Consider the following 144,179-nt stretch of genomic DNA (forward strand, 5'->3'; position numbering starts at 1 on the left):
TGGGCGTCAAGGGCAGGTACAGAAAACACTTCAGGCCATCTGGTCTACCAGATTAATATATTATGTCCAATGCAGGTCATTATTTCACCTGAGCATCACCACAGGATCCTGAAGCCCAGATACTGCATAGTTAACATTGCTGGTGATCCACCAAGATTATGCTGGGGCTCAGGCAGAGTGCCAGAGACATAAGCCTCCCCAGTGAGATGCCGGCTTAATTAACATTTCCTCTAGAGCTTTGTCAAAGATGGTCCTGAGTTGCATGTGGTCACTCCTGCCCTGAGTTTTGATAAATTCTGTGGCCACATGACAGCAGTCAGATCTAACTATGCTTCCTACCCTCCTGGGTAAATCATCGAGCACCAGGGAAATCATTTATCTGCAGGTTCTATCAGCATGTTACTGCTGGAAGTTGTATCCCTTGTACTCTGATCTTTAAAGAAGGGCATCAGTTACCATGTTTGTAATAGTTCTCAGGTTGTTGGAACAGGGCCACAGAATCTGATGTTGACTTTCTTGAAAATCCTTCTCTGAGACAGTACGAGGCTCTCTCCCTTTGTTTTCACGTATCTATCCCTGGTAAAAGAGTGCATTATCAAACTTTCAGTTTCATTCTTGAAATTTCCACATAGAGAAAAATCCATATGAGGGTTTTGGGAACTGTCTCTGGGTTCAAAAGCCAATTTTAAAGAGTGGGCAAGTTTTCTTACTGGCATGCATCAGAAATTCCTTGTCTGTAACCTTTAGGTTTTCATCTGATATTATGTTAGGCTGCCCATAGATATCATTTCATTAATTAAATGAGACAGAACTTGTATGTGCCTTCTGTAACAAATCAGAACACACATTGTTGTAATAATTTGCAGAAGCCTATCTCTTTGAAGTGTGCGGTCTGGATGTTGAGGCCACGTTGCTGTCTTATTTCTCACCTTTGAAAAGATCTGTTACTTTAGTTTAGCTTTTGTTTTAAATATGTTTTTGTAATTTACTGTCTAAAAAGGCTGGAAATTTAGTGTTTCCCAAATCATACCACAGATGTGGATTCTGAATTATGTAGTTCCATGTAAAATAAAAGAAAAAAATTATATCAATACAAGTGAAACACTTCAGGGTTGCCTGGGTGACTCAGTCAATTAAGTGTCTGCTTTCAGCTCAGCTCACAAACCTGGGGTCCTGGGATTGAGCCCTGTGTCTGGCTCCCTGCTTAGCAAGGAGCCTACTTCTCCCTCTCCCTCTGCTGTTCCCTCTGCTTACGCTCTGTCTCTCTGTCAAATAAATAAATAAAATCTTAAAGAAAACAAATGAAACACTTGAATAACTGTCAGAACAGAGAACCAAATGCTTTACAATACTGAACACGAATTATCTTGTACATACTTGTGGGAACATTGGATGTAGTCCCTGGTATTGCCAGTTTAGTCAAAGTAGCCATTAGAGACTTCATTGCTATTCCCAAATATTCCCATAGAGTTATGGTGGGCATTTGATATAGAGGGGAAAATGACAATAATCAGAAAAATTATACAAATGTTTTCTCTATGACTCAGAAATCCTATTTCTAGAAAACTATCCCAAAGTTACACTGAAAATAAATATACACCATGTGCATAGACTCATGAATTGTAACACTATTTGTAATGACAAAAGACTGAAAACAAGCCCACCAGTGGAGAGCAAATTTAGTAAATTATGTTATTCACCACATGATAGAGTATATACAACCATGAAAGAAAATGAGAAGGATCACTGCATAATGATAGAGTGTGGTCACCAGAGTGCCTTAGGAGCACAAAACAAGATAGGTATCAGTGTATACAGTAAGGTACATTTCTTCTTCAACAGTGATGATTCACAACAACTAGATAGCATGTTTATCCTGATGTAATACAACATAAAATGTATAGATTCTTTTATGATGTATTCTTGCCCAAAAATGTTTAACCTGAATCTTACCAAGTCTTTAGGTCTAATTACCAGTTTGTCTGAAATGTGGGTGGACAGAGGAACATTTTAAAAAAGGCATGGGGGGAGCCTGGTGGCTCAGTGGGTTGAAGCCTCTGCCTTCAGCTCAGGTCATGGTCTCGGGGTCCTGGGATCGAGCCCCACATTGGGCTCTCTGCTCGGCGTGGAGCCTGCTTCTTCCTCCTCTCTCTGCCTGCCTCTCTGCCTACTTGTGATCTCTGTCTGTCAAATAAATAAAGACTTTAAAAAATTAATTAATTAATTAATTAATTAATTAAAAAGGCATGGGGAAGCAATCAGATCAAAGCAGAAGGTGGGACACTCTGTAGTCTTAGGCCTGTTTTCTTTAACCAGGAAATGTTTGAGGAAAAGATAAAGAGGTTGTGAGAAGGACTCTTCTAGATTAAAAGAGAACTTAGACTTTAGAGCTTGAACTGATTCTGGTTTTAGATCAGCCAATTCCCCAACACATTTTGGAAGCAATTAAATATGAACTAAGAATTAGATGGTATTAAAGAATTAGCATTGATCTTATCACATGTGACTGTGATATAGTGATTAGGGAATGAAATCTCCTTTTTTCAGAAAAGCACTAGAGATATTCAGGGTGGCAATGATATGTTGTCTGAAATTAAAGTACTTCAGAAAAAAAGAGTTGAAACAAATTGGGCAGAAGGTTAACAATCATGAACTCCAGGTGATGACAATACAGTAGGGGGATCATTATTGTATTATTTCTGTCTTTTTATGTGTTTGTAAATTTTATTTAATAAAAAGCTGAAAAATAAAACTGAAGCAATGCAACGTGGGTTAAGGTGATGCCTTCAGTCTCCCTGCCCCTCCCCCTCTTGAAGACTGGGAACTGGTGAGAGCTGGAGTAGCTGCCTTGACCCCCTAAGTGGAAAGCATCAAGTGGAAGTTGCAGAGTGGTGTCAGCTCTGGACCACCTCCCTACCCAGGGAGAAATGATTATTATAATTAAACCATTGGGAAAAAATTATTTTTAAATGTTGTAAATTTGCTTGCTATGTCAAGAAGTGATATTTACACTTTGAACCTCAGAAGTTCTGCTCTCCCCTCCCATACCTTTGAGACTGAATCTTAAACCCTGTGAGACTTGCAAAACTAGGGGTGCATTGAACAGCTCACTGTAATGTTTGGAACACTGTTAATTCCTAATGAAAGTTGCTGAAGAGTTTCTTTGATTTTATCTCACTAATGATCATATGACCTGCTTCCATGTGGTGGCTTATAAAATAGAAATGAAGCTACCCTGAGGACTCAGAATCAGCATGTAAAACTTCATTTAAGTATCTTTCCAAATAGTACACCAAGACTGAGGAAGAAGAAGTTATCATAGACAGAAGTACCTGGATATAAGAAAGCTGTTTCTAAAATTCATGGATGGGGTACCTGGGTGGCTAAGTGGGTTAAGGCCTCTGCCTTCAGCTCAGGTCATGATCCCAGGGTCCCTCAGCAGGGATCCTGCTTCCTCCTCTCTCTCTGCCTGCCTCTCTGCCTACTTGTAATCTCTGTCTGTCAAGTAAATAAATAAAATCTTTAAAAAAATTTAAAAATAAAATTCATGGATAAAATTTGTATCTTCTTGGCGGAATCCTGATGGGCAGAAGTTTCTAGGCATGTTTTCTGGTCGGTGGCAAAAATAATATTTAAAGATTTAATTTGTTTGATAATGGCTTCCCAGACTATTATTACAGGATCACTTACATGGTGCTATAAATTTTTTTTATTCCAAGCAGTGTTTGATGTGTCTAAGACATGTAGTAATATTACGACTGTGCAACCCTCTAACCCACTTCTCATCTTTAATGTTGAGTTTGCTTCATGAGTTCTTGTGGGGAGTAATCTTGTAGGCAATGATGGCTCATTAATTCAAACAAACCGATTGCAGAAAGACTTAGGCTTCCCTTCAAAAACCAAGTTATGATCAGACACTAAAACAGTGATTAAAGCCTGAGCCAGACCCCATTCCTGGACAGAAGTGTTAAGTGGACAAGTCTCACATTCACCCCTTCCCAGCCTCATCTCACCATCCATATTTCTCAAATGGTCCAGCTCACTCCCACCCCAATCCCAAGCACTGCTATAGTCTGGGGACTCAGTCTTGGCCCATGGCATACACCTGTTGTGGTATTTTGGTACCAACATAGCATCATTTGGGACTCTCTAAACCTCTACCTTCTCCCCCTAAAACTTCCTATAATCCAAAATATGACATCTGTAGAATTTCTTCAGAATACTCAGAATACACATGGGCACAAGTAATTTGTCTACACAAATACGCAAAGTCAAAATTCTTAAGTTACAATGGTAAAATCCTATGGACAGAACATGACTCAGGGTCTGTCATATGATGCTTTTTGTTCAGTTTTGGTTCTATCTACTCACTAAACAATTCATCTTCAATAGAACTAGGGGGTGTAGAGGGGATTGGAAGCAGGTTAGAAGAGAAAGTCAAGTCAGAAATGGAAATGGGAAGAGGAGAGCATATTTACCTTGAAAAAAAGAGGATGGTTTTTGTTTTGTTTTGCATTCATTTGCATTTAGCCAAAATATTTATTGTCAAATAACATTAAAGAAAATAATTAAACTTCTATATGTCATAAAAGGAAACCTGAGAAATATTACATTGTCCCTGATCAAAAGTAATGTTAATGACTATTTGCATGTGTTTTTTTTCTATTTTAAATAATAAATTTACTCACTTGCAATTATTCTTACTGTCTGATGCCCATTTTATAATAATTAACAGCTAAATAAATAATTATTTCATTTTTACTTAGCTGTCTTTGGTTCTTTCAAAAGTGAATATCAAATTTATAGACCAAAAAAACCAGGAATGGACATATGAGCTGACATAATAGTACAGATAATACTGCTAGCTGTCCCAAGATTTTTCTGGATTCCTTCTTTTGTGGTGAGATTTCAGGCAAGGAATTGGTCTTGGCTAATATAGATTTTGTAAATATAGTCTTTTAGCTCTCCTAATAAATCAAAGTATCTCACATTCATCATGCCAAATATTTTCTTAACTCATATCTGTAGTTGCTAAAAATTTAGCTCCATGCCTTGGGATGATGTTAGCAGACCCATGGTAAGAAAAATAAGTATAACACAATGAATTTTCCACGAAGCTAATTTTGTTTTAAAAGACTGTTTTATTATGATAGTATTCCTTTCCTTGTTTTTAATGTTGAAATAAATACTTCCCTTTATAAAACAATGGTGACGGTTGATGGTAATTGTTTTAATGTGTGCTACTGTTTTTAATTAAACAAAGTAAAAGATGGCAACCTGTGTTTCTTTAGTCATGTTTTTCCACTGGAGGAGGACAGAGTTTACTTGTGCTGAAAACTCACAAGCCTAAGACCCACTGTTCCATAATCTGTTATCTGCTAAAAATGCTATTTTCCAGGAGGTAACTGAAGGAGACTACAACTAGGAGAGAAAAGGATCGAATTTCAAAGATGCTTTTCAAGTTGAAAACTTCTTGATGCTAACATTTTTTTTTTTTTAACTGAGATGTTTTTGGATTGAAAAAAACAGAGCTGAGTAAACTTAGAAAACGTTTTCTTCATCTGCACAAATAGGATTAAAGAGCCTGTCTTCTGGGCTCTTCACTGTAATTTCAAAATACTCATTTTCAGATTAATAAACCGGAGTCTGCCTTGGAGTTACCAGGTTTTTCTTTATTAGGAAATCTGAAGTTAGCTAGAACCCAGCTGTAGGACATAAGATAGAAGGAGGGAAATGTGAGGCAATGCTAATCATTTCATTATGTGCAATTAACCATGTACTCAGCCTGCGGTGATGATGTCTGCAAGAAAAAAAATGTGTAATTAAATGCTCCTCAGGTTCTTACCTTCAGTAAAATTTCATCATTGCATAAAATCTTACGGTCATTCTTTATGACTATTTGTTTCCACTCCATTTCCCCTCCCACCTTGGGAATCATTAGTTTGAAGTGCTGGTAATGGTTTAAACGGTAAAATGGAAAAAAAAAAGTTATTTTTAAGGACAGAAAATAGTATCCCCCCCCTTTTTTTGAAAGTTTGAGAGAAAGGAACAGGGTGGGCTGAAAGAGGGCTAGAGAGAATACCAAGCCGACTCCATGCCCAGCACCAGTCCCACACTCGGTTTATCCCAAGAACCTGAGATCCTGACCTGAGCCAAAATCAAGAGCAGGATCCGTAACTGACTGAGTCACCCAGGCGCCCAATAGTATCTTACATTAAAAAAAAAAATAAAAAATGGTGTGTGTGTGTGTGTGTGTATGGACTTAAGCTTCTACATCAATCAATATTTCTGTAAGATTTTGTAAAAAGTGCTTCTAGGCATTTTAAGGATAAAATTTCAACCTGTAGGTTTTTTAAAAGTACTTTTTGTAGAACAACAACACAGTTTTGTGTTTTATAATCAGAGTTCAAATATCCCTTGACCTGACCAATTCAGACAGCTTTTCTGTTGTTTTCTCTCTCTCTTTCCGCCGGGATATATGTATATATTTATTCTTCCAATCTCCTCTCCGACCTCTAGTTAATCTAGTTAAGTTTAGTTCCCTTTATTGCTTAGTGAATGAACTCCCTCGCCCTAATTCCAGCAGCCTGGTTGTCCTCCACTCTTGCCACGACTTCTGGGCTGCTGACTTTCCCTCCAGGGACGGTCCTTTCTCCCGCAGAGGCCCCAGTCACTGCACACTTGACGGGGTGACGGGACGCGCGCCCGGGGAGGAGGCAGCGAAGGGGCCCAAGCCGTTCCAGCCGCGGCGCTCGGAGCAGGGCTTGGCTGGAAGCCTGGAGGTGGGCGGTAAGCGAACACCTCCGCGGTGACTCGGGGGAGAGATACACCAGCGGAAGAACTGTCGGAGGGGATCTGCGACCGGGGCTGGAGGCAACTACTCCCTGCCCGCACCGCGATCGCCGGGAAGCAGCTCGCCCGGGACCCGTGCGTCGGCCGGAGTCCCTGGGAGCCCGGCTGTGGGGCGCGGGGCGGAGCGGGGGCGGGGCTCGGACCCGGATCTCTCTAGACGTGGGGCATCCCAGACCCAGGCGTGGCCCAGACTCCTCGCGGTTTCTGGCGCGTTAAGAGAGGAAGCCGCTGCCTTTCTCAGCCGTCGCCACCCCGCCTTCTCCAGGCTCGAGTTCAGCCTTTAAGTTGCAGCCGCCGGAAAGTCTACCCTCAGAAGAAGAGCATCTGCCCTCTGGACATAGTTCTCCTGTGGGTGGTGGGACTTACTGAGGGCCACAGAGGCTCCAGGGACTGACCCAGCCTGCGGGGAGAGGGCTGGAGAGGGCCAGAGGACCTCGCAGGGCGCGGGCCACCGTCGGGGCTTTTGTCAGGCAGGGGCGCTGATCTGGGCTCCTAGATTCCGTGGACCCTGCAAGTGCCCGCGTTGATTTCGTTCGCTGTCCCCTCATCCGCCAGGTGACCCAAGCCTTATCCCCGGCATCTGTTGGGGTGACCTCTACTGTGCACACTTCTGATTCTGTTTCTCAAGATTACCCTCTCCGTCCCGGAAAGTCTGGCGCGAACTGCAGGTACCAGGCTGTAGCCCCGACGACCTGCTTTTGGAGAGAAGGGCTGGTATCCGAGCTGCCTTCTATCCCGGTGGCCTCCATGCTCCTGTCATGTTTAACAGGACTAGCGGCTGGGTTAGTCTTCCTGCATTTCTTGCAGAAACTCCTGTTCCCTTACTTCTGGGACGATTTCTGGTTCCTGCTGAAGGTGGTACGCTATGGAATTCGGATGGAGAAGTACGTCCTGAAAGGGGAGCTGTTCACAGTCCTGGATAAATTCCTGAGTCTTGCCAAGAAGCAGCCCCAGAAACCTTTCATCATCTATGAGGGGGACATCCACACCTATCAGGATGTAGACAAAAGGAGTAGCAAAGTGGCTCACGTCTTTCTGAACCATTCCACGCTGAAAAGGGGGGACACGGTGGCTCTTCTGATGAGCAATGAGCCTGACTTCGTCCACGTGTGGTTCGGCTTGGCCAAGCTGGGCTGCGTGGTGGCCTTCCTCAATTCCAACATTCGCTCCAACTGCTTGCTGCACTGTATCCGCAGCTGTGAGCCCCGAGCTCTCGTGGTAGGCGCAGGTAAAATAAGGGATGAGGGCTCCCCCCTCCGCGCCCTTCTTTGATAGAACAGTTCACAGATAATGCTTTGCGTGTGTGATGAAATGTGGTAGTAAGGATACAAAACCTTTTTACAGTTTTTACAGTTCTGTGACTGGCGGTTTAATTTCCCCTCTTCCGTTAATTTAACATCACTCACTCTCTTGTAGATAATACCAAGACAAGTTCAAAAACTTTTCTGAATTCTCTGCTTCTTACTGCTTTGGGAGAGGGAGGCGGTATTACTGTTATTGATGCCTTCAGTTGAATGTAAGAACTTGATAAGTTTTTAATTTTGTCCTATCTGACCAAATTATGTGACACGTAGAATATATACCTTGATTTCATGGTGGAATACCTGCCTGCCTCTAGGAGTAACACTCTCAAGATTGACTACAGTTGAAGAACAAATATGTTTAATCTGAATTGAGTGAATTCTTATCTTCTTGTCTGCTCTTACTTTGCACAGCTTGCAAGCTAGGATTTGCCTAGCAAGGTTAGGTTTTCATCTCCCAGCCAGTGGGCGGGCTCTTGGCTGACTCTCTCACCCTAGCCGCGCCTTTTATTATTATTTTTTTTTTAACCTTGAGTAGGTTCTAGTCTTCTCCCTCCTATCTTGGAGTTAGGCTTTGGATATGCATATTGACACAAAACTACAAAGAGAAAGTTTTGGTTGAATATCTAATTAGGAAAAAACCTAGGGAGATGGGTCCCACAACCAAGTGGACTTGAATTATAACCCTCTGATACTTATTTGGTATAATCTATTGGATTTGTGCATATTTTTCTTGCATGAGAATAGGCAGGTGGAGGATAAGGAGCCTCAACAGCAAGGGCCTTAGTGAAAGTTCTTAAGTATTTTAGACTCATAGGTACACACTAACACCTCAGAGAGAGTTTTTAGATTTATAGAGCATTAAGGAAAAATTATCTACATTTATACATTAGCAGTCTCTAAAGTGTAGAACTTTATAGGTAACCTTTATTATATAACTCTTGCATATCACACAATATTTGGTTAGGTAATATATAGTACAAAGGTTAGATTTTCAAGATTTTTCATTTCTGCTCATTCCCCTTGTCCTTCCAGCTCAACTAGTGACCTGAGAAAGTAGCAAAATATTTGCTCTCAAGCACTGATTTTATCTGGTTTAATCTAAAGGAGTGGAGAAGCTGACTAGCCTCTCTTGTCTATTTTTTATTCCTCCCCCCCACCCCCCATTTAATAGTCATATCCTCCAAGACTGAAATCCAGTCCCTCATCTTGGAAAGAGATTAACTAGCGTGATGAACTTCCTCTGAACTGTAACAATAAGTAGGATAAACGAGTCAAATAGGATTTTTGACATCATGGGGAACAGGAGCAAGTGATAAATGTGAGTGCAGCAGGAAAAGATATTGTTCATTTCTGGATATAATCTAACATTTTATTGCTCAATCTAATTTAGATAGCAATTTCTAGAGCAAATTCAAATCAGGTTGTGCTAAAAATTGATGAAGCCACAAATTCCTTTTACAAGAGTAAACTAAGAGGGTCAGGTTATCCCTAAAAAGATTTTGGTGGCCATGTTATTGAAGCCAACCTGAAAAACATCCTATAGCCAGCCTCCTGAGGGATTCCTCTCAGAGTAAATAGGGCTGGTTACCTCTCAGCAAAGAACAAACTTTGCTCTTGACTGAGTGGTTGCCTAATTAGGACCAATTAATTTTGCAGTTCTACTTGTGTGAAAGTTTTGCTTGCCAATAGCTAAATTGTGTTGTCTCTTTGTTTTTAACTTTCACACCAATGGTGAGTTTATTTGAGATGCTGGAGTTTGAAGCCAAAACCATTTAGTCAACCTGCTTAGTAATAGATAGGTAGAGAAATCAACCTTCAATCTTATTAATAGATTTTTAGCATACTTTAGAATATATAAATTACGTATGTTTTTCAAAGATGGGGCAATTGTGTTTTATGTACTTCCTAGGTTGTTGTGTGTTTTGGCTTTGTGGGTTTTGTTGTTGTTGTTGTTGTTTTTTCTGTTTTTGGTAAGATGTGGCTTATCAAGGGGACTTTTCTGTATTAGAAGCTCTTAGCCCAATATAGTGTATTCTTGGCATCTTGAGTCAAATTATTGAAAAATATATACATACAGTTTTTAGAGCTTTAAATTTTAGAGGTCTTAGGTCCTCGTGGAATGTTTCTAATGGAGATGTGTCATTAAACCATTATATCCCCAGGGGAAATGCATTGAGAAAGAAATCAGTCAGAGGGTTTAAATGGAGATAAACCAGACAGATTTGTATTTCATATATGGTCTACCACTTCTTAGCTGTGTCATTGAGGAAAAGGTCATCAGGTGCCCTGGGTCTCATTTTACTTTGTTGTTAAATGGTGACAATACCAATCTACTTCACAATGTAATTTTGAGATTAAATGATGTAGCTTTTGTAAAATGACTGGCTGAGTGGCTTGTATGTACTAACTGGAGCTGTAGTGAATTGAAATAATTGCTGTTATTATTATTATAAAGTCATCTTAGGCTTTTAATAAGGGAGCTTACTTGAATTTTGCTGATACAATCTAATTAGATAGCTATAAGTTAGTTAGTTATAAAAAAGGCTAGTAAATAGTTTGGCATAGGACCTCGAACACCTTACTTTGGTATATTTTAACAACATTTTACTTTCCAGAAGTTGTATATAACTGGCTTCAAACAGGTTTTATAGGCAGGCCAGATAATGTCTTTTTTTTTTAAATATTGTATTTACTTATTTATTTACTTAGAGTGAGGGACAGAGTGAGCAGAGGGGAGGGGTAGAGGGAGAGAATCTCAAGCAGACTCCCTGCTGAGTGTGGAGCCCAAAACCAGGCTCCATCTCAGGACCCTGAGATCATGAACTGAACTGAAATCAAGGGGATTTCAAGCTGAGCCAAATAATGTCTTATGATTCTGTCTTCAGGAATAAGTCAAAGCAGGGGCACCTGGGTGGCTCAGTCGGTTAAGTGGCTGTTTTCAGCTCAGGTCATGATCCTGGGGTCCTGGGATCGAGCCTCATTGGGCTCCCTGCTCAGTGGGGAGCCTACTTCTCCCTCTTTCTCTGCCTGCCACTCTGCCTACTTGTGTTCTTCCTCTCTGTCAAATAAATAAATAAAATCTTAAAAAAAAAAAGGAATAAGTCAAAGCAAAATATATCAGCTCATCTACCAAATTGTTACTATCATTAATAAAAATATTAACAGTTGCCCTTTACTCAAGGCTGATTATGTAAAGATACTCTCATTGCTTCTGAGAGGCAGGTACAGAGCTATATATTGGCAGCAGAGGAAAAGAAGTTCACTGAGGATGTCTAGTTTAACACAACTTAGTTTGCAGAGCAAAGATTCAAAAACTGATCTCTGATACAAGACTGTGCTGTACTATATAATATAGTCTAATTGTTTCTGAGGCTGTCAGCCCCCTTTTCATATAACTATGAAAAAATATACATTCCAGTTATATAGAAATAGTAAAATAAAAGTTGGCAATATACAGACACCAGATTTTCCACATACAGATAACTGGAAAAAATTAAATGTTTTTATAGCTCTTATTCCTTTCTGTCACAGTCTTAAGGTTCAAAAGTACTTGCCAGAAGGTTTCTTATCTGTATAACATGGTTTTGAAGATGTATCAAATGGCATTTCAGATTTCCCTGGAAAATTTCAGTGCTTACTCAAAATTAAATAGTGTTAGGTTAAACCTAATCCTTTCCTCCCAATATTTCAACTGTTATTATTATTGTTAGTGGCTGTGGCCAAGATCATCATCTACCTCTATATGTTTTTCTCTTTACTTAGAATAAACAGGAAAATGTTTATCATGCTTGTATATCACTTTAAAAAGTCTATGCAATTATATTCTTTGATCTATTTAGCAATAATAACGTTAACAATAATAATAATCTCTTCTATTTCTAAAGTACTTTATGAGTTACAGATTGTTTATATATATATATTGTCCTATGTGAGCCACATCACAGCCATAACCTCGTTTTAAAGGGAGCGGAAGCATGGCTTAAAGCAGGCAAGCCATCTCCTAGAGCTCACACATGTAAAAGAAGCAATGTACCGATTGGAACTAGCATTTCTGATGTGAAAGCCTGCTGGGTACACCTTTGTCTTTGTCCTCCTGCTCGTGCTCTTTCCCCCATCGCTAGTGTTTCCTTCCCTTTCCTCATCCCTTCCTTCCCCACCGCCTTTCCTACCCTGTCTCTAGCGTCCCATCTATCCACCTACTTGCTTCCAGTATCTTTTCCACTAACCCCTCTCACCTCAGGTATAGTATGGTTCTTCACAGTGACCCACTGATATGGTAAAGTTCTAGTGTGGACTCTGAGGAGGAGGCCTGGAACCGGGATGTAAGTAAGCTCTTTGAGTAGAAGAAGTTTGTCTTGTTCACTGCTAAATTCTCAAAGCTTAGCACAAAGGAGGTGCTCAACAAATACATATTGCCAGGATGAATGAATGACCTCATGAAAAATACATATGGACACTCAGTAACTTATTTACTTTTGCTATTACTTTTGCTAATACATTGTCCCACCACTGTCCATTTGGTAATTGATTTTGATAGTAGATGTGTCAGTGGAATTTCTTTGTTGTGTTATTTTATATAAATGTTGCTAATTGTTAGAATCATGACTCCCCAAAAGTAGGAAGTGCTTTAGATACACTCAGCATCCCCAAAGTTTCAGATTTAGTTGCATGTATGTATTTTGTACTCCCTGCTATCTTAATATACACAAATTATTCTAAGTGGGTAACTAAAAATATATATATATATTAATATTGCCCTGAAATCTTTTACTTTGGATTCAGTAGTATCAACATGTTTGCAGAGGTTTTGTGTTCCTGCTCACACACACACAAAAAGGCTCTAATAACTTACAGTAATGCAGGCAGATTTACCCCGTTAGTTTTCCTGAAACGTTGTGTTCAGACTGTGCAGGGCAGATGTTCCAGTTGAGGATCAAGGCACTGTAATTCTACAAATGACTTTCAGCCATAAAGGCATCTGCTTTTTAAAAACCAAGAGGAAGGGTTAGAGGAAAAATAAAGACTCTTTAAGTTTTATAGAAAACTGTATGTATTCAGATAGATAAGAAGCAAGGCTCCTATAAACTTCTATTATTTAATCTAGGTGTTCTGATAACCGCACATCTATCTATATTCATTTTTAGGACATTTTTATATTTTTACTTACATTTAGTAGAATGAATGGCTGTTTTGCATTTTTATTTTCCATTTTAGACTCAGCTCAGTCAAAGATGACCTTCATTCCAAAAGAAAAGGCTCATTTCAATAGGAAGGTTCCCTCGCTAGAAAAGACAGTGTTCTAAGCACTGATACACTTACGGTTTTTTTCTTGTCTGATCATGGGTTCACTGGGGTTCTTATTTACAGTATCTGCTGAATATGTGTTCACTGTAAGGGAAAGATGTTTGAATGCTGGCAGGAGCCAAAACTATTTAAAAGGGGATTGTACCTGCTCAGAGAAGTGGCAGTGTTACGTGGGAGAAATATACATCTTGGAGTCAGACAAACATAGGCTTGAACCCTAACTCTGCCATTAACTGGCTGGTAACACATAGCAGATAATCAATGGGTATCAGTGGGTCTTGTGTGAATTAAACATAAAGAACAGAACAAAGTGCCTGGACCATAGTATATATTTAATAATTGGTTGCCATAATTATTTTAATTACATGGGAAGCAGAGACATATATGCAGAGTAAGAGTGTCTACCTTTGCTGTCGGCAGAAGGCCTTTGGGAGGCAGATCCAGGCATATGACATGTGACCTAGGCAGACTCGTTTTAAGCAGCTGTTCTGTCCTCCCCCGTAGCATTGTGGCCATATCTTCTTCCCAACCTTCAGCAGCTAGGGCTGGAATGGGTCAGACAAGTTAGGAGCCAGATGGTTAGCTCTTCTCTGGCCAAGAAAAAGAGGATTCTTCCATTTATAACCAAAAAGGAATGTGGAAAATAACTCTGATGGTGTATGAATCTTGTAGACATACTACCTTGGAATTGCCTTTTCCCAATATATAGTTTACTTGCTGATTAGTCTGTGTCTGGAAATCCTTTCTGTGCATTTACTGGTTTTTACTACTTTGCCATTGAAAAATAACAAGCCAAATACATCATGGTGGTGTGGTCCCATTTGGGTAATAATTATTCACTGGCAGTGGGAGATGTGCTAGAAATAAAATCAAATGAAGTGTTCTGCTTTTTACTTTCTTACACAATTTTACCCATAATAAATATGCTCTCTGTCCCTCAAAACAACTGAGAGTGAAAACACATAAGCCCACTTACAAACTTATGTACATATATTCAGGGCAGCTAATAAAATCATTTCAGGAAGATTGACAGTGATAAATAAATCTTGAAAGACTTGTGCTTCTGTGGACTTCCTGGGGTTATAATGATTATTAATAAACTAATATTTGTCAGAATAGCTGGCACATTTTTCATGGTGAGGTGTGTTTCTAACCTGTTATGAATTGCCTTAGGACGTTGCTTACTTAAGCATCAGTTTTGTTAGAAACCAGAGCTTGCCCATGCTTTCTATGTCAAACTTGCTGAGCTTCTCTAAGTAGTAGGATGATATTTATAAGCATGAAATGAGATCTACAGTTTCATTTTTGGATTCTGTGTGATTATTGCTTTGGAATGTGGAAAGTTCAAGGTAACCGTTTGTCTCTGAATTCCATGTAAGTTGTCTTCACGCCTAAAAGTTTCAGTGTTTGCCAATGTTTTAAGAGCTACAAGCAATTCCTTTGAAAGCATTGTAAAATAAGATAACTTTAAAAGTTTTTAATGTAGGCTGAATAACATGATTCATACTAAATGGCATAGTAGAGAGATATGTTAGATTTTACTCGTTGTGTTTTCAGTAATGTGAATAAGAGATAAGATGATGTAGAAACAAATTAATTGGTACAAAAAGTGCTGGAGGATCATAAGTGGAGATCATAATTTACCTTTTTTTTTAAAGAATTTATTTATTTATTTGAGAAAGAGAGAGTGGGGTATGGGCAGAGGGAGTGGAAGAGGGAGAAGCAGACACCCAGCACGGTGGGGAACCAATCTGGGACTCCATCCCAGGCCCCCGAGATGATGACCTGAGCTGAAATCAGATGCTTACCTGATTGAGCCACTTGGGCAGCCCTCTAATTTACCTGTTTTTGATGCTGATGCTTGCAGTGCTACCTAATGAAGTGCCTTGTGTTTATGAGAAATAAAAAGGTGTTTCTTAAAAGGACCCTATTGTGGTGAAAGCCTTCTACATTACAGCCTTGTCCTTTGAGGTAGACTTTGTTCAGGATCATAGAATATTCAGGTGTCTCATTTTCTTACAACAGTTTTCTGTCATGACCCGCCTTTCCAGGGGATCTCATGGGAAGGGCTCAATTCCATAACCAGATCTCTATCCCACACCCACTGCCTGTGGGTGCCAGGTGCCCTGAGCAGAGGTGTGGAATAGAACACACAACATTTATTTGAGGTGCTCACAGTTTGACAAGTTTTGATGGAGTGCCCTTCACTGAAGAGTAAATCTTCCTGAAACCACAGCCAAGTGTCCTCTAGGTATTGAAAAGTGTGCTATTTTGTGTCAGGACTTACTATTCAGAATTTACTTTCAAAATGATACTGAACCTTTTCATTTTGTTAAGGAAGATTGACAGTGATAAATAAATCTTCATTTTTTTTTATCCTCTACAAGACTTTCCAAGTTTTTATTTCAGTTTTCATTATCCTCGACCACGTTACCTATGACTACTGAAGAAATAATTTAATGAAATTCTGTAGAATTCTGAATGTGTCAGCTGAATCAAGTCAATTAAATTTTAGCCTATGAAGGGAACTAAATTGTATTTCCTCTAATTCTTAGGAATCTGCTCACTTCCTTTTTCTTCTAAAACTCATCACTCATTGTAAAAATTGAGTGTTTCTTTATAGACTCTACAATTCCAAAAAAAGATTTGGAGCCAGAATTAATTACATTATAACTTTCTCTGCACTTTTTTTTTTTTTTGACTACTTAGACATACATATCATTACGAACATTTTAAGTTTTTGCTGTTAATTTACAATTCCAGACAAGAAATTTGAAAGGAAGATAATGAAATGAGTCAGTTCAGAGACTTGTACTTATACATTCAAATTGCCAGAAAGAGTCATTAAAACAAGATTAGGGGTGCCTGGTTGGCTCAATGAGTTAAGCATCTGACTCTTGATTTAGGCTCATGTCCTTGATCTCAGAGTTGTGAGGTTGGGCCCTGGTTTGGGCTCTGAGCTGGGTGAGGAGCCTGCTTAAGATTCTCTCATTCTGCCTCTGCCCCTCCCCCACCCCGCCAACCTGTCAAAAACAATGACAACACGAAAGGAAACAAAGTCTTGATCATTTGTTTGTCCTGTTTTTTCATTTGTGGCTTGTTCTTCCTCCATCATTTCCTGTGATTTTTCACTTCTTACTGAAGCAATCTATAGCTAGCAGCATGCTGTACATACCCAGTGGAACTCTGGAGTCTTATAGTTTATTTTATGTGGATTTGTGACAGAAATAAAAATTCAAAGAAGTTCAAGTCCCAGTCTGCCTCCCTACCCCCTGCATATGAACTCCTTATCATTTTCTGTGTTTCCTTAGTTGTTTTATTTGGGAACTACTTGGTCTAATTTGACGTGTTTCTCTTGTTGTTTCTTCATGATCAGTCTGGATTATAGATTTTTTAAAATATTTTTTTAAAGATTTTTATTTATTTATCAGAGAGAGAGAGAGGGGGAGAGAGTGAGCACAGGCAGACAGAATGGCAGGCAGAGGCAGAGGGAGAAGCAGGCTCCCTGCTGAGCAAGGAGCCCCATGTGGGACTCGATCCCAGGACGCTGGGATCATGACCTGAGCCAAAGGCAGCTGCTTAACCAACTGAGCCACCCAGGCGTCCCTGGATTATAGATTTTGAAGAACTAAGTCATGAGTCCTTCTCAAATGTGTTATATTATAGTAGAACTAAATGATGGCTGACAAATGGCCTTTTGGGGTTGCCATATACTGATTTCCATTTCCAGAAAAATGTTTAATGCAGGACATTGAGTTCAGCTTCAAAGCAGAATATATCTTGTAAGTATTCTTGAAGTTTGGATAGAAATTTAGAAAAAAAAAAAAAGCATGGAGGACATGGGGAGTTAGAGAGAAGGGGGTTGGGTAAATTGGAAGGGGAGGTGAATCATGAGAGACTATGGACTCTGAAAAACAGTCTGAGGGGTTTGAAGTGGCGGGGGGTGGGAGGTTGGGGTACCAGGTGGTGGGTATTATAGAGGGCACGGATTGCATGGAGCAGTGGGTGTGGTGAAAAAAATAATGATACTATTATGCTGAAAATAAATAAATGAAAAAAAAATTTAGAAAAAAATATAATTGCTTGGATGGAAAAGTTCATGTTTATACGTACTTGAGCTTTTAACCAGGGTATATTTTACATTTAATAACATTTTTCATAATTGATTTCTTTTATGAGGTAATATATAGATTTTAGGGATAATTAGCCATAGGTTATAATAACAGTTCTGTCCACCAACTTGTGATTTGGTGTATTAATTTTCCAGGGATTCTATAATAAACTCCTGCAAACTGGGTTGTGTAAAACAAAAGAAATTTATACCCTGACCATTCTGGGGGCTAGAAGTCCAAAATAAAAGTGTCTTTTGGGCCACACTCGCTCCAAAGGATTTAGGAAAAGGTTTTCCTTTGCCTCTTCCTAACTTTTGGCAGTTGCTGATAATCTCTGGCATTCCTTGCATTAATTCCAAAATCCAGAGGGTATTACCTCTTAGTATTTCTAAGGATGTTAAGCTGGATTTTAAGATAAGTAAGGTAATGATCAGAAATCCCTTATAACTTAGACAAATACAACATTTTATAGGAATACCACACTGAAACTGGAGCACCTTTGTGGAATATAAAAGTCAAACTTCTATGTTAGAGATCCATATTAAAATAGGGGAGTGTTATATTTTAAAGGTATTTTGAGACTGTGAATAACTGTGTCTCTACTCTAGCAAAAACTATGAGGCCTCATTGGCTTACACAAAAGACTCTGGGAATGATGAGGCTCTGCATCTTTTATATCCTACAGAGTGCTGGATACCTTAATAATTATTTCCTTCTCAGGGACTCATGCCCACCTTCTGCCTCTCTTCTTCTCTACCAGCTCCTCCTGAGTAAATAAGGTTTTCTTTTACATTAATGGCCAAATGAAAAATTTTGGGTTCAGTCTCCCAAATCAATGCAACATAGCCTCTCCTCTCCAGGTACTCTTTTGTTTTCTGTACAGTAGAGACTTTCTGGGAGATGTATCCTTTTTTTCCTTTCTGAAATCTGAATTGCAGCCCAGACCTTTGGTCTTGTGAGGTGAGATTCTTAAGTTCTTCAGGCCTGAAGACACCCGCATTTCAGGTTTTTCTACTTCTTGCTTTCCTTTTTGCTTACTGTTGTCTCTAGGTGGCTCTTGGATCTCACACTGCTGCGGATGATGGTTACGCTCTCTTCAATCTGCTCCCACCTTGCCAGGCCCTGGGGACCTTGTTGCCTGGTATAGAAGGAATTCATTTCATCCTTTTGCTTTCAAAGACTTTCACCTTTGGATAACCTGATCTAGAGAAAAGGGCATCTTTAAATTTCCTCACTTAACTTTTGGCTCTGAAACAGTGTCTAAACCATAATGATCTTAGGACTCCAGAGGGGTCAGCAGAGTTTCCTGAATGTATTGCGTTATAGTAGAATTAATCAGTGATACGCTAATAGATGGCTTTGGAGAATAATGAGCTACTGAGATCTATTTCAATGAAAATGTTTACTGTGGTATCCTGAGTGTAGATTTAAAGCAGAATATAAAAATAGAGTTTCATTTAAAAATTAGGAAAAAAAATCATAATCTGAACAATGGTGTCTCCAGAATTTTATTTGAATCAGCCTCTTTGCAATTATTACATCAGGTGGTAACCAGATTTCCCTTTCAGTTGGTCCTGTTGAATCAGAATCATAAAATGGCTATGATATTAATTATCCCAGTGAAGATAAAGTCAGCATGATAGTGACATTTATCCATGTTCCAGCAGAGAAAAGAAAACACAAGTTAATGATTTGAGATTTATGTTTTATTTCTCTCTTCCTTAACCTCTGGTTTTTAGATCTGCTTGAAACTGTAGAAGAAATCCTTCCAAGCCTCCCAGAAGGTATCACCATTTGGGGGATGAGCGATTCTGTTCCACAGGGCATAACTTCACTCAAAGAAAAACTAAGCACGGCATCTGACAGGCCCGTGCCCCGCAGCTACCATGTGGCTTCAAGTCTCAAGTCTCCTCATCTTTATATTTTTACATCCGGAACTACAGGTAGGATCCATTTCTTCTCGAGAATTAAAAAGAGTGCATCATATTTGCAAAGCAACAGGAATTGCCGTCATGGGTACTCACCAAAACTCTGAGAAAGCATGCATTCAAGAGGTCCCAAGGTTCTTAGATCTTAGAACTCGCAAACTTAGATGAATTTGCTCTCACTATGACTTGGCAAGTTACCATGTTCACTTGGCCATTGTCTCATTTAGAAAGATTTTCTTCAAGTGTCATCGAAGACCTTGAAATGAATGAAGACCTTGATCCAGCCCAGTTGCTCTGAGTGTGAAATTTGCCCAGCTTATTGGCAAGATACCTATTAGCTTCTCTATTCCTTAAGATTCCTCAGTGGCTCAGTGGGTTAAGCCTCTGCCTTCAGCTCAGGTCATGATCTCGGGGTCCTGAGATTGAGTTCCAAGTCGGGCTCTCTGCTCTGCAGGGAGCCTGCTTTCTCCTCTCTCTCTCTCTCTCTCTGCTTGCCTCTCTGCCCACTTGTGATCTCTCTCTGTCAAATAAATAAAATCTTAAAAAGAAAAAAAAGAAAAGGTGAATGGTATTTATGATAGGCTAAATAAGCTTTTGTCATTAGTGTGAAGATGATCAGAGGTTTGAATTAGAGCAAGGAAAAATATTCTGTTAACTGTTTCCTAAGCACTGGTGGTATTGTAGGCAAACTACTATTGCATAAGTAAAGTTTTCTTTTCTCTTTTTCTTTTCTCTTTCTATGTGTCTGTGTCTGTCTCTCTTTTATTTACTCCTTAGATGCTAACAATGATCTCTTTTAGACTGGAGAGTAGACTATAGTTTTGATGTCTAGAATAGCTTTGATAAACGAACTGGAAAGTGCTCATGTGTCTCAGGTTGTCAGGATACATTCAGTCTGACTTGGGACTTTGAAAGAGACAGTGAAATTTCAGAAATGCTTTGAAAACTTTCAACTGAAGGTACTTAACCAGTTTATCTGTATGGCTGTTTTCTTGTGAAAAATAGAAAGTGATTGGTCTTCCAAACATTCTATACCACTTCCACCATCCCAAGGCCCAAAGAGAACAGGCTGGGGTGGAGGGTGGTGTTGCCCGGGGAATCAGTTAGTTGACATTGAACTCTTGATTCTGGCTCAGGCCATGATCACAAGGTCATGAGTTTGAGCCCCTCATCAGGCTCTGCACTGAGCATGGAGCCTGCTTAAGATTTTCTCTCCCTTTTCCCCCCACCCCCCCGCTAGCTTGCACATACTCACTCTCTCTAGCAAAAAAAAAAAAAAAAAAAGAAAAAAAAAAGAGAGAGAGAGAGACAATAAGCCAGAGCCACTAGTAACAGCTTTCATTTTCCAAGATTGAAACCAGATTGTTCTATGCGTTTATATAACAGGCTGAAAGCAAAGGCACTACTGATTTTTATTTTATTTTATATTTATGTTAAAGTTATATAGCTCAGTGATAAATTCTAATATTTTTAGAAATTTTAGAAATTTTAGAATTTTTAGAAATTTTAGAGAGAAGTACACCTATAACTTCCTTCCCCATTTCTCCTTCTCCAAACCAACTACAGTCAATATTTTTAGCTCTTTATTTTTAGAATCACTTCCATTTCTTTGCATAAAAGGAGAATCTTACTGGATACTTAGTAAATGCTTACTGAAGAGTATATACTGATTTTCCATGATGGAAATGAGGATTTGTCTTCTCTCACCAACCACTCTCTCTCTCCATTCATTTCTTTCTCTCTGGTGGAGACACATTCTTTCCCCAATGTCACACTGATATTGTGTTCTTGTGAATTTTGACTGGATTGGTATCAGTTATCATAACTTAGTAAACACTGTTAGGCCTTCCATGTAAAATCCCCCCCAACTTGGGATTGACCATTATTCTTATTTGTTTCCTTGCTTCCTTAATTTTCTATAGACTTCTTGCTGGTTCCTACTTTCCTCTTTTTCACCTTTGGTATTGATAAAGATAGTCTGTATGTTGTCATGCCTTTGTTCTTGGCCACCTTTTGCCTGGAGCTTCTCTGTGATTTCAGTCTCAAGCCCTCACTCTCTGGCTGTCCTTTTTTTACCATTGTCCTGGGAATTCACTTCAGTTCTTTTCTTTTTCTTGATCCCCTAATTTCTAGATTCTAAATTAGTTTCCTCAGTTTACTTTTCATTTTTTTAAAAAAGATTTTTATTGATTTATTTGACAGAGATCACAAGTAGGCAGAGAGACAGGCAGAGAGAGAGGGGGAAGCAGGCTCCCTGCTGAGCAGAGAGGCTGATGCACAGCTCAGTCCCAGGACCCTGAGATGGTGACCTGAGCTGAAGGCAGAGGCTTAACCCACTGAGCCACCCAGGTGCCCCAATTTACTTTTTATTTTGTCACTGTACTGATTTCAGTAGCTGCCTCCTAAAGAATATTTAAGAGGGGAGCTCTTGGGTGGCTCAGTTGGTTGAGCATTGGACTGTTGGTTTTGGCTCAGGTCATGATCTCAGGGTCAGGAGATCAAACCCCATGGCAGGTTCCGTGCTTAGCAGGGCTCTGCTGGAGATTCTCCCTCTCTCTTTCTGCCCCTCCCCATGCTTGCATCAGGCAGTCTCTCGTGCTTGCTCTTTCTCTCTCTGTTTCTTTAAAATAAATAAATCTTTTTAAAAAAGAAGAGTATTAAAGAGGTAAAATCTCTAAGTCCTCACATCTGGAAATACCTTTATCCTTGTTGGTGTAGCATTCTAGGTTAAACACAATTTTTATCCCTGGCTGTAAGGACATCGCACTGTCTTCTGACTTCCACACAGTGAGACATTGTTTTCTTTCTGATATCTTACCCTTTACATGCTAGCTGGTGTTATTTTTCTCTTTCTTTGGGGGGAATTTTTTAACCTTCTGGGAATCTTCAGTAGTCTCTAATCTGGATGACTTGTACTGGGACTAGTCTTATTTATCCATTTTATTGAGAAATTTGTAGGCCTTTTCAGTCTGGAAACTCATATCTTGCAATTCTAGATATTTGGAAATTGAAAAGAACTTCTACAACCCCTTCTTTTTCCTTCTTTATTGCTGTTCTTTCTATACAGCCCCTCTTATTGTATTTGTTTCTTGTACATTCTTTTCTCTTTGAAACTCAAACTTTTTAAAGATTGGCCCTCCTGGGCTGAGTTATTAATTTTCTAATCTTTTCTATCCCATTGTCCTTCTTTATTTTTCATCTACTTTCTTAGTGATTTATCTTTTAAACCTCTGAAAATGCCTCTTTGTGTAGAAGGCTATTTTTGTATTACTGATTATTTGTTATGTTGTATCTCTCAGAATATTAGTGATAATTTTTTTGAAAATATCTCTTCACCTTGTCTCTTTTTTTGCCAACAACCTCTTATCTTTTGGTTTATTTTGGTCTCTATCCTTTATCCTAGAGGATTTCCTTAAATAACTGGTGACCTTTGGCTGTCAGTTCATATTTAAAGTGCAGACACTGAAACACACACGAAACCCCCAAAACAGATCCTGGCTAGAAGCTGTGTGTGCATGAGTTGGATTTGTGGACTGATTGATTTCGTCATCCAAGACATTTTCTTGGGGGATTCATGACTGCCAGCGTCTTCCAGTTTTGACTTGCGAATGGTTCAGATTACTCAGACAAGAAGCTCAAAGGGTAAAATGAGTCAAATGTAGGGGCTGGAGGAATAAGCAGACTTTCTCTCATTCCCTTTGTTTGCTCAATATTTCTTCTTCCTCATGTTTCCTGAGGCTCATCTTTTCCAGAGAATAAATCTCATAACTTCTACCAGTATGGCAGAAGTAATCTGGGCTATAATTTGTTCTGTTTTCTGAATTTTAGCATAAATACCAAAAGCATTTATTGAAATTCTTCCAAAATTATTTTGTGAATGAGCTTACACAGGGAAAGTGAACATAATAATATAAAGAGGAAAAAAAGAAGTACAGGCCATCAAAAAAAAAAAAAAGGAGAGTGATACAAATGTCATCTTCTTATAGCTTAAAGTCCTAGGCAACCTGGGGTCCTCTTATGGAGAGCAAAACAAAGCCATGTACAGAATTGGTCATACAGTGGATGCCTTGATTTTTTAAAATAATGCTATTGAAGAGTGTAACAAAACCATGAACGCAGCCTCATTAAAGATTTAATTAACTTTTTTAATGAAAAGAATCTCTAATACAGACTGGTGTTTTGTAACTTAAAACCTTGACCTGAATTGATTGTAATAGTAGTAAATATGATCATTTATATTAGTATGCCATCTAATGTCAGAAAAGTCGTTTGATTCTCATACAGCAAAGTCTTCTGATGTTGATAATGAAGAGGCTATTGGTGTATGTAAGGAAGTGATGTAGAAAGTGAGGCTTTGAAAAAGTGAGCAATGGAGGGAGAGAGTTCTTTCGTGAGGCCTTTCAGCAGATTCTAAGAAAGCCCTTGGGCTGATAGTGAACATTTCCTAGCCATTCTTACTAATGCTAAGCCCTGTTTACTCAAGATCACCAAAGTATTATATTCCTACATCTGAACAAACATAGAGTGTGTCTGAGTAAGGAAAAGGTTGACATGAGTTTTGATGGCATTCCTGTCTCTTTGACCTAGAAGGTTTTCTTGATGAACAGGGGTGAGCATTATATAGATGCCCTTTTCTATAACCTTGACCTCATTGTTTCTTAAATAGAACTTCCATAAAGCTCCTTGTTTGTAGTTCCATATTTACCATCCATTCTATAGGGTACCTGTTCATCAAATTTCTAAGTCTTTCTAAAGCTCTGCCAGTGGTGGAGGGGGGTGGGGATCAGCTTTCTTCAAGGCTCCTCTCAGGTGTCAGCTTCTTGGGTCTGTGTCAGTCATCACGGCTGTCCATCTGCTCTTCTGAAATTTTATTGATTTAATCTATAAATCCATTCTTTTTGCATTGAGGGTCTAAGTATGTGTACTTTCTGCCAAATTCTAATTCTGTTATTATTCACTGGTCTTAGTTAGGTACCTTTAAGAATATCTAGGAAAACTGTTTAAGCCTGGACAGAGCAGCCATGGGTTCAGCTGTTCCTAGAAGGAGAGGGAGGAGGAAAACTAGCTCACCACCCACTAAGCTTTTCCTGGAAGCCAGGTGCTATTATCATCTCAATCTTTCTTTCCTTCATCTCTCCTTTTCCTTAACCTTACAGAATTTTTCATTTTTCCAAAACTATCCCAGAATTCCCCAAATTATTTATTCCTGCCTCTGGATTAGATTTCTCTTGACATTATCTCTTCCTCTTTCACCCTCCTAATCCCCAACTCACTGGGTATACCTCCCTCTTGCCTTTATGCCTGGACCTCCTCCTGGACCTATGAGGACTTCCAATGCCAAGGATTTGTAGAAGATTAGAAGAGCAAAGGACTTCAGAGCATTTCTCAAAGTGTGTTCTATGATAGGTCCCTTCACATGTTTAAAGAACTGAAATAAACATTAAAAAGGGGTGGGATGCCTGGGTTGCTTAGTTGGTGGAGCATCTGACTTGATACCACATCTTGATCTCAGCGTTGTGAGTTAAAGCCCTCACTGGGTGTGGAGTATACCTAAAAAAAAAAAAAAAAAAAGAAAGAAAAGAAAAATGAAATAAGATAAAGCAAAATCATGTGTGTGTGTGTGTGTATAAAATAAAATTATGTATATATATACGGCTTTATGACCACATAAGTTTGAGAGACACCATTAACAAAAATACCAAAGTTTTTGTATTGCTGGACTCTGCAAGGGCTTTAAAATGTTAATGTGCTTCCTGACTCTTCAAAGGGGGATGCTAAAATGCACTTTTAACAAACTTTATTCTCCTTTTTCTTCTTTCCAACTTTAATCTCCATCAACCTTTGATCACTTTAATTTCTTGGACAATCTCATATCTGTTGTCTCTTTTATCAAAAAAAGCTAGGGGATGGGGTACCTGAGTGGTTCAGTCGGTTAAGCAACCGAGTCTTGATTTCAGCTCGGGCAGATCATGATCTCAGGGTCCTGAGCTTGAGCTCTGTGTCTGGCTTCATGCTGGTGTGAAGCTTATTTAAGATTCTCTCTCTCAAAAAAAAAAAAAAAAAAAAAAAGATTCCCTCTCTCCTTGTCCCTCTGCACCCTGCCCCCAAATCTGAGTACTTTGGATGGTTTATAATAAATTAATGAGTTCATTATCACTTAAAGCTAACCAAATTAGGAAAGGAAATATCATTAATTAGTTTACTAAAGTGCTTTGAAGGAGTGACATAAACATACAGATGGAAAACAACTAGATAAAGTTTCCTTTTTTTTTTGGTCACACCCTAATTGAAAAATTATTTTAAAGTTGGGTTTCCATGAGATCAGAAACAGCATGGGAAGTAGGGAATATAGTGACTGAAGAATCATGGGTGGGAACTTCTTAGAAGCAGAAAACACATAAAAACTTGAACCTCTGGATAAAGAAGAGAAAGGCATTAAATTATCAAGACCAAGGATGGAGATAGGCTCACCCAAAATCTTTATACGTGGCTGTGATGAGAAAATTTGGACAGATTCCCTGTGCTTGCGGATGACTAGAAACTTCCATGTTGTGAGATGCCAACCTGTCAGGAAGAGCCAGAGACACTTCTTTTGGAAAAAAAAAATTAATAAATTTTAGCTAGGATAAAGGCAAGATAATGCCAGTCTTTGCATATGAGATCAGTTGTCTTCCAGTTTAGTAGAAATGCAACACAAAGCTGGTCAGTAAATGTCAGGGCAGGTACAACAACAAGGTGGATTTGAGGTTCACCTGGGTTAGTGTCTAGGAGACACTAAAACATGTGGTTCATAGTTCTAGGTGCCGCTGTGACCAAAAACCCTATGAGGGGCACCTGGGTGGCTCAGTGGGTTAAAGCCTCTGCCTTCGGCTCAGGTTGTGGTCCCAGGGTCCTGGAATTGAGACCCGCATTGGGCTCTCTGCTCAGCAGGGAGCCTGCTTCCTCCTTTCTCTGCCTGTCTCTCTGCCTACTTGTGATCTCTGTCAAGTGGATAAATAAAATCTTTAAAAAAAAAAGAACTTCCTTAAAAAAAAACAAACCTATGAAAATTTTGGCTCTTATCAGTGAATATGTTAAATCAGAGCTAATGATATCCTACTACTAGTAAGATGGTGCCCCCATTGACTGAGCCATGTGTAAGTAATTCTGATTACTACAAACTGCTGAATAGAGGATGAAACCGAAGAAGGCCTACCAGAGCAAAATTGGAATTTAGTATGGAACAGGTAGAGCTCGTTGTCTGAGTGAGATATATGTTGGGACATAGAAAGGCCACTGTGAGTCAAATCTCAGTTGGAAGATCAAGCATCATTTCAAGCATCGTTCACAGTTCATCCATGCTGTCACAAATGGGAAGATATCTAAAAAAGTAAAACAAAAACAAATGGGAGGGTATCTTCCTTTTGAATGGCTGGAAAATATTTTACTGTGTATATGTATACATTTTTTTTTCTCCATTGATGGACTTGTTCCCATATCTTGCTATTGTGAATAATGCTATAATAAACATGGGGTGCAGATGTCTTGTTGAAATCTCATTTTCATTTCCTTTGGATATATATACAGAAGTAGAATTGGATCATATGGTTAATTTATTTTTAATTTTTTGAAAACCTCCATTTTGTTTTTTATAGTGGTTAGATCAATTTATATTCCTACCAGCAATGTATAAATATTCTGTTTTTATTGCATCCTTGCCAGCACCAGTTGTCTCTTGTCTTCTTGATGGTAGCCGTTTTAATAAGTGTGAGGTGTTATCTCACTGTGGTTTCAACTTGCATTTCCCTTGTGATTAGTGATATTGAACATCAGTTCATGTGTCTGTTGGACATTTTGATGTGCAGTTCAGAGTAATGTCTATTTAATTCTCCTGCCCTGTTTTTAATTTTTAATCGGATCCAATTTTTAATTGGATTTTTTTCTGTTACTGTGTTGACTTACTTCTTTATAGATTTTGAATGCTAACCTCTTATCTAATATATAGTTTGAAGAAATTTTCTCCCATTCTATAGGTTGTCTTTTTATTTGGCTGTTTCTTTTGCTGTGCAGAAGCTTTTGAGTTTGATGTAATCCTATTTGTTAAATTTTCTTTTATCACTAATGATTTTTGTATTGTATTAAAAAATATTGCCAAGACCAGTATCAGTGACCTTCTTCCATATGCTTTCTTTTATGAGTTTAATTGTATTAGGTATTATGTCTAGGTCTTTGATCCATGTCAAGTTAAATTTTTTTAATGGTGTGAAATAGAGGTCCAATTTCATAATTCTATATATATTTCTTTAGCATTCCCAGCACCATTTGTTGGAGATATTTTCTGCAGTAGGTATTCTTGGCCCCTTTGTCAAATACGAATTGACCATATATGCCAGGGTTTAATTATGGACTCTCCATTATGTTTTATTAGTAGACATGTCTATTTTTTTTTTTTGTGAGTATCATACTGTTCTTATTACTATGGCTTTGTAGTATAGTTTGAAATTCAGAAGCCTGATACCTCTCTGCCTTTGTTCTTTTTTTCTCAGGATTACTTTGGCTCTTTGGGGTGTTTTGTGGTTCCTCCAAATTTTGGGGATTGTTTCCTATATTTCTGTGAAAAATTCCTTTGGTATTTTAATGGTGATTGCTTTGAATCTGTAGATAGCTTTGGGAGGTATGGTCATTCTAATAATACTGATTCTTCCAGTACATGAACGTGGGATGTCTTTCTTTTTATGTTTTCTTCATTTCTTTTAGCAAAGTTTTGTAGTTTTCATTGCATGTATGTTTCATTGTCTTGAGTAAATTTATTCCTAAGGATTTTATTATTTTTGATACTATTGTGAATGGGATGGTTTTCTTTCTCTTTTTTTCTAATTGATCCATCATTAGTATAAAGGAATACAATTGATTTCTCTATATTGATTTTGTGTCTTAACACTTCACTGCAATTGTTAACTCCCATAGTCTTTTAAAGACTAATTATTTGGGATTTTCTTTTAAATCATATCACCAGCAAATGAAGACGATTTTACTTCTTTCTTTCCTATTTGAGATAAATTTTATTTCTTTGTCTTGCCTAATTGCACTAGCTAGGACTTCCAGTAATGTGTTGAATAGGAGTGGTGAGAGTGGACGTCTTGGCCTTGTTCCTCATCTTAGAAGAAATGTTTCAGTTTCTCCCCATTGAATATAATGTTAACTGTGGGTCTGTCATACATGATCTTTATTTTGTTGAGGTATATTCTGTCAATACACAGTTTGTTGAAGATTTTTATCATAAGACAATATTGTATAGTCAGATGCTTTTTTTCTATGTCTGTTGAAATGATCATCTGATTTATCTCTTTCCTTTATTGAAGTGTGATGTGTTACATTTATTGATTCACATATGTTGAACCATCCCAGGGATAAATCCCCCTTGGTCATGGTGTATTATACTTTTAATATGTTCTAGAATTTGGTTTGCTAATATGTCATTGAGAATTTTTGCATCTGTTTTCATTAGGGATATTGGTTTATATATTTGGTCTTGTATTTTTATCTAGTTTTAGTATCAAAGTAATGCTGATTTTGTAGAATGCGTTTGAAAGTGTTTCTTCCTCTTCAATATTTTGGAAGAGCTTGAGGAAGATTGGTGTCAATTCTTCAGTTGTTTGGTAGAATTCTCTGGTGAAGTATCTTATCTGGTCCCAGAGATTTCACTTTGGGGAGTTGGTGTTTTTTTGTTTTTGTTTTTTAATTCAGTCTTTTTACTCATTATTGGATTTTCTATTTCTTCCTGATTGAGTCTTGGTACATTATGAGCTTCTAGCAACATATCCATTTCTTCTAGGTTATATAATTTGTTGCCATATAATTCTTCACTTTAGTTCTCATGATTGTTTTTATTTTTTAGCGTCAGTTATAATGTCTTCTCTTTCATTTCTGATTTTATTTATTCGAGCCTTCTCTCTTCAGTTAGTTTAGCTGAAAGTTTGCCAATTTTGTTGATCTTTTTTAGAGAACCAGCTTTTAGTTTTGTTGATTCTTTCTCTTGTCTATGTGGTCTGTATTTCATAATTTCTGCTCTGATCCTTATTATTTCCTTCTTCTGCTAACTTTGAGCTTAACTTTTTCTATTTACTGAAGGTGCAAAGTTAGGTTGTTTGAGATCTTTCTAACTTCTTAATGTAGGCATTTGTAGCCATAAACTTTCCTCTTAGAACTGCTGTTGCTGTATTACAGTGTTTTCAGTTTCTTTTGTTTTGACATAATTTTTAATTTCCCTTTTGATTTCTTCTTTGACCAAATGGCTGCTTAGAAGTGTGTTATTTAGCTTCCACAATTTGTAGATCTTACTTTCCTCTTGTTGCTGATTTCCAGTATTATACCATTGTGTTCAGAGAAGATAGTTGGTATGATTTCAGTCTTCCTAAATTTGCTAAGATCTGTTTTGTGACTTATGGCATGATCTACCCTGGAGATTTTTCCATGTGCATTTGAGAAGAATGTGTAATCTGCAGCTATTGGATGGACTGTCCTGTACATGTGTATTAGGTCAATTTTTTTAAAAAAAATGTTCAATTCCATTGTTTCCTTGTTGATTTTCTTACTGAATGATCTACCCATTGTTGGTGGTGGGGTACTGAGGTTCCCTACAAGAGCTTATCAGCTTTTTGACTAAGGTCAAGTGCAAAGTACCCTACAATTATTGTACTGTCATGTATTTCTTCCTTAAGATCTGTTATTAATTGCTTAATACATTTAACACCTGTTAAATACATTGTTAAATTGCTCAATACATTTAACATCTGTGCTCAGGTGTTAAGAACATTATCAATTTATGATCACTGTATTTTCTTGAGGTACTGACCCCTTATCGTTTTATAATGACCTTCTTTCTCTTACTACCCATTTGGCTTGAAGTCTATTTTGTGAGATAAATGGCTATGCCTGCCTTCTTTTCATTTCCATTTGCTTGGAATATCAACTTGTATCCTTTCATTAGGAACTTATTAGTGTCTTCAGAGCTGAAATGATTCAGAGCATATAATTGGGTGTTTTTAATTTTAAATCCATGCAGCCACTCTGTGCTTTTTGACTGGTGAGTACAAACCATTTACATTATTGATAATGCAAGGATTTACTGCTGTCATTTATCTTTTACCTTTTGGTTATTTTGTGTATCTTTTGTTTCTTTTTCTTTCCTTTTATGTTTATGTCTACTTTTGTAAGTTGGTGGTTTTGCATGTTGATTTGCTCAGTCTTGCTCTTTTTTATGTATAACGTCCCTGCTCTAGATTTTTGCTTTGTGGTTACCAAGCATTACATAAATATCTCCTAGATAAAATAATTCTTTTTTTTCTGCTGAAGCAATTAATCTTCATTCATCTACAAATGTTCCATCTTTATACTCTTTATATTTTTCACGTCACAAATTATCACTATATATGCTGTGATTTTATTACCAAGTTATAGTAGATAGTTATTTTTAAAACAATTTTCCTTTATCCTCTATGTTATAGTTAAGAGTTTATTATACTATTCTATAAAAGAGTTACAGTATTCCAATTCTTTTTTTTTTCATAGTTACATGCATCTCTGCCTTTCTTTTTTTTTTTTTTTTAATTTTATTTTTTTTTTATTTTTAATTTTTTATTTTTTATAAACATATATTTTTATCCCCAGGGGTACAGGTCTGTGAATCACCAGGTTTACACACTTCACAGCACTCACCAAATCACATACCCTCCCCAATGTCCATAATCCCACCCCCTTCTCCCAAACCCCCTCCCCCCGGCAACCCTCAGTTTGTTTCGTGAGATTAAGAGTCACTTATGGTTTGTCTCCCTCCCAATCCCATCTTGTTTCATTTATTCTTCTTCTACCCACTTAAGCCTCCATGTTGTATCACCACTTCCTCATATCAGGGAGATCATATGATAGTTGTCTTTCTCTGCTTGACTTATTTCGCTAAGCATGATACGCTCTAGTTCCATCCATGTTGTTGCAAATGGCAAGATTTCATTTCTTTTGATGGCTGCATAGTATTCCATTGTGTATATATACCACATCTTCTTGATCCATTCATCTGTTGATGGACATCTAGGTTCTTTCCATAGTTTGGCTATTGTGGACATTGCTGCTATACACATTCGGGTGCATGTGCCCCTTTGGATCACTACATTTGTATCTTTAGGGTAAATACCCAATAGTGCAATTGCTGGGTCATAGGGCAGTTCTATTTTCAACATTTTGAGGAACCTCCATGCTGTTTTCCAGAGTGGCTGCACCAGCTTGCATTCCCACCAACAGTGTAGGAGGGTTCCCCTTTCTCCGCATCCTCGCCAGCATCTGTCATTTCCTGATTTGTTGATTTTAGCCATTCTGACTGGTGTGAGGTGATATCTCATTGTGGTTTTGATTTGTATTTCCCTGATGCCGAGTGATATGGAGCACTTTTTCATGTGTCTGTTCGCCATCTGGATGTCTTCTTTGCAGAAATGTCTGTTCATGTCTTCTGCCCATTTCTTGATTGGATTATTTGTTCTTTGGGTGTTGAGTTTGCTAAGTTCTTTATAGATTCTGGACACTAGTCCTTTATCTGATATGTCGTTTGCAAATATCTTCTCCCATTCTGTCAGTTGTCTTTTGATTTTGTTAACTGTTTCCTTTGCTGTGCAAAAGCTTTTGATCTTGATGAAATCCCAGTAGTTCATTTTTTCCCTAGCTTCCCTTGCCTTTTGCGTAGTTCCTAGGAAGATGTTGCTGCGGCAGAGGTCGAAGAGGTTGCTGCCCGTGTTCTCCTCAAGGATTTTGATGGATTCCTTTCGTACATTGAGATCCTTCATCCATTTTGAGTCTATTTTTGTGTGTGGTGTAAGGAAATGGTCCAATTTCATTTTTCTGCATGTGGCTGTCCAATTTTCCCAACACCATTTATTGAAAAGGCTGTCTTTTTTCCATTGGACATTCTTTCCTGCTTTGTCGAAGATTAGTTGACCATAGATTTGAGGGTCTATTTCTGGGCTCTCTATTCTGTTCCATTGATCTATGTGTCTGTTTTTGTGCCAGTACCATGCTGTCTTGATGATGACAGCTTTGTAATAGAGCTTAAAGTCCGGAATTGTGATGCCACCAACGTTGGCTTTCTTTTTCAATATCCCTTTGGCTATTCGAGGTCTTTTCTGGTTCCATATAAATTTTAGCATTATTTGTTCCATTTCTTTGAAAAAGATGGATGGTACTTTTATAGGAATTGCATTAAATGTGTAGATTGCTTTAGGTAGCATAGACATTTTCACAATATTTATTCTTCCAATCCAGGAGCATGGAACATTTTTCCATTTGTTTGTGTCTTCCTCAATTTCTTTCATGAGAACTTTATAGTTTTCTGAGTATAGATTCTGTGTCTCTTTGGTTAGGTTTATTCCTAGGTATCTTATGGTTTTGGATGCAATTGTGAATGGGATTGACTCCTTAATATCTCTTTCTTCTGTCTTGCTGTTGGTGTAGAGAAATGCAACTGATTTGTGTGCATTGATTTTATATCCTGACACTTTACTGAATTCCTGTATAAGTTCTAGCAGTTTTGGAGTGGAGTCTTTTGGGTTTTCCACATATAGTATCATATCATCTGCGAAGAGTGATAATTTGACTTCTTCTTTGCCGATTTGGATGCCTTTAATTTCCTTTTGTTGTCTGATTGCTGAGGCTAGGACCTCTAGTACGATGTTGAATAGCAGTGGTGATAATGGACATCCCTGCCGTGTTCCTGACCTTAGCGGAAAAGCTTTCAGTTTTTCTCCATTGAGAATGATATTTGCGGTGGGTTTTTCATAGATGGATTTGATGATATTGAGGTATGTGCCCTCTATCCCTACACTTTGAAGAGTTTTGATCAGGAAGGGATGTTGTACTTTGTCAAATGCTTTTTCAGCATCTATTGAGAGTATCATATGGTTCTTGTTCTTTCTTTTATTGATGTGTTGTATCACATTGACTGATTTGCGGATGTTGAACCAACCTTGCAGCCCTGGAATAAATCCCACTTGGTCGTGGTGAATAATCTTTTTAATGTACTGTTGAATCCTATTGGCTAGTATTTTGTTGAGTATTTTCGCATCTGTGTTCATCAAGGATATCGGTCTATAGCTCTCTTTTTTGGTGGGATCCTTGTCTGGTTTTGGGATCAAGGTGATGCTGGCCTCATAAAATGAGTTTGGAAGTTTTCCTTCCATTTCTATTTTTTGGAACAGTTTCAGGAGAATAGGAATTAGTTCTTCTTTAAATGTTTGGTAGAATTCCCCCGGGAAGCCGTCTGGCCCTGGGCTTTTGTTTGTTTGAAGATTTTTAATGACTGTTTCAATCTCCTTACTGGTTATGGGTCTGTTCAGGCTTTCTATTTCTTCCTGGTTCAGTTGTGGTAGTTTATATGTTTCTAGGAATGCATCCATTTCTTCCAGATTGTCAAATTTATTGCCGTAGAGTTGCTCATAGTATGTTCTTATAATAGTTTGTATTTCTTTGGTGTTAGTTGTGATCTCTCCTCTTTCATTCATGATTTTATTTATTTGGGTCCTTTCTCTTTTCTTTTTGATAAGTCGGGCCAGGGGTTTATCAATTTTATTAATTCTTTCAAAGAACCAGCTCCTAGTTTCGTTGATTTGTTCTATTGTTTTTTTGGTTTCTATTTCATTGATTTCTGCTCTGATCTTTATGATTTCTCTTCTCCTGCTGGGCTTAGGGTTTCTTTCTTGTTCTTTCTCCAGCTCCTTTAGGTGTAGGGTTAGGTTGTGTACCTGAGACCTTTCTTGTTTCTTGAGAAAGGCTTGTACCGCTATATATTTTCCTCTCAGGACTGCCTTTGTTGTGTCCCACAGATTTTGAACCGTTGTATTTTCATTATCATTTGTTTCCATGATTTTTTTCAATTCTTCTTTAATTTCCCGGTTGACCCATTCATTCTTTAGAAGGATACTGTTTAGTCTCCATGTATTTGGGTTCTTTCCAAACTTCCTTTTGTGGTTGAGTTCTAGCTTTAGAGCATTGTGGTCTGAAAATATGCAGGGAATGATCCCAATCTTTTGATACCGGTTGAGTCCTGATTTAGGACCGAGGATGTGATCTATTCTGGAGAATGTTCCATGTGCACTAGAGAAGAATGTGTATTCTGTTGCTTTGGGATGAAATATTCTGAATATATCTGTGATGTCCATCTGGTCCAGTGTGTCGTTTAAGGCCTTTATTTCCTTGCTGATCTTTTGCTTGGATGACCTGTCCATTTCAGTGAGGGGAGTGTTAAAGTCCCCTACTATTATTGTATTATTGTTGATGTGTTTCTTTGATTTTGTTATTAATTGGTTTATATAGTTGGCTGCTCCCACATTGGGGGCATAGATATTTAAAATTGTTAAATCTTCTTGTTGGACAGACCCTTTGAGTATGATATAGTGTCCTTCCTCATCTCTTATTATAGTCTTTGGCTTAAAATCTAATTGATCTGATATAAGGATTGCCACTCCTGCTTTCTTCTGATGTCCATTAGCATGGTAAATTCTTTTCCACCCCCTCACTTTAAATCTGGAGGTGTCTTCGGGCTTAAAATGTGTTTCTTGGAGGCAACATATAGATGGGTTTTGTTTTTTTATCCATTCTGATACCCTGTGTCTTTTGACAGGGGCATTTAGCCCATTCACATTCAGGGTAACTATTGAGAGATATGAATTTAGTGCCATTGTATTGCCTGTAAGGTGACTGTTACTGTATAGGTCTCTGTTCCTTTCTGATCTACCACTTGTAGGCTCTCTCTTTGCTTAGAGGACCCCTTTCAATATTTCCTGTAGAGCTGGTTTGGTATTTGCAAATTCTTTCAGTTGTTGTTTGTCCTGGAAGCTTTTAATCTCTCCTTCAATTTTCAATGATAGCCTAGCTGGATATAGTATTCTTGGCTGCATGTTTTTCTCGTTTAGTGCTCTGAAAATATCATGCCAGCTCTTTCTGGCCTGCCAGGTCTCTGTGGATAAGTCAGCTGCCAATCTAATATTTTTACCATTGTATGTTACAGACTTCTTTTCCCGGGCTGCTTTCAGGATTTTCTCTTTGTCATTGAGACTTGTAAATTTTACTATTAGGTGACGGGGTGTGGGCCTATTCTTATTGATTTTGAGGGGCATTCTCTGAACCTCCTGAATTTTGATGCTCGTTCCCTTTGCCATATTGGGGAAATTCTCCCCAATAATTCTCTCCAGTATACCTTCTGCTCCCCTCTCACTTTCTTCTTCTTCTGGAATCCCAATTATTCTAATGTTGTTTCGTCTTATGGTGTCACTTTTCTCTCGAATTCTCCCCTCGTGGTCCAGTAGCTGTTTGTCCCTCTTTTGCTCAGCTTCTTTATTCTCTGTCATTTGGTCTTCTATATCACTAATTCTTTCTTCTGCCTCATTTATCCTAGCAGTTAGAGCCTCCATTTTTGATTGCACCTCATTAATAGCTTTTTTGATTTCACCTTGGTTAGATTTTAGTTCTTTTATTTCTCCAGAAAGGGCTTTTATATCTCTCGAGAGGGTTTCTCTCATATCTTCCATGCCTTTTTCGAGCCCGGCTAGAACCTTGAGAATTGTCATTCTGAACTCTAGATCTGACATATTACCGATGTCTGTATTGATTAGGTCCCTAGCCTTCGGTACTGCCTCTTGTTCTTTTTTTTGTGTTGAATTTTTCCGTCTTGTCATTTTGTCCAGATAAGAGTAAATGAAGGGGCAAGTAAAATACTAAAAGGGTGGCAACAACCCCAGGAAAATATGCTTTAACCAAATTAGAAGAGATCCAAAATCGTGAGTGGGGAGAAAGGGGATAAAAAGAGGTTCAAAAAGGAAGAAAGAAAAAAGAAAAAAAAAAAAAAAAAAAGAAAAGAATATTTTTAAAGAAAGAAAACGCCTAAGAAAAATGTAAAATATATATATATATATATATATATATATATATATATATATTAGATAAACTAGTAAAAAATCGTTAAAAAAGAAAAAGGTAACAGTTAAAAAAAAATTTTACCCGAAGGCGAGAAAAAAAAAAAAATGAAAAAGAAAAAATTAAATTAACTGCAAGACTAAAAAAAATCACAGGAAAAAAGCCATGAGTTCCGTGCTTGGCTTTCTCCTCCTCTGGAATTCTGCTGCTCTCCTTGGTATTGAAACCGCACTCCTTGGTAGGTGAACTTGGTCTCGGCTGGATTTCTTGTTGATCTTCTGGGGGAGGGGCCTGTTGTAGTGATTCTCAAGTGTCTTTGCCCCAGGCGGAATTACACCGCCCTTACCCGGGGCCGGGGTGAGTAATCCGCTCGGGTTTGCTTTCAGGAGCTTTTGTTCCCTGAGCGCTTTCCGTAGAGTTCCAGAGGACGGGAATACAAATGGCGGCCTCCTGGTCTCCGGCCCGGAGGAGCCGAGAGCCCAGGGCCCCACTCCTCAGTGCGCCCTCAGAGAACAGCGCCCAGTTACTCCCGTCTGCCTGACCTCCGGCCGCGCTCCGAGCTCACCGAGCCTGCGACCGGTTCAAGGTAACACGGAGCTGCGAGCTTACTGTCGGCTCTGTCTCTGTAGCCGGCTTTCCCGTTCCAATACCCGCAAGCTCTGCGACACTCAGACACCCCCGATCCTTCTGTGACCCTGCGGGACCTGAGGCCACGCTGACCCCGCGTGGGCTTCGCCCCGGTTTAGCCTCTGGAGCGATGTCCCTCAGCGGAACAGACTTTTAAAAGTCCTGATTTTGTGCGCGGTTGCTCCGCCGCTTGCCGAGAGCCGGCCCCTCCCCCCGGGGTCTATCTTCCCGTCGCTTTGGATTCACTTCTCCGCCGGTCCTACCTTTCAGAAAGTGGTTGTTTTTCTGTTTCCAGAATTGCTGTTCTTCTTCTCTTCGATCTGCCGATGGATTTTCAGGTGTTTGCAATCTTTAGATAAGCTATCTAGCTGATCTCCGGCTAGCTGAAGCAGTCTCAGCTTGCTACTTCTCCGCCATCTTGACTCCTCCTCCAGTATTCCAATTCTGACTGCTTATCAACTTAATCAGAATTCTGTGTACTTTTGCCCTTTTGTGTCAGCTCAAAGAGCTCTTTTCAACATTTTATGTAAGTCAGGTCTCATGGTGGTGAACTCCCTCAACTTTTGTTTGTTTGGGACAGCCTTTATTTCTGCTTCATATCTGAAGTATAACTTTGCCAAATGGATTATTCATGACTGACAGTTTTTATCTTCCAATATTCTGAATATGTCATTCTATTCTCTCCTTCCCTATAGAGTTTCTGCTGAGAAATTTGCTGATAGTGTAATGGGGGTGCCATTGCAGGCTACTGTCTTTTTTCCCTTGGCCTCTTTTAAAAGTCTTTCATTATCATTGATTTTTTAGAGTTTTAGTATAATGTGTCTTGGGAAAAGTCTTTGTGCATTGAAATAGTAAGGTGTGCTATTAGCTTCAAGAGCTTGTATATTCCTTCCCCAGGAAAGGACGTTCTCAGCTATTATTTCTTTAAATAGTCCCTCTGGGGGCACCTGGATGGTTCAGTGGGTTAAAGCCTCTGCCTTCGGTTTGGGTCATGATCCCAGGGTCCTGGGATCGAGTCCCTCATCGGGCTCTCTGCTCAGCGGGGAGCCTGCTTCCTCCCCTCTCTCTCTCTGCCTGCCTCTCTGTCTGCTTGTGATCTCTGTCTGTCAAATAAATAAATAAAATCTTCAAAATAAATAAATAAATAAATAAATAGTCCCTCTGCCCTCTTCTCCTTCTCATCTCTTTCTGGACTACCCATTATTCTTATATGGGCTTTTCTCATAGAATCAGATAATTCTCATAGGTTTTTCTTCACTTGTTAAAAATCTTATTTTCTCTCCTCATATACTTGAATCACTTCTGTATTTCTCTGTTCCAACTTAGTTATCCTGTCTTCCTTATAATCTGGTCTATTTCCACTGCTTGCCTAATACATTTTTTCATACCATTTCTTGAGTTCTTCATTTTGAGAATTTGATTCTTTTCATAATTTCAGTCTCTTTGGTAAAATACTCCTCTTAATTTTAGCTCTGAGATCATCATATTGTCTTTCTGAGTTTTCTTGTAGCTCATTGAATATCTTCATAATAACTATTTTAAATTCTGTTATCAGTTAGATTGCAGTATTCCATATCTTTGGTTTGGCTCATGGAAAAATTGTCATTTTCTGTTATACTCTGTTACCGTGATTTTTCATGATATTTGATGAAAAGTGCCTCTGCCACCATATTTGAAGCAGGACATAAACCTTATTTAGGCAAGTTTTTTGTTTTTGTTTTTAAGATTTTATTTATTTATCAGAGAGAGAGAAAGTAAGAGTACAAGCAAAGGGAGCAGCAGGGAGAGGGAGAAGCAGGCTCCTCCCCAAGGATGGTGCGTGATGAGGGCACTAGATCCTAGATCTGCGATCATGACAGAGGCCAAGGCAGATGCTTAACCAACTGAACCAACTAGGCATGCCGGTTTCGGGAGGTTATTTTTTTAAAAGATTTTATTTTTAAGTAATCTCTACACCCAGCCTGGGGCTCTTAGTCACAACCTGGAGATTCAGAGTCTCAGGCTCCACCAGCTAAGCCAGCCAGGTGCCCCCAGGCAAGGTTTTGTTTACTTTGATACCTATAGTTGAACACCTTGGTAGTTAGGAGCCCACCTTTTGTTTTCCAGAAGGTGGCGCTATAGCACCAATACTTGATTTCTCTACTGATGCTCAAAACACACACAAAAAGGCCAAGTGATGGTTGAGGTGGGAGGGGTTAAGTATGGCATGCCTCTGCCTTGGTAGGGGGAATCATCAAGTGTAAGCGGAGGGGGAGGTCCTAGAGGTCTATGGTTGGTTCTTTTGAGTCCTTTCCTTTACCTCTCTTTGTCTGCCTATTTCACTTCCCCTTTCCTCCCCTTAGTCACTGTGGTCTCCTCATTGAGAGCAACTGGTCCTAGACGCAGCAGCCCACAGGACCAGGCAAATTCATCACTCACCCACTCACTGCCTTCACCCTTGACCTTTTCTGCCAGAAAGGTCATGGCCCTAGCACCACCTCCCCTAATCTGCCACCTCTTCTGGGGTCCAGTTCACCCACATTCACATCCACGAGTGGATGGATCTCTGGGGTGTCCTTGTATGTTATACACAGGCACTTTTGGAAAGGAGGTAGTTATACAGGTCCCATTACTTGTATATCAGAAGGGAGAGAAAAAAAGGAATGACTCATACAGCCTTGCAGCCAACATCACTGTGGGAGTATATTTTGCTGTAGGACTCTAAGACAAGCTGAAAATAACAAGGAAGTACTTCAATTTAGGAAATACATTGTGAAATTTGGGTCTAATTTTCTCGAATTGGGAAATAGAATCCAGTCAGGTGCAGCAGTAAGTGTGCAGAGCCACTGACATTAGTAACCCACCCTTGGCAAATGGTAAGTGAGACTGTTCCAGTATGGGGGTAGAGAGAAAGGCCACACTTAGGGCTGCTGGGCCTCACTTTTGATCCTGCCATTTGCTTACTCCTGTGCCTTCTCTGACATTGGTCTCTGCTTGCCTGTCTGGAACAATGGATGATACTCCTGTCACCATTGCGTATTGTGAAGCAAAGTAACTTTATCAGTGAGGTGGATTTGGTATGGGGTCCTCTGCCTGAGGACATCCCACAGATACTAGAACTCTTTGAACTGACAGAATAGAACTAAAATACCATTTAATCTAACAAATGAATTCAAGAGAGGATACTTACCATTATGAAAACAAGTTGTGTGTTGTGTATTCAAGAAGATATAGGTTGAAACATGAAATTGGTGATATTCAATCACAGATAAGGCACTTTCATATTTTATCATGTATTAACTGGATGGATTTATTGTGCTAACGTTATACTACAAAAGACTATAACAATATCAAAAATTAAAAACAGTATGTAAAATGTTTTATATGCTGATTATAACTATATATTTTTATAAGACTCCTATGGTACATAAAAGAAGACTAGAAAGAAAAAAGCAGATAATTTATGTTTGGATCATGAATGTGTAGAACTATTTCAACATCATTTAATATGGAATCTGATATGAAACATGACAGAATTACTGGTTCTTGAGATAGAATCTTAAAATTTTTCACTAGAAAAGGTCTACTTTAAGTATAATTTAGATTAATGCCATGATTTGCCTTATTTTGGGTGTACAATTTCAGATTTGGGGCATTTTTGTCGTTCTTAAAACAGATATGACTCTTCTTTGAAGCCTATGGTATCTCAAACTATATAATTTTAATTTTAATCTTTTGGGTAGATCCAAGATTCTAGAAATAATTACAGCAGAAGCTCACATTTGCTTGGTCCCTACAAAGCACTTGTAATATGTAAACTTGCTTTCTATTACATATATCTCTTTTCTTTTCTTCCAGGTCTACCAAAAGCAGCTATAATCAGTCAGCTGCAGTCTTTAAAGGGTTCTGCTGGCTTGTGGGGTTTCGGTTGTACTGCTAATGACATCATTTATATAACTCTTCCTCTGTATCATAGTTCAGGATCTCTTGTGGGAATTGGTGGATGTGTTGAGTTGGGTAAGTTTTCATTTTCTGTTTGATGAGTATTCAAAATGCTTATTAACTTGTGTTTATTAAATTTTGAAACTCTGTCAGAGAATTCAGAGTAACTGTGGGCTTATTATATAGTTACAACATAATTTTTATTAAAAGGACCCAATTTTGTGATATACTCAGTCTATTCCTGAACTGAAGAGAGCAATGCCTTGGACATTTGGCCGCATGGTTGGAGCTGGCTGTTGACCAGTCTTCCTTCTCTGTGTGGTCACTCATCCTTTGATGATCTACTCCCCACCTCCTTAAATGGTGGAAGGAGGCTTCCAAGAGGATGAATGTAGAAACTGTGTAGCTCTTAAGGCTTAACCTCAGAAATCACATTGATCATTTCACCTGCATATTGTTGATCAGAGCAAGTAACAAACCAGTCTAGAGTCAAGATATGAGGGGTGAGGAAACAGATCCTACCCTTGAAATACAGAGGTGGCAAATCCACATTGCATAGCAGGAATTGTTGAGGCTACCTTTGCAAACAAGGTACCCCAGGCTCCCATTAAGTCTGTTGGTAGCTTATGACTCAGTAGATTCTGTTCATAAACATGCTGAGATTATGTGTCTGGCCCCTAAATAATATATAATGGAGACCATTCACTACTACCTGTATATGTCTGAAATATAAAAAAAGTAATTTTATGGAGTAGTATATGTAAAACATGACCAGTGTCCAAAATAAATAAAGGCAAGAGTCAAGACATTAGCATTTTCCTTGGAACATAGTCATATGACTTACATTGTTGTGAAAATTAGGTTGATACATTTAGGTTCTGTAGTCATCGAACTTGACTGGTGCTATCTTACCAATTCTTTCTTACCAACTCAACATCAAGAAATATTCAGGCAGCTTTAAGGTTTTAAAAATAAGTGTACATATTCAAAAACAAAGTAAGTGAATATTCTTGGTCTCTGTGAAGAAGACTGACCATTATCTATAGTCATGCTCTAATACTTTCAACTCCCCTACTTATTTTGACCTTGTCTTTCATCCCCTGTATTTCAAAAAGAAAAAAAAAAATACATTTGCAGTCAAAATGCAGAATTATAACATGTATTTTTTTAAGTTTATTGGATTGTAAGATTAATGGTTTCAAATGAGCTTGATATAAATGGCCACTGATGGATTACAAAAGCCTTGAAATTGAATGTAAGTGTTCTAGACGGGGCAACATCATTTGTGTTTTATGTCACTTCTGCCCTTGAATATTTTCCCCCAGTGCCTGTTCTTTGCCTTTTCTCATAGGAGCTACTTGTGTGTTGAAGAAGAAATTCTCAGCAAGTCAATTTTGGAATGACTGCAGAAAGTATAATGTGACTGTGTTTCTATATATTGGAGAACTTTGTCGCTATCTTTGCAAACAACCTAAGGTAAGAGGGATCATTTTCAGAAAGGAAAAATAATTTCAGAAAGAAAAACGTATGGAGAGAAAAATAATTTGTGTGTGTGTGTACACAAAGGTGGAGACCTTCCAAAACATAGTTTGACTGACTTACAGAGATGCAAGTCAGAGGAAATAAAACGAGAGCTCTGCGTGATTATACTGAACTGCTTTACATTATGACAGGATAGGAGACACTTGCAATCCAATCCACTTTATGTTGAGACTGATTAAGATTTCTGCAAATGTAGTACACATCCGATTATGAAATTAAATGCCTACTCTGTACACAGAAAGTGGTTACTGCAAGGCTGAATTAGATCATCTTTCAAAATGCTCTTCTCTAAAAAATAAAACAAAACTAATGATATTGAATATACTTGTTTGTTATTTTTTTTCTTTTGAATAAGTGATTACATTAGTCTGTTTGGTTTTGATTTTAAGTTAAAAAGAAATTTTGCTTTCATGTGTTCTTGTCTCCCCACCTGAAACTGTCATTCCCACAAACAACTGATAAATTGGCCCTTTCTGAAAATAGACAAGCAGAGAGAGTTGCAAGAGCCTGGGGTTAGTCTTTATTCATTTGTTTGCGATTTTGCCTTCAGAAATTCTTTTCCTGGTCTTGTTTGCGTTTTGAGATGCTTATGTTTTACCTGATTTCTTAAAACATTCTTGAGGCTACAAAGAAGTGAGCTTCTGTCATCAAATCCACACCACCCCAAGAATAATGGTGATTGGAAATGCCTCCCTGTAAGGGGAAGGCAGCAGAAGCTGATGGCCAGTCCTTGGCCTTTGATAAACCCCCTTCCTTATGCATCACCTTTGCCATCATCATGCCAGCCTAAGGCATGGATGGTGGACTGGGATGTCTTTTCTGGCTAAAATATGGACATGTAATTCTTCCTTTACCCTCAGCACAGCTGAGAGTAGGCTGGAAGCATTTAAATTAGACTTTGTTGAAGAGATGGGATTACACAGGGAAGGAAAACACAAGAAGAATGTGAAACTGGATAGTTTTATTTACAAAATGCTTTTATTCACTTTAAGCTTGACTTTTACCATGTAGAGAACTCCTCTAGCTCCTGACCTACTCCCTTTGTGCCCAGAAGCCATCCTTCTTCTTTTCTCAGTCAGGAGTGCTTCAAATAGCCATAGATTCCCTAGATCCATCTCTAAGACAGGGAGTCCCAGAGAAATGTTTTAGACTTTTGGCCTTCATTTTCTTTAGGGAGACTTAGCCAATGTCAAAGTTGTGGTCTTATCTTTAGAGTCCTAGTGGAATAATTAATTATAATTCCACAACCTGGTATATCTTCTTCTTCTCATTGTGTTGTTTGGTGATGTGATGTCTGAATGAGGATAATTTGGGGAATTAATGTCCTCCAGGAAGATAGAAGCCTCCTTCAGTAAAGGACAAATTGGGTACCACATAATGAACTTCTTCACAGACTTTCTAACTACACCCCTAACCATTCCTTTTTCTCCTCATCCTTCAATAGCAACAGTAGCTTTTGCAGGGTTATTTGCTCAGTAAGTATGTACTGAACAGTGGAACACATGCATTTTTTTTCTAATGTTTTACTCTGTTAAATGATGCTGCAATTAGTGTCTTTATGCAATGTAGCCAGTAGAAGGGCTCAGAAGTGAAGGCAGTCAAAGGACATGGGTATTTTGGCAATTTTTAGGGCACATTTCCAAATTGCAGTTCAAAATGGTTAACATGATTTAGAATCTCATTGATGTTGTGAGAGTATACTTATTGTGCATATGGTCTCTTTATCAGGACCGTGTGATATTAAAAATAGTGGTTTCCCAGTTATGCTTCGTAAAGAACTAGAACCCGCTTCAGAGTTCCTCAAAAGTCACTGAAGGATAATGAATAGGGAAAAATAGGGCAATCTTCACAGTCTTTCAAATATGTTGGATGAAACGCGGTTTGCTAGGGCTTCTTCTTCTTCTTCTTCTTCTTCTTTTTTTTTAAGATTTTTATTTAGTTGAGAGAGAGAGAGAGAGCATGAGAAGGAAGAAAGTCAGAGGGAGAAGCAGACTCCCGGCTAGGCAGACAACACAATGCAGGACTAGATACCAGGACTCCAGTATCATGACCTGACCGGAAAGCAGATGCTTAACCAAATGAGCCACCCAGGCGTCCCTAGAGCTTCTTAATAATATTTTGTTTGAACAAGGAATGTCTTGGGGTTTTTTTTCTTTCTTTTTTTGTAATGGGGGAACATTTAATTTTATTTATGACTTTATGGATAGAAACAAATATATTTTTAACTTCTTTGTTCAGATTACTAGCAAGGTTGAATAATTAGAAAATTATCAGTAGTTCTCTTTAAAATGTCTTTTCCGAGTCTTTTACACATTTATGCCTGTGGCACATAATATTTTATATGTTTGAGCCACCATTTCCTTTAATAAAGATATTTATTAATAATTTGTCATGTTCACTACAAATCTTTTTTCAAAGCGTTTTTGTTAGAATTTTTTTATAAAAAGAATATTTTGAGCTCCTGAATTGGGAATGAATTAATTTGGGGAAAATGCTATAGCCACAGAGAATTTGAGAGAACTGAGAATTGAAAGTAGAATATCTGATTTTTCTTTTAGTTAATGAAATAGTTTCATTCTTAAGTAAAGTACTTTGAAGAAAAGACAGTGTTTTTGACATAATCTCTCCGCATTTGCCTGAAGACAGTGGAGGAGGAGAGAGGGGAAGTAAAAAATAGCTTTGCTCAAGGAAAAAGTGATCATTTTTTTTGAGCAACAATTCATTGTATTACTTAATCCCTTTTGTTGATTTCACACAGAACAAGAACAAGCAGTTCTTGGCATTAAAGATTAGGGAAAGAAGAAAGCCATTCTGGTAAGACATCTGACCCCTTTAAGGAGGTCTTGTTTTTTTTCAGTCCAATATTTATTGCTTTCAGTGAACTTCTACAGGCAGGGGCCACATCTGCTCGGTGGCACATCAGGGGCTCCAGGCACAGCCGAGAGTGAGTGGGTAACCAGATCCACTAATTTCAGAGAATTAGAAGTGGATGTGTCCCTACACCCTGGTTTGAGGGACCGTAGACATTTGTTTAATATAAATCCTTAACTAAAAAAAAAAAAAAAAGCAAACCACATATTCTCTAAATACATCCAGATTTGTTCTCCATCCAAGGGTAAGTAATATATTCCAAAGGAGGTTTACCTGCAGGCAGAATTCATGGTCTGAGTGCTTAAAACAGAATTCCTGGTTGCTTTTAGTTAATGACATCATATTTTAAGTCTTAACTGAGGTTCTTGGAAGAAAAGATAGCGTTTGGAAACAATCTTTAAGCAATGACCTGAGGCAAATTAAGGAGGAAGGATGGAAATAAATAGAGCTTTGCCCAAAGCTGTGTGTGGTTGTCCATAGTTGAATAAAAAACACCCTAGAGTTGGCCTTCCCTGGCTGGAAGCTTTTATCACCCCCGCCCCCAACCAACCCTGTCTTTTTTCTCTTTTTCAAAAGTCCAGTTACAAAAGTTCCTTTGGCATAAACATTAGATGTGCCTCAAACTTCTGGCAGCAGCATTACCCTTTTTTAAAAAGCCACGGTACTGATTCTTCTTAGTCACGGAGGAGTGGAGTAATTATTCTCTTCCCTGAAGAATAGGAAAACAGCTCTCCCCACATTCCAGTCTTTCAAGTCTTCTGCATTACTGAAGCAGCATCATACACTCTCTGATTGGATCAGGTTCTTTGTTTTCCTAGCATTAGTGCTGCCTTTCATATTGGTTGGTGAGGAATATGGTGGCATGCTATACATCAGTGATCCTCTGTGGGATTCCTGCACACTTCATCTTCTTTAAATACACTCTGCCTGAAACTGCCAAGAGTTAGCAATATCTAGGGATAGAATCTTACCTGTCACTCATTTGGTCATTCGAGTAATATTGCAGGTTTTGGTATACAGGGGCATATAAGACAAGCCATCTTTTCTCATGATACTCATGCTCTAGTTTGAGAAGGGAGAACATACAGCAGCCAATACATGAAGGAAAGTGACAATGGCAAGTGTTTTGAAGAAACAAAGAGGATGAGGAGGAGGAGATGGTGGGTGGTGAGGGTGTGGCATTACTAATGAGGTTGAGGGGTCAGGGAGGGCTTCTCTGAAATGGTGACCAATGAGCCAAGGAATTGGTATGGCAAGTGTGATCCAACCATGAAAAAGCTGGGGGATTACAGTCACAACAGAACAAAGTGAAAATGAAGAAGCCCACAGAGAACACAGACTGAATATTTAGAGAAGGAAAGGGTGGCTAGGCCACTCACAGACCAGATCTTGTAGGGCTCAATATGTACCATGGAGGAGAAATGTGGATATCATTTCCAAAAGAGCATTTGGGAAAAGATGAAGGCAAACTGAAAAAAAGAAACTATACTGATTTGGAATCTATTTGAAGGAAGGATAGCAAGACTTTTAACTAACAGGGTTAGATTTTCAAGACTAACTAACAGGGTTAGGTGGTGAAGTAATAGAATCAATGATGAGTCTCGGGTTTTTGGTTGAAATGGGTAAACTGTGAGCCAATGTTAAACTGAGATTTAAAGAATTAAAATTAAATTTCTTTTGCACTTGTTAAGTTTGGTATGTTCATTAGGCATTCAGGTAAAGAAGTGGAATTTGTAGTTGGATGTAGGCATCTGGAGCCCAAAGCCTACAAAGGGCAGGATATAATTAACCAGGCAAAGATTTATGTATGTAATATCAGTTTTTCAAGTTAATATTATTATTTAGGCAATATAGTTTGTATCAATGTAAAACACCTATGTTTTGACATTCTGAAGGCATATCCTATACTTTCTAGTACATGTATTTTGGTATATGTTTTTTAGTGAATATATCTTCTGTACGTTACATCCTTTTTCTCTCTTCTATTTTCTTAAAAGCCAGAAAGTTCACTAGGAACTAGATAGTATCCTTAAGATTATGGATACCTTCATTAGAGTGTGTTAAAACTTTGACAAAATGGGGCGCCTGGGTGGCTCAGTGGGTTAAGCCGCTGCCTTCAGCTCAGGTCATGATCTCAGGGTCCTGGGATCGAGTTCTGCATCGGGCTCTCTGCTCAGCGGGGAGCCTACTTCCCCCTCTCTCTCTGCCTGCCTCTCTGCCTACTTGTGATCTCTCTCTGTCAGATAAATAAATAAAATCTTAAAAAAAAAAGAAAAAAAACTTTGACAAAATGGATTACAGTTGACTTCCATTATGAAAAGGGAGATATTTTACAGGACCCGGATATCTGATAAATATTTATTAAATGTTGGTCATTAAAAGCCATACTAATTTTTTTACCAGCAATGTTTAGACAGTCATGCAGGGCACCCATAAGTGTTTGCTGGGCTTTCTTTAGGGTAACAAGTTGTTACCCTAAATGTTAAATGGTTAATGTTATGTTGTTAAATGACAATAATCAATTATCAGCACTGCAAGATTTTTTAAGACTTCAATTTGAAAAAACATCTACTCTATTTTTTTCAAAGAAAGCCCATCGTTTCTTCCAAACTTTTAAGAGTTTTCCTTGTCATATTTAGGGAAGTGGGGATGAGGAATATGGAGATTTGTCAAAGAATACAATTCTAATAGAAGGGACTAAATTACACTAAGTTGACGTAGAAGAATATATGCATCTTAATGGGTATATTAAAAACATTCGTTTTTCTATCATGTTTTCATTTCTTTAGTTTCTACCTAGTTTATCATAACATTTTCCTCATTCCACATCTTGTAAAAGATGTAGTTTATCAAAACATTGAGCTCTGGAAACTTTTCTCATTATACTTAATAGCCTCTGAAGAATGACATTTTTAAATTATTATGAGCTTTAATTCTTATTAAGATGTTCTACATTAGTTTTGCTATCATTTCTGATGCTGAAACACTCAAAACAATTGATTTTATCTCCAAGACCTGGTCATTTTAAGATATTTATACTTTTTTTATTTCTTGAAGCATTTTATTATATGATTGAGTAAATCATCTCTCTTTTAAAACTGTTTTCCTTAAGTAAATCAAAGATATGTTTAATATTCTCATAGTAGATATAAAAGTGTTTAGAAAATTTGACAAGTTCCCAGAATCTTTTTTTCTGCTTAAAAACTACAAATATAGAGGGACGCCTGGGTGACTCAGTCATTAAGTGGTTGCCTTCCGCTCAGGTCATGATCTCAAGGTCCTGGAATCGAGCCCCAACAGCAAGCTCCCTGCTTAACAGGAAGCCTGCTTCTCTCTCTCCCACTCCCCCTACTTGTGTTCCCTCTTTTAAAAAAAAAAAAACAAAAACTACTAATATAGAAACATAGTCCTTAGAAGGACTCAGATAGGAATAGCTATGGGCTGCCTAAATGCTAGAAGAATTAGCAGGGAATTAATGAATATTTTGAAATGTTTTAGACTGTGTGTATTATTAACGGGTTTTAATACGTGCTAATTTTAATATTTAATGATCTGTATTTCATGGATAGTAATGCCTATAAAATCTACATATCTTTTTCTATTTGCTTATACCATTCATGTTATAATTTCCATTAAGAGTACACATATCTCTTAGTTGCTGAATTACCCAACAGATAGGGGTACCTGGGTGACTCAGTCAGTTAAGCATCAGACTCTTGATTTTGGCTCAGGTCACGATCTCAGGGTCCTGGGATCAAGCCCTACCTTGGCTCCAGAATCAGCGGGGAGTCTGCTTCAGATTCTCTCCCTCTCCAGTTCCCTCCACTCTTGCATGTGTGTGCATGTTCTCTCTCCCTTCTCTCAAATAAATGAATCTTTTAAAAAGATTTCCAACAAATTTACTTGATGCAGAAAGAAAATAATGCATTGACTATGGAATCAAAAGACACAGGTTCAATTTCAGACTCTTGTTGTATGACTTTCTGCTGGTCACTTCTCTTTGAGCCATGGTTCCCATTGTTATATAAAATAGGTGGCAGCACCCACTTGTCCTCATTTGCCCCCTGCTTCTCATAATCCAGTTATGAGATATACATTAAAAAATCTAAACTGAGAAGCCCAATACAAATGAAAGAAACTATTTTTAAAACAGAATGTAGTAATGTTTTCTGCAAATGTCATTGTAAAATTAGAGTGATTTGTGTGAGTATTGAAAATAATTGGTCTTTGACTAATGAAAATCATACTTTAATTATAAAAGCCAGCTTAGGGGCGCCTGGGTGGCTCAGTCAGTAAAGTGTCTGACTCTTGATTTAGGCTCAGGTCATGATCTCAGGGCAGTGAGATGGAGCCTGCCTTCAGCTCTGCACTGAGCTTGGAGCCTCCTTAGGATTCTCTCTCTCCTTTCCCTCTGTCCCACCTCATCACCACTCCCCACCTCATGCGCAGGCACTCTCTCTCTCTCTCCCTCCAAAAAAAAAAAAAAAAAGAATGAATGAATAAATAGATAAAATGAATAAAATTTATAAAAGCCAGTATAAATACAGCATGATAATTTCAAAGTACAACTTTAAAATACTAAAATGGTAATAATTTTATAACATGATGCTTTTCACAAATAAAAATACTAAAAACAGAAATATAAAGTTAAAAATCCTGACAGTATGAAGCCTGTTTCCTCTTGGGTTATATACTGCTTTTACTGTAAATGTGGTATGTGGGTGAGGTTTTCCTATAGTTCAGATTGATTTAACATTTTAAAATGTACCTTCAAGATTCTTTGTATTATGATATATTTGCAAATTTTCACATTGTCTCTTTCTTTAATAATGTTCCTGATGTCCTTGCTATGGATGTATAAAATGTATAAAATCAAGGTAAGAAAGAGCCAGTCTTCAGTGTATAAGCACAAGAATCTTCAGCAAATAATAAATGGCCAGAATTTTCCAAGTGATCATTTTATTCCCAATGGAAAAAAATAATAACTTTATATTAAACATATCAGGGATCTATTTCCAGCCTTTCCATTAATTTACAGTGTCACATCAGGCAAATTATTTCATTTCTTTGCCTGTTGGAAACAGGGATCTTGAAATTCAAGCCTAACTTCTGTGTCTCGAAAGCTTTGTGATCTGGAGCAAATTATCTCGCTTTTCTGAGCGGCTCCCACCTCAGTTTGGTCATCAATAAAATGAGTGTAGTAACAGTTATATCTGGGATTGATGTAAGGGTTAAGTTGTTAGGCACAGAAATTCACATGGAAACAGTGGTGAAGGGCTCTGAGAAGAGACCTCACAAAATGGTTTTTATTATCACAGCAAATATGCCGAAGTTGAAGTTCTAGTCTCCAGCCTGACAGGTTCAGATCTCCCTTTATCAGTATAGGTCTTTAGATTAGACTAATATAGACCAAGCTCAGGAGTGCCAGTTGGTAGCTTTAAATCGTCTCCATTGCTGGGTCTTCACTAATCTTCCTGACCTGTAAATGTTCACAGTGCCCACCACTTGCAATCAAACATTTCTTTTCTCTACTCTCACTCTCTGGGTAGGTTTCTGGCTGCAAATACCACCCAGAGCTTAACACTCAAGGGTGTGTCTCCAGCTGTGTCTTCTCCCTTGATTTCAGGTATTAGATACCTGCCTTCCCACTTGACATCCTCACTTAGAGATCTCATGGCATCTGATCTCAAAAATGGCCAAAGCTCAATTTCTTCACTACCTCTTCCATCAAGATGGAAGATGCCCTTCTTGCCCCATCCAGGTGCTCAGTCACACAGATCCTGGACTCTCCCTTGGAGCTTCTCTTTCCCTCTCTCCCCATCTAATCCATGAGCAACCCCTGCAGATTTGACCTTCAAATGCATCTGGAATCAAACCTCAGCTTACTGCTTCCTTGCTGCTCTCATCTGAGCCAGCTCTAGCTCCCCCTGTTAGTTTAGCTCTGGCTGGCTTCTTCTTTGCCCCACTCTTGTCCCCTTCTATTCCATTCTTGCATAGCAGTTGGAATGATTCAGTTAAAATGGAAGTCAGGTTGTGTTCCTTCACCATTAAAATCCTTCTGGTGGTTCACTTGGAAGAAAATCCAAATTCCTTTAGAATGGACCACACAGCTCTCTATGTGGTCAGCTCCCCTGATAGCGTTTCCCCTCCTCCCCACCTCCCTGCCACACCTGCTGTCTCTCCTTGTTTACTCTACTACAGCTTTGTTGTCCTCCCTGTTTTTCCTTCAATATATCAGGGCTCTCTGTTCTTTCCCTTTGAATGTTCCCTCAGATACTTGCATGGCTCAGTCCCTAGTCCATCCACATCCCACCTCCCAGGTGAGGGTGTCTCTGACCACAAGTCCTACTAATATAGGTGTGGTCACCTTAGAAACTCAGAGGGTCTCATACCTAAATTTGGTACAGATGTTGAGACTTACATGCACCAAACATGCACCAAGAGAATGTGAACAGGTTTATTACTCACATAATGGGACTTTCTGGGGAGAGCAGGCTAGGGTCCCAAGGATATCCAAAAATAACTTCAGAAACCTGGGAAAGAGGTAGGTTTGGCTTTTACTGTAACAAGAAGAAGGCACCAGGGCAAATGGTCTTGTGCACGTGGAACTGCTTGCATACTTTGAGCTTCCTATTGCTGCCAAATAAAGGAACACTGGGTGATCTCATCAGCTTGCCCAGATGTGGGGCAGGGGAAGAAAGCTATTAGCTATTAGCAGTCAGTCATCAAGAATGAAGCCAGACTCCATCACAATGCTTATCTCATGGTGTTCTTTCACTGCTTTGTTTTTCTTCACAGAACTTATTACCATATTACAGATTTTATATATAATTGTTCCTTATTCTCTCTTAATCTTCCCCTTCCCCTCTTATCTTCTCCTTCCAGGAAAGCAGGGAGTTTATCTTCTTCATCTAATGTTATACCCTCAGTACTCATTATGGTACCTGACACATAACAGGTGCTCAATAAAAATTCGTTGAATTATTTTTAAAAAACACAGTAACAAATAATAATGAGCCTCATTGCTAGGACACCTGTGTGCTCCTGATCAGCACAATCTTTCACTGGTCCCAGCCTGCCTGGTAAGCTCAGTTATAATCAGCAAGTCACATTCCTGGGGAGGACAGAGCTCCCTGAAGGAGTTTGGATAAATCAAAAGTTTGCATCCTTGCATGGAGGGAGTCAGACTGCTGCTGTATCCCGCTCATAGCAGAAATTATCTTGGTCATGGGCCCCTGAACTTTTCAGAACATTTCATTAATAAGTCAGCTTAGTTGTGGCTTAGGTAACCCTTTCTCTGGGTTTCCAGATTGAACTCTCTTTATATCTACACAGCTCCCTTGTCTTTTTAGTGGTTAGCTCTCATTCAGGTTTAAGGCACGTCTTGCATAGAGTCTTGGAGCCAGTCCTTGTCAAACAAGGCAATCTGGAAATGTCTCTGGTCTGCAACATGGCTTTCCCTCTACCCTTGAGCTCCCTAGAGTGCTGCCAGGTTAGAAGACACCTGTTCAGAAGAAGTAGTCTGTAAATGGCCATCCCTCTTACTGTTTTATCTAGACAGGGAGTTTGAAATAAGCCCACAGTGTGGTTGCTTTCTGCTGTAATACTTGAGATCACACAGCTCTTTTCAAGCTATGATTTAGGCCTTAAAATAGTTTGTTGAACTGAGAGCTGGCATCTCTGAAACCATGACCTGCCCAGCTCAGGCTGGAGAGGAAGCATGGCGAAGACTTTTAGGGGCAGCTGGAGCCCACACTATGTTAGCAGGGTATGTCTCTCCTTTTAAATACTCTCTGGCTCTTTCTCAAAAGAGGCCTCCACCCTGCCCCCACCCCCACCATTCCTTTCCTGCTGCAGTAGAAGAAATTTTGCTATTTTATGCCTTTTATTTTTTTTCTATGACCATGTGTTTGCATTTAGTGTTACTTGGTACCCATTCTGTAATACCCCGCTGGCTTGCTGCCTTTTTTTTTTTTTTTTTCAATATATTGATATTGGAGTATCTGTGAAGGCAGCAAACTGTTGGAATATAGTTATTCTTACTCTGTGGGGTGTGTTGGTGTGACACATGTGCATGTGGGTTTTAGAAAAAAAAAAAAGGTCTTAAGTAGAATCAAGATGGAAGGGTCATAAGCCCTATCATATGCTGTTATGAATTTCCAGTGATCCTTTAGTAATTAGACCATACTTCTGTTTTGCACATTAAGCAGCTAGTTACCTGAGGCAGATAGTTTCGGAAGGCAGAAATGGTTTGCCCCTTTGTTTTCACTGTTAATTCATACTGCTTTTCTGTGTCTCTGTCTGTCAACAAACATGCTTTGTTTCTGAGAAATCAAGGTTGATATAAAATTACCTGTATGTAAGCAGAACCTTCAGACTTACACTTTTCATAGGCATATGAAGAGCATTTAACTTGGCTGTGTTTTTGATTTTCTGGGTAGGATTAAGCCCGTGCTCTGGAAGAAAAAGACTTTGTTTCTAGGAGGGCATTGTTAGAGGCCTGTGCATTTCAGCAAATGAGTATGTGAATGTATGGCTCAGGAGGAGGAAGCTATAGTTCAAGCACTGCCTGGCATCTGGCAGCTGGAAAACGGCTCCTCCTCTGAGAACGCTTTGACGAAACAGGAGCCTTGGTCCACTGGGTGTGAGTCTTGTCCTGGTACGGACATGGTCTGTCCACATTGGTTTGAGTGGATGATACTAAAAGGCAAAGGGACACTGCTCTACTGAAACCCGGGACTGTGGCATCTCTATATTAAAAGGTGTGACTCATCCAGCAGATTCTCTTTTAAATTTCAAATAGGAGCTTAAATGTCTGGAGATAAAAATGAGTACTTTCTGTGTATTGTAAAATGGCTTACTCTGTGTGTGTATGTGTGTGTGCACATGCATGCAAGTCTATAAACATTTAAGCACTGATTACTGAATTATAAACTCATGTTTTGATTGCTTTCTATTCCTAAAATCTTGGGGGAAATACTTGGGAAAATAGAACATGGGCTTTGCAGGGGTTTGAGCTGTTTTTTTCCTCTCCTCCCTTTCTTTCCTTCCTTCCCTCTCTCCCTCTCTGTCTCCCTTTCTTTCTTTGATTTGCCTTCCCTCTCTTTCTTTCTTCCTTCCACAAGTATGCTGTGAACATCTTTTGTGCACCACGTACTGTCCTAAGCAATGGAGCACCACAGAGGAGAGAACAGGCTACAGCCCCTGCCCACATAGCACTTTCATTTTAATGTGTTCGAATTCTGTGTCTTATTTCATGCCAGTGACCTTGGACCTGAACTTCATATCCCAATGTGCAAAATGGGGATGATGCGTCTTATTTTCTAGGGTTGTCATGGTGATTAAAATGAGAAAGTACAGTAACCTGAACATGGGGGCTCAAACATATCCACTCCTTTTTCTCCTGCTGTTGGGCTGCAAACATGTCTTTTGTTCCTGTCCCACACCCTGTGGATTTCTGCGTTTGTCTCCTTTTTCTGTGTGTTTCTATCTCACTTATTTTTGCTTGTTTGCTTCTCTGTTTGCTTGTATCTCTGTGTCTCAGTGTACAACTGTGTGTCTCTGTGTGTGCACCTTTCTTTCTTCAAGTATGTCTCTATCTAATTTATCTTTTTTTTTTAAACTCTCTCTCTCACCCTCTGTGTGTGTGTGGTGGGGGAAGAGTGAGACAGAGAGAGAGAGAGAGTGTGTGGTGGGGGGATAGAGAATAAAAGAGAGCAAGATCAAGCAAGAAAGAGCAAGCATCCATCCCTGTGTTTGCACTTTTGTCTCTTCATCTCACTTAGTGCGTGGGTTTCTCTACGTCTCTGTGAATGTCTCTCACGTTGCATCTTTATCTGAATTGGCCTTAAATGAGACATATCATTATGTGAAATTTTAAAAGTTACACTTTTCTCACAAATTTAATTCTAGATGAATATAATTGTTAAATGTAAAGAAGAAGATAGTCTGTTGTTTTTTTTTTTTTTATGTTGGATGGGAAAGGAGATTTTTAATCACAAAGTAAGTAAAAATATTAACCAAAGAGAAGAATAATATATTTAATTATAAAAAAGATTATTCCGTGTGTTCTTACCAAATTAACATTTTAAATTAAAAGAAATCTTAGTTCATACCTTGAAGAAGTATGATGTAAATAAGATGTCCTTTCTATACAATAATTTTGGCAACAAAATCATAAAAATTGATAACTATTATGTTCTTGGAGGGATCTATCTGAATGAGCTGCAAAGATTTATAGACTGGATGTTCACTCAGGTTTCTTTATATAGGTGAATATTGGAAAACAAGGTAATTATCCAAAAATAGGTCATAGTACATAAATTGTACACATGAAAAATCCTGTTTTTGACACTTAAGAGGCAATATCTTAGGATAATGTTCAGAATATAATATTAATAAAGAAGGATATGTAGCTCGAATGCAGTATGATTATAACTTTTCATTACATACATGGTTCTATGAAAATAATGTTGGTGTAGTAAGATTACAGATTTTTTAATTCCTTTTAAAACTTTCCCATGCTTTCCAAATTTTCTATGATGTGCATGCATTTCAAAATCAGAAGAAATACACCTCTCTTTTTTTCCCGTAACAGTAAAAAATGAATCAGTTCATCTTTTCTCATACCCCTCAAAGCATAATCTTCTGGGTTTGTTTCAGAAGTGAAGACCAGTGGTGCCTGGGTGTCTCGGTCAGTTAAGGGTCTGAGTCTGCATTTAGGCTCAATTTGTGATCTCAGGTCCTGGGATAGATCCACCAGTGGAATTGTGCTCAGGAGGGACTCTCAGGATTCTTGCCCTCCCCCTGACCACATGCTCTCTCTCTCTCTCTCTCTCTCAAGTAAATAAATTTAAAAAGTAAAATAAAAGGGAAGACCATAAAATAAAGATATCTTAAGAGTTACATAAGTGAAAAAAAAAAAAGAGTTACATAAGTGGATTTGATGTTTTTAGACAAAAGCCTTACCCTAGTATTGATAATACAATTTTCTCTATCAGTCCAATCACTTTTGGATGAATATTTAGCCTCATTTAGTAAGCTTCTCTGGCTGTAGCACACACAGGTTAAAGTCTGTGGAATTTGGTTTATAAACACCTTCTTACTATTTTCTGGAGTGCGCAACACATTTTATAAGTAATGATACTTGCTGAGACTCATCTCTGACCTGGAAAGCATCCAAGAGCTATACTATACAAAAGATTGTTCTCTGTTCAAGCAGAATAAACCCTAAGATTAGCAGCACTACTGTCTTGTACAGAAAAATGATAGCAGAAAATCCAAGAACGAAATCCATGGCAGGTTGGCCATATCCAACATGCCCATGGGAGGTGGGAATCAGTACACAGCTGCTCCTCTGTCTTGAAAGGAGCTGCTTGTATCTTGAGTGAGTTTTTTTCTCTGTCTGCAGAATGTTTACCTTCAACCCTTTTGATGCGGGGCAAAGGAAATCAGCAGCTTGGAGTCTTATTTTCAATATATCCACATTCTTGCTTGCTTCCTAGTTTATTCTTTTAATTTAATTTTTATTTTATCAAATAAGGAATTCTATAGTTTAAAAAAAAACAAATAGTACTCTCAGAATAAAGGTAACCCCTTGCTGTCAATACTTGATCTCTAGAAGTAAACCCCCTTCATTATTTTAACATATTTCTGGTTGTTATCTAGTCATATATTTCTCAATAAAATATGTATGTTACTAATTTTTTGATTTTTTAGTTTTAATTGTCATCTACCTGGCTTTCTCCTCACATATTCTTATAGATTGTTTCTTCTTCCTCTTTGGCACCAATATAATTACCCTGATAATCAGGTTTTTAAAAGTTATTATAAAGAAATTATAATATGTACAGTTTATTCACAGCTGAGGCATATCATGTAATTAAAAGATCATTACCATTTTATTTTTTCAACTTTTCATTTCTAATAATTGCTTCTTAGAAAATCTGGCTTTATAAACATCCAATGAATTAGGATCTAAATGAGTTAGTATTGAAATACTCTCAAACTCTTCATTGAGGGCGCCTGGGTGGCTCAGTGGGTTGGGCCGCTGCCTTCGGCTCAGGTCATGATCTCAGGGTCCTGGGATCGAGGCCCACATCGGGCTCTCTGCTCAGCAGGGAGCCTGCTTCCCTCTCTCTCTCTCTGCCTGCCTCTCCATCTACTTGTGATTTCTCTCTGTCAAATAAATAAATAAAATCTTAAAAAAAAAAAAAAAAAAAAAAAAAAAAACCTCTTCATTGAAGCTGAAATTTCTCATTATGATTTAACAGCACTTGGAGTATTTTTTTTTTCTTTTTAAATAAAGATTATTTATTTATTTATTTATTTGACAGAGAGAGAGAGAGAGAGAGAGATCACAAGTAGGCAGAGTGGCAGGCAGAGAAAGAGGAAGGGAAGCAGGCTCCCTGCTGAGCAGAGAGCCCGATGTGGGGCTTGATCCCAGGACCCCGGGATCATGACCTGAGCCAAAGGCAGAGGCTTAACCCACTGAGCCACCCAGGCACCCCTATATTTTTTCTTTAAAAATAAAAAGATTTTATTTATTTATTTGAGAGAGAGAGAGTGAAAGTGAGAGAGAGCATGAGAGGGGAGAAGTTCAGAGGGAGAAGCGGACTCCCCATGGAGCTGGGAGCTTGAAGCGGGACTTGGTCCCCGGACTCTGGGATCATGACCTGAGCCAAAGGCAGTTGCTTAACCAACTGAGCCACCAGGCACCCTTGTTTATTTTTTTTCTTGAAGACCATCCCCCTGGATAGCTTCAAGAATCAGCCATTGTCCCACCAAATGTGAACAGTATTCTGATTTCTGTCACTACAGATTAGTTTTGCTCTGAGATCAGAGCAGAAGAGTTTAATGATCTCACCATTTAGTATTCATACTTTTCTGTAACACTACTGTCTTCAGTAGATTCCTCAACCCCAGACTGGTGACTGTCTGGATGGACTTCTCCAGAAAGTTAGTCTCTGGTATCTGTATAACAAACACGTAGCGAGGGCAGACACCCAGATAAATTGTCTATGTTGGAATATCTAAGGGTGCAGGGACTACTTAGACATTTTCAACCAAGCCTTCTACCTTCCTCATTCTTTTTGCTGTTTCCGTAACACCTCAGAGCATGTTTTGTGTTTCCACCTGCAGGCCTTTATGCCAGCCCTTTCCACTGAGTTAATAGATTAAAACCTTTCTTTTAAGACTGAGAAGGAACTGAGATAAAGAATGTGCTCAGTTGTGGGTTTTCTTTTTTTTAATCATTTTTAAAAATTTCTATTCAGCGTAACAGTATTCATTGTTTTTGCACCACACCCAGTGCTCCATGCAATCGATGCCCTCTCCAATACCCACCACCTGGTTCCCCAACCTCCCACCCCCCGCCCCTTCAAAACCCTCAGATTGTTTTTCAGAGTCCATAGTCTCTCATGGTTCACCTCCCCTTGTTCACCTCAGTTGTGTATTTTTAATTATAAGTGTCAGGGATATTGATTTTTATTGTTGCTGATGTATTATTATTTCTTGTTAATTTTATAATTATTTTTCACAAGGATGGGAGTCACTCGGGCAATCATGGATTTATCATAACTATACTTATAGTATCTTCTTACTCTAATTCATACTATATTCTTACTCAGTTTTTTTTTGGTAAATATAATAGACATTTAACATTATGTAAGTCTTAGGTGTATAAGATAATGTCGATATTTGTGTATATTGCAAAATGATCACCAAAATTAATCTAATTAATGTCTAATATCACACATAGTTATAAATTTCTTTTTCTTGTGGAGAAACTTTTAAGATTTACTCTTAGCAACTTTCAAATATTCAGCCCAGTATTTTTAACTGTACTCACCTTGCTATATATAATATTCTCATGACTGACTTATTTTATATCTGGAATTTTGTACCTTCTGATCTCCTTTACCCATTTTACCCTCACCCCACTCCTTGACTCTGTTGTCTATATCCGTGAGCTTTACATTGGAGATTATTTTGAGTTTTGTTTTTGCTTTTGTTTTTAGACTTCACATATACATGAAATCATATGGTCTTTGTCTTTGTCTGATTTATTTCATTAAGCATAACACCCTCAAGGTCCATCTGTGCTGTTGCAAATGGCAGTATTTCCCTTTTCTTGGCTTAGTAATATCGCACTCTGTGTGTGTGTGTGTGTGTCTGTGTGTGTGCACTACAATTTCTTTGTCCAATCATATATTAGTGGGCACTTGAGTTGCTTCTGTGTCCTGGGTACTAACTTATGCTGCAGTGAACGTGGCGGGGGTAGGGGGCAAATATCTTTTCCACTTATCCTTCACATAAGCGCCCAGAAGTGGAATTGCTGGATCACATGGGAGTTTTATTTTTAATTTTTGGAGGAACCTCTCTCCTGTTTTCCACAGTGGCTGTACCAATACACATTCCCACCCATAGAGCACAAGGGTTCCCTTTCCTCTGTCCTTGCATATTTAAAAATATTATTTATAATTGCCAGGCCATAGGGCCTGGTGATGGGTAGTAAGGAAGGCATGTATTGCATGGAGCATTGGGTATTATACATAATGAATCTTAGAGCACCACATCAAAAACTAATGTACTTATGGTGACTAACATAACACAATGAAAAATAATAATATTTATAAGCAGTTGACATAATATTTGCAAGTCAAATATTATAGGGATTAGATGATATCAGTGTATCGTTCATCCTATGCTAGGCCCTGGGTTTACTATATACGGCAGGATGAGAGAAGTATTCTCATTTTTACAGGTGAATAAATGGAGAATCGCAATGGTATTCAACCTTTTAGTGCAAAGTTATATAGACAATAAGTAGTAGAGCTAAGATTACAAACTCAAGTATATTTTTTATAACTTTTTTAAAAGTAATGCTTTTTTCCCTGAAATATGCTTTCTTCCTTACCTGATCTCTACCAAAATAAGGCTTTCGTAATCTGGAAGGTAAAGATCTTTTACCAGGTATGGGGTAATAAAAGCTATATTATTCTAGGCCAGTGTTAGTTTCATTAGCTATTGTACATGGTTCAGCAACAGTTAAACGTGATTTTTTTTTTTTTTTTTTACTTCCCTTTCATTATTGCATATGTGCAAACTTACTTCTGGATATTTGCCAATAAAATCATAGTAATGAAAGAAAGAATGGAGAACTGGAAATAATAAATTACAAGTAAAATCTTTTCTTCTAACAGAGAGAAGGTGAAAAAGATCATCAAGTGCGTTTGGCAGTTGGAAATGGTGTACGGAGTGATGTATGGAGGGAATTTTTAGACAGATTTGGAAATATTAAGATGTGTGAGCTTTATGGAGCTACTGAAGGAAACATTAGTTTCATGAATTACACTGGAAAAATAGGATCCGTTGGGAGAACAAACTTCTTTCACAAAGTAAGTACAGTATTTTCCTTCCATAAATATAATGAAGTCAGTTTACCTCTCTTCTAGACTTCCTGTTTATAAATTACGGTAAATACAATCACCTTTCCTTTTTCTTTTCTTTTTCTTTTCTTTTTTAAGTTGAGAACATCTATAAAGTCATAGCTTCTAGGTGAACCATAGGTTATAAAAACCTCAACTGTCTCCCAGGTTTTCCTGTATAATGTGGGGATAATGATACCCAAGTGTTTTTTGTTCTGTCTTCAAAGTTAATAAGATAATATATAAAAAACAAGCAAAGTTTCTGATACATGTCATTTTGACTCTTTCCATTTTTCCTGAGTTTTTTCAATCCAGTGTTTCTGCTTACACTTCATTTTTATATCACATAAAAATTATGTATAGGTTTCTGAGGCTCCTGGGTGGCTCAGTGGGTTAAGCCTCTGCCTTCAGCTCAGGTCTTGACCTGCTTTGGAGAAAGTAATTGTCAACATAAAGCTTACACTGAACAATAATTTTTAAAGAATAAAAGTGAAATTAAAGAAAATAGTTTCTAAATTTATATAGCACAATGTTTATAAACTCAAGTGGAAATAAACAACTCCAGAATCATAGTAGGATATTATATTATAGCTCTTTCAGTTTTTGTTAGAACAAACAAAAAAAGAACGTTCAATGTTATAGAATATGCAGTAACAAGTTACTTGAACTAACAGACATTTATAGGATACTGCATCTAAAAACTGCAGAATATCCTTTCTTTTCAAGCACTTATGAAATATTCACAAAGATTATTGGGTCACTTAGGGAATTTCAGCAAGATTAAATGTGGCTTATGTTCTCTGACAGCAGTTTAATTAAGGTAGAAATAAATCTTTTAAATGACAGGTCATCTATATATTGGGTTATAGAATATCTGTAAGTTTCTATGAGTGGACAAAAAATCATTATTGAAATTGAAAAATAATTTGAGATGGGGCGCCGGCTGGTACAATCAGTTGAAGCCAAAATCAGGAATCAGAAAGTCTACTGGTGCTTGTCTCTCTCTCTCCCCTTCTGTTCCTCCCACTGCTCAGGCTCTTGTCTGTGCTATCTCTCTGTCTCAAGTGAATAAATAAAAATAAATCTAAAAAAAATAATGGGAGCTGAATCAAAATTAAAATGTTATATTTCAAAACATTGGACCTACATAAGAGTGGTTTAAAATTTGTGAGCTAAATATCCATTTCTGGGGGTTAATTAAAAAGCAACTGAAATAAACTAAAAAAATAAAATAAAAATAAGGAACTAATCAAAAACAAAAATTAAAGAAACACAAAATAAACATTTAGTGAGAAGTATCAGAAGAGAGAGACATATAATTTTTAGAAAGTAAAGAAATAAGGTCAAAGCTGGTGTAAATTTATCTCGTGTTTGGAACCTAGAGAAGGCGCAAACTACTTTTATGATAGACTCTTTGGGATTTTGAGGGTCTTATTGACCTCTCAGAAATGCTGCTGCATTCTGAAAAGTAATTTGGGGAAAGTAAGTGCTGATATTTATTGAGTTTTTCAGTCCATACAGTTAATTTTCTCAATTCATTGCACTGGTTCCATTAAGAATTTCATATTCGCATTAAAGCTTCTTAGTGAAGCTGAGTCATTCCCTAGTAGTCATCCAACAAGAGTACATGAAGAAGATTTGTATTTTACATTACTGACTTGACCTCATTATAATTTTATAACATCTTAAATTCCCTGACTGTAATACTGTCAATAAAGCAAGAAGTCATTGTTCCCAATTTATTTGGAAAACTTCTGATTTTCAACCTATTTTTTTTTTTCATTTTGGAAATGAAAAAGAATTATACCTGGTATCATATGAATTCAGTTATATCTTTTCTCATTATTATTGTAGTATACATATATTATTGTTTTGTTATATACCAAGTCACCAGAAAAATTTGGACCAATAACTTTCATAATCATGTGGAGAGATCTGATAAGTCCATCTCTCAAAAACTTAAACCTAATGGAAGCTTCCCCCTACTGTTTCACAGACAAATCAACATCTAAACAGAGGTAGGCTGTTAATAAAAAAGGGAAAAGATGAGGCATCAACACAAAGTTCCTGCATCCCACATGTCCTTCCTGTGTGCCGTACTTACCATTTAAATGTATGTAGCCGAAGGGCATGTGTGCCATATAAGCCCCCAGAGCAAATACTAAAAATTTTGTGACTGATTTGAGAGACAAACCCAACTCACAGTTATAGACTGGCTTCTCCTTTTCTACACCTAGGGATGATATAATTGGGAGAGAACAAACATGAAATCCCTAGAAGAAATAAAACTTGAAAAAAGAAAAGAAGTCTTAATAAAAGCTGACAAAAAAGTACAAATACACAGCAAAATGATAAGCCCTATAAAATGACCAGGGAATATTTAGTAAAATAATTTCCCATAGATTAAAAAATTACAATAATATTCTCTTTAAAAATAAAAGATCAGGGGCGCCTGGGTGGCTCAGTCATTAAGCGTCTGCCTTGGGCTCAGGTCTTAATCGTAGGGTCCTAGGATGGAGCCCAAAGCCCCTCTTTAGGCTCCTTGCTCAGTGGGAGCCTGCTTCTCCCTCTCCCTCTGCTGCTCCCCCTGCTTGTGTTCCCTCTCTGTCTGTCAATTAAGTAAATAAAGTGTTTAGAAATAAATAAAATAAAAGCTCAGTGGGACACCTGGGTGGATCAGTCCCTTAAGCCTCTGCCTCCAGCTCAGGTCATACTCTCAGGGTCCTGGGATCGAGTCCCACATCAGGCTCCCTGCTCAGGGAGCGCCTGCTTCTCCCTCTGCCTGTTGCTCCCTCTGCTTGTGCTCTCTCTCTCTCTCTCTCTCTCTCTTTCCCTGACAAATAAGTAAATAAAATCTTTTAAAAAGAAATAAGAGCTCAAAAGATATGAAAGTACAAGGGAAATATAAATTAACAAAAGGAGTTGAAAAGTAGACACACTCAGTTCAAAGGAGAAAAATAAAAGGGTCTAAGAATGAAAGTATTACAGAGATGAACACCACATTACAGGCTCTAAACATTGTTAGGGAGCTAGATGGTTGGGATTAAGAAGTCACACATAAAAGGATTTAATAAAAAGATACCTTCAAATGTCTGTAAACTTATTTATTATCTTAAAAGTAGGCAATTTTTATGGACCAGGAAATTTAACCAGCAGTGCAATAATCTCCATGAGACCATCGTCACTTCTCACAGCACTTGCCAGTTTTGAAGACCCGACAACCCACTTGGGGTTCGATGATTTGCTGAGTACTCAAAATTTACCAAAAGCTGTTATACTTGTCATTATTATTATTACATCTAAAGGATATGGATTAAAATCAGATGGAGGGAGAAGCAATAGGGCAGAATCAAAAGGGCACCAAACGCAAGACTTTTAGGGGTCCTTTCATGTGCAGTCAGGATGGCATTACTCTCCTGGAACTGACATGTGACCATGTACACAGAGTATTGCCAGCTAGGGATGCTCACCAGCCTTGGTGTCTGCAGTCTTCTTTGCAGCTCCATCATTTAACTCTATTTGGTTTCTTGTGAGGCTGACTTCTTTCCCGAATCCCTCAGAAGGCCAAGCTGGGAGACCCAAAGTCCCCACCCCACATCATGTTATTCATGTGGCTCAGAGACACTCAATCTGAACCATACTGTCACTATGTGGATGCCAAAAGCCCTTAGGCTAACACATAGAGTCCTGTTGACCATAACATTGCAAGGCATAGAGAGAATCTCCCAGAAGCTGAGAGTGAAAGCCAGCCAGACCCCTGGTTAAACTGGGGTTAAGGTTAAATTCTTGATGCCACAGGGACTGATTTCTCTCTTTCTAAAAAAACACATAATTTAACTTCGGTTCCATTTTCTTTGGTTAAATTCAAGGGAATTAAATTAATTGCTTAAAAAGGTGTGGTATCATTTTTATAGATTATTTTATTACTCAGTTTTCTACCTTTCTCCCTATCAATTTAAACACACTTGTAATGATGCTTGTCAAATGCATTCCTTTATATAGTCTTAATAGTTTTTTTTAAGATTTCACTTATTTATTTGACAGAGAGAGACACAGTGAGAGAGGGAACACAAGCAGGGGGAGTGGGAGAGGGAGAAGCAGGCCTCTTCCCACGGAGCAGGGAGCCCGACTGAGGGCTCGATTTCAGGACCCCGGGATCATGACCTGAGCTGAAGGCAGATACCCAATGACTGAGCTACCCAGGCACCCCATTAATTTTATTCATCTTTTCCCACTTATTTGCTCTATATTTATTCACTTTGTTCCTCCTCCTCTTTGTCTTTCTCTCTTCTATGTGTTCTTCCTTATTATTTTTTCTATATTTTTAGATGACTGTTTTCTAGTTCACCTTAATAAGATAGCTTGTTTAATTGACTGGCAAAACCTCAGTTTTCTTATATATAAAAGGAAGGGGTGGGGTTGAACCAATCTGCAATTTTTCCTCCCAGAATCACCTCTTAGTGTATAGGTGGACATGACAGGAGCAGGAGAGCTGGAAATATTTGGGGACAAGGAGAGATGTCCAACTAGCTTGTTTCCCAACTTGATGAGCATGTTCTAACAAATTTGCTATCTCACAGCACAGAAGTACTGAGTGTTCGTTTAGGGAAATAAAGGTGAAAGGCTTGGGGAAAAGTTCAAAGTCAAATAAGCATCTGATCCCTTTTTTAAGGGATTATAATTTAAAAACAGATAATGAAATTCTTGTCTTTGTGTAGTTGAAACTTTGGTTTTATTAAAACTTTCAGGGGATTTTTTAAAATTTTAGTTATTTATTTATTTGAGAAAGAGCATGAACAGAGGGACAGAGGGAGAGGAGAGAATCCCAAGCATGTGGGGCTGGTTCTCAAGACCCAGAGATAACATGACTTGAGCTGAAACCAAAATTCAAATGCTTAACCAGTTTAGCCACCCAGGTGCCCCCGAAGGGATATTTTTGAATGATTGAAAAAAAAGAAGAAAGCAGGAAGTGTTCCTTTTAGCTAGAGTTAGTAGAGTATGTGACTGAGCACCGGGATGTTTGATACTGCTTATTCAAGAATAAAATTAATGTTTTGCTAAGGTAATGTGCAACATAAAATGAAATGTAAGTAAATACCATCATATAAGTGCTCTTTAATAATGCCTTCAGTTTTGATTTTCAAATATGTATTTAATTTTTATCAGGAAAGTTTACTTTTTTTCGTAAATCTGCATTCTAATTCTTTATTTCAGTTGCCTGAACATAAACTCTGCCACCAGTAGATGTCACTGCACAAATAAGTATTTCGTTATTGTTTTTGTTGTTTGTTGAATTTTATTTTTGCAGCTTCTTTTCAGTTATGACTTGCTAAAGTATGATTTTCAGAAAGATGAACCCATTAGAAATGAACAGGGCTGGTGTATTCGTGTGAAGAAAGGTAAGATTCTTGCATTTGACCATGTCTTTTCAGGCAAAAGTTTCTGAATTTCTATTTAATTACTACTGAATTTAGAGAAGAAAGAATAGCCGTTATGGATATGTGATGAGATTTATTTGGAATTTCAATGCAGGTAGAATAGTTTCATTATTAGGTATTAGGGATCCCAATTGGGCCACTCGGATGGTCAGTTACTAAAATCTAAAATGGATTATTACTGGGATCCCTTTTCCCTGATCCACTCTTCTAGTTATAACAGTAGTGCTAATGTCCTCTATCACCAAGATAAAATGTATAAAAGAATGCCTTAGTTATCACTCTAGGTATAGTGGAAAGTCAGGCAGGCTTACATTTATATCTGGGCTCTCATCCTTAGAAAATATACAACTTTGGACAGGCCACTCGAGCTGAGACTCATTTTCTTCATATGTAGAGTTGACAATATTTATTTTGTGAGGTTCTTGTTGACCATTAAATGAGGTGATGTATGCAAAGTCCCACAGAGAGCCTGGCATGTGGTTTGCTACCTACCTGCTGCTTTTCTCCATCTCACTCCCCTCCTCCACCAAGGTATAGTTTCTGATAATTTTTGGTTAGACAATTAACTTGCTGCTGCATATGATCAGTCTAGAGATTTCAATGTAGATATGTGCACTTGGAATTGTTTAGAGATTCAGGCTGGATAAATCAGGCCAAAATTACTTTTTACTTTTTTCAGAATATGCTTAGGCTACATTTCAAAGATGAATTCATTTAAATCTTAACTTCAAATGTGGAGATAAAGGTTGCAAACCTGGCTTGTTTGTGTGTTTTGGTAGCTGGAAGCTTGGAAAGAATATAAGCCTTGTCTATTAAAAAACAAATTGCCCTGTCCTCTAAATTTCAAACCTAAGAGCATTTATCAAATATCTTCCCCTAATTCAGGTCTGTAAGCTGTGTTCAAGAGAAAAGCCAATTATAAAAAGATTGTAAAGAACTTTGTTTATTCACACCTTTCTAGTGTATTTTATTTTGTTTTGTTTATTTAAGATTTTTTTTTTTTTTTTTAAGGAATCTAAGCGCCCGACATGGTGCTCAAACTCACAATCCCAAGATCAAGAGTTTCATGCTCTACTGACTAAGCCAACCATGCACTCCCGGTGTGTTTTATTTATTGGATTTAGGACAGTATCAACATTGGAACTTGAGTTTCAGAACTGCTTGTACAAACTCAGGGTTTCTTAAAAAAGCAGATTGTCCCTGGGCACCTGCGTGGCTCAGTCGGTTAAGCGGCCGACTGGATTTTGGCTTAGGTCATGATCTCAGAATCCTGGGATTGAGCCCTGTTTGGGCTCTTCACTTAGTGGGAGTCTGCTTGAGGATTCGCTCTTACCCTCATCATCTACTCCTCCCCTGACTTGTGCTTGCACTCTTTCTTTCTCTCTCTAAAATAAGTAAATAAATCTGTAAATCTTAAAAAAAAAAAAAAAAAAAAAAAAGTGGATTGTCCCCAAACATTTGCTTTAGTGTTTTGTAATTCTCATTATAAATTACTCAATATTTTTTCCATTAATGATACTGTATCTTGCATACATTTGCCTGGAATAGGTAGATGAAGAATACTATGATCTTTTTAAGCATTTGCAATAATTAATTTGTCAGGGAAGAAACTGTCAACCTGTGTCTTAAGAAAAACAAAGAATATAAATTTTAAGGGGAACATGAGAGGCTTGGAAATTTCTGCAATAGAGGGAATGTAACTGAAGGAATATATGTTGGAGGACAGGCTTTGGAGTCAGATGAACTTGGTTTATAAAAACCAAGGGCAAAAACCAGGGGCACCCCGGTGCCTCAATCAGTTAAGCATCTGAGTCTTTATCTCAGCATTGAGCCTGAGGCTTTAAAACAACAAAAACAAAGCCCGTCTCCCACATTTGACATTGGGCAAATTACTATTCTTTCTTGGTTTCTTTACTGTAAAATGAAGATGATTTGAGGGCTTGTGTTACAGGTTTGTGATGAGAATCAGATAAATACGGTGCTCAGAATAGTGACTGGTTCCCAGAAAGCACTCAGGAAGTATAACAATGGTGATGACGATGATGATGAAGGTGTCCATGATGACAGTGACAATGAGGGGCCTCTGCAGTAGCCAACCAGACTTGGCTTGACCAATGGCATATGTGCCTGTGGAAGCCAGGATGTCCAGCAGGAGTGGGAGCAATGAACATTGAATAATGTTAAAATGACATAATTGGTTTATAGTGTTCTGGAATTAACCCCATCTGAGTAGTCATGTGGACTTTGCCTCTGTTTACAGGGGGGCAAACCATGTCAACAATGGCCTTGGGATGTTCTGGGACAGTGATCGCTGCTCCCCTTTGTCTTCCACACTTCTCGTAGAAGTAGATTTTTATCTTGCAGCTTGCTGGGCAAAATCCTGATTAATTTGAGTAAATCTGATTGAAAATTTGTTTCAGTTAATGTGTCTACATATAAAGAATACTAATAACTTTCATGCCTCATCTCTTGCCCATTGAGGATTTCTACATAACATCCTATAATAATAAAACATTTTCTTAAACTTCTATTACCTTCTAGATCTGAGATAGTATTGAACAGAAACCTTGTTGTGAAATTAAGGACTTGAATTTGAGTTCTAGGTCCATTCCTTTCAACATTGTTGGACTTCAGTAACTTACTTGACCCTTCTGAGCCATGGCTCCTTCCTTGTGAAATAAGGATTTTAATTATCATTTTTAAAGGATTTCTGTGAAGAATAAATAGGATGACAGTTGCAAGGGACTCATGGGGCTTGCTGCATAGTAAAAGCCTGATAAATATTCCTACTATCATAATCTTACTAAAATTATTATTATGGTTATTTATATAGTTTCATTATTATCAGTGTTAAAATCTATGGAACTTGAATCTATGGATCGGTCTATCCACCCAGGATAGGATGTAAAATAAATTTAATGTGCCTTTGCCTGCATTTGCTTTCCTTTTTGCTAGTTTCTCCAAAGTGGTTTGTGTTGGTGGCAGTCTGTGAAAGGGTGTGTTGGATGCAGGATGCAGGCACCCAGGGTAAATATCAAATATAATAAAAATCATGTTCCGGGAAAGAATATCAACACTGGTTGTGTTGGTCAGATATAATCTAAGTACATGCATGATATGTGTAATAATAATTTTAATCAAGTCACCAAAAAGTGCCTTTCTCTCCCAGGAGAACCTGGGCTGCTCATTTGTAGAGTGAAAAAGAAGAATCCCTTCTTTGGTTATGCCGGGAGTAAGAAGCACACAGAGAAGAAACTGCTTTGTGATGTTTTTAAGAAGGGAGATGTTTACTTTAACACAGGAGACTTAATGGTGCAAGATCAGGACAATTTCTTTTATTTCTGGGACCGTACTGGCAACACTTTCAGGTGCGAAATAGCACGGGTCATACTGCTTCTTCTGGAATTGTGAACCATGTCCAAGCAAGGCTCCGTGGAAAGATTGTAGACCACATGGTCTGTACCTTTGGGGCAGACAGAGTGCTTTCAGCTCTGTAATGTCTCCCCATTTAAAAATTCAGTGGCCATCTGTTTCTAGATTAAAACCTAATTTAAGTGTTGATGTCAATTTTTATCATTATTTAAATGAATCATTTTGGTCCAAATCAGTGAGCTCCTTTTTTTAAGAATATACGATAAGTAGACAGATGTGATGTTTAAATGGCAGAGTTGAAACAGAAACCAGTTTGGGGGACGCCTGGGTGGCTCAGTTGGTTAAGCAGCTGCCTTCGGCTCAGGTCATGATCCCAGGGTCCTGGGATCGAGTCCCACATCAGGCTCCTTGCTCGGCAGAGAGCCTGCTTCTCCCTCTGCCTCTGCCTGCCTCTTTGTCTGCCTATGCTCGCTCGCTCTCTCTCCCTCTGTCTCTGACAAATAAATAAAATCTTTAAAAAAAAAAAAAACCAGTTTGGTCAAATCTGGTCTAATATTTGACTGAATGATAAAAACAATGAAACAGCAAAATTTTCCTTTCTTACATTTTCCTTCTTAATTCCTTAAGATTATTTTAGGCTTATTCAATGATTTTGCTTTACTACTCAATGATTATGGAATAATGAGGGACATACAAGAGACATTCAAAAAAATGTTTGAATGGATAAATGAATCATACTTCCTTACCTTCTCCTACAACTTACGGGCTTACTTTGTATAAAATCATTCTAATTGAATATACTCAATCCATAATTCATTTGCATTAAAGGATCCAAAGGGGTTAACCCCTAGAAATTAAAGGTCACTACCCTGAGAGACAATTGGAACTTTCCTTTCATTCTTTCTGACTCTATCATTAGAGATAGGCAATGTTATGTCTTAATTGTAATTACAATTCAAAATAAGAGGAATTATCATTCCTTTGTTTTTATGATATACTGTAGAAAAACATCTTATAGTAATCGATTTATGCCAATGAAACACAGATACAGTAATTTTAATTAAAACAATGATTCTGCTTTTGTTGACTTCACTGAGGTGAAGTGCTTCTTTGGAAATGCCTTTCGTTTCAAAAACTGCCATTGTGTGTGGTTACTTGGAACTTGCCCAGAACCAAACACAAGGCACTGAAGCTAAAACTGGGTACCTACTTCTTCAGACAGAGGTACATTCACTGGAACTTGATTTTCATTTAGGTGGAAAGGAGAAAACGTTGCCACCACAGAGGTTGCTGACGTTATTGGAATGCTGGATTTTATACAGGAGGCAAACGTCTATGGGGTAACGGTGCCAGGTACGAGTATATTTCAGGTTTGGAAGAATTCTTAAAATAGAATGTGTTGCTTTTCTTTACTTTTGTAACGATATTACTAATTCGACATTTCATTTTTTGATATATTAAATATCTTAGTCTTGTCTTGGCAAGTAATTCCCTAGACCAGGCTAACAAATGCCATGGTCACATCCAGTACCAACTTAATTTTAATGGATGTGTGTATTTTTAAGTAAAGCTTGAAAATTCTGGTCCATGACTCACTGCTTGAAAATAATTCCAGCTTTTCAATAGTCTGTTATTGTTTCTTTTATGACTAGAGTTTATGCATGCCACTAAATAGGAACACATGCTAGTTTAAATGTTTAGTAACACTGACTTGTGATTACATTGAATCTTTTTTTTGAAGATTTTATTTATTTGAGAGAGAGAGAGAGAGCATGCGTGAGTAGGGGGAGGGCAGAAGGAGAGGGAGAGCTAGAAACAGACTTGCTGCTGAGCAGGGAGCCCAGGATCATGACCTGAGGTAAAGGCAGCTGCTGAACCAGCTGAGCCACTGAGGAGCCCTAGTTAACCTTTTTATTTTTACTTTTTAAAAGATTTTATTTTTATTTATTTGACAGAGATCACAAGTAGGCAGAGAGACAGGCTGAGGGGGAAGGGGGGAGGGGTGGGAAAACAGGCTCCCTGCTGAGCAGAGAGCCCGATGCGGTGCTCGATCCCAGGATACCGGGATCATGACCTGAGCCCAAGGGAGATGCTTAACCCACTGAGCCACCCAGGTGCCCCTTAAGTTGAACCTTTATAAAAAATAATTTAAAAACTTGTTTGGCTTCATTTATCTTTGTAAATGTGCCTATGAAGATTGTCTCATGATGGTGAAAATGACAAAGAAAAGTTACCAAAATGAAATGATAGGATAGTTGTTCTCCTTTGCTGTTTTGTTTTGTTTTGAAAAGTGTAAATAATGTCCAACTAATGTTTATAGCTGCCCAGGACAATGGGATGGGAGTGTTTAAATGAGGAGCAGAGGAAGGGGATGTTTACTCTAATAGACCTTGAGTGTTGTCTATACTATTTCCCTGGAAAAACACATAGGTGGCATGATAAGCACTAAGTGATCTGTGGAATTCAAGACCAGTCTGGTTTTTAAATTTAAAAACAATGTTGCCTTTTAATTTTTGTATTGACTCTTAACATGGATATTTGTCTGGAATAAATTCACCATTAAATAAGTGTTTCCTCCCGGTATTTTATATTAATGGTGGTAGAATGCAAACTGGGGGTTATTTATGGTGTTTTCTATTCCATCTATTTCATTTGTGTAGTGTTGACAGTCAAGAATAGACTGTATCCTTTCCTGTTCCTGACTTATTTCTGGGACATAGATCATATGCTCAGGAAGGGATCCACTCATTTATACTATTGTTGCATTGTTACTGCTGTGATAGGATTAATGTCTCCATTTGCAATAATTAGTATGTGATTAAGAGAATCATTTTAAAAATCACCTAGTGCTTGTAAAATTAATGCTATTTCAAATTTTTTTCTCAGATTATGAAGGAAAAGCAGGAATGGCTTCTATTACTTTAAAACCAAATAAGTCTCTGGACTTGGAGAAGGTTTATGAACAAGTTGTAACATTCTTACCAGCTTATGCCTGCCCACGATTTTTAAGAATTCAGGTAACTCTACTGTTTGAATTTTAAGAATTCAGGTAATATTACTTAACTAAAGATTCAACTTAACTACAAGACCAGGATTCCAGGAGATGGTTTATTTACAAGATAATATTTTATCTTTTAGATAATGTGTGCATTTGATTTATATTAGAAAACCTCAAGAATAATGAAAAGCATTGGGATGCTAATTTATGCCATATTTGAAGCCTAATTATAGAAGGGAACTTGATGAAATGCTAGGGTGTCTTTGTCTTTGTCTAATTATAGACTTGCTTTCTTCCTCTTCACTCAAGACCTCAGCAATGGTGCAAGCCCAAACTCCATTGTACACAAGCCTTGTGAAGACACTTGGTGCTCTGTGCCTAGAACTGTGTTCCACCAGGCTGACATTAAGGTGTCTGAGGATGTGTGCAGAACTGAAAGGCAATTGGCTTTAAGCAATTCTGCTTTTAATTTTTACCCTCATTCTGTCCAGCCTTCCTCTGGGACTCTATACTTTTAAGGAATTCTCAGTTTATTTGTTTTGAGAGGTGGGCACTCTCTTGTTAAGTTGCTAGAATAAAATACAGTAAAAAGAAGAGTTTGCTCAGCCACTGGATGAATTTGCACACTCATTTATTCAGCCATTCGTGTATTTAATACTGTGTCCCCAAAGCTAGTACTTATCTCTTAACATCCAATCACAAAACTTTTCAGGATACATTCATCGTATCACTCTTAGATCCCTAGTGGAACAATCGATAGCATCATATTCATCTTCCAAGCATTCGCTGAGCATCTTCATGGCCCTGTAATGGCTTGGTCAAAGGGATGCATCATCTGAACTGTCATAAATATATATTTCATTTACATAATTTTTAAATATTAATTTACATAATTTTAAGAGCTCTCATACACATTGTCTCAGATTATTTTCATAATTATCGGTCCTCTGAAATGCCAAAGGTAAGCAAAAGTATGAAGCAGAATTGATACATTTTCGACTGAAATTTTTATTGAGATTGTTGTAGTCATGCTATTGGAAGAAATAACACAGAGAAAGATCCTTAGTGTAGCAATTACTCAATTTCCTCCAGCGGTGTTATTTTTCAAAACTGTTATAACCTGGACATGGATGTTGATACAATCTACCCATCTTAATAAATTTTGTGCTTTACCTGTGTGTGTGTGTGTGTGTGTGTGTGTGTGTGTGTGTATTAAGATCTATACACTCTTATCATCTGTATTGCTTCTTCACCAATTACTTCAGCCAAGATATGAACAATTCTGACACCACAGGATGTCTCATGTTTCCCTTTTATAATCACATTCAGTTCTCTCTTGAATTTCCCCATACTACCTTACAAATAATATATTTTAATGGGGTAGACAGTTGGTAGTTTAAATAGTATCTTAAACACGTTTCCTCTAGGGCAACTTAAAATTCACTTTCATTAAGAAGAAGAAATATTTTGGCATAGAACTATTCTAGAAATCTAAGTCAGTCTTACACAAACTTAGAAAATGTTTTAGCATCATTTAATACCTAAAGAAATAGAAATGTGACTGTTACATTTATTATAGTATTTGCTATAGTTAGTACAATGCATTGTACTTAGTTGGCAGTAACAATATTTATTTAACAAATGAATTATAATAAATTATCCGATATAAGCAGAACAAAACTTTAAATCACTTCTGACAAAGTAAATAAAAGAACTATCTTATCAAAATCAAAATCTTACCAAAATCCATTTAGCAAAAATTTAAAAAATGATTATTTTTGCCACTAAATTTACAAAAATTTTTTTTTAAAGATTTATTTATTTTGGGGGTGGGTAGAGAAAGGGCAAATGGAGAGAGAGAATCCTCAGGAAGACTCTCCCTGGGCCCATAGCCCTATGTGAGGCTCCCTCAAAGGACACTGAGATCATAACCTGAGCCAAAATCAAGAGTCAGACACTTGGAGCACTGGGAGTTATAAGTAAACAAAGAATCTTGGAACACTACATCAAAAACTAATGATGTACTATATGGCGACTAATATAACATTAAAAAAAAAAAAGAAAGAGACTTAACTGCCTGAGCCACCCAGGCACCCTAAATTTACAAAAGAAAAAAAAATTTTAATGTGATATTACTTAGTATGGGTGGGATGAAATTAAATTAAATTGATCCTTTCATTCTGCTTGTGGAAACACAAACTGTTATAACCTCACTAGAAAACAAGTTGGTAAATATATAATTGGGCTCTTAGAATTTACATATATTTTGACTTAGTAATTTCATTTCCAGAAATGTATCCTTAAAAAGTAATCAAAGCTGAACAAATGTTATATATAAAGATGCTCTACAAAATGTTATTTATAGGAGTTAAAAATTTTGATATTCTTTATTAGCTAGAATAAGAATAATGTTAATTAAAATAATATAATTAGATGAGATCTTATTAAACCATTACCTAATGGTTTTTATTACCTAAATAAAATTAACCTTACCTGTAGAAATACACACAGCATATAATGGAGCTGGGGTTTTTTGTTTGTTTATTTAGATTTTATTTATTTACATATTATAGAGAGAGGTGGGGAGAGAGCACAAAAGTGGAATAGGAAGAAGGGCAGAGGGAGAGAAGCATCCCAAGCAGACTCTGTGCTGATTGTGGAGCTGATGGGGCCAGATGCCAGGACCCTGAGCCAAAATCAAAGAGTTTGAAGCTCAATCAACTGAGCTACCCAGGTGCCGCTAGAGCTGTGTGTGTGTGTGTGTGTAAGGCAGAATATCAATTTTATACATACAGGGAGTATTTAATTTTCTAAAAATGAGAAAAAGAGTATGTGTTTCCATACAGCCAGATCTAATTCTGTGATGACCGTGTTGGGAAGAGGGTGGGATAGAAAGGCTGAGATCAGGGAAGGGGGTGCAGAGAGAATGCGAGTCTTGCATTAGTCCAGAAGGATGAATAAAAATGGCCAGGTGACTCATAGAACCTTATAAGGACCTCACTGTGTCATCTGACTCAAAGCAGGTTACTTCTCCATGCCTGAAGCTGTCACAGAGAGATACACTTTATCTCTTAAATCCCTTAAAGCAGAGAGCTTCTTAAACTTTCTAGATTCATGGCATCTCTAGAGTCTCAGTATTTTCGTGGCATTTGGGATTCACCAAATACCTAAATTTTCTTTTCTTCAGTATTTAGGTCAAAAGAAATTCATTAAGTTTTTAGATCTAACAAATTAATTCCTCTTTGAAAAAAAATAGTGTATATAAATTGAAAGGCAAAAAATACTATTATTTTTAGACAACCACAACTACCAGAGAGATGTAAATTGGGCATTGTACAACTCCTCAAACCTTGGAATTAGATTGGACTGCACAGGGAGAGCCTAATTTCTTGTCGCACATTGATTTGGAGCTGTACTTGCCTTTTATCACAGCAACCACTGAAAACCCTGTTTCACAAAGATATGGCATCGTTGAAAAGAATGTGTCACAAACTAATATTGGAAGTATGAACTACCTTGAGCTAGTAGTTAGCAAGCAGTGACCAACAGGTATCACTGGGTTTACCTGGAAAATTTAAAATTTAAAATATAGACACTGGAATTTCACAGAAGTACCACAGAGCACCTCGGTGCACAGTTTGAGAACCCAAGATTTAGATCATCTTTTACTCCTGGTCTTTATAGTATTTGGCCTTATGGAATGGAATGTTCTCTTTCAGAGGTTTTATCTTCTTGGTGTCTAATAGCATTTCCTGTACATGATGTTGTGTTCACAGTGAATTAAAGAGATAAGCCTGTGTATTTTAGATGCTTCTATAGTTGGTTATAATTTTTGACAATTTTCATAATTCTTCTATATTAAATAAAGTTCAGAGGTAAATCGAGCTAAAAATTCCACTGTTCTAGAGGGCATTTTTTAAAATTTCTGATGTTAAATTATTAGTAGTAAATAGAGAGATGGTCACAGAATATAAAATTGTTACAATTAAATATTACAGTCTATCTTGTAATTGAATATTCTGTTTATAGATTTTAGATAATATTAAATGATTCCACTAATCCTGACAATTGCTTTGTAGGAGAAGATGGAAACAACAGGGACATTCAAACTACAGAAGTTTCAATTGATGGAAGAAGGATTTAGTCCATTGAAAATTTCTGACCCACTTTATTTCATGGATAACTTGAAAAAATCTTATGTTCCACTGACCGAAGAACTTTATAATCAAATAGTGTTAGGGAAGGTCAAACTTTAAGAATTTTTACACATGGGGTTTTCACATGTTTTCTTAGGAGAAGTGAGAGGAAAGTGTCTGATTCTTTAACATGATACAGGAGGAGGAAATGGATATTAACTAACATATGCTGTGTTTTCTTAATATGCAACAACTTTTTTTCTAAGTAGGAACTTTCATTTGCTTTAGACCATGACAAACTTCAGTTGATTATTTGTTTTATCTATCTGGGGGTTCACTACATAATTAAATATTTGCTTCAGTCATAAACATTCTAAATAATCAGTAGTTAACAATTTAGAAAATTACTACAAATGTACTTTTTACTATTGAAAGTTTTTAGTTTTAAGTAAATGGTTAAATTTTGCTCAAATGTTTTATTCTTATGCACCCTATCCTATAACTCAATAAAATCATCTTCATTAATATGTGTTTTGAGGTTCTTTTCTGATGTTTTAACTGTAAACTTCCAGTCCAAGAAAGCTGACTGACCTCATGCATACATTCCTGTCTCCCTTATTGAACTCACATTCTGATGATAGAAGAAATACAGAAGTGTTTTACAGCAAACCAAGAAAACCAGTAAGCCCAAAACATTTAGGAATTTTTGGAAGATACATAAACAAGATTAAATTAATGGTAAAATCCAACAGAGCTATAGAAACCACTGGTGATACAGAAAAAGAATGGATTGCAATAGAATGTAGGTATTGACACTAAGATCAGCGGCAGAAGAGACTTTGTGAGCAGGTTTGTGGTTATTAACAGAAATGCATTGCCAGGACAATATAAGACACACAATTGGACTTCTTCTGGTCTGGAAGCAACAAGCTCCAAGGTTTGCTTCAAGCTGGAACCACAAAAATTACTCTCTTGGTAAAGTGAGCTCGCTTCCACAGGAGAAGGTTGTGGAGCTAGGCTTAAATGGAGCGGAGCCCAACAGGAAGCTCCTTTGCCAGTAAACCTAGCTCCCTGTACAAGGAGAAGGAAAGTTAGCTTTGCCTCCTGTTAAAAAGCTTATTTGTGGGAAAGCCTGGGTGTCTCAGTGGTTAAGCATCTGCCTTTGGCTCAGGTCATGATGCCAGGGTCCTGGGATGGAGCTCTGCATCTGGTTCCCTCCACAGTGGGGAGTCTACTTCTCCCTCTCCCCCTGTTCATTCTCTGCCTCTCTGTCTCTCTGTCTCTCTATCTCTATCTCACTTGCTCATCTCTCAAATCAGTAAACAAAACCTTAAAAAAAAAAAAAGCTTATTTTGGTTGGAAGAGAAGTTGCAGAAACAGGGGTTCCTTTTTGTACTTAGTAGGGAAACAAGAGTTATGAAATTAAAATGTTTTTTAAATGTATAGGTTAAGCATAGTAGCATAGAAATAAAATGTAAAGCTTTAAGATTGAAAAAATGACAAGATGTAATCAACTTTGCAGAAATAAGAAATTTTTAAAGAGAAAAAAGTTCTTAAGTCAGAATGAATTAAGTAAGTCTAAGTGTATCCATTCTCCTGTTAAATATATGAGAATGGATGAAGTGTCTTTATTAAAAACTATTAAGTGAATGAATACATTGGCACTTGATTTTTATATTGGTGATTTGGATTCTTTACCTTTCCCATTAAAAATCTGTTCTGTCTTTACATACATAGTTTTGATGTATGGGTGCTCTTTATTGCAATAAATCTGAATGAACATTTTACTACTAACTCATAACTTTTTAAATTGTTAGAGATGAGAAAATGATGGTGAATTTAGCATACATATCTTACTCCCTTACCTGTAACTTTCTTGTCAAATTCATTATAGTAAAAGACAAAATATCATGAAAACAATAATCCACTAAAAGATGGGGGAATGGAGGGAACAAGAGAGACTGTCTTCAGTGGATAAAGCATTGTCAGAAGTTACTGGAAAATAGGAAACACATGAGACCGGGATTTCAAAGGAACCATAGATGGATGGGGGGAAAAGGCCTCACACTTACACCATTGAAAAATGTTTCAAAGGCAAAAGAAACCTTGAAAACACATATAAACATTGAAAACACATATAAAGACCAAGATGGGCCCTCTGTGTAATTAATTACGGTAATTAATTATAGAAAACTGAGGTAATGAGTTTCTCTTCCTTTCCCTTGATATAGAAAATTTCCATCCGTGCACAAAATAACTCATGACATAAAAGAAATAGAAAATAAGATCCCATGAGATTCAAAACTTCTTTAAGACAAAAGACACTACGGATTAAAGTTTTTAAAGAGCTAGAAAATGTCTAGAAACCTGGGGAAGGTAGTTGCCGACATTTATTATATATTAAGAACATTTGCACAAAAAAGGGGGGGAGGCAAATGGAAGAGAAGATGAATTCTCTTCCAAAGGAGAAAGAATATGAAAAAGATGGAACCCCTACCAAGATCCAAGTTTACTAGGACAAAAGCAGGGGGCAAGAAGGTTTTCTGATTTTAATTTCTAAGAAATGAAATCCTCAAGAAAATGTAGATAAGAGAGATTCTAGAATCTATCTAGATTAGAAAGTTTCTGGTCTTAGAGTCACAGAGTCTTATGAGAAGCCATGAGACTAATTCAGAAACAGAATGGTCCCCATGACTCTGACTTCAGCAGGAAATTAGTGAGAAGGACATTTGGCTTTTAGAGGGCTAGGTGCTAGAATAGGGGCATCTCAGTGGCTAACTGCATGGATCTTTGACTGGGAACCAAATAAAACTGACTTTTCCAGAGAGAACTGCATGGTGGGGTAACCCATTGCCCCCCTCCTATCCAGTATCCACAGCACATTCCCAAGGATGTAGACCCAAATTTGAGGGAAATGATAGAAGAGAAGCCAAAATAGCTTAAAATTAAGTGCTTCCATCTTGCCCTTCAAAATGGAAATTAGATAAATTCTGGTTCAAACTGAAATTCAGTTCTTAACTTCTAATTCTTGACATGGAAGAAAAATTGCAGTAAAGGATCTCTACAAATAATCACAGAATTGTTATTGATTGTGTTTCTTAGGGTCTTCTAGTAGGATTCATGATGCAGTTCTCTTAGAATTGGCAGATATTTTACTTCTTTCTACCTATTTATCAATTGGGGCCAGAATAGAAAGAGCAGCCAAGGGATTACTTTGCTTCCATAGGCATGATGGATGGGAACAAGGGACCTATACCGGTAATAGGAGGGTCAAAGACGGGTTTATGCTGACATCGAGCTGCCAGATTTGGGAATGGAATTAGCTAAGTCATTGGCTGTCTTTTTGTTTTGTTTTGTTTTGCTTTGCTTTGGTTTTGGCTGTCTTTCTTTCTTTTTTTTTTTTTTTTTTTTTTTTTTTTTTTTAAAGATTTTTTATTTATTTATTTGACAGAGAGAAATCACAAGTAGGCAGAGAGGCAGGCAGAGAGAGAGAGGAGGAAGCAGGCTCCCCGCTGAGCAGAGAGCCCGATGCGGGACTCGATCCCAGGACCCTGAGATCATGACCTGAGCCGAAGGCAGCGGCTTAACCACTGAGCCACCCAGGCGCCCCGCTTTCTTTTTTTTTTTTAAATAAGATTTTATTTATTTATTTATTTTGTTAAATTATTTAAATTTATTTTCAGCGTAACAGTATTCATTGTTTTTGCACCACACCCAGTGCTCCATGCAATCCGTGCCCTCTCTAATACCCACCACCTGGGCGTCTTTTTTTTACAATGACTCTTCTTTGTGCTATTTCTTGAATGTACTATTATCTGTAAGTGAATCTCTGGGCCAAAAAAATGCCATTTTCCACAGGCATATGTTTTATAAATTGTCAATGACATAATGGAAGAGGAAAGCAAATTCTCCATATATTAAGAGCTGCAGTATTGAGACTAGATATTATATTTTCATGCAAATGAGCTACAAATATTGAAGATAATACGTGAAAGCTTATGCCACAAAAGCAGTAACATAGGAAACAGATTTCTGTCAGAGTAAGTTTAGCAAACAAAAAGGCAATTCTTTCTTGATGTTGCCAAGAAAACCAGTAAGGGAAAAATAGGAACTAATTGGTTTATATCAAAGATAACGGTCAAATCTACTTCTGTGAATCCTGCACTAATCAAATATTTTGGTGATTATTAGGCAAGCCAAACCATTATGTTTATAAAGGAAGTCTATGAGTGGTCAGTTGGTTTTGATCCTCATCAAAATACCTGATTTTGCTATTGAATTACCTTCACACACTATTTAAACCAAGAAGAGACTATTATATGAAGATATTATGATCTGTGTGATATGAAAAGACATTTATATCAAATGGGGTTTGTGGTAAGAGGAATTAATTTTTTCTGGGAAATGGGGAAAGCTCTGTATATAAGCAGAACAAAGCATTAATTCAGATCTCTCATATGTTTTTCTTAGACTTTAGTCATTCACACGAGACTAAAAAAGGACTGTGGGCAATAACCCATAGATAACGCCTTATCATAGGAAAAAGCATCACACAAATGCCAGTAGAGAATACTCTGCAAAACAGCCGACTAGCACTCCTCAAAACTCTCAAGGTCAGTAAAAACCTGGAGGTGTGTATGTTTGCATCTATGGTTGGAATCTAAAATGTTGGGCAATTTTAAGAAAAGTACTGTTTCTGTGTAGGAGAGAGGTCAGACTAATATATTCTATAAATTGTATAGAAGAATGGTGAGTAATAATCTCTCTTATTAATATGTAGTGATTTTTTATTTCTTAAAAATCTTTCTGGTCAAACAGTGTCTTATGTCTAGTGGCCCACACTGCAGATGAATTAAGTTTAACATGTAGCGAAATATTCTTTCGATATATGATTTCTGGAAATTAAATTCACTGTCACCTTGGCATTGTCCTGTCCAGTGTCTAGCCATTACGTCTCCCTATTTAAACTCATGGGTAGAGTGAAACTGGAGTCAGGATTTACTGTGTTCTGTCCTCTCACAGCCCTGATGTTTAGCTAGCTGGGTCACCTTTGTTTGGCGACTCACCTCTCTAAGCCTTGTTTTGCTCACCTGTAAAATAGAAGTTATAAATCTGCCTTCCAAAAATGTTGTGAAGATGAAGTGAACAACAAATGTGAAGGCCGTGGGTACACTCAATTAAAAAAAATGCTTGTTGCATCTATCTATTAAATATGCACAATTGTGTTTAGCCTTCAGTTTGCAAAAATAGAGATGGCCGTTTTCTATCTACAGGATTAGATTGAGCAATATCATTTTTATTGAATGAATGAAAGGTCACATTAATTTAGAAAAACTGGTATTTAAGCTTAGAGCCATATGCTAATTCAAATAATAAATGAATTTATGCCAATGGAAATGATAGAAGATAAATTCATTTTCCCATGGAAACAAGATTTCGGTAGAGGGTTACATTCCTGAAAAGGTGAATTCCCAAGCCTTACTAATTCACATATGACAACAATTACCATAATTAACAACTAATATTCCTTCTTATTATTCATCACAAAGCTATCTAAGTGTCAATTAATCAGCAAGTTAATATAGGAATGAATAGCATACAGGATATTCACTTACCTTTATTTAGCAGAACCCAGAAAGAGAGAACTTGCTTGATTGGGAAGGCTTGCAGGAGGAGCATGGGAAGAAAAAAGCTGGACACAGAAGTTTAGAAAAAAGCTACTTTAAGCTCCATGGCTGTGGAATAGGTAACTAGTGAGATGCATTGGTAGGGGTCTCTAATAGGAATAAAATAAAATAAAATAAAGGCCAATAAGTTTAATATTTTTAACCTATCTGAAATGGTGATGGTAGTGATGATGGTGATGATAATGATGATGATGATGATTTTCTTCTGTCATTTGTAATGTTTGTGTAATTGACCTCGGCTTATGGGGTAGAACTGGTTAGTCTTGGTATTCCCTTTAACAGTGGCTTGTGAAGAATGGTAATCAGCCTCATATTCTCATTAATGAGGCATCAGGACAAAGTTTTCTGGTGGTTCCTGGGAAAGTCCTTCCTTACTTTTACCAGAGAACAATGGAAAGGCAGACTCTCCAGCCAGATGTGAATGAGGTTATCAGGTTGCCCTAATGTCAACAGTAGCTGTATTACAATTACATGGAGATTGAGCTAACGGGGGAAAAGCTAACACATACAGAAATGTGGAGCTGGGCATTGCAGAGAAATGGAGAAAATCCCAAATTGAACCACTCAAGCAATTTGTTCTTCATCTGGACTTTTAGTTATGGGAGGCAATGAAATCCCTTTACTTTGAGTGGGGTTCCTGTTACTGTCATTAAAAGTATCCTGATGTGGAAAAAAAAAAAAAAAGAAGAAGAAGAAAAGCATCCTAATGTGTTATGTATGAGGAAATGTGTTATGTATGGGACTTTCAGGAAAGCTGCTAAATCGGATTGAAAGGTAAGTCAAGTACAAAGTCTGACATTATTAGCAATAAGAGTAAGCCATAGCCAGAAGGGGGAAAGGCTAATAAAATTGCAAGTGGCTATTATTTTGAAGAAATAATTTATAAGAACAAATTTTGTCATTCTTACCTTATGTAAAAAGATACTTTATAATTTTTTTATTGGGAGAGAGCGAGCTAACATGTGAGCATGAGTTGGGGAAGGAGTAGAGGGAGAGGGGGAAGAGAGAGAATCTTGGGCTCCATGTGGGGTGTGGAGCCTGACTCAGGGATCAATCTCATGACCCTGAGATAATGATCTGAGCGGAAATCAAGAGGGAGACCCTTAACTGAATGCGCCACCCAGACATCTTTGTAAAAGATACTTTAAAAGACGGATTAAATAAGCTTTCCAATGCCAAAATAGATTGTATGAGTAAGGCTATCTCTATATTGCTTTGAGGCTCTCTCTGCTACTCAGTAGCTGGCAAACTATTCCCAGAGTGCCAGCATCATCTGGGGTCAGTCTGTGGCCACAGGGACACAAACTCAGATTGCCTGTTTCCTATCATCCTCTATGGAATCATAGCATTTCATTCTCCATAGAACTAAGTGGATTGTTTTCTTTTTTTTTTAATTTAATTTTTTTTCAGTGTTCCAAAATTCATTGTTTATGTACCACACCAAGTGCTCTGTGCAATATGTGCCCTCCATAATACCTACCACCAGGCTCACCAAACCTCCAACCCCTCTCCCTTCCAAAACCCTCAGTTTGTTTCTCAGAATCCACAGTCTCCAGGAGATTATAATGCGCTTATGGGCTGGTGCCCGGATTCTTTCCTTGTTATAATGTAGAATAAAATTTGCATCATGCTTTGAAAAATACAATTGTCTAGCAAAACACAAGCATTAATTCAGTAACAATACAAAAATATAATTTTAAGTGAACCAGAAAGCCAACTGCCTTTCATATATAGCAGCATCTGAGATTTAAGATTGAAAGACTCAGTAAGAAGGGGAGAAGATGATGAGGACAAATTCTCTGTATTTTTTTTTTTTCACTTTTTCCTGAAGTAAAAATAAATAAATAAAACCTTTATTTATTTATTTTTAAAGTGATCTCTACACCCAACAAGGGACCTGAACCTACAACCCTGAGATCAAGAGTCGCTGGGTCTGCTGACTGAGCCAGCAAGATGCCCTTCGTAAAGGTAAAAATCTTGCAACTACCGTGTGACCTGAAGAGAAGTCGTAACGACGTGAGTGAATTCTTTTCTGCCCAGCACATTTCATTCCTCGCTGCATTTTAAAAATCTAAAATTTAACTTATATCAGGAAAAACTATAGTAACTAAAATGACACAAAAATTAAAAAGCTGGTTAATTAATTAACACTTTTTTCCCTCTCCCCCACGTAGGTAAGTTCCTATTCTACCCTGGATTTAACTCTTTGGTCCTCTTCCTTCTTAAGCAGAGCTATTTTCACTTCAAAACTCCTTTAATTTCAAGACTAATTTAAGCGCTTCTCCTCCAAATATTCACTCTGACATTCGTCCTTTTTCTTTTCTTTCTAAGTTTGAGACTAAGACTCTGCAGTGTATCCATTTCCTCACCCTCCCAGGAGCCAGCCTTTCCCTCATTTTCCCTTCCCTCCTCACTGCGTCCTACCTAGCTGGGGCAAGAGTCAGGCTTTACTCTAAATTGGCCTGTTAATACAACATACCACAGAACAAAATAAGTCAATACTTAGATTCTGGGCTTCAGAAATGTAAGCTAAGTGTCAGTCAGAGCCGCTGTTCCCTGTCTCAGAGACAGTATTCAAGTTTGCCAGACTAGTGGGGGGGGGGGGGCGGGGGGGGGAGCTGGAAGGGAAAGCACAAGGTTTAGATAGTGGCGTGATTTTTCCCAGGAAATGGGCTTTGTGCCCTAGCTGATGTCTGAGGCCAAATAGCAGGAAAGAGAAAAACAGTAGAAATCCTGATTAAAGCAATGGTTGATGGTGTGTTTGAGTTTGGGGGGTGTTCTGAACCCCAATTCGAATAAAGTCCTGGGAGTCAGCACCACCTCAAGGGCCCCTTTATCCAACATGGCGTGATGTGGGTAGGGGTTGTCTTTGATGTGTCTAGGCACAAGTGGTCTGAGATAGCCTGAGAGAATCCTTGTGCCAGCATGGTATGCGGGCCCAGACAAGTGTTTTTCCAAGCCTTTTAGAGGGTCATTGTAGTAATGAAAGAATTGGAACAAAAATCTTCAAAGTTAAGGAGGAGGCTCACGGGCCACTCATGTGCCACTGGCCTGACCTGCCGACCGGATGAGAAATGGGATGGGGGACAGGTCAGCCGAAGCCTGAACAAATGGGTTGAGGCCTGGTTTCTTCTGGTGCCCCTGGGCCTGCGGCCTGATACACTCATTGGTCACCACTTGTGTTTTCACACTCATTGGTCACCACTTGTGTTTTCTGTTTTTTTTCCACGTTTACTTCATTGAAGAAGAAAAATTGATTACTTTGTCATAAAACTTGTAACCCAAATAGCATTTGCCTGCTTATGTCACTTCAGGATTTTAAAAATGTGTGTCTATCCCAAATACAATAGTGAAACAGGGATTTGAGCCCATGGAAAAGGTTGAGGCAATTTAGAGCATCACAGACAGAATTAATTGTTTACAAGATTTTTTTTTTTTTTTTGCTACTCTTTGCTACTCTTGCTGCCGCTTAAAATTGCAGTAGATCAAATGTTTAGCTAAACATGATGAGAATGTAAATTCTGTCAATGATTATACTGCAGTTCATTCTGAGAGCTGTTCATGAGAAATAGGAGGAAAATTAAAAGAAAAACAGTTTTCACATGTTGCAGATGGTGAGATTTATTATTTTTTTCCTCTTGTAACTGGTTTGTTTCACTTAGCATAATGTCTTCAGAGTTCATCCATCTTGTAGTCTGTGTCAGAATTTCCTTCTTTTTAAAAAAATTTGATTTTAATTCCAATATAGTTAACAGAAAGTGTTAAATTAGTTTCAGGTGTGCAATATAGCACGCTTCGATAATTCCTTATATTACTCCATGCTCATCAAGGTGTGCTCTTAATCCCCTTCAGCAGATGGTGATGTTGAACTGAACATTTTGGAAAGCAGATGGTTTAAAACTTTCATATGCAGGATGCCACTGATGATTTTTAAAAAAACAGTTTTAAATACATTTTTGCTAATAAAACTGCAGGAACAGACACAATAATTCAGAATAAAGTTTGTTGTTTGTTTATTGAGTTTAAAGTTTAGGCCTTTTCCTGTAACTGTCCTGTGATTTTTTTTTTTTAACCCAGGTTTTCTGAAGCTAAAATTTTTAAAAAATGAAAACATAGTGGGGTACCTGGGTGGCTTAGTGGTTTAAGCCTCTGCCTTCGGCTCAGGTCATGATCTTGGGGTCTTGGGATCGAGCCCCACATCGGGCTCTCTGCTCAGCGGGGAGCCTGCTTCCCCCTCTCTCTCTGCCTGCCTTCTGCCTACTTGTGATCTCTTTCTGTCTATGAAATTAATTAATTAATTAATTTTTAAAAATCTTTTAAAAAAAATGAGGACATAGTAACAGTACAAAGTGGAGATTGTCTGCTACATAGGTGCTTCAAAAACAACCTTTTTTGAACGAGTGAATATTCTCTCCCCTTTTCTAAGTATTATAGTACTGTTAATTCATCTCATTCATTATCTTGAAGACCCACATTGATCATAGAGGCAACTAAAACACTTTATTTTTGACAATATTTCGGTGAAATCATGTCTTTCTTACTGCATTCCTTGGTTTTCTATACTTGAGCACGAGAATTTTTGATTGATTACATCATGTGCTTTTAAGATTAAATTGTGCTTTTTCTATTTTTTTCAGTTGGTCTCAAAATACAGACTCTGTTAACCATGTTTCCACAATATGTAAGTTTTAGAGAACTAGAAGCAACATTATTAATTGGTGTGTATCAATATCGAAGTTTAGAAGTTTTCTATGATTCATGGAGTGGCTATTAGAGTCCTACCAACTTCCTTACTAGTAGTAAGTTCAAAATGCTTAACTGAAATCCACAGTTACTATTAATTTTATTTGACTCATGTTGAAAATAATGATAATCAACCAAAAGCTAGAGTATATTGGAGAAATAATAATAAAATGCATGTTATCATAGACAGAATAGTGTCTCCCACACACACCACCCCCTAGGATCCATGTCCTAACTCCCAGAATCTGTGAATGTGTTTCCTTAAATACTAAAGGGACTTTACAGAATCAGGTTAAAGATATTGAGGTGGGATGGTGGCACCTGAGTGGTTCACTTGGTTAAGCACCTGCCTTTGGCTCTGGCTGTGATCCCAGGATCCTGGGATCGAGCCCCACATTGGGCTTCATGCTCAGCAGAGAGCCTGCTTCTCCCTTTCCCTCTGCTGCTCCCCCTTTTTGTGCTTTCTCTCTCTATATATAAGATAAATGAATAAAATCTGGGGGAAAAACAAAGATATTGAGATGGGACTAACATCTGAGGTTATTCAGGCAGGCCCACTGTAATCACAGAGGACTTACAAAGAGAAAGAGGAAAGTGAGAGCCTTGGAAGGAAGGCTGGAGATACGATGATGAAAACAGAGGGTTTTGAAGAAGCTAGGCTCCTGGCTTTGAGGATGGAGGCAGGTATCACCCGCCAAAGGATCCAAGTGGCCTCTTGAAGCTGACATAGGCAAAAAAAACCAGATTCTGTCTCCCAGAGCCTCCAGAAGAAACACGGCCTTGCTGACATGCTGATTTTAGAACTCCTGACCTCCAGAGCTGTAAGATAATAAGTTTGTGTTGTTTTAAAGTTGCAAAGTCTGTGGTAACTTTCCTCAACAGCTAAAATGAATACAGTTCCAGGACAAAAGAAGATTAAGGTAAAGACATAGACTGTGTCTATGCGGGCCTAGCTCTTCCTGACTGAAATCCTCCCAGAATTGGCCTTTATATCATAGGATTGTGAGATACCTCGTTCAGCAGGAGGGCATCAACCTAAAACCCTTAGAGCAGAAGTTCTTAATTGGGAGCATATAGATCCCTGAGGAGGTACTGCACTGTCCCCCCACACCCCAAACAAATTGAATGTATTTACTTGGGTAAAATATCCATAACTTTCCTTAGTTTCTGCAAGTAATTTCAGTACCTAAAAAACTTAAAGAAGCGTTACATTGGTTTACTTGTTGTCTAATTTTATTAAATAATCTGCAAACTTGCCCACTGTCATCCAGATTGCAATCATATGAAGATATGGAAGAAATTGGTCAGTGACTTCAGATGAGCAGTTTTCAGCCTGATCAGGCGCCAACGTTGAGCACACTCTACAAATACGGGGTGTGTTCATATAAGCTAGTCGTCTGGCTCCTGTAGGCTTTGTGTCAGTAACCTGTGGACTTTCAGATTTGTGAGCAGGCCTTTCACTTTGGGAGCCAGTTAACTTAAAATGTTTTCAGTTAATTCTTACATGAGTCCCTGAGGGTCAGAAAGAGGCTCTTGAGGCTTCGTACTAATTAGGAGTGATCGGGGATTTCCATGCAGGCCTGAATTTTCACTGAATCTGGGCAGCGGTATGATGGGGGGAAGAATGAGTCAGGGTTTCTTAAGGACCACACAAGAAGAGGGTATTGAGGGGCGCCTGGGTGGCTCAGTGGGTTAAGCCGCTGCCTTTGGCTCAGGTCATGATCTCAGGGTCCTGGGATCGAGTCCCACGTCAGGCTCTCTGCTCAGCAGGGAGCCTGCTTCCTTCTCTCTCTCTCTCTGCCTGCCTCTCAGTGTACTTGTAATTTCTCTCTGTCAAATAAATAAATAAAATCTTAAAAAAAAAAAAAAAAAAAAGAAGAGGGTATTGAGGAGGTATACCCTATAGCTATACAGTCGGCAGTGGTTCTCAGGCGTGGTTTGGGACCAGCAGCATTCACCTCACCTGGGAACTTGTTAGAAATACGGTCCCCCCAGGTCCATTCCATTCTCCCCGTCAGTGCCACACTGACTGAAGCTCTGGGGACAGGGCCCAGCAACCTGTGTTTTAATGAGCCTTCTAGGCATTTTAAATGCCAAAATTGGAAAATCCTATCCTGAATTATAAAATCCCTTACCTGCTTATAGAGTGGCTTGTATTGATTTTGTATTCGAGAAGCAATATTCAAATGATAAGTTCGTTTTCCAGGATGTAGAGGGGAAAGAGGAAAGGCAAAGCAAGTGAACAAGAAAAGGAGATATTAGTTTGATTTTTTTTCATCCCTTTTCTCTTATTGGAAGGTAGGCTAACACAATCCTTTACTTACCGCTTGTGGTCACAAATAACTATTTCCTTTTAGGTAGCTAGCTTGTAACTTAAAAAGCACTGGGATTCAGTGAGAAAGCTTCGAGGGGTTTATGAGCCTCTTAGACATTTTACCTGTGATTAGATCTTTCTCATCAGGTCAGTAGTTCAGCCTTAGCTAATCTCCTGCAGTTTGAACACCGAAGCTTATAAAATCAAGCTTATCAAGGGAAAATTAGATTAAAACAAAATACACTGGCTGGGCAAACACTAATGGGCCCAGCAATCTAATTTAAAATTTTCTTACCCTTCCTAACTTAACCTATTCACTTAACTTCTGCATGACCTTTCTTAGTTTTAATGTTCAACCAGGTGTGCCTACATCTAGGCTCACCCCATGACAAACGTTAAATAGGAAACGGTGCTGTCACAACAGATATAAACCAGGCAAACAGGGATGTATGAGTTCTAACTAAATCCCAGAGGCCAAGATAAATAGAAGATTACCAGGTGAAGGAATTGTGGTGAATGCTTCAAAAACTCTTTTCTCGGCTCTTATTTCCCATCATGTTTTTAGGCCTGTCCTCCCCTTTTGACTTCTGCTATCTCACATACTCACCCTGTACTGACCACTGGCATTTTCTTTGGCTGATGGACTGGATGTCCTTGAAGTCTAAGGACAGCCCTGCTGCTGACTACATCATCTTTATGGGACGTCAGCAATTCCCTTCCCTCCTATAATTGTCCTTCAAGCTCAGTCTTGAGTGCAAAATTTTTAATTAAAATATTCTTGTTGGATTTGTTCACAATATCATTTATCTTACTGAGACTCCTTATTATGTGGATGACTATTACAAATTGTCTTATTTCTCTTAATTACATCCTTTGTATTAAAAATCAACTTCAGCTGAGTTTTCAGAGCAGAGCTTAATCGGTGCATCTTGCATAGTTTCAGGCCTGATCATGCATCATCTACACAGCAAAGCTTCTCCAGACACAGTCACATCTATATCTTCATTAAACAACTTTTGCCTACCCTCAGTTGTTCAAAATGTCCTTCTGTTTTATGACCAACCACTTAACATTCCACTACTTCCCATCAAGACTTCTCCTTCTCACACAGTATTTTCTCCACCATCTGTGTACCGTTTCCCCCCTATTTATCCCGTTCATCCCGAGTCTTTCTGATCTTAGTTTACTCCTACTGGAGGAAGAAAAAGAAGAGAACCCTCCCCTCTACTTTGTATCCCTTTAATAGATAGCATTCCTTGTCACTCTAGCCAAGGTTCTTGAAAGTCTACTGCACCCTTGTTATTTCTGCTTCCCTAATTCCTTTGCATCTTAACTCACTGAAATCCTATTAACTTAAAGATTGTTTATTTATTTTAGAGAGAGAAAAAACACACACAAGTGAGCATGAGTAGGGGAGGGGCAGAGGGAGAAGAAGAGAATCTCAAAGCAGACCCCTTGCTGAGTGGACGGCAGATGGGGGAGTGTGGGTGGTGATAGATGGCTGGATCTCAGACCTTGAGATCTTGAGCTGACCCCAAAGCAAGAGTCAGATGCTTAACTGACTGAGCTACCCCAGGCACAACCTGAAATCTTATTTTTGATGCCATAATGATGTCCAAATTGCTGTCTACACATCCTTAATAATCAACATATTGTTAAACCCAATGGCTTTTTGCCATTGTTTTGCCATTTGTTAAGACTTATGGGGTTCATTTGACATCTTTGGGTGCTTATTTCTTTTTAAAACTCCCAAATCTCTTGACCTCTAGGATGTTTTCTCTGGGTTCTCAAAGTCCTTTGCCCCTCTTTTTAATCTAATTTCTTAAATTTGATGCATTTTAGGATTTCAACCTACTATATTTCTGATGAACAGTAAACTGCACCTTTAGCCATTCTCCTGATGAGTCAAGTCAGAAACTTTTGTCTGCTTAGAGGCAAAATTTACTCTTGGCTTGTCCCATGGTAATATTTGATTTTATTTTATGTATTTATTTTTAAGATTTTGTTTTTTTATTTGACAGAGAGATCACAAGTATGCAGGCAAGGGTCAGGGGAGCAGGCTCCCTGATGAGCAGAGAGCCCTATTCAGGGCTTGATCCCAGGACCCTAAGATCATGACCTGAGCTGAAGACAGAGGATTAACGCACTGAGCCACCCAGGTACCCTCCATGGTGAGATTTTAACATACATCTCTTAAATACATCCCTGTGCTGATTACCTTTCCCCACACCTTTCCCAACCTTGGTAATTCATACTCACTATTCAATAGTCATCAAAGACTTTGTCCTTACCACGAAATCTTCCCTAGTCCCATAAGCAGTCTCTGAACAGAACTGCATTAAACAAAACTTGAAGTATTAAAGTAACTCCGTCTCTCTCTGGCCAAATGACTGCACATTTCCTGTTCACAGTTAAGAAAAGCAACCGAATTGAGTTATTTAAGACTAACTTGCATTTAAGTTCTGGTAGCTGTCTCTCAGAGCCTGTTAACTGGCCTTATCATCTGGCATTGTTTCCATTATCAAGCATAAGCAAGCATAAAGCTATGAAAATGAGATGGGAGAAATACTCAACATGACCCCCTGATTCAGTGTTATTTGCATACAAGATAAACTACCAGTTCTTCTAGAGCACTCCAGAGAGCCATAGTTCCTAGAAAAAATGGAATATGTCTTCTGCACATATTCCCCTTTATTTCTGTCCTTCCTTTTAGTTCCTGGTGCCCCTGTCTCCTGAGTTTCTAACAGATTCAAATATTTGAAGATCACTTGCCCCATATCTCTAATATTATTATCTATTATTACTTTGTTTTTCCCTAAAATTAGCTAGGCTGAAGAAAGCTAATGTTAAATATGCTTACATAAAACTTAGACCCTTCTGAACCTTTACAGAATTTGGTATGAGGGCAATGCATACAATAAATCTGTTAAACCTTTGATTGTAAATATGAAATATAATATTAATGATTAAACTCAGAGGTTTCCTGACTTTTAATGAGATTTTATGATGTTTATATTAAAACCCTTATTTTTTATAAGTTTAAGAAATATAGAGGAGCATCTGAGTGGCTCAGTCAGTTAAGCGTCTGCCTTCAGCTCAGGTTGTGATCCCGGGGTCCTGGGATGGAGTCCAGCATCAGGCTCCCTGCTCAGCTGGGAGTCTGCTTCTCCTTCTTCTCCCCTCCCCACTTGTGCTTTCTCACTCATTCTCTCTCTCTCTCTCTCTAATAAATAAATAACATTTTAAAAAAAGAAATGAAGAGATGATTTCAACTAGGTTAGAAAGGCAAAATGATAGGCCCTCTGCATGTAAAGAAATCATAAGAGTAGAATTATCTTTACTGGTAGGGATAAGCTAGGTAATTAAGACCACTTTTCCCACTGAAAAGTAGAAAACCTGTATCAAATATGTTGCCAAAAAAATTCCCTTGTGGGGTACCTGGGTGGCTCAGTGGGTTGAGCCTCTGCCTTCGTCTCAGGTCATGATCTCAGGGTCCTCAGATCAAGCCCTGCATTGGGCTCTCTGCTCGGTGGGGAGCCTGCTTCCTCCTCTCTCTCTGCCTACCTTTGCCTACTTGTGATCTCTCTCTCTCTCTGTCAAATAAATAAAAAAATAAAGTCTTAAATAATAAAAAAAAAAAAAGGAATTCACTTGACATTATCAGAATCCTAACAAGGTAGTAAAACACTAGGGGATGAGAAGACAGAAATACAAATATTTGAGTCTTGATGGAAAATCAGAGAAATGCCAAATCCCTCCAGGGTTGCTTTGGCCCAAGAGTCTCCGGTTAACCTAATGGTGGTGGCAAGGAAACTCATCCTGACTACTGAAAGAATCTGGGGTATAGGGAATGAAAGCACTCAGGAAGACACCAGTGGTGGGGACTCTTCTAAACCTTTAGATTAGGGCTTTAGATTAGGGCTCAAAGGTGGCCTTATAGGGAGTCAGTGTCAGGGTCCACTGGGAATCAATCTCCTGCAGACTCTCCTGCAGAGAAGGCACAATAGCTTGAGGGCATCTGAGAGGTTCTGAAACAGCCTGATCCTAGCACTCAAACTATTATTTACATGCAGTGTAACTGGTATTTGAATTTGTACCTAAAATCTACAGTATGTGAGTTAAAGCATTTTTATGTAATTTGCTTCTTTGTTCCTTTTTCTACTTCTGTGAATTCTGTAACCATTTTCTCATTTATTTACCTCTAACTTAAATGTTATCTTGATCTAAATTTGATCTCCAATCTTTGAATTGAAGTCTTTAATCAGTTTTGGGCATTTCTTAGTTGTTACCACTTCCAATATCCTCATTCTTGCCTCATTCTTTGTTTCCCTTTTTTCCTTCTAGGACTTAAGTTAAATGTATGTTAGTTCTTCTAGAAAAATGCAACTCAATGAAACTGATAAAAATAAAAAGGAGGTTGTAAATCTGAATAATATTCTTCTATTAAGAAAATAAAATCTGTAATTAAAGATTTATTACACAGCTAAAATAATTAAGGTATTATCATGACATCACAAAGGTAGAGAAATAAAACGAGGACCAGAACTGGGAACCAGAAAATATAACAGTGTGCATATGAACATTTCACTTGTGGAAAAGTAGCCCTGGAGAGTGGTGGGGAAATGACAATGATTTCCAAATACCATGTTGTGAAAATTGGATATTCATGTGGAAAAGTAATGAAACTTCTTTCAACATCCTGCCACAAACAAAAATCAATTACAAATCAATTGCAAATTTAAGCATGAAAGTAAAAACTATGATATTTTTAGAAGAAGAGAGAATATGAACTTGTGATGTGTAAAAATTTAAACAGAACCAAACACTAACTAAGGAAGACTGATACCTCTTATTCAATGAATAAGATCTGTGTTTCTCTAAATACATCATTAAGAAGATAAAAATTTAAGCCACAATATGAGAAACATAAACACACAGAGCACTCAGTTTTTATTGAAATAATATATCATATTATGTAAATGTCTAGAGTAACACAAATCTATAACCCTATTTTAGAAAATGTATTTTTACATTTCATTGTGTATATGCATGAATATTTTTATATTGTAATCATGGTATACATGAAATTGTGGATTATTTTATTGTACATAAGTGTTTTGATTTTCTACATTGCTTATTTCTAAAATATAGATATAAAGTATCATAGGTAATAAAGTTGGAACTAATATATATCAATATTTTAAAGAGAAGGAAGTTTTATTGGCACAAATATGGCATAAGTGCATGACACATGGAAAATACCCAATAAATTAGTCTCTATTACTTAATATGTTTTATGGTTTCCCATTATAAAAATTGAATGGATTAAAATGAATCAAGTATTAGAAAAGCTTTCATATTGTAAGACATTGTGGTAGCCTTTAGTGATATTAAAATTTCTGAGTTAAAGACTTAATGTTTAAATTAAATTTAGCCCATCTTATTTAGAAAGTAGAGAATTCCATAGTAATAAAATAACAAACATCAAAAAAATTACAATATATGAAAAATATTTTTAACTGTGAGACATTTTAGTTATTTAAAATTCCAGAAAAACATGAACATAAAATCCATACTATTCAAGCTGTAATTTGATTCTTGCTTAAAACTCGTCATGAAATACTATCCCAGTTAAACTTAATGAATGTTTTTAAATATCAGTTATTAGATACAATGTAATATGTTCAGGAGAACTAGATTGTATTCCATATTCTGCTGCTTAAATGTTTTGTGATGTTGGATACATTTAACTTCTCTGTGTCTAGGTATCCTTTATTATATGAAGACACTTTACATGACAAAAGTTTACACTTATAATTTATATTACATTTTATATATTTGTATGCATGATTTCTGCTTGCGTACACCACATATACAGGAATATGTAAATACATAAATGATAAGGCATTCCTCTACTTCATGTTGTTCTTTCAAATTTTGTATTTATTGCTTTGTCATCCCCATAAACTTTATCCTAGCAATAACAGTCTACACAGAGGAAAAAATGTTTTTACTACAAAAGAGGTGATTTTATTTTTTAAGTTTTTATTTATTTTTTATTATATTTATTTATTTAAATAATGTCTCCACCCAACATAGCGTCCAAACTCACAACCCGTGAGTCAAAAGTCACATGCCCTTCGGACCAAACCAGCCGGGTGCCCTCTTGGGCACCTGGGTGGCTCAGTTGGTTGGGCGACTGCCTTTAGCTCAGGTCGTGATCCCGGAGTCCCAGGATCCAGTCCCACATCGGGCTCCTGCTCAGTGGGGAGTCTCTTTCTCCCTCTGACCCTCTCCCCTCTCAGGCTCTCTCTCACTCACTCTCTCTCTGAAATAAATAAATAAAATCTTTTTTAAAAAATAAAATAAAATACCTCTTAGTAGGGGCACCTGGGTGGTTCAGTGGATTAAAGCTTCGGCATTCGACTCAGGTCATGATCTCAGGGTCCTGCTCAGGCTCTCTGCTCAGCGGGGAGCTTGCTCCGCCCCGCAACCCCCTGCTCTCTGTGCCTGCCTCTCTGCTTACTTGTGGTCTCTGTCTGTCAAATAAGTAAATTTAAAAAAACAAAAAAACAAAAAACTCTTAGTAAATAAAATCTTGATGAGTACCAACATTAACACAGATAGGAATCATACTCTGATACTATAATGTTCAGGACCCAAGATTCTGCCTTCCTAACGACTCCCAGATAATACCCATGCTGCCAGTGCTCCGGTCATCCTTGGACACGAAGGGTGAGCCTCCTTGACTGACTTCTGTTTAAAAGTTCCCCAGGCTTTCCCCCTCCTCCTCAATTACTTATTCCCTTTGGTGTTTGGCATTCTGTAGTTCTTCCCAGGTTATTATCTCAGGGTCTTAGCCTGCTGGAAGTATACTCTGCATATTAAAAAACACCCACCCCCCCAAACAAAATATCCCCATGCACTCTCATTTCAAATTTATTTTCAACCAACTGTACTGTCAGCTACTGAAAACATCTGTATTATGAAAGTTTTCCATTCTTATTAAAAATATCCTTTTTCTTTTTATAGATCTATCTTCAGAAGGGTAAGACTCAGTTGGGACCAAACAGACCAGATGCCAGGAGCACAGATATTAGACTCCAGTCTAAATGAGCTCAGGGGCTGCAGACAACATGGGCGGGAAGAAAGTGAGGTGGAAATAGAAGAGAAATGCATTGCTAAAGGAGTTTAAATTTAGTCACCCACAAGAGAATTTAATTTTGTATGTCCAGAAGCTGACAGACAAGCCTGGGGTAAGAGTAAACTGCATCCTAACATGGTGTCTACCCATCTTTGTACATGCTGCAGATGGTTTTATTTTCGCATATTAATTTGGCAGAGTCCTGAGTGTGGAAGCTCCTTGTGTCTGTCTTTTCCAGGTATCACCCTAAATCTAACTTTGGATGAAATAAATGCCCAACAGCCTCCCAATCGCACTCTTTGGTAGGATTCGCTGACGCCAGGATAAACTAACAACTTTCTCAAGTTCTTCACTATTTGTACTGGATTTTTATTGCTTCCTGCCTTAGCAATGATTACCTGTTTCTGTTACACTAACAAATGAAGCATGTGTGTATGTATGTCTGTGTGTTGAAAGGTGTTAACTTGTCTTTTTCGTTGATAGTTCTCCATTTCAAGAGTAGCTGCATCCAAACTTGACATAGATACAGAGGAATACAATGCAAAGGTCCAAGACGTTGAGCTTTTTTAAAAAATTAAATTTAATTTAATTAACATATAGTGTATTACTAGTTTCAGAGGTAGAGTTCGGTGATTGATCAGTTTCATATAACACGGAGTGCTCACTGCATCGTGTGCCCTCCTAATGCCCGTCAGCCAGCCGTCCCATCCTCCTACCCACCTCCCCTCCAGCAACTCTCAGGCTTTCTCCGATGGTTAAAGGGCCTTATGGTTTGTTTCCCTCTCTGTTTTCATCTTATTTTATTTTTTCCTTCCCTTCCCCTATGTTCGTCTGTTTTGTTTCTTAAATTCCACATAGGAGTTAAATCATGATATTGGTCTTTCTGTGACTGACTTATTTTGCTTAGCATAATATCCTCTAGTTCCATCCACGTCATTGCAATTGGCAAGATTTCATCCTTTCTGATGGCTAAGTAATATTCCATTATATATATATATATATATATATATATATATATATATATATATAATCATGTCTTTATCCATTCATATATATATAAAATCAATCATGTCTTCTTTATCCATTCATTTGTCCATGGACATCTGGGCCCTTTCTACAGTTTGGCTATCGTGGACCATTGCTCCTGTAAACATTGGGGTGCAGGTTCCCTTTGAATCACTGTTTGTATCCTTTGGGTAAGTGCCTAGTAGTATGATTGCTCAATCATAGGGTAGCTCTATTGTTACTTTCTGAGGAACCTCTGTACTGTTTTCCAGAGTGGCTATACCAGCTTGCATTCCCACCAACAGTGTAGGAGGGAGCCCCTTCGGAGATGTTGAGCTTAATACCATTATAACAGCACTCTAGCCAATCTGCAGGGTTAACTTGAAGTTAACACAGTCTTTACTTGCTGACCTAAGTCCCTTGATCTTCAGCAGACATGCCTCTGGCCTTGAGGAGTGAAGGACCAAGACTCCCAGGCCACAGAGGCCAGCAATTCTGAAGCCACCTCAGCTTTTTGATTAGTCTAGCATTTTTTTTTTAGCAAAATGTTTCTCTTTTTTCAGGTCATGAAAATAATTTTACTTACCTCCTTTTGTGAATATGTAGATATTGCCCTTCTGAAAGAACAGAGTGTTCCTACACATCATCAAACAAGAACTGGACCTGCTTGCACAACCCCTGGGGCACTGAGATAACATTTGTAGCTGGCACCATCAAGTCTGGTCGTAATCAAGAAATGTTGCAGACCACCCCCATCACTGATTAATTCCCCTAAACCTTTTTCAAAACCCATGGACCATGGACAAACCTCAGAGTTGGCTCTTGGACAAGAGTCTGCCTTCTCCCCAGGTGGCTGGCCTCCTAAATAAGGCTCAAATTCCTTTCTAATCAAAACCTTTACTTGAGTGTTGGCATTTCAAGTGATAGGCAGCCAAACTTGGGGTTTGGTAATACTATGAGTGAGATTTGGGGGTTATCTTTCTTGGAGTAGGGGTAGATGTGTTCTCTTTTTGGGAGAGTGAACCAATTCAACACACTTTTTTTTTTTAAAGATTGTATTTATCTGAGAGAGAGAGAGAACACAAGTGTAGGAGCGTGCAGAGGGAGAGGGAGAAGAAGGCTTCCCGCAGGGAGCCTGACTCAGGTTGATCCCAGGACCCCAGGATCATGACCCAAGCCAAAGGCAGATGCTTAACCGACTGAACCTCCCAGGTGCCCCTGAACCAAGACTTGATAACTAAAATGGTGGTCTTTGGTAGTTATTATGCTGTTTGCCAAGTGTTTCCTGTTCCTTTACCTCCAGGCTACCATGGAAGATCTATCAGTTCCTGTTGAAGTTATAGGCAGCCATGGAATCTGCTGTGAACAATCACGTGTGATCAGAAATGTTGCATATCAATTTTGAAAGGAAATTATAATGATCACAGAAGCTTCTATCTCTTGAGGAGTATTGGTCAGAGCCCTCTCTGACCCACAGTGAACATCAATGTAAGCAAGAAAAAATTTGATTGGGTTAAGCCATCATTACTAGAGATAGTTTCTTACTACAACATAATCTAGCATTTATTCCATCTAATGTAAACTTTAGCTTGCTCAGTCTCTGTCCTCCTACTCTTTTCTGATTTTCTTTTTCATTCTTTCATCTCTCCCCCACCTCCCTCAAGCCTTACTCCTTTTTTCAGTCTGTATTCCTTAAACTGTGATAGTCTTTTTCAGAGTCCGTTAAGAGTTAACACATAAGTACCTACCAGTGTCTATTCTTGAAGGGTCAACTCTGGTAAATGCCATACGACTCAAATAGAACTCATACTGACAATATAAATTATCTCTGTATCATCTGGAAATGACTCACATTAGCTAATCACTGGCCTTCCAAGTACTGGCCATATGTTTTTGTTGTAAATACTATTAGCTGATGGGCTGTAGCCATTATCTAAATTAGCAGATATTTAAGCCTGGATGAACAGAATGAAGATCCTTGACAGTTGGCAGCATGTGCGGACTCTGTTGTCTTTAGCTGCAGGGAAGGTGAATGTCAGGAAGCTTGGTGGCTCATCTTTCTTTGATCTGTGTGGAATATACATTTGTCCTCAAAATCTCTTCGGTGAACCACATATACTATTCACAATGAAAACAACTGGAAAATAATTTTAATTTTCCACCAGAGTTACCAAATACTAGTTTGATTTTTAAGTTTGTAAAGCAATACATCTAACCACAATATAGGCAATGATATTTGGGATGCCTGTATTATAAAATGTGTTTAGTTTTGAGACTATATATACAGAAAGAACCGTACAGATGAGTAAGTAAAGTATTATCACAAATAGCAAAAAACTAAAGATATAAGTTGAAATCTAAATGCCTACAAAATATATGAAAAACGTGTAGCCTTACAAATAATAAGTGAAAGGGAAAGTAAAGCCACAGAGACATATTATTAAATACTGTCACACTGGGAAAAAGATGTCAGAAAGAATTGGGAAAAAGGTATAGAAAATTGAACCTCTTATATTCATAATATAATGTAAAACAGATATGAACTAACTTGGCAATATTTAATAAACCTGAGTGTGATCATACCCTTTGACCTATGAACTTCACTCCTGATTGTATACCCTAAGGAATCAATCACACATGTTCATGGGAAGCATATAAAAGAATGTTCATTGCAATATTTCTTAAAGATAGCACAAAACTGGAAATCTTTAATAATTCTCTGTGGTACATGAATGAATGGATTGTATTATACTCAACCAATGAAAGACTATGGAACTTTGAATGAATTGGATCTATAGACTAGATGTGGAAATATATTGGACACACAATATTACATGAAAAAATAAATCAGAGATGGATTCCATTCATGTAACTTTAAAATTTTCAAATTATCATATATTTTTATGTAAACAGATGTCCAAATACTTGATCAGGAAAGACATATCCCACTCAAGAAGAAGTTTTCTCTCAGATGGAGAGAGGCATAACAGGAGGGATTATAGAAGGGATTTCTATAAGAAAAAAAAAAGAAAAGAAAAAAATTTAAGATTTTTATTTTGAGAAAGAGACAAAGCATGAGCGGGGGAAGTACAGAAGGAGAAGCAGACTCCCTGGTAGGGGGATTTGCTGGGATCATGACCTGAGCCAAAGGCAGACTCTTAACTGACTGAGACACCCAGGCACCCCATGTAAAAGGGATATCAAATATACCTATAGCATTTTATTACTCTAAAGAAGTTTTAACATAAGGAACAGTGAAAACAGCAACAATAAAAAAAAATACAGTAAAAGTCACTAAAAATGAAAAAAATTCAAAACAAAAGAAGAAAAATTATAGATAACACTGGTTAAAATTTTATTACATTTTGTATTTTTTACATAGCTAAGAATATTTTAATCTAATTAAATTCATATTCCTCAAAAATTTTTACATTTTATACATTTTGTATTATACTTTGTAGACTCTGCATCACTTTTATTTATTATTATTATTTTTTAAAGATTTTATTTATTTATATGACAGAGATCACAAGTAGGCAGAGAGGCAGGGAAGCAGGCTCCCCACTGAGTGGAGTGCCTGATGCGGGGCTTGGTCCCAGCACCCTGTGATCATGACCTGAGCTGAAGGCAGAGGCTTTAACCCACTGAGCCACCCAGGCACCCCAACCTTGCATCACTTTTAAAGAACTATAGTCTATTCTATTGAACGTAGGTGTGGTGGTTAACTCACTGATACATTTAGATTATAGTGGTTCAAAAGGAATAACTGTCTTAGATATGTTTGTATATAAAATTTTAAAGTAGCAATTATAATAATAGTAGTTATTTATTAAATGATTACTGTGTAACAAGTACTTGAGTAAGTGCGCTGAATACAATATCCCATTTAATCTTCATCAAATCCCCTTGAGAAAGAATTATCCAAAATTTAAAATGGACAACTTTTAAATTCCATAAGGGCCCCAGCTTCTGAAGGCCCAAGCGAGCATTCAGACTTGAATCCCCCTATGTGTCCATGATGTTTGCATATGTTCTGTTATCGGGGGCCATCTTCCCACTACACTTTGCTTATGGCATTATATTGAGGCTGGCTTCTTTGTAAAACTTGATGTGGCTGTTAGTTCATCAACAAAAAAACAATTCCTTCTATTTCTGAGGACGTAGGCGAGACTGTGTTCTGGTCTCAAAGTTGACTAATGGGTTTTCACCATCGGATGCAAGGGTTACTTTTGCATTTAAACTTGAAGTAAATGTATCTTCCGCTTGCTCTTGCTTCTCTTAGTTCTGCCAGACGCAGATGATAAAGACTGAGGTGATGGCAGTGCCTTAGAAGGGAGGAGCTTGGTCTCTGAATCACTATATTGAAGAAAGTCACTCAACTAGGGCTATCACATGAATGAGAAATAAACCTCTATTGTCTTTAAACCAATTTACATGCTGGAATCTCTCAGTTATAGCATCTCAACCTATATAGACTTATATAATAGAATTCAGAGATCAAAGACAATGAATACTTTCAAGGTTCTCGATAGAGGATGGCAACTTTGTTTTATAAAAATTTATATTAATTTGCATGCTCACCAGAAATGTATGAGGGACTGTCTTATTTCATCTGCCAACACTTAATATTTTTAAAAACACTTTTATTATTTGATGTGGTATTATTTTTTGAATACATCTTTCTGGTATTCTGTAGAATAGTAATACCCGTGTGTCCCAGCAGTGGTGGGATAACTTAAGACTTTAAATTGAGGAGCATGTTGGTCGTGCTAGTTTGGTTAAGGGAGAATGAGATTCATGGGGAAGGAAATAAGCTTCAGGACAAGTGACCTGACCCTAGGAGCATAGTGATATGAAAAACTATGAAAATTGTTTTGGTGAAACTCTGAGCGTATGGGGAAGAAATATAAAAATGAACTGGTTAAAAGTACAATAAAGAATGAAGACCTGGGAAAGGATATAAATACAGAGCTTTCTGGAAGAGTCTCCATAACAGGCATATAGAAATGGGCTACTTGAATTAAAACAGCCTGACCTGAGCAAGTAGCAGAGATGCATAGGTTTAAGGTTTCAAAGGGCAGGGGTGCCTGGGTGGCTCAGTTGGTCAAATGTCATGTTCCCAGGGTCCTGGAATCGAGCCCCATTTTAGGCTCTCTGAGCAGGGAGCCTCCTTCTCTCTCTGCCTCTCCCCCTGCTCCTGCTCTCTTGCTCTCTCTCTCTCTCAAATACATAAAATCTTTTAAAAAATTTGAAAATGATGATGAGTATCCAGCTTGCTTACTGCTTTGCTTACTGCCAACCCAAACTTGGTGTTTCTTTGATGGATCAGTTAAAAATCCATTCATTCAGCAAATACCTCAACTGCCTTCAGTTTCTCCAGCACACTATTCCCACATGACTCTAAAAGGCCCGCACATAGAGTGATTGTTTATGTATGAGATGATAAAGTCCACGACAGAACAAGGAGTCCTGCCAAAGAAGAGAAAGTGGGGAAATTCCATAAATTAGGAAAACTGCCTTTGAAGCAGAAACCTCTTTACATTTGACTTCGATCTTGGCACACTCAGCCTAGGGAATTCTTCTACAGGATTTTTTTTTTCCATTTAATTACAGTGTCAGCTAGTTTTTCAGGTCACTAACCTGGTTCCAATCCACACACTGCCACTTAATGGCTGTTTGATATTGGATAAGTTTTCTGAACTCTCTGCCTCATTTTCATCAATAAATGGGGATAATCACAATACTTACCTCGATGACTATGTGATTAAGTGAATACCATGTATAAAATATTGCAGTAGACTAAGTCATAGCTCCAGTATCTGGTCCTAATCCCTGGAACCAGCAAATGTCACCTTGCATGGTAAAAAGGGTCTTTGCCAGTGTGATTAAGTCAAGGCCCTTGACTTAAGTCAAGGGAGATTATCCAGATGTACCCTAAATGCAATTATATGTATCCATGTAAGAAGAAGGCAGAGGGAAATCTGACCACATGCAGACATAAAAGAAGGTGATATGTTGATGTAGGTAGGGACCAAAAGCCAAGAAATTCCAACAGGCACCAAAAACTGAACAAAGCAAGGAGCAGGCTCTTTCCTATCGTCTCCAGAGGCAGCCCAGGTCTGTTGACATCAGTGATACTGAGCTCAGGTTCCTGGCCTCTTGAATTGTGAGCGAGTAAACTTGTGCTGTTTGAAGTAAGCTCTTTTGTGATAATTTTGTTACAGCAGCCATAGGAAACAAAAACAAATAGACCTGTGCTTACAACATACTAAGCATTATGAAAGTGTTTGCTATTAGTATTCCAAGACAGTAACCACAACTTTTACTATTAACTCTCTGTTTTCAAGGAATTTGCATTTACTTGAGTACTGAATGGGTTTCCAGATAGGAGCTTATTCTGAAGAGGTAAGTGAAAAGAACATGCCATGTGACAGGCCCTCTTCCACCAGCAGACATTTTAATCTTTAATTTTAATCTCATTTTAATCAGATGCAACAAGGGTGAGGGACCTGAGTAGCCTTAGAGGGAAGCAGTGGCCATATTCCTGAGCCTTCCCTTCTGCTTCATTAAGAAGATGTTCTAATTATATTCCAGGCAGTAAAATCCTGACCCCCTATGTGGTCCATGCTCTGAAGTCCATGCAGCCACTTCATTTCTCTGGTCCTTAGTTTGCTTTGTAAGCTGAGAAGTCTGGAGGAGATCAGATAGTGAAGACAGGTTATTTCATTGGATTATTGTATGAATCAAATTAAATGAGTACATGGAAAGTGCTTAGTCTGGGACCTAGTGAGCAGTAAAAACTCAAAAAATTGTATCCCAAAAATAAAATAAAATAAAATAAAATAAGACAAAGGGCCTAATTCACTCAGAAACATAGAAGTTGAAGTAGATAATGGATTTAGATAGGGCTAAGGAAAAATACAAAAAATGTGTGTGCAAAAGTTCCCATCAAGTTTTTTGTTTTAGCCCCAAATATTCTTTTCCTTACTCTTTAAACCATAAAATCCCTGTAGCACAATTTTGGGGAGTAGCCTATTAGGATTGGAGAGGTTGTTCCTGAAAAGAAAAGTAATAGGAGATAGTCCAATTTTTTAATAAACTAAATTGGGGGAAAACCCTGCCAGTGAAAGTAAATGCTGGAATTAAAGAAATAATAATCATGGAAATCCTATTTTTGCCAAGTTTAAGCTCCAGAAAGGAGGTTATGAGAAATCACTTAACTTCATCACAGCTAGATTTTAAATTTTAATGGAGGTGATAGAATCAACAATATAAAGTAGCCACAGAGGCCCTGCAGGAAAGGCAGACATGCATTACCCGGATAGAAAAAGCCTGAAGCCTCCTTGTCAGCCTCTTCTGCTTACTTCTGCTGCCTTCGAGAAGCAAGGCCAGAGAGGAAAGGCTGCATTTGGCAAATCCTGTATTTCTCTTCCTTAGTACCACAATACCCAGTTGCAAGTCCAGGGGTGGGTATGTGACCGACCCCCTTTTGACCAATGGCATGCCGGAAGTTTGAGCGGGGACTCTGGAAAATTTTTTCTTTTCTTCAATAATTGCAAGGGAAGCAGAGAAAAGATCTCTCCCTTGTGCTGCCCTTGCCTTGGGCCACTGAATACAGTTGTGCAATGCTTGGAACTGGGTGGTCCCCCATCATGGGACCATGAAAGGAAGAGTAAGAGAATCAGAGAGATACCAGCCTTCAATGATGACATCACTGAGCTGCAGCCACCACCTTCTTCTAGACTTCCCGTTACGTTTGACTTGTAAACGGTTTGTCAGACATACTGCTTCTTGCAAGTAAACGTAAGTAGTTCCCCCTTTTCCACAGCAAATATATTCCAAGACCCCCATTGGTGTTTGAAACCATGGACACTATGGAACTTGATGTGTACTATGTTTTCTTCCTATACCTAATACTTTGATAAAGTTTAACTTCTAAATTAGGCACAGTATTAACACAGAGATTAGCGATAATTAATAATAAAATAGAACAATTAGGGGCACCTGGGTGGCTCATTCAGTCAAGCTCCAAGTCTTGGTTTCAGCTCAGGTCATGATCTCAGCTCCTCGCTCATTGTAGAGTCTGCTTAAGTTTCTCTCTCCATCTCTCTCTACCCCTCCCTGTGCATGTTCTCTCTTTCTCTGAAATGAATAAATAAATCTTTTTTTTTTTTAAATAGTTATAACAATATAATAGAAGTTACAGAAATGTGGTCTCTTTCTCTCACAATATTATACTGGACTACACTCACCCTTCTTCTTGTGATTACGTGAGATGATAAAATGCCTACCTGAGGAGCTGAAGTGAGGTGAATGACCCAGCTATCATGACCTAGTCTTAGGGTACAACTGACCTGCTAAGGATACATCAGAAGGAGAGCCATCTGCTTCTGGAAGGTGCTTGACTATGGGTTAACCTAAACGGCAGAAAGCAAAACCACTGATAAGAGACAACAACTGTATTTGTAATTGACACTATCTATACAATAAATTCAGGCTCTCAATCCTTTAGGTTTGGAACCTTGAAGTGCATAAAGATGTAACTTCCCTGGAACATCAAAAACATACAAATATGTAACACCCTGGAGAAGGTGGGAAATAACTTCAAATTACTCAACCAGACAATAGAAAGAGTGAGGAGAGAATAAATCAGTTACATTGAGTCATGATTTGTTCATGTGTTTATTGAGTTTGTATTATTTGGCAGACACTGTGCTCCTGGGAACAATTTGATGAAAGAGATGGACAGGGTTTCTGCCTTCATGAGGTGTGTACTCTCCATAAATAAGCTTATATAATGGCAAGGGCCAAGGAGAAAATCAAGACAATAACGTAGTTAAGAGTGAAGGGGCTGGATTGAGGGAATCTACTCGGGGTAGATTTGAAGAATGAGAAGTAGCCCAGCAGGGGGGAAATCTTGGGAACAAATCCTACAGGCAGAATAAGTACAAGGCTTTGAAGCTGGAAAGTTCTGGGAAAGTTCGTTGTAGCTGGAGCAGTGGGAGTTCAGGATAGGAAGTCAGGAGATGAGAGCAGAGTGGTAGAACAGAAGTCAGACTTTGTAAGGCCTAGCAGACCAAGCTAAGGAAATGGATTTCCTTCTGTTTTACATGTAGTTGGAAGCTAATGAGGAGTTGTAAGCAGAGAAGTGAGATGTTCTTACTTACTTTGTCGATAGTTCACTCTGCCATGTGGAGCATGGCCTGAGGGGCAAGAGCTGAATCACTGGCAGAACCTCTGGCAGTCATCCAGGAGAAAGCTAATGTGCTTCGACTGGGATGGTGGCAACCTGAACAAAACTGGATGGTAGAAGCCACTGGCTTCTGCTGGCAAAATGAATGTGGTGCTGCCGGTGGGGATCAGTCCAGGATGACTCACAGGTTTCTAGCTTGACCACTGGAGGTGACTCCACTTTCTAAGATGAGGAAAGATATATGTAGGATGAAAACTAAGAATTCTGTGTTGATTGTTCCATATTTGAACTTTTCTTCCTTCCCTCCCTCCCTTCCTTCCTTCCTTTCATGTGCAAGTGGGGGGAAGCAGAGAGAGAGGGAGAGAGAATCTCAAGTAGGCTCCATGTCCAGCATTGAGCCCAATGCAGGGCTTGATCTCATGACCCCGCAATCGACCTGAGCTGAAATCAAGAGTCGGATCCTCAACCAAAGGAGTCACCCAAGCATTCCAATCATGATCATGGTGTGTGTGAGAAGTCCTGGAGACATCAAGTGGAAGGGCCAAGAAAGCAATTTGACAGATAAGTCTGAACATCAGGGAGGAATCAGCACTGGAAATAAAAATTTGATTGTTCTAACATATAGATAACAATTAGGGACAAGATGAGATCGATCAGGGAAAGCATGCAGAGAGGAAAAAAAAAGTGGACTCAAGACTGATGTCTGGTGTGTGCTGACATTTAGAAGTCAGGTAATGGGAGAACAACAAGATTTTTCTAGAAGCCTCGTGAAGGCAGTCAATGAGAAGGAAAACCAGGGGAGTATGAAGTAAGGACAGTTACCACCTAAAAAGATTTTACAAAGCAGAGAATGATGAGATACATGTTGCATATGCTTGAAAAGTCCCATAAGTTCAGAGTGCAGACTTGGTCATTGGTGGTAGGCATAGTCATGACACTGGCAAGAAGAAGCTCACTGATGACCTTGGCAAGAGCAGTTTGAGTGGACAGAGGAAGATAGAAGCCATACTGGGGTGAGTTAGGGAATACATGGAAAGACAAGTAGAGTCACCTTTTCCAAGAAGTTTTTCAATTGACATGAGAGAAATAGGACCCTGTTTTTAGAAGAAAAGGAGCAAAAGAGTTAATTTATTATCTTCTCACTTAACTCATACCCAGTGAGAAAGATCCAGGAGCAAGGAAGGCATTTGTTCACATAGAACAGGATTGGGGATAATCGCAGAGCAGAAGTCTCTGAGAGATGGAGGATCCAGGGCCCAAGGGGGAGCCTCTGTTAGGAAAAGGGTTGCTTCCTTCAACTTATCAGGAGGAAAGATGTGGGGGCTAAATGCTAGGCTGACCTGAGAGGTTCTACGAACTTTTTTTTTGTCAAAGAATCACAAGTCACAGTACTCCGTCTGCTGCAGGTGGGCAGCAGCAGGTGAGAAGCAACAAGGTGATTAAGGATTCCAAAGGAGCCATAACTGAACTTCGGAAAACCAAAGCCATGCAGATTTTGATATCAGCCATGTGGCTGGATTGTCTGAGGTTGTCTGACTTGAAGATCTTAAGATAAATTTTGGAGACAATGGAATCGCTCGCAAGTTTATAATTTCACTTTTTTCTTTCCACTCTGGGAGCCTCTTCTTGGAAAAATGAACCAGATGCTACATTGGACAGGAACTTCCTGAGGAGATACAGGGAAGTTCTGAAATACAAAATAGAATGGATTGTAAACACCTTTCTGTCTTCAAAAGATGGTCATGATGAAAGGAATGTGTTAAAGTAGATATGTGGCTCCCAAAGTATGTCCTTTGAAAAGAGAATAAGAAAAAACAGAGTTAGGAATACCAGACGAAGCCAAAACTATGACTGCTTTTAATATAATAACTTATATCTAAATTATACCAAGAAATAAAGATAACAGATGTTTAGGAGTCGTATGCAAAATTATAGATCATGCAAAACAAAACACTCCCTTATGTCCTTATTCCAGTCATTAACCTGCCTCTATGTTTACCCTAATTCTCTGCCTTCCATTCTCCATAGAACAAGAATCTCTATTCCCAAAAGAAACACAGCCCCCCTTCTGTGCTCTGGATTCTGTCCTTTTCAAGGACTTTGCTCCTTCAATTATCTTCTCTCCTCCAGCATTATAAATCTCTTGCTTTCTTCTGCTTGATTCTCACCAGTGTATAATGATAATCTAATATCTCTAGTGTTTCTTTTCCTTAAGGAAATTCTCCTAAACTGTCTCTCTTTTTTTAATGCTTTAAAAAAAAAAAAAAGATTTTATTTATTTATTTGTCAGAGAGAGAGAGAGAGAGTGTGGAAGGAGGAAGTGTAGCAGGCAGAGGGAGAGGCAGACTCCCCACCCCCCGACCCGAGCAGGGAGTCAATGTGGGACTGGATTCCAGGATTCCAGGATCATGACCTGAGCCCAGGGCAGAAGCTTAACCAACTGCGCCACCCACCCAAGTGTCCTGTCCCTCTTAATCTAATGAATTGATCAACTCATTTCTCACTACCAGTTGTGTCTTTGAATGCAGTAAAACCAGTCTCTTAAGCCCCATCTTCCCCTGTAACTGCCCTTGTCAAAGTCACTGATATCCCTACTCTCTACGTGCATTCTCATTCTGCTTGATCTCTCTGCAGTATTAGACATAGTCGACTCTTCTCTCCAGCTGTTTATGGCCTCCAGGCGTTGCCAAATACGCCTCTGGCTGAGAACCACTGCTCCAAAGCAATCAGCCATCCCCTCTTGCCTGGATGACTCTGACAGCCAACCAAGCAGGTCTCCTTCTCTCTGCTTTCATTTTCCTTGTCTCTGCTTTTGACACTCTACATTCAATTTCCCACATAGTACTAAGATGAGGTTTTATTCATTTATAAATCATTCATATCATTTTCCTGATTAAAACATTTTACTCAAGGGGTGCCTGGGTTGCTCAGATGGTTGGGCGTCTGTCTTTGACTCAAGCCATGATCACCAAGTCCTGGGATTGGGCCCCATGTCGGGCTCCCAGCTCGACTCAAAATAAACCCAAATTCTTTATGTGCTTATAAGCCATTGATCACATATGTTGTCTCATGCAATTCACTATGTTCCTGCCACAACCTTCCTCAGACATACAAGGCTGGTTAGACTTTCTGAGCCCGTGCATGTGTTCCTCCCTCTGGAGCACTTTTTCCTACCTCAGATCACAGCTTAAATGCTGCCTTCCAAGAAAGTAGATTGCAGACTATTTATTTACTTAAAGTATCCTGCATCCTACCACTTCCAAATGGTCTATGACATTTTCTTCGTAGCCTTTTTGCTACCCTGGGTTATTTAGATCTTTTATTTGTTTATGTGTTTATTGTCTACCTACCTCAGTAGACAGACTGTCAGCTCCATAACAGCAAGGAGCTCTGTAGGAACATTTATTATCTTTCTTGTTCACCACAGAATTCTAAGTGTATAGTATTCATTGATTGAATAGATGGGAAATTCAAGCAATTGAATTTTATATTAATATGAGTTTGAATAACATTATGGGAGCTAGTCACAGCTGGATGCGCTGGCAATCAACTCTAAGATTTTTGGTGATGTTATAATAAAATAAAAACAAATCCAAGCAATAAGTTTCTGCTAGAGTGTCTCTGGCAGATGATCTTAAGGTCTCCTCTGGTTCTTAAATTTATCTGTTATGTCTTCCCATCATTTTGCTGTACCATGTCGCATCTATGTATGGAATGTTATCTTGACACCTTTCCTTTCCTTTGCAGAAAATTGTCAGAACTCCCCATGGAAGAGGGTGTAAAAGCTATGTGAGACTTGCATTTCTTTGCTTATCACAAAGTTTTCAGAAAATGAAAGTGGAGTCAGATAATCTTGTTTGGAGCCTTCTAAGAAATCCGGTAATCCTCTAATCATAGCTGTTGCAGGATTAATTTACAATGTAGACAAAGCAGTCACCTAAATAATACCCTTGACTGAGCGTACCTTGGATTTTTCAGTACAGCTAGCTTAAAGATATATACACTGTTAACAGCCCTTCACCCGTTTGTGGAGAGCCTACTATGTTCTAGGGGTGTTCTAGGGGTGGTGATACAGCAGGAAACAAAGGGAACAAGTTTCTGCTGTCACTAAATATACAAATGGGGATAATGTTAAGAAAGACAAAAAACGTGAAGCAGGAAATGCGTATAGATTGTGGCCACGGTAACTGATCTATTCATTATATGTAAGAAAATGAGGGTGGACTTCTTTGATTTGAGGTTCATATTTGAACATAGACCTACATTAAATGAGACAGCAGGAACTCATATAGACTCATTTAAAACTCAGATAGCGTGGCTATCTGGAAGCAGAATAGTTCTCAGGCAGAAAAAATAGTAGGTGCAAAGGATAAGGAATGACAAGAGGTCAGTGGGCCTGGAGCAGAGGGTTGAATGGCAGGAATTAGGATCAGAGAAATAATTAATATAAGCCTTTGGATTGTACCTTTTATTTTAGGGTAAAAATTTACATAAGGTAAAATGCTTCTAATTAAATAAATGCAAATGAAATGCTGAATATTTCCATCAGTGCCCAAAATTCTGTGATTCTTTCTAATCCTTGCAATCCTCCCATAGGTTACCATTGTTCTGATTTATATCACAGATTAGTGATATATCATAGTGATTATATCAGTGGTTATATCACAGAGATTAGTTTTGATTTTTTGAAGTTTGTTTGAATGGAATCACACAATATATACTCTTTTCTGTCTGGCTTCATGTTTGTTTGTTTGTTTTTTCAGATTCATCTATGTTGTTCTGTGTATGAGATATTCACTGTTTTTATTTCTTGTAGTATTCCACTGTGTGAATATATCACCAATAGTTTATGAAACCTTAATAGAATTTGGCTTATTTCCCGTTTGGGGATATCATAAATCGAGCTTCCACGAATATTTGTGTATAAGTCTTTGTGGACATAGGTTTTCATGTCTCTTGCACAAAAACTGCAGGTTGAGACTTTGTGGGTAAAAAACAGACTCATGTTTAACTATGTAAAAAGCTGCCATGTCAATTTTTCTTAAAAGGTTGTGCCATTTTATATACCCACTACAATATATAAAAATTCTAGTCCCATATTGTTATTATCTTTTCAATTATAACTATTTTAGTGGATTTAAAATAGAATTTTTATGTTGATTTAATTTGTGGTTTTCTGACAACTAGAGACATTAAACACTTTGTCGTGTTCTTGTCGGACATTTGTTCATCTTTTTCTGTGAAGTACTTATTCAAGTCTTTTCTCCCATTTTAACTGGGTTGTCTTTTTATCATGCAGTAGGAGTCCTTTTTATAGTCTGGGTATCTTCCTGCTGGTAGAGTGTCTCTTCTGTAGTGGATCCTTTTGAGTGAGCATTACCATGCAATATGAAAATTGTCGCACTTGGTGCTCCTTTCTGTATGAATACTTTCATGTAACTATCCCAGAACTCCTTGTTCCTGATCTTCTAGTCGTTCTTTTTCCAGGTTCCTGACTATCTTACTAAGTCATTTGCCGTTGTCTATCATTCTGTGTAATTTTTAGGCCCAGCTCAGATAACCTCTATTTCCATGAAAAGTAGATAACTAAATCATTGTCCAAACTTTGCCCCCTGGGGGGATTTCTTCTGATTCCTGTCTTCCATGGCTTATACTAAGACATTAAGCCAATGCATTCGTGAACCAAGCTCAAATCTTTTAGCTTCTGTCAATTAGTGATAATGGATCTCCTTCCCATGAAGGAAAGGTGCTATTAAGACAGTGGTGGGTAACATGGGTGTCTAGGCTAGCTGACACATTTAATAATTTCATCTGTCCAACCTTGCTCGTTCTTGATCCCATATGTACCACTTCCAACTTTCTGTTGAAAGTACAATATGATTTCTTCTGGGCCTTTTTAACCCTAAGTCTTGGTGGATCTGAAAGAAATCAGCTCAGGGTCAGCTCTTCCATCTGATGGTAATTTGATGTCCCATCGGAACAGCAGAATTTGCTGCTGGAGATAACACAACTGTGTCCCAAAAGTGATGCTGTCTGGATTGTGGTTCTTGCCTTAGGGCTTTCCATCAACCTGATGGCATCTTATTTACTTTTGATATTTCCAGTACTATGGGATCTATCAAGTTATATAGCCTGGAAGGCAGGGCTGTCCACACTGCTACCTGAATGTACTATAAAACCCCTTTACTACTGGGCCCCCCTCAAAGCTGGCAGCATTTCATGTCATACAGAATGAGTCATATTATTCTCCATTGTGGTATATGCTGTCTCTGTGATCTGAAGAGGCACTGGTCTTCCTTCTTCATGGTGGGAAGTGCAAGTGCAAGAAGCAGCAATGTGTCTTGTACTTTGAAGGGGATGTTTGCCATCTTGGCATGTGCTAGGGCACTGGACCCTAAAATTTTGCTGTCTTGGGCCCTTAAAACAGAGTTTCTCTGCCTCCTGGAGTTCATGTGTTTTGCCAAGGCCTTCTACAAAGAGTTACTTTTTGTTCTTCTTGTCCAGTGAGCATGATGTTATCAATATAGTGGACAAATGTGAATTCTGCAGGATGTTTGGCCAGTTTATGTCTCTCCAGAGTATGACAGAGGGAATAACATGAGAATGTTAATGTATGGCCCATGCAGGAGCTACCTTAGATGCAGTTTGGTCTATCCCTCCAAAGCTTTACCAGGGTGTTAAAATCTGTCATTGGCAGAGTGTTTCTTAACTGGTAAAGTTTTGCTCTGAATCTTTGGTCATGCACCCTCATAAACTAGTGACACACATAATCTCTCAGATCTTCCTCTGGATTCTCCTATTGCTTGGGATATAATCCCTTTCCTTTCTTAACAAGGCTGTGTACATCTGTGGTCTGGTTTTGGTGTTACTTAAGGCTATGTTAGGGGCCTAGGTACCAGGAGAAAAAGTGGGGGGAAAATTCTGGGGGAGTTCATGTCTTACTGAGGAAAAGCCTCTGCATTATCCTAAAAAAAATGGAGGAATGTGTCATTAAGGAATCTGAGGACTCATAATTTGGGGCATCATCGACCCTATCTCTTGTGTCAGGGTCCCATTTCCAACCAGGGCTCTGGTCTTGGCATAGAAAATATGTACTGTTTAAGAGTTTAACCTTCTTTGGAACTCTGCTACTCTTAATGTGAAGTCCTAGTCTTGGTCCTCAGCATTCCCTGTCATCCTACTGCAGAACTGAGAGCCTCTTTCAATGATACCAAAAAGGCCTCTAGAGCTTTCACACTTAGCTTTTAACTGTCAATTATCTTGTCCTTATTTATTTATTTATTTATTTATTTATTTATTCTGGAGCATCAGTGGAGCTTTGCAATTGTCACTTTTATTAGCACAGATTTTCACATCCACATATGGAAGAACTTGCAATGGAGTGATAGATGCAGAAATATCATTTTGGGTCTGATGGGTTCAGACAACAAGAGTTTTTAATGGAATGTCTCAGAGTTTGAAGAGAAACCAGAAAACAGACTATTTTTAGTAGTTTGGGTACAAGTGAGCAATAAAGACCAAATGGAGGTCTTAGCATTACTTGAAAGCAGTGGTTCTCAACTGGGAGCAAATTTGCCCCCTGGGGATGTTTGGCAATGTCTGGAAACATTTTTGATTGTGAAGTCTAGGGAGGAGCCTGTACTATTGGTATCTATCGGACAGAGGCCAGGCGTGCCGCTAAACATCCTACAAACACAAAAGATAGCACCCCCCCCCAACCCACCCATGAAAAAGTAGTCTGCTTTCCAAATGTCAACAATGACAGCTGAGAAACCCTGACTTAAAAGTTCTTACATCCCAAAAAGAGGACCCCCCAGTTCCTCAAATGTGTTTGGACTCATGTCTTGACCCAGGACCTGATGTTAGGGAAACTTTTTTCATAGCGTATGTTTCTCTAATTCCCGTTAATTTTATATAGTGCTTTACAGTGTTCATAAGGCAGGGGATTACTTTATTTGAAAGTGATCCCTCGTACTCGCTTAAAAACAGAAATGCTCAGTTTGGATATAAAGTCCCGATTTTCCTCAAGACTTTGCTCATAAACCTCCTTATCTTTTGCAATTCCCAATCCAAATTCACCCTGAAATTGGGATGAGATAAAGGAAGGCCAAGACATCAAATTCATTACTAGAGATATTGTGTCCCATGGGACTGAAAAAAATATGAAATCCTGAGCCTCGGATGACCCCTCTAAGGAAACAAATTCTGCTGCTCTTCTTAGGGTCTGTACCAGTCTGACCTTTAGGTTTTGACATTACTTCCGCCACCCTGCCTCTGCACAAGGCCAACAGGTAACGCGTCCCGGCAGATATAGCTGGGCAGCCCTCGGCCCCCAAACAGAACGCAACTACCCGGAAACAGCGCTTGTTCGAAGGTGGGCGGAGCGCGGGGGAATTGGGGGCCACACACTTCCCCTGCGTACTAGACGCGCACGGCGGCCGCCTAGCCAAGTCCAGGTTGGAGGGGGCGGTCCCGGCGGCGGGCGCAGGCGCTGGCTGGCGCGCACTCCGGCCCCACCGCCCGGTTCTCTGCCGCGGTCCGCCCTCTGCGGGGCGGGGGAGGGCGCGCGAGCTGCGGCCGCCAGGGCCCGCCCCTTCGCCTTCCCGAGCAGGAGGGCGGCGCGGGGAGGCGGGGCCGCGGCGGCCGGCCCTGTCTGCGCCTTGCTGGCCTCGGAGCTGGCAGACGCTGGGGGGAACATGGCGGCGGCGGAGCTGGCTGTCCCGGCGCTCCCCAACAGCGGCGGCGCGGGGGCGCCGTCGGGCACGGTCCCCGTGCTCTTCTGCTTCTCGGTCTTCGCGCGGCCCTCCTCCGTGCCGCACGGCGCGGGCTACGAGCTGCTCATCCAGAAGTTCCTCAGCCTGTACGGCGACCAGATCGACATGCACCGCAAATTCGTGGTGCAGCTCTTCGCCGAAGAGTGGGGCCAGTACGTGGACCTGCCCAAGGGCTTCGCGGTGAGCGAGCGCTGCAAGGTCCGCCTCGTGCCGCTTCAGATCCAGGTGGGTCCCGTGGGAGGGCCGCGCGCCCAGCCACTGTAGCCGGTCCCCGCGCGTCTCTGTCTCCGCCCCCGCCGCGCTCCTCAGGTGCCCCGCGCCGCCCTGGCGCCGGGCCCTGCGCGCCTCGCTGGCTGGGGAGGGCTGCGCCGCGAGCGCAGTCCTCGGGGACGGCTCAGAGAATGGGCCAGTCCGAAGGTGACGGTCACCAGCTGTCCTCGCCCGAAGCGGGGGCGTGGGCCTCCCGGCGCGTCTGGGCACGCGAGAACGCCCCCACGTGTGTGGTCCTCGACCGGTCGCATCCGCTTTGTGTGCCAGGAGCAGGTCCAGCCGCCTGCATAACCGAAGGGCCGTGCGGTACTCGCTGTGGTTTTCTGTGGGAGTGCTGCCGAATGGGGGTGAAGAGTTGATGGGGGTATTGGCCTTAGGGTTTGTTCCCGGAGTTGTGTTTACCAACTGCGGAAACACAAACTTTAGGAGTCAGGCCTTTCCCCGCTCCTCTCTCCAGTTTGTAGTTCCTGGAGCTTAAGCCTCCGTTAACCTTAAGTGAAATAACCATTTGAGTAGCCTCATCCTGGTAACCGGTTACTGGATCTCTTGATTATATGTACGTCGCCTACGTTCAAAAAGTCATTTGACTCAGGACTGTAATACCTTGTTAATTACCCAACTTTCCCTCCACCAGGATTTCCCGATGGTGCTGGCCGAGAAAGTTATTGCACCTGAGGATTATTTTATAGCTTTTAAATATATATACATATATATTTTTTAAAATCATGCACTAATAACTATGCGGGCCTGTCTCTTGTTCTTTTTATGCTCAGAGGATTCACTGGAGGATTTTTATTTTTGGAAAGAGAGAACGTAAGATATATTTTAGGTGCTACACTATCAACAATTTTTCTTTTGTTGAGAAACCGATAAGCCATTTCTTCGGAAGACCAAATTGAAATGTGGGAATCAGGCTTAGAAGGCGTTTTATATTCAAGTGTCATATTCTTTTTTTTTTACTTGTCATATTCTTAAGATTATTCTCTAGATTTTTCTTCCACCCAGCTGTAGTCAGTAGCTGCAGAATTGGTTTTGTTTCTTATCACCACAGCACCCATGCCAGCCCCAGCACCCCTGCAAGAAGCTTCCAAAGCAGATACTTTTACCTGGATAAATTTCCTGTGTTCAAAGGACAAAGGCTGTGAGGTTCCACTGTTTAGCCCTGTGGGGATTCTAAAAGGATGATCTCTGATACCCCAGAATTTGCCCTGTTGTCCATACAGAGAATTGTGAGAATGGTGGTTGGTAGGTGTTTACTACAACTCCCCCCAGCCCCGCCCTCCATTTTTATGTCTTCAAGAGTTTTCCTGGCTGACACCTCTCTGCAGTCTTCCTTGTTCTTGTATTAGGTTATTGTTGCCAAAATACCCAAGAAGTTGGATGCACCTTTGACAAATCCATTAATAAAGGCCAGAATCCAAATTCTAACTGAGGAGGTCTGCAGCTGACCTGAAGATGCAGACTTCTTTGTGATGCATTTTCTGTAGTGGTTGGGAGGGAGGGTGGGCTATACCTAATAAGATACTATGCCAAACTAGTGACCCCCCCCCTCCACATCTATAAGTCTATTCCCCTTCCCCACAAGATAAGACTTACTTATTTTGAAAAATTCAAGGCCCATGTCTGCCAACTGACTTTAATGAAACGTGCTGGAAATTAGTAATGTATATGTGTATATGTGAAATGTCCTGTACATTCTCAAAAGCCATTTTATAATTTAGGTAACTTGTGGCTTTTGAAATATTTTGCTTGGTATAGGAGATAACATTTTTTTGGTGGTGATGTTTAAAATAATAATTATAATAGCACAACTCTGTTCAGTCTTTTTAAAGATATTGTTTATATCTCATTAAATAGCCCAAGAGTTCTGAAAAGTCTGTTACATAATACCTTAAGTATTTTAAAGTTTTTAACAGTATTTTTCTTTATGCTGTCTCCTTCGTTGACTTCTTCAGCCCGGTGCCTCCTCCAGCTATAAAATAAATGTGGAAGGCTACATACATTCCATATATACCCATAAAGCTATTCTGATACCTATTTATATGTATATGAGTATATGTCTCTAATGTAGACATATGTGTACTTAGTGTGTATATACTTAGAAGTGAAAGGGAAGATAGTTCTTTTCATGAACAATTTATTACATGTTTTTGGAACCTAGCTGTGTAATCCTACAGACATGGATATTTTATAGCTAAATGAGACCATAGAGTTCATCACAGAAACATTTGAGTGGCAGCTTTAAGTGCCTGGCACAGTGAATTCAAACACGGATAAGACCCCATTCTTGTTCCTCACCTTATAACCTCTTATTTTGCAAAATAGCAGAAAATGGAAGAAATTGCCCAAGGTTCTCTGGTAATGGTGGAGCCATCAAAGCTTGTGAAGTCCCTTCCTGGTAGCTGACCAAAGCATTCATCTTCTCTTCTCATGCTTAATGAAAATATCAGGTAGAATAGAGAACAGGCCAGAAACATGAGTTTGTAATATCATTTGTTTTGCTGGTATTCGTTGTTCTTTGGAATCCGTGCCTGTCACTTAAGAAGACTCAGGATGGTCCTTTAGTGAGGCCATGCTCCTGGGGCCTGATGGTCCCTTTCTCCCAGTAGCAGGGACAGAGAGCGAAAGTTTGGCTTTATGTAGTCCTCTGCTTAAATAATGTAACTTGTTATTTGCTTCAACTGGACCTTAGAGCCTCTAGGGCCCTGGCTCACATACTTATATTCTAGAATATATTCTTAATTTACATAGGGGAGTGGCTTTGCTTTCATACTTGTTCTGACTGCTGCTGCCATGACCTTGTAACACACAGTGGTTGCTTATGCCATATGGTGTGCACCTGTAGTGGGTTAGTGGTTCTGTGGGGACTGATCTTTGAGACCCCCATTGTGAATATTGGACTTTTGAGTGTCTTCTTCTCTGAAATCATCTCACAGGGACCGAGTGTCTGCTGACAGCTCAGGTAGCTGAAGACAGCTCATGTTTCTAGCATGGTTTATGTGTTTTCTGCTTTGTCAGAATGCTTGAAGTCCGAGGCATTTTGAGACACAAAGGAAGAAATGTAAATGAGAGGATTGAACAGTGGGAATTTAGGTCATTTTTATAACTTCCAAGTTTTAATTTTTCCTAAGGTATTTCCCAAGTTTTTACTAATGGAAATATTCAACCCTGGAGACTCCTGTACATTTGATATCCTACCACCTCCAGTGTATTTTCCAGCTTGTCACCATGGAAGGCAGAGCCCAGACAGAAGAGAGGAAGAGGTGGGCATGACGAGGAGGATGCCAGTGAGGCCATTTTCCCTTTGTATGTAGGAGGGAAGGCTCTGGCAGCTTTGTGTGGGTGGGAGATAAGGGCTTCCCTGGGAAGGTTATTTTGACCTTTCCTGAGATGGTTAATTGGGAAGGTATTTAGCTCCAGAGCACCTTCACTTTCATAGAGTTTTATTACTACTACTAATATTCTATTATTATTTTTAACAGAGGGCATGGCATTTATTAGCCAGAAGAGACCCCAGAGTTCATGGTGGAAAGGGAGAGAAGACCTGGTTTGGGAAGATGAAGGAAAGGAATCTGTTTCCCCTTGGGCTTGCTATTTTGAAGGTGGTGATTTTTGATTATGAAACCTCTACTGTGGGAGCATGTAGGAGGAGCAGATAGATAATAATGCTCAGAAACAGAATAGAGAAGCAGGCGGGACAGATCTCTGGGAGGTGAATAGTGTCAGGGCACTGAGAGGAAAGAGCTGGAATGTGAGGGATGTGGTTTGTCTCTCCCCCATTGGCTTGATGGGGGGGAGAGAGAGAGAGAGAATGTGTTGTGCGTGTCACTTTAAAAAAAAATTTAACATTTTGTATTACTGCTCCCAGCATTGCATACTTTTTTCCCCTTAGTGGAGGCTACCTGTAAACAAGCAGTGTTTGAGAGTAGGGACTATGAATTTATTGTTTGATTATATGAAGCCCATTTAATCCTTGAAGTAGCCCTCTGAGGTAGATACTGTTTTGTTGCTTTGTTACAGATTAAGACACTGCTGTTTGAAAATGTAAATGATTTGTCTGATTTCATGTAATTGAATTTAGGGAAATTGAGATTTGGTCTCAGATTCTATTGCCCACAGCTCTGCTACCCCAGGGGAGTAGCTGTGGTAATCACATTTCCTTGCAAACATTTCTGAGTAGAAATACTGATACCCGACCGTCCCTTCTGGACTCTCTCCCAAGCATATCATGCCTATCTTGTGACTCTCATAGACTGCCTCGGTTTTGAACACATCCCATTTACAATTCCAAACTTTAATAATTCCTAAATACACACAGTTTACTCCCAGTAGTAGTTCTCACGAGAAGGCTGTTAAACAAAGTACCACACACTGAGTGGCTTATACAACAGAAGCCTACTTCTGCCCAGTTCTGGAGGCTAACATTCAGGGTCGACTCCTGAGGACTGTGAGGGAGAATGTGTTCCATCCTTCTTTCCTGGCTCTTGGTTTTCTGGACATCTTTGGCATTGCTTGGTGTATAGACCCATCACCTTCATCACTGCCTTCATGTTCCCAAGGCCTTCTCTGTCCAGATTGCCTCTTTTTATAAGGATGCTAGTCATGTTGGTGCTGGCCCTCACCCTGCTCCAGTGTGACCTCATCTTGACTAATTATTTTTTTAATGATTCTATTTCCAAATAAGGTCACTTTCTGAGGTCCTGGGGGTTAGGAATTCAACATACGAACTTTGGGGGACACAATTCAACATAAAACACTCAACGTGAATTGGTTTTGTGGAAACACAGAGAGGGGCACAGAGAGAGCATCACTGAGCAAGGCCGGCCTCCGCCGTGTATGTGCCTGTCCTGAGTCACCAGGGGCACTTAACCGAGGAAGGACAGGTTCCTTGCAGATGGACAGCTGCTGTTAGAAAATGGTCAGAACACAGGTGGTAATGAAGAGGGGGATATACTGTTGTAATAATATAATAATGTAAAATGGGACTTGGGGATGAAAGTCTTTTAAGTGCTAAATCTGGTCAGATTCCAGCTGTGACATTTCTTAAGAAAATGGACAAAAATTTATACTTGCAATTGATCTCTAAAGGGTGCTACAGGTTCTGACCAGTTTTTTGTATTTGAATATGTTTATTGAGATATGTGTTATTTATGTGTATGCATGTATAGAGATGTTTGCTGATATATAGATAAATGAAGGTATGTATGTTTGCACACACACACACATTTTTTATATGTGATTTTTTTTCATGTTTCTTGAATATGCAATGATTTGTAATTGCTGTGGTTTAACTTGTGACAGCATTTGACCCAGTGTACTTTTAATTTGCTATCTTGCAGTTGCAGCATATTCTGAGCAGCGTTTTTAGTTATCTACAACGTTTTGCTTTAAGAGAAATTTATGAGTCAAGTTAAGAAGTCCCTGGGTTTTAGAGTCAGTGTGTAATTGAATAACAACTTATTGAATTCATGTGAATTTGGGGGATGGATTGGTGGGACATGGTTAGAGTTTCTCAGGGTAGTTTTGTTTTGTTTTTTCTCCTTTTTATTGTAGCCTCAAAGCCTTCTTTCTGGCTTATCAAAAGTAGCAATTTTTTTCCCCCCAACTACCATAGCGTAGGGATACCTCTTTGTTGTTGTTGTTGTTGTTGTTTTGTTGTTGTTGTTGTTTTTAAATAAGCTTTCAGTTTTAGCACAGTGTTAGAGCATAGTTGCAGAGATAGCCCGGAGAGTTCCTGGATACTTGTACCTAGTTTCCCCCCTGACTGTCATCTTACATTGCTGGGCACAATGCATGTCACAGCCAAGAAACCAGCACTGGTACATTCAAATCTCTTGAGTTCTACACTTTATTCACATTTCACTGGTTTTTCCCGAATGCCATTTTTCTCTTCCATAGTCCATTCCAGGATACTAATTATGTTTAGTTGTCATGTCTTCCTAGGCTCCCTTGGGTCTTCAGACTTGTTTTGTCTGTATTGTATTGTGTAGTTTTTGATGACATTGACAGTTTGGCGGAGTACTGGTCAGATATTTTGGTAGAATGTATCTCAGTTAGGTTTATCTGATGTTTTTTGCACACTTCAAATGGGGCTGTGGGATTTTGAGAGGCAGATGATGAAGGTCATTCTTAACACGTTTTTTTCAAGTCGATATACTAGCAATGTGGCATGACTGATTCTTTCAGTTTTGATCACCTGGCTGAGGCAGTGTCTGCAGATTTTTTCCATTGTAAATAATCACCCTGTTGCCTCCTCTATATTCTACTTTGAGGAATCATATCATTTCATGCAGTCCACATCCAAGAGGGGTATCAGGAGTTAAACTCTGACTTCCTGAGAGGAGACTGTCTGGGCATTTTTGATTCACTAAATTATAGCCAGTCATCTCTGCGCAAGAACATACATGCCTTGTCACATTATCTCTGTCGTTTCTCTGTTTGCTGAAGGTTAATAGATGAGTTCCTATACTAGAAGGGTTTTTCAAGGTGGTGAGGATTTTGTGGCTGCATTTTTTGACATCCTCAGTCTGTGTCTACTATGAAATATATCTGATGTGGCCCCCTGCCCAGAATAGGAGACATCACAGCTGAAAGGAGGTAGGAACAGAAAACACCAGGAGACTACAACTCTGAATATTTAGGGTTTCTGGATAGGTAAGGCTTTATTCCTTTATGTATCCCAATACATTTGCCCATTTTAATATCATAGTCCTGAAGTATTATATAGTTTAACATTTTCTTAGTTGAGTGTGCTAAAATGATGTCCCAATTTATGTTATTATATATATACTGTTCCACTAGAAGTCTAGATGTGGAACTAGTTGAGTTTTGATCTGCTTTTAGTATACTTTGAATTTTTTTTCTGTCACCTATCATTTCTTGTTGATACCAGTTTGCCTGTCTCTAGCCACTTACTTTCTGATTTGCTGTTAATAACCTTCTGTGAGTTTAGAGCCAGGAGGACTAAACTTGTTGGGAATGTGTACAGAGTTCGTCTGTTATCTGAGGGGAGATCTGCGAGCTAGAGAGAGAGCGGCCACGAGCTCTGAGTATGATGGTGCTTGGCCATCTGGCACACTTAGATTGGTTTATTTTGCTTGCTTGCTTCTTTCACTGCCGTGGAATGATGAGAATGACTGAGTTGCATTGCTGTAATTTGAAACAGACCAGTTGCAGGTAAATTGCATTCTGTCATGTGCCCTAAACACATTGTGGGTGTCTAGACTTTGAGCCCTTTGATCCAAAATTTAATTTTTACTGAGAATTTAAAATATGTATTCATAAATAGTTATTGGTTTTAAAAATTGTGTCCTGGGTACTTAAATATATGTCACGCTCCGTGCTTTGGAAAATGATACTTGCATTAAAAATTTAAGGGAGCGAAACAGTTAAAGACTGAATATGTAATTTAAGATGCTTGAATATTTATTTTGGTCATCCTTTATTGGCAAAGTAGGGAAACCTTTTACATAGTGTTAGCATTACAGATGGCACTCCCATTCTGCCATGAATTTGGTCTGTAGAGGGAGATAGGTGCCAGCGTTCCTCAGACCAGCACATAGATAAGGAAGTACAAACTCACTGGAAGGATAAGAGATTTCTTTTAATGATGCTCCTAATTCCTGTAGTAACTGTTTCCTGGAAGTGTGTAGGGCCAGGCTGGTGGGGAAGCCACCATCATGTAATTGGGACAAAGGATTTTCTCTAGAAAATTATTAACAGACATTATCCATGGGTGATTTTTGGGCAAAATGGGAAAATTGAGGGGAGATCTGAGGGCTGGCTAGTAAGAGGAGGGGCATGGGTTCATTCAGGACCAGATTCTTTCTCTGCAGTGCTTTCTGAAATTTGAGAAGGCAGGAAGAACAGCATCGTGGACCTTGAAGAATACATCAGTGACATGAAATTCTTAACATTCACCAGCGGTTTTCCACTTTTTTATAGACTCCTCCTGCGCCCACGTTGTTTCTGTAGAACCAACTATGGCAATTAACGTCAAGCTGGGTAATCTAATACCTGTTTTTAACCTTAATTCATTAATTTCCTGATGATGATGAATTTGTTGACGAATGCAGGTGTCCAATTTATGTCTGTCCATTGAACAGTGGTGATGTGCTTGGCATTATTTCATTGCATTTCTTTTTTTGAACTCTGAGAAGTTATTCCTGAGAACAGCATCTTAATATTTCTGTCTTGATGACAGCAGCAGTTCTGAATTTGTTCTGATTTTTTTAGTTTTATGTTCCGTAGTCTCTGCTACAGATTATTTTCAGGGTTACTTTTTGTACTTAGAAGCAATGCCATCATCAAACTTAAGTTGTTTACCATCATAACATTTTTTTTTTTCTAACAGTAAAAGCGATGTGTACTTTTAAATAACGTCTGAGAAGTGTTTTTAAATAGCATTTGGAGAAGGTAAGAAAAGTATAAAGAAAAAAGTATTACTGACACCCGTAACTGTGTAACTACTTGTTAATATTTACATGTGTTTGCTTCTACATTCTATTTATATTTTCACATGATTGAAATACTGCTGAACTTCAGTGCTCTCTTTTTATTTATTTATTTTTTTTAAAGATTTTATTCATTTATTTGACAGAGAGAGAGAGACAGTGAGAGAGGGAATACAAGCATCTGGAGAGGGAGAGAAAGAAGCAGGCTTCCCACCAAACAAGGAGCCCAATGCAGGGCTCGATCCTAGGACCCTGGGATCATGACATGAACCAATGTCAGACACTTAATGACTGAGCACCCAGGCGCCCCTGTGCTCTCTTTTTAAAATTAATATTAGATCATGAGCATTTCTTCATAGATGGTTCAAATATTTTTAAAAACTTATTTGCATATATTATTTTAGTTCTTTAAAAAATTTTTTCTCATGGGAGTGTGTTAAACTTTGTGAAGTCTTTTCTGTATTGTTGGTCCTTGGTTTTTTTCTGATTTTCATTATTAAAAACAATTCAGTCAATATCTTTGTGGATAATTTTTTTTTCAATAATTCAGATCACTTCCTTTGGATAATAGTTGTAGAAATTGACTTACTAGGGCAAGCAGTAGGAACACTTTTCTCCTTTATTGACCTCCACTGAAAATAAATGTCGTTGTATAACGAGTGCTAAATCATTCTTTTTTCTTCTTTCCTCAGCTCACCACCCTGGGAAATCTTACACCTTCAAGCACTGTGTTTTTCTGCTGTGATATGCAAGAGCGATTTAGACCAGCCATCAAATATTTTGGGGATATTATTAGCGTGGGACAAAGATTGGTATGTTTGCTTGTTTATTTTTTCCAATTCCCTGAAGCATGGTATACATTTATATAGTTACAAAATACATAAATTGCTAATTATCCTTGTTTTCTGTTTGTTTTTTCCAGTTACAAGGGGCCCGAATGTTAGGAATTCCAGTTATCGTAACAGAACAGTACCCTAAAGGTCTTGGAAGCACCGTTCAAGAAATTGACCTAACAGGTGTAAAACTGGTCCTTCCAAAGACCAGGTTTTCAATGGTAATACCAGAAGTAGAAGCAGCATTAGCCGAGATTCCTGGAGTCAGGAGTGTTGTATTATTTGGAGTAGAAGTAAGTGCATTTTGTTATGTTTGGGGTACATTGTCATTTGTAGAAAAGCTGCAGTGCGGTTTTATGTGTAGGCTAGGTGGTAGGTGATAGTAATGATGAGAAACATCCACCACCCTTCCATGAACGTTGACTCTTTGCATGGCAGTGATCTGTAGCTCTTCAGTCATTCAACACTCCCAGTGACTTTCTGAGCCAATGAAGTACTTTGGGTCTCCCCCTATTACAGATGAGGAAACTAAAACACACATGCTGTGCAACTTGCTTGGAGCAGGTAGCTGGTTAAGGGATGCATATCACAGCAGAAAAACACAGTGCCCCAAAAGTAGTAGTTAAAAGCAGAGGCACAAGAATCGATCAGCCTACATTCAGAGGCGTTATTTTTATTTATGTGTTATAGGATTTCACCTTGGTCATATTTTTGCTGTAGAAAAACCTCAGAAGTCCTGTAGTTCCTTGTCCTTCCCACTTGAATCACTTATGTACCTTTTTGAAGGAAAAAAATACTCAAGATTCTTTATGTGGATTAAAATGATTTTTTGTTTGATGGTTTTTTGGCATTTATATATACAGAATGTATGTATTTATTCATAGCATTTAAACATTTATTGAGTTAAATTTTAAAATTATGGGGAAAAAAACAATAAATACAGTGAAATCCAAATAGTATAAATTTAATATACCTATGATAGTAGGTTTTATACTGTAGGTTTTAAGAGTACAAGGATGCAGCCTTAGTTTTAGGTGTGCATTAAGTATTTTTGTATTTTGACTTCAATAATGATAAATACAGAGGAAGCCTATTGATATAAATATGTCATGCCAAATACTTTTGCTGACTTCGGCACTTTTTTTTTGCTCATTCGTCATTATTATACCTCATGCCTAATCAAAATCATCTTTGAACAGTCCTCCAGTGCCAATTTTAATGGCATGCCACTTGATAATTCTCCAAAGCTCACTCATCACGTGCACATAAGTTTGGCATCCTGATATTATTGAAATGTGCTTTCATTGCTTATATAACAGAGCTCTTGTCGGGCATGGTTTTGCTCTGTATTGTCTGCTAATGAATTGTTACAAGTTAGTACCTACAAAGATGGAATCTGTTTGATACATCTGCTTGTGCTGTATACTGGATATTTTTTGCCTTTGTCACTTGTTATTTTTAACTTGGCCTACCTTTACTACTGGGTACCTTATACCAACTTAGTTTTTCTACTTGTTTCTCCATGTACAGTACTGCTGACTCATTCTTTGTGTTGGGCACTCAGAGTGAGTTCAGAAATAAACCCAACCACGAGCAGCATCAAAATGGAGTGGTAGTAGTCAGCCTTAGGAAGGTCATCCAGATGACAGATGAAAATCCTTTTGAAAAAATTGTCATGGAGCTCCAAGGATATATATGCTCAAGGATCCTAGTGTGAGGAGGCTTGATGGAATCCAGTTTCTGAGTTTACAGTGAGGAAACCAAAGCCTGAGATGTTTATTTTCAAGATGACCTAGCAAGTTAGAGGCAAAGCCAGATGGAGGGCAAGGTCATGAGAACTGTAGTGCTTTTTTCTGTTTTATCATGTTGTCACGTATTTGTAAAATGTGTGCCCACATTATTACATAGGATTTTTAATGTCCTTCCTAGACTCATGTGTGCATCCAGCAGACAGCTCTGGAGCTAGTGGGCCGAGGTATTGAGGTTCATATTGTTGCTGATGCCACCTCATCGAGAAGCATGATGGACCGGATGTTTGCTCTTGAGGTAATTGTCCTGCTTGAAAATAAGTAATTTGTCAATTTTTCCCGATTAATTTGAAGAATCATGAATACTTCATAGCGATGAAAAATTGACATCTTCAATTTGCATGTCTTTTGACAACTTCAGATTCACTGACTTCCGGAATCTTGGTGGTATGCTGACCGACCTTTCAGGTCTTACCATTAAATCTTGTTTTATATCTTCCATCTCCTCAGATCTAGATTTCTCGTGATACCAGAAGCTCTTATATATCTTTCCTCCTGACTTTGCTATGGTTTGATGTATGAACTCGTAAGAAGCCTTCTAGTAAGCTTAATCTGCATCACTGAGAGATTTGCAAATCAGAAACAGCCCACCTAGTTTAACTCAGCCCAACCCTAGGGCATGGCCAGCCTAAGCCTGGTTCAGCCTCTGTTGGGTTTTCTGTCTTGAGTTTCTGGGCAATGGGAGGTGTGTCACTGCCTCTGAACACCACTCACACATAGTGTTTCTTGGCTGCCTGCCCCAGAGGATCAGGGTGGACCATAGTCAGGGAATCAGAGATATTTTGTCAGTGTTGCTTAACAGTACTCTTTTGTAAGCATTTTCTCTTCCAAGGCTGTTGAAAAGCAAACTACCACATAATCCTTTGAAACACTCACTCCGTATTGTAGATTGTTCTCTCTCTCGCATTTAATTCTAGTTCTGCAATAATTTTAGAGTCATGTCCATGTGGATTGAGTTGGCATATTCTTTAACTGATGATTTTTATTGAGAATGGGAAATATAGATTTATTTTGTCGTTGTTGAGATCCTCCTGTGTTCAGGCCCAAGCTGGCCTATGAACCACTTTCTGTGTTGGATTGCAAAGTCATTGCTTCTGCCAGGAGTGTTCCCAGGGGTGTTGAGGTAAGGCAAATGAGAGAGTATAGGCAAGAAAGGAGAAAAGTCTGTGCAGAGAGGGCCGATGCAGAAGCAAGTGGGGAGTTGGCAGCAGCAGCTTCTTTAAGGCCCTGGTTGGCCATCCCTTCTCTAGGAAGGCTAAGGGCCAGAACTTGAAGTGTTTCCACGGAAGTGGAAAACTAAAAACATCCAAAAATAACAATTTTGCTTATAAAGAAATTGCAAGGACTTTTGTCCTCCACTTAAATAAGTTTTTTTTTTTTTTAAAAAGATTTTATTTATTTATTTGACAGAGAGAGATTACAAGTAGGCAGAGAGAGAGAGAGGAGGAAGCAGGCTCCCTGCTGAGCAGAGAGCCCGATGCGGGACTCGATCCCAGGACCCTGAGATCATGACCTGAGCCGAAGGCAGCGGCTTAACCCACTGAGCCACCCAGGTGCCCCACTTAAATAAGTTTTTGAGACATGTCTTTATTATGGCATTTATTATAGAAATTTATGATTGTTGGTACCTCTGCCTCCTCCTAACACTGGGGATACAAACATAGTGAACCTCTTTACCATCGGACACTCTTTGGGAAGTCGTCTTATCTCAGTGACTAGGAGTCTGGACACTGGAGGGATATTACAGGTTTGAATGCAGGGCCTGGCATTTTGTAAATGTGTGTCCAGGGACAAATTATCTAGTACACGTGCCTCAGAGTTTTTTCTTTCTTTCTTTCTTTTTTTTTTTTAAAGATTTTATTTGACAGAGACAGTAAGAGAGGGAACACAAGTAGGGGGAGTGGGAGAGGAAGAAGCAGACTCAATGCGGGTCTGGATCCCGGGACTCTGGGATCATGACCTGAGCCGAAGGCAGACACTTAATGACTGAGCTACTACCCAGGAGCCGCACTGCCTCAGATTTCTTATCAGGGAAGTGGATATAGGGAAAAGCCACCCTACTGGGGGATTTGGTAAGGGTTAGTGAGGTCAGGTGTTGGTGGCACTTAGTGTACTGTCCGACGCAGTAAACACTCAAATGTTAGCTGCTGCACTTATTTCTCTTGTGGTTATTATTTGTTGTTGTATCCGTGTGGTTAGTCCTACCCAAAATGTAGAAGCAGTAGGTCAGCTTCTCAGACCGGCAGGAAGGAGGGAATGTGGTTCTCCGGTGGCTTTGGGTGAAGCAGAGCAACCAGCATCGTGTGGGTTCAAGCACAGAAGTTGTAAAGTGAAAAGAAAGAATCAGGTCATATGGCGATGGGGGAGGCATGCCACACTGCAGATTTTTCTCTTAGTCTTAATTTTTTTTTTAAACACAATTTTCTTGTTTGCTAACTCCAAGGCCCCCCCTTTTTTTTTTTTAATTTTATTTATTTATTTGACAGAGAGAGAGAGAGATCACAAGGAGGCAGAGAGGCAGGCAGAGAGAGAGGGAGAAGCAGGCTCACTGCTGAGCAGAGAGCCAGATGCGGGGCTCGATCCCAGGACCCTGAGATTATGACCGGAGCAGAATGCAGAGGCTTAACCCACTGAGCCACCCAGGCGCCCCAGTCTTAATTTTTGATGGAGGTGTTATAGTTTGTACCTAAATTATTGGGAGAAGTGTTAGTTTTATTTCTTTTACTGTAGGACTTTGAAAGTTAAAGAGCAATCTGGCCAGCTCACCTTCCCTGTTCCTTTAGAACACAGCTCCTCACGGGAATTCCTGAGACTACCCACATTGCCTATTGAGATCATTATATTAATAAGATTTATAGATACTGTTATTGAAACTTCGGGGCATGGTTTTGTGGCGAGTGCTATCTTCAACAGAATATTTTGAGCACCAACTGTTTGTCAGGCATTGTTTCTTTCAACTAATAATTGTAGAGTAAATGCAGAATAAAATAGAATGAAACCCTCTCTGGAACTTGATACCCTTGGACTTGCAGTGGGGGTGGGGGTGGTTCGTGTTGATTGGAAGTTTACTGGGTTTAGCCACCCCCCACCTTTGCCCTCTCTGAAGGTTTCATGGCTTTGTGCCCTTGCATTTTGAGGTTTGTGGGTCAGAGTAACTTTTCCTTCGACCTTGCTGGACTGGTTTTGTAAGTGTGGGGGATGAACTTTGGAAGCCGATGGAGCCCTATATCTGTGTGCATTAAAGAGGTGCAGTTTGAAGTTTGGCCTCATTCTCAGCCGGGAAAGAGAGTTTGGGAGAAGGACTGGAGGTGTCCTTACAGCACCTGTGGATGTGCCCAGACCTGTTTGTGTCTGCAGAAGCTCCTGCTTTTCTCTCTTTGCTCAGGCACTCAGTTTGGGGTTGGTAGGCACCGTGGGAAGGTCTAGGAGTCAGTTCTAAAAACTTTGCATGTTGCTGAGCCACGCCTTCTGCTTAAGCAGATTCTTTGCTTGATTTTGCGGGGGAGGGAGGAGGGCTTGATTTTTTTCTTTTTTTTTTTTTTAAATCCAGTCAGCCTTGGCCATATCTCCATCTTGAAGCCATGGGTTGGCGTCAGTTGACTAAGATGTGTTTCTGTGCCTCGAGCATACCAGCCCACCTCTGCCACGGTGACCCGACTCTCACCAGGGACTATTGACCTGCTGTCAGTCCAGCAGATTGTGGTCAGTGGAGCCCTAGGGAAGCTGGTGTTTTCAGGGGTTATCTGCTTTCTTCCATAACCTGGGAATAGTTTTCTGTCCTTCCTGCCTCACGGAGGAACTAGAAAGATGAGTGAGAACTGACTTCTTTGGCACTTCTACATGCATCAGGCATGTTCACAGACACTGCAAGTGTGTGATTAAGATTCAGAGTGAATCCTTGAGAGTCCCCTCATTGAGCGTTGAGGAAGGCCAGGCTGGGCTGCCAGCTGGTCAAGGCAGGCGCTGCTCTATTGTTACAGTTGTCCCCTGCTCTTCTCTGGGAGGGAAGCACACAGTCCTGGAGATGTCTAAGGGTTTTGATAGTATAGTCAGAACTGGACTAAAAGGAGAAGGACTTCAGTTTCCAGAAGTCTTCAAAAAACTCACTTTTGGGTATTTGCCCCCAACATACAGGGTACTAGCACACTTGGTTTTTTTCTCCCTCTTTCCTATGTAATTCTACTGTTTTTTCTTTCCTCGAGCCTGCTGGTCAGCTACCCTGCATGCTTTCCCACCCAGGCTGCTGAGATCCATGATGGCTTTCTGAGAAGTGGGCTGAGCTTCTCCCTTCTGCGTCTTTGGGGACAAAAAGGAGGGGTTTACTCAGCCAGTGGGAAGGTTAGGCCTGTACATCTGCAAGCATCCGAAGGCTTCACCTTCGCTCCTGGAGGATGTCCTGGTTCTTGTTCTGACTCCTCCTTCATGAAGAGTCACTGACCTGGGTCTTTTCCCCTGACCTGCCTGGGAATTATGTCTCTGCCTGTCTCCTTGGTTCTTACAGCAGAGGGTTTGAGGGACAGCAGTTGGCCAGGTTTTTCCCTATGGTTTCCGGTAATAGAGATGGCCAGAGAAGACAACTCGAACTTTAGAATTCTCTCTCATTCCCTTCTCTTCCCCTCTCCTGCTTGTTCTCAATTTTGTCTTCTTTGCCCTCCTCTCTCCCTTCTTCCCTCCTTGAGACTTCTGTCCTTGCTTCTTTATTATGATGCCACTGGGGCAGTTTGGCAACAACATTCTTTGATCTGTCAGCAAAACTTTAAATTTTATGCTCTTGTTTCATGATTCTGAAGTTTATGGTGGTGGCAGTGCTGGTGAGTCTGTTATCAGCCTAGGGGCACACTCTTTTTTTTTTTTTTCCCCAAGATTTCATTTATTTATTTGTTAGAGACAATGAGAGAGGGAACACAAGCAGGGGAGAGTGGGAGAGGGGGAAGCAGGCTTCCGGCAGAGCAGGGAGCCCAATGTGGGGCTTGATCCCAGGACTCCAGGATCATGACCGAAGCCAAAGGCAGACACTTAAGGACTGAGCCACCCATGTGCCACAGGGGCACATTCTTACAAATTGCATGAGGCTCTCCTACCACCAGTTCTTTCTGATTTATGGGAAGGACACACATTGCTATATGTCATATGTTTGGAGACAGAAAAAAGAAATTAAAAATCATTGTTTTACCCTAATAGTCTTGATGTCCCTTCTGTGCCTGGCACATATAAGTCATAACATTAGCTACATATTTTCTTTTCCTTGTTTCTAGTCCATATTACTATTACTGAGAATAATTCTAATCATTTTGTGGTGTGACTAGTTGGAAATCTGTCCCCATCACTTAAGTGGATGGTCTGACTAAGGACCATGGCTTTAATAGAGGACACTAATTATTGTTAACCCACCATAGCTTTTGTTGTTTAATACAATGTTCCTTGTTGTGCTCATTTCTTGATTTGCCTTTATTTTATTTTATTTTATTTTATTTTATTTAAGCGTCTTGCTCGAACCGGGATCATAGTGACTACGAGTGAAGCTGTTCTGCTACAGCTGGTGGCAGATAAAGACCATCCAAAATTCAAGGAAATTCAGAATTTAATTAAGGCGAGTGCTCCAGAGTCAGGCCTGCTTTCCAAAGTATAAGGACATTTGAAGGTCTGGTATGCTGCTCACCATCAGGTGACAGGACTGTAAGCCTGGACAAGCTCTTGTCTCTACTAGAATTAAAATGTTAAAGTCAAAACTTGGCTCCTTTTTTGCGCCTCTTAGTCAAACATAACCAATTAGACCATTTGGGTACCAACGTTTAGTTACAACTGTCAAAGGCTTCAGGTGCTGCCTACCTTCTTCTTCTTTTTTTCTTTTTTGGGTTAATGTGCTTTTATTTATTAAAATAATTGTAATGAAGGTGCCTGTTTTGTGTATATTGTGTCCACTGGTCACTATTTTTTTAACGTGAATACTCTTGTGACATTTTCTCAAATTGTGCACTGTAAAGAAAAAAATGTACCAATAATGGTTTGACTTTCATAGTATTATTAAGATGTCTGTTGTAGCCCAGACTCAGTGCTTTTACTTTACAGATAGATTGAAATAGGATTATTAGGTGAGAATTTCAAACAGACCTATGGATCATGCTACCCCTTTCTTTCACAATGCAGTCAACTTACTTGAGTAAGTAGTGTTGATCTAACCAAACAAATGTATACTGAATAATTATGTATCTTTCTTGATGATGCTAATTTTCTTATTCTAGTCACTATCACTCATTTTCTGTTAATGTTCTTTTTTTTTAGCTCATTGGGCCATTCTTTGTTTTAATTTTTTAAACAGAATGGTTCGCAATGTTACAAAATCAGGGGAGAACTGTTTTAGATTTTTTTACTTTGGCTGCACGCGTTTACAACAATGTTGAGTATGTCTTCCGATATGCACCAGCTTTAGCGAAGAGTCACAGGCTAGATAAAAAAGGGTTTTCAAACGTCCATATTCTTGTTTGGTATTTTCTCTACCTACCCTCCAAATATTACAGTTAAGGCAAAGGCTTGAGTCATGATTTGGTAGTATTAATTTTGTAGTCATTGCTACCCTTCAATAAATTTATTTTCATTAAAAACTTATTAGAGGGTTTTAAAACTTTTTTTTATATCATGTGAAATATGAAACACTGCTGTCTTTTATATTAAAGTAATTAAAGAAAATGTATTATTTGAATGAAATTATTTTGTCCTCCACAACATGGCTCTGTGAGTACTATGCCAGGAATTCTAATATTTTTTTCAAAGTGTAAAATTTTGACCTTCAAGAATCTATCAGCCAAAGGGAATTTTCAAAGGAAAATTCTTTGCAGGTGGGGCAAATGGATTTTCCTGAAGGGCCTTGTCATTATTTAAGAGCAGTAGAAATGCTGATTTCTTTTGTCACGGGTAACAAACTGCAGCCAGCAATCTTGTGGGTGTGGTTGAGTATTCTCCCCCCCCCCCCCAGGCAATTTGGGTATCAAAAAAGATATTTTAAATCAAAGTTTTGAAATAGTTTTGAAGAACTTCAAACCTACTGCTCCTCAAACTTTAATATTGATGAAGTTCTAGAACCTAGGTGAGGTTTGGTGGGCTGAGGTCCGGAGCCGATGACCAAGAAAGAATTCTTGAGACATCTTTGGTGCAAAATGGTGGTTTATTAAAGCACGGGGACAGGACCCGTGGGCAGGAAGAGCGGCTGCCCCGGGTTGTGAGGGGTGGCAGGTTCTGTACCCTGCGATTGGGGGAAGGTGAGGGGAAGGGAGGGTTCAGTGGAGTTTCAGCTTTTGCTTTGTCCTCAGCCAGCCTCCTGCTCCCTCATCAATATGAATGTCATTCACCTGGGGCTCTCATTAAAACACTGAGTCTGGTTTAGTAGGTGTGCAGGAGGGCCTGACATTTTGCATTTCTAAAAGGCCTCTGTGCACCAGGGCCACATTTTGAGTAGCAAGCATTTCAGAAACCACCTGTTTCCTTCCCCTGCATCCATGCCCTTTGTTTCTCATGAAAAACCACTGCAGTGAAGCCTTTTCAGAGCTGAAACCAATTCCCTGACCCCCAAGTTAGCTTCCTATTACTCCCATAAGAAATTAGCGCAGATTTAGTGGCCCAATACCACAGAAACTTAATATATTATAGTTTTGTAGATTAGAAGCCTGTATCACTGGGCTGAAATCCTTCTTTTCCACTAGATTGTCAGCTCTTTGAAAGCAGAATCTGTGCAGTTGCTATACTCATTCTGGAAATACATTTTGAGAACCTGCTAAGTTCTAAACATTGTGCTATGTGCTGAGGATAAAAAGATGCTTGTAGGAAACTCCTGGTCTGGTATAAAGTCAGATCTATCATAACCTCTCAGCAAATGTAAATTGAAATAGGTTATGTCAAAAGTTCAGGAATGTCAATATTCCAGAGTTCAGAAGAATATAATTGGGAATTCTGGCTTCTCCTTCTTTTTCACAGATCATGCAAAAGCAGGGTGACATGGCCTTGTTATTATGAGAACACTGAATTGATTTTAATATATTAGGCTTTGAACTGGGAAGTGCCTACAGTTTTGTAGAACAGTGTTCTTTTAACTAACGGAAACAAAGAAGTTGAGCACTGAAGCAGAAGAGGAGTCTGGTATTGAGGGGTCTGGAACAGGATTAAGATGCTTCGTTTACTGAAATGTAAAAACGTGCAGAACTTTAAAAGGAATGAAAGTGATAACTTACTCCAAGTAGGAACCAAGTACCCTGTTACTACCCATTTTAAATACCACATTTCTCTAATCGGAATATTTTCCCTTTTGACAAGTTGATGTTTGGATAAATATGACTCAAGCTGGTTGGAACTTGAAAGATCATGATCTCAAAGGTGAAATTCAGCTCTAAAATTCTAACATGGCTTTATGTTACGGATGTGGCCAGTGAGACCCAGAGATAAATGCCTTTTCTAAACATGCCCGACTGATTAAAGGTGTAGCAGAATGAGGACAAGGTTTCTTAACACATTATCTTGTACGTCCTGATACCAGTGGTTCATGCTGTGAAGATGATCATAGGGAAAGGGGAAAACAAGGAAAAGGATGCACGTTACGGTCTAGAACAGCATGGCCGTTGACATTAGCGAAGTCGATGGGACCCCCCGGTGCTCTATCTCTCCCTGGGCCTGCTGTCGTCAGTCTAGTCTTATTTCTCTCTGGACAGCTTTCTTTTTTTTTTTTTTTTTAAAGATTTTATTTATTTATCTGACAGAGAGAGATCACAAGTAGGCAGAGAGGCAGGCAGAGAGAGAGAGAGAGAGGAGGAAGCAGGCTCCCTGCTGAGCAGAGAGCCCGATGCGGGACTCCATCCCAGGACCCTGAGATCATGACCTGAGCCGAAGGCAGCGGCTTAACCCACTGAGCCACCCAGGCGCCCCTCTCTGGACAGCTTTCTTAAGTAAATCGGGAGGATGGCGGGTAATACGGAAATTATGTGCATTGTCAAATAACGATAGATCAATATTCACACATCATTAATGCTTCCTTAATCCTCCACAGAGCCTAATTATCCACAACTAACCTTTGATTAAAAAGAATTTTAAAACCACTAGGCTACCGTAATGGGAATTATCAATTATTTAGAGGAGATGGAAATGGAATTTTAAAAGAATTGCCATTGGCTTTTAGAATTCTGGTTTCCAAATTGCTTTTCTTTCTCTGTTAGGGCTGAACAGATCAAGAAAGTTTATATTTTTAGAAGAGATTAAAATCCAAAATGCTGGTTCAGGAAAAATAACCTAATAATTCCTATTGGATAGACTCGAATCCCTGTTTGCCGGCTGAAGGAAACAAAATTCTGAAATGGCTCCTCTAGTTCCCACTGTGGTGTGGGAGCGTGCGTGCGCAGGCAATAAAACCTCCCGGTGTCAGTATAGCAGGAAAAGGTTTTTGCTCAGGTGATTCAAGTTTCAAATCAGTGCCCCTTAAGATAGACTGGCTTGGTGGCTTGTAGCTAATGAGGGGAGATTTTAAAAGGGACTCGGCTCTTCCTGAGCAGAGAGATCCTGAATATGAGCTGGATCCCTCACTCCCTGGGGTTGTGGGGGGGGGGATCTGCTGCTGACTTTGAACATGGATGGGATTGCAACCCTCAGAAATGTAGGTGGCTGGCAAAGAAACGAGGACCTCAGTTGTATAAGCACAAAGAGCTGAATTCTGCAAACAGCATGAGTAGAGTTTGGAAGAATACTCTCCAGAAGCTGCAGAGAAGAACGGGGTCTGGCTGGCATCTTGATTCTGGCTTGAGAGATCCTGAGCAGGAGGAATGCAACCACGATATTTCCGGACTCCTACCTGCAGAACTGGAAGGTAATACGTTAAAGTCATTACATACCTGATAATTGGTTCTACAGCAATGGGAAACATACTTTTTTTTTTTTTTTTAATTTGTAACCATGTTTATATGAAGAAAAGGAGGAAGGAAATAAGTGGGGTGCTCTTAGGACAATAAAATAATGTCTGTATTTTACATTCCAATGAGCTCTTACTAATTTGTTTCCAGAAAAGTTGGGGCAGGGAGAGAAAATGAATGTCTTGTAGTTTGTTATGGTTAATACTGCAGTTTTCCTTGTGCTTTTGGCTTTTTGTATTTCTCAGAGCAGCAAAGAGGCAACTTATAGCACACCTGTCATATGAGACTTGATTTCTTGATATAATTGTTGGTTGCACAGTGTATTTTACTACGGAACTGTTAAGAGTCACTAGGCTTTAGATTGGTTCATTGTTCTTGCAGCTGCTTCCTTGTTAAATTGTTCCTCCCACTTCAGGCACTAAATGCGAGAAATGAAAGGGGATGTGTCTCTGAACGTACAGTTAATACACAAGTGCTCATTGTTGACGTATATTGAATACACGCAGCTTTGAATTGGGCTTTTGGAAAATGCCTGTGTGCTTTCAGAATAGCCTGTTTGGTGGCCTCAGCCGAAAATGTGGAATACTTTGTAAATTACAAGTTGGAAATGGGGAATTCTTAATTTTTTTTTAAGAAATTAAGACCCGAGAAGGAATGTATGCAACCTACAAAGAACACAAGTGAAAATTATTGGCTGCCACCCAAAACATTAGTAGCTTCTTGGCTGTATTGTTAATTTGCCAATAAGTAAGCGCTTTAATATTTTAGCGAATTTGGCAAAAATAAGCATCTTATGATGTCAGTATTGCATTTTAGCAATTTATTTCTGCAGATAGCACGGTTTCCATACACCACTGTTTGGGGCAGTGGCGGGGGTGGCGGGAGGGGTGTCTCACATACCTTTATGCTTAAGTTAAAAAAAAAATATGATTGGGGTTGTTGGTGAACGGAGTTGGCAGAAAAGAACGGGAAATTTTCTTTTTTTAAAGATTTTATTTGTTTATTTGACAGAGAGGGAGGGAGGGAACACAAGCAGGGGTAGTGGGAATGGGAGAAGCAGGGAACCTGATGCAGGGCTCAATCCCAGAATCTGGGAATCATGACCAGAGCCCAATATCTGAATCACCCAGGCATCCCGGGAAATTTTCTCACTGGCAAAGTAGCCCCCATTCCTGCAGTGCATGGAGATGGGGCACCTGGCTTCGTACTTCCCTAGCTTTGGCACCTGGAGCAGATTTCCTGTCTGCACAACGAAGAGATCGGCCCACACTGCATCCTGAGTAGGGTTTGTTTGCAGTTGTAAACCCTGTGCTTCAGATTATGGGAGTGAATTAAATCCAACATTTGTTTGAGTGCCCGTCATCTTAGGAAATGTGCCAGGTAGCAAAGTACTTTATATGAACTGAGTCCCTATAGCCCTGTTACGTAAATGCTGACCTGAGTAAGTAACTTGCCCAAGGTCATTGAGCTTCTTCGAAGTGGTGAGACTGAGATTCTGACTGCAGATTGGAGCCTGGAATTTAGAGTGTGCAGGAATGTTGCTGCCGTGTTCCCTCCTGCTGTCCTGTGAGCCACACACCCTCCCAGGCACCAGGGAAACCTGAGGAAGCCGTAATGACGCCTAAAGCATGGGTGGCAAGGGGGAGTTCTTTACGCCCAAGTTCCTTCTTTGTATAGATAACCTTCTCTGCACTCTGAGATTTTCTATAAATAGCTAGGTTTTTGTTTTGTAGACTTCACTTTTTACTTTAAATATTTAATTTCTTTAGAGAGCTCCTTGAGAAACATAAGAATTTCACTAAATGTCAACTCTCTCACTCTCTTTAAACGTCCTTGAGACGTTCATTAAATTGCTTTAAGATTTGCTTTCCAAAATACAGTTTTCTTAGCTGGAAATTGTTCTATCAACTCACTCAACCTGTGTGTTCAAAACTTTCAGAGGTAAATAACTTAGCTATGGGGAATGCTCATTGCCTTCGAAAAATTAATTTCTGCTTATTTCATTAACAAAATATACTTAAGACTGAAGCTATCTCTTAAGCACTTGAATATTTTAGTTGGCTGGAAGGTCCCTGAAATATAAAGTCTTCTGAGACCTGAATGATGAGGACCAAAAATAGCCTAAGAACGTATTGGAATGATGAGTAACGGGAACACACATTTACTAGAGTCCTTGAATGCTTTTGTTTGGTATGTTGTTTGCCAGTCTCCATATTCTCAGTAATTCTAATCAAATCATTTGCTATAATAAGCTGTAAACACGAATTTTCAAGCTGAATTCATTGCCAGGTGTCGGAGCTGATGTTACTGTCCTTACAAGCTAAGGCAGCTCCAGGGGTGATGAAGCGTGTGCCGGCTGGAAGGCTTGCACTCAGTGGATACCCACTTGAGCTTTCATAGCAAGCTACATAAGCAAGGCTGCCCTTCACCCAAAAGGAGATCTCAGGGTCCTCTCTCAAGGTGACCAGTTGCCTAAACAACACTGAAAAATGGCCTGGGTGAAGTGTTCAGGGTCCTGGACAAACGGCACATCACCCCGGGGGAGCCCAGGGAGGACTGTATCTGCCCACAGCCGGCTGGGGCGTGCTGCAGGGCAAAGGGCAGACGGAGTCTGTCAGGTTCTGATTCTTGGGCTAGCTCTCTCTGGTGGCCTTCAAGACTTCTGAGAGATCTCCGGCTTCTCTCCCATAGGATGTGGAAGTTAGGGGAGATGCCCAAAAGTGTCTACCTCTTCATCTACTTACTAGGTGTTAGCATTTTCTGAAAACCGACATTTAAAATTACACAGGTTGCCTAAGGCTAAAAAATGAGCCTTAGAGCCTTTTCACATAACCGAGCAGCACAACTGTAGTACGGCTGATCGCCCTCACGTGTTAAATGGATTCTTAGAAGAGAAAATGAACCATTGTAATTGTTCAATCAAGGATGCCCTTTGTAATTTCAAGAGAAATATATCTTAGAAAATGAAAACACAATTATAAATACATGACTAAGAAATACTACCTCATTTTCCTTTTCTTTGAATAATCATAAAAAATGCAGTGATTGGATAAGGCGGAAGGGTGTTGCAAGCATCTAAAAAACGGCCATCTTTATGGGATGTGTGAAGTAGCTTGGAAAAACTTTAGAGTGATTGCACTGTTAGAAAATTGTTTTTCAAGAACAAAGGGATGAGTTCTTTGGTTGCATTTTTGAAACACATTGATGGGTGTTTATTTTAAATTGACAGAAGTAAATTCTGTGAATACGGCACTTTTGCTGAATAGTACAGTACAGCTTGGTGGATCGAAACATCTGGAAGTAGGTTTAGTCTTCTCTACCTCTTGAACACTTGTACTTACTGGAAGATCTAATAAAGATAAAAATGAAGGGTATGTGGGAAAGTGTTCAATGATTTTAATCCATACTAACTGGCAAAATAATGAAGCACAGTTCTGGAAAAATGAACCATCCTATCATTACTGATTGTGTACAACCCAAATTTTAACACTTTTAGCTAATTGGGATGTGGGAAATGGGTAGTCCAGGTGCATAGGATTGTCTTTCTATTAACATTCTCCAATAACAGCTGTTCGGTCACTGATAGACTGACAGTGTAGATTTTGAAATATTTTAACACCTAAGAAAAATAACGCCATCCAACATCAGCTACCAAGACTTCTCTGGAATGCGTGTATGTGGGTTTATTTGTTCATTTTTTGAGTACTGCTTTAATAATTACCTACCTTGTGAAAGCCTCCCCAGTGGGGTTAGTTGAGAGAAGAGGGAACATTCTTTCTGAAGGGCCTTTGTCTAGCCATAGATGAAACAAAGGGCACAGGGCATGGTCTGTACAAAGATGACATACTAGACACCATTAGGGCATGCCAGATGACAGATTCTCCCCAGATGGATTAGAGCTTTGTGCGTCCAAAACCTATTCTCATTTTAATTTCATTGGTGCTTAGTGGGTGATTAGTTTGATTTGATTTGTTAAAATATTTTCTGGCCTTTACTTGAACAGAATAGGAAATTTTGCACCAAGCTCACTGTGCACAGGGCCTACCCAGCTTCAGTGCACAGGTGAAGGGCAGCAGAGCTACAAAATGGGTAACAGCAGTTTGATGTCGATTGAGCACTTGTTTAGGAGTCCAGCACTTCAATAGGGGCTTGATGTCTATCTCTGATTCTCAAAACCTTGACAGGGTTGTTGTTATCCCACAAATAGTGGGTAAGAGCCTGGAGCCTGGGAATGGAATGTGTGACCTGTTTCAAGGGCTTCATCCCTAACTCTCTCCTTTAATATTCCTAAATATCATGTATGAGAAGGGCAGCTTGTCAATGCATATACAGTGTCTAAAAACTGAAGAGGCTAATTTTTCATTTTGTGTACAGTCACTCTTGACTAAAGCAAGCTCTGCTGGGGACTTGCTCGTTGAACCCAGCGAGCTGGAGTCTGGGTGCATAGGCTTTGCTGAACCCCAAGTTGTCCAACTCAACTGCCTGCAGGGCAAGGCAGGGAACACAAGTGAAGGGAATGGGGCAGGTAGGCTGGCACGGGGGAAAGGGCACATACGGTCTAAGGGGGCCGACTCTACGTGGTCCCACCTGCTTGCTACCACGGGGGAATGCAAGCTCAGTGATGGCAGAGCTTCCAAATCCTGTAGAAAACAAAAGCACTACTTGTTAGACATTCCATTGGCCATGAGACCTATATTGTGCAACCTGTCACTTAAACACGATGCTTCTCTAATTCCTCTTCATTCCTGGTTTACTAGTCTTTGCTGTTTCACTCCATAGAAGCTAAGGCAGTGGCCTCAGAGCTTGTTGCCTATTAGAATCACCTGGTAAGTTCTTACAACCCAATACCCAGAGCATGCCCTACGTGAAGGAAGTCAGAATCTCCATGGAAGGACCCAGATACTTTGGAGTATTAACCCCCCAGGTTATTTGCAGTGTGCAGCCCTCTTGGAGAACCAGTGCTTAAAGACTTGGCTTAGTCAGTATGCCCCTCAGATCATTGCCATCATGCCTATGGCAAATACAGAACTGCAAGCCCTACCCTGTGCTTCCTGGGTGATTCTTCAGTGGGTCAAAATTGAAGAATCACCGGACATCATTTTAATCCTTAGCACAGTGGTTCTTAATCATGGCTCCCCATTATAATCACCAAGGAGTAAAAATGTACTCATATGCATGGCCTGTCATGGGATTTTCTAACTGAAAAATTGTTCAGTGCTAAGTCCCAGGCATCAGCATTTTATTTTCTAAAGATTTTATTTATTTGACAGACAGAGATCACAAGTAGGCAGAGAGGCAGGCAGAGAAAGAGGAAGAGAAGCAGACTCCCTGCTTAGCAGAGAGCGCGATGCAGGGCTCAATCCTAGGACCCTGGGATTGTGACCTGAGCGGAAGGCAGAGGCTTTAACCCACTGAGCCACCCAAGCACCTCTGGGGCATCAGCATTTTGAACATTTTCTAAAGCGAGGCTGATGTGCTGCCAGGGTTGAAGATCACTGCCTTAGTTCAGTTGTGTTCACAGTGTCGTTCTCTGATACCTCAGAAAGACACTGGGAGAATTTTCAGGTCACCAAAACTATTAGCTGTTCATCTAGGTGGTAGGACTGTTTTGTAATTACTTACATTAACTCTTCACTCACCACTTTTGAAAGTGGATTGGAGAGTTTTAATCTTTTAGTTGGGTGTTTTCCTCTAAAGACTTCGTATTCTTTGTGTGCTTGTCCTTTAATAAATGAGCTTTGGTTACACAGCCCTTCCGTCTGTGGTTTTTTATCTGTCTAGACAGCCAAATTGTTCAAAAAAAAAAAAAAAAAAAAAAAAAGTAGGAGTAGAAGCATGCACGCTTACTGTGCTTTCACGGAGAACCCCAAAAGGTGATTCTGATGGGGTAGAGAGAAAAGTCAGTCCCCAACCTGCAGTCCTGCACAGGCCCATAATACGTTCCAGAATGTGTCGGCCAGATGTCTTACCCGAGGGGATTTGGAGATCACCTGGAATAAAATGAATTATGTCACTGTTCAGCTGCAAAAAAAAGGACAGGATTTTGTGTTACTTATCAAACTCCATAAAATGTTTTTAAAGCAATTAACACAGTGTCAAGTCTGTATAGCTCTCAGAGCCTAATTCAACTGGGCAGAATGTCTTCTCTTGACAGAAGATACTTTAAAATGGTGTGCCTCAAGGAACTTAGTTCCCCTTTAACTTAGACCAAAAGAAAGCAGTTTTTTTTTTTTTTAAATGAACTACTTGTATGCCTTTCAATCACATAAAATAAAAATAATTACCTTTGTTTATGCAGATAGCATGGCTCACCATAGTGAGGCAAGAGGTAGCCCCGAGAAGCCAAAAGGTCCTTATCATTGTGTAAATGGAGTTCTGTTTCTCCCCCCAGACAAATAAACCAGTTCAGCTGAGCAGTTCAGTTTATTAGCCTTGTGGAGCATGCTGGAAGGCTAATGCATGTGGATGAGCCTGCTATCCAGTGTACATGAAGGTTCTTTTGTCAAAGGGGCCAAAAGGTCACACCTGTTCATCATGAGTAACAGGCTCATTTATCTTGGTCATGTACCACAGTGGTTTACAGTCTTTGTTATCATAGCAGGAATAGAAATGAAAAGCTAACAGCTGTAAGACACTTTGGGGTAAACTGGTCACATTTGTCCAGGAGAGGCAACATACTCAAAGCTCTGGCTGTTCAGAGAACTGGAAAGATCCTTATCACAGTACAGTCATACTTGAAGCCTAGCCACGAAACACTTGCACCAGCTCTATGGCGCCCCCTTGGGGCACACTGTGAACATAAGGCTTTAACACTGTCTTTATCCTGAGCAGTTTGACTTGTTAGGTTTTTTTCATGTTCCAAAGACATCTTCATTTATAGGAGAGTAAGAGTCCTTAACTTTGTGGAGCTTACACTCTGGAGGTAGCTCTAATGTTTATTTTATAAAAATGGATCGGATCACCTAGAAACCACTTGAAGAAGATGAAAACCATGAATCTTCTTACTGTGGTATCTCCAACAGTGTCTTAGATTGTCTTTTAGTAACAGGTTCCTAGGTATTTTCCCCGCCTGATTCTTGTCTGTGGGAAGGCATATATCTTTTGTGATGATATTAATATCCCTAGTGAGCTACATTGAGAGGGAGTGAATGCTTAATTAGAAATTGAAAAATTTATCTAATAAATGCAACCTGAGAAATTCCCTCCATCTTTCGTGGACAAGATTGAGGTGCAGACCTCTGTTCTCAGTCAACTGTGTGTTCAGTGGGCTTCACTGTTTACCTAACCAGCCCCCCACTGTCTATCT

General features: G+C 39.0%; 2 protein-coding genes across 2 annotated transcripts; both read left to right on the forward strand.

The window, feature by feature from the left end:
• Positions 1-6,572: 6,572 nt before the first annotated feature.
• Positions 6,573-77,292, forward strand: SLC27A6 (solute carrier family 27 member 6). Its single transcript, XM_059174479.1, has 10 exons — positions 6,573-8,080; positions 19,312-19,515; positions 40,897-41,055; positions 42,332-42,456; positions 60,597-60,791; positions 66,130-66,220; positions 69,429-69,627; positions 70,887-70,984; positions 72,518-72,648; positions 76,709-77,292. Exons 1-10 carry the CDS (start codon positions 7,600-7,602, stop codon positions 76,883-76,885), a joined length of 1,860 nt encoding a protein of 619 aa, XP_059030462.1. The 5' UTR covers positions 6,573-7,599; the 3' UTR covers positions 76,886-77,292.
• Positions 77,293-115,472: 38,180 nt separating this feature from the next.
• ISOC1 (isochorismatase domain containing 1) lies at positions 115,473-133,595 on the forward strand. Its single transcript, XM_059174481.1, has 5 exons — positions 115,473-115,850; positions 125,041-125,160; positions 125,271-125,474; positions 127,111-127,227; positions 132,472-133,595. The coding sequence occupies exons 1-5, from the start codon at positions 115,548-115,550 to the stop codon at positions 132,616-132,618; spliced, it is 891 nt and encodes a 296-aa protein (XP_059030464.1). The 5' UTR covers positions 115,473-115,547; the 3' UTR covers positions 132,619-133,595.
• The last annotated feature ends 10,584 nt before the right edge of the window (positions 133,596-144,179 follow it).

Source organism: Mustela lutreola, chromosome 5, assembly GCF_030435805.1.
Source record: "Mustela lutreola isolate mMusLut2 chromosome 5, mMusLut2.pri, whole genome shotgun sequence".
In the NCBI taxonomy this organism is placed as follows: Eukaryota; Metazoa; Chordata; class Mammalia; order Carnivora; family Mustelidae; genus Mustela; species Mustela lutreola.

Excerpts from the sequence above, each read along its gene's own strand:
- SLC27A6 (XM_059174479.1), top strand. The coding sequence starts at position 7,600 with ATGCTCCTGTCATGTTTAACAGGACTAGCGGCTGGGTTAGTCTTCCTG. Across the intron at positions 66,221-69,428 it reads GTGTATTCGTGTGAAGAAAG|GAGAACCTGGGCTGCTCATT; the intron begins GTAAGATTCTTG and ends TTTCTCTCCCAG. Across the intron at positions 69,628-70,886 it reads CGTACTGGCAACACTTTCAG|GTGGAAAGGAGAAAACGTTG; the intron begins GTGCGAAATAGC and ends ATTTTCATTTAG.
- ISOC1 (XM_059174481.1), top strand. The coding sequence starts at position 115,548 with ATGGCGGCGGCGGAGCTGGCTGTCCCGGCGCTCCCCAACAGCGGCGGC. Across the intron at positions 125,475-127,110 it reads TTGTATTATTTGGAGTAGAA|ACTCATGTGTGCATCCAGCA; the intron begins GTAAGTGCATTT and ends TGTCCTTCCTAG. Across the intron at positions 127,228-132,471 it reads ACCGGATGTTTGCTCTTGAG|CGTCTTGCTCGAACCGGGAT; the intron begins GTAATTGTCCTG and ends ATTTTATTTAAG.